Genomic DNA, 115,046 nt, shown 5'->3' on the forward strand with positions numbered 1-115,046 from the left:
TTATTCACAATGAGAAAAGGAGCCGACTGATTGACAGGCAGGCGAAGTGTAGTGGTTTGTCAAGAGGCTTATAGCCCCCTCATGATGACCTGATCATATGCCCCTGACCGGATGGATGAGCTTGTCAGAGATCTGGGTTTACTGACAGTACAATCTGAAAGCACATTCATGTGCTGCTTCTCCAATTTAAAGACGAGGTGCCCCCCCCCCTCCCCCCTGTTCCTCCATTGCCTCAGCACAAAATTACAGACAGCCTCTCGTACCATGAAGATATGCTGGCTCCTCTTTTTCATGGCGGAGGTTGTTTTTTTGTTTTTTTTTAGCATTGCAGCAATTTCACTCCTGCAAGCAAAACAACTTCTGACTTTAACTAATCTGTGGGAGTTCTAATGAAGTCAATGATTCACGCACATGATTCTTTGGTACAGTAGGAGTTGACAACTCATATTACCCCTCAAGAACATTAGAATCGCTGAATGCAGGCCTGCTCGTTGGATCTTCAAATGTAATATGGGAGGCAGCGCCTTCTTCATCAGGTCTCCTCTCCTATTTTGGTCAGGGGTCAGACACTCTCTCTACTTTTTAGATAGGCAAACATCTTTCATTGAGATAAAGTTAAGGCTGGCTCCGGCTTACAGAAGCTCCTAGGTGTGCTGCTTTAAGCTTCGACTTTCAAATTACTTGACTGACACACATAGCCCCAGACTGCTCCTCTATTTCTTATTCTGTATTCACACGTTTGCTTCTTTTTATCCACTTTTTATCAAAATGCAATTTTTCAAAGATTCTAAAGTATCTTGATACAAAAATGATTAAATACATATACTCACAAATAAGACTTGCCTTGAATCTGACAAGTTCACCTCTAAACTGCATTATTTAGGAGCAATCCTTTTAATAAATCACATTGAACCAGTGCTGGTGGTGCAACATGGACAAACTTTGTTTTGCTGTGGAGAAAGGGGAGGCTCAATCAATATCTCCCTAATTCAAAGGTTTTGCAGGAAATAATGTGATTCTTCGAGGAAGTCTGTGAATGCAGCTCCCGAAGAACAATCAATAGAAATAAAGCAGACTGACTCTTCCTTGCAGTTGAGAAACACTGATACTGTGTTCAAGCTGCTTTGAGTTGGACTGAGAAATATAAATATATATATATTTAATAATACATTTATTTGATACATAATGGAATGCATTTAAGTTGTTTTGAAATCAACACGCACTGATAGGCATTGTTGGCAGAAACTGCTCTTTATGACCTTTAAATATTTAACAGGCCCTTAAAACACACCTGAGTCAATGGTTTACAACTAATTAAATAGAGCTTGTCAACCATAAACCACAAATCCTGCATGTAGGTATAGGATGAGAAAAGGTATTTCTATGTACCTATATTCATTTAAACTCCTTTCATCAGAAGGGAGTACCAATTTGTCTTGAAATTCAATATTTTGCTGCCCTTACTTCAAAGAAAAAAATGAATAAATAAAGGAACTTTCTGGATTAATTTGTAAACCTATCATTTTCTCATGGCAAGTTGTCCAAATGTCACGTATAGTAAGCAAACCATAACCTTGGTTTTAGCTTCATAGCTACATTGGCAATAAAACATATGTTTGAACAACAGTCCTACGTTTAGACATTTACATTTATAATTAAATTCCCTGTAATCTTTATTGTCAAATATGTTTTCTTTCCAAGGTGAAATAACTCAATTATTTTCCATATACTGTGGTTAGCATAAAGAAAACGGAAAGCCTATAGTGCAATTTTAGAACTTGTGGCAAAAATGTGCTCGTCCTCATTACTTGGGACTTAAAGAGGACATATTATCCCCCCTTTCAGACAGTCCACCTGTGGTCTAAATGAAACATACGTGCTGTGCTTTGGTAAATATAACATGAATAAAGCACCCCCTCCAGATATCACCCCTTCACTATAACGAGAATGAAAGTAGCAAACCTGCACAAACATTTTGCTTTTTTTTTAACCAGAATCGCACTGTGACATCACAAGGACAGCAACATTTTAAACAGAGCATTTTTTCACATTTTGTGGGTCAATAGGCACTAAGGTTACCAGGTATATTGTTCATGACCATAGAAGTGTATTTTCTTTTAAATTGACAGTTGCAATTGTAGACTTTTATTGACTTCGAATAGGTAATAAAATTGTTTTGGGGCATTTTCTCGATATCTCGACTTTTTTGATCTAGTTTTTTTGGTATAACAATGCTTGTTTTCCAGGACAACCACTGTATTTCAGTCATTTTCTTGAGAACTGAAGTAATGAACTTGTTATAGGAAAACAAGCACTAATCCAGAGACTATACATAAAATAATATATACATAAAAAAAAAGATAGTGAGAGAATAATCTACATGTAGGCAACCTATTATCCCTGCAATATGTTATAATGCATGGAGGAATTTCTACTTTGGTCGTCCATATGATAATAACTATTATTATGATTATGATATTCCTCGTTTTATTATTATTATTGTTTTTAGTGTTATTATGTATTTCTTTTAGTTTTGGTAAACTGCCCTTTCAAAAAGAAATCAAGTGAAATTGGATGTTTAAATGTCGCGGGGGGGTTAACACTGTGTGTATCCTTAGTTCACTTTTGTTTGTTGTTTTCCTTTCCAAAGACGTGTTGTGTGGCGCAGTGGTGGCTTGCTAACTGCCTTTGTTTACCGCAAAGCGCGACCAAAAACATTATGAAAGGAGAAGTCTCGTCTTTCCCGACATTCCCATGGTCCGGAAACGCAGCATGAAACAGCTTCACTGCCAGTAGACGGAGCCCTTCAGTTTCACCTAATCCAGAAGCTAAACATACACAAACATGGCGATATCACAAGCGGTCAAGATGCAGCCTTCTCTTCGCTCTTCGTTATATTTATTAGTCTTCTGGGTTGCTGGATTAAATGCGTCGACCCTTCGGCTTCACCCGGAGCAGCGTTACATGCTGCCGCAGAACAGAGGATTTTTCACAATAGAAGCGAATGAGGATTTACCGTGGGGAGATGGAGGAGGCGCCGAGGCTCCAGAGGTACCTCTGGCCGCTCGTAGCGTCGCTGAAGGCGGGTCGGAATCCGGTGCCCTCCCGCTGCAGCGAAGCCGCCGGAGCGCTGCAGAATCGCCCATGCCAAAGGTGTACGGGCAGGTAATGTACATCCTCGAGATACTGTCCTCTCTAAAAATGAACAGCGTGCATTACCTCAGTTTGCCCTCAGCTGAGTAGGATGTCTTGGAGAAAATTACGCAAGCATCTTTGTTTTTAAGTCATATCGTTGCTTGCATCTTCTGCTGAAGATTGTGTTTTTCTTCGAAACATCGAAAATGAGTGACCTGTTTCACCTCAAAGCAATACACCCAGTGTACAGACAATACAGTGTGTCAGTCGGATCACCTAGTGTGCTCCATGCAAGCTGTAACAGCTCACTTTTATTTGTTTCAGTGATCATCTTTAACCCCTGTTTATGTCGATAAAGGGCAACCTGCATTTGCATCTTCTAAACGTCGTAAATATACTCAAACAAAATGACAGTGAAGTAGCTGCTACGTCGTGTTTATTCTGACCGAAGTTGCTAGAAAGCTCTTGAGATGCTGGTTTTGCTCTACCAGGTGTGTGTACTACTACAATCCAGGAAAACAAATAATGCTTTTTTTCTCCCCCTAATGGTAGATCTGAATGGAGGAGCACTCTGAGAGAAGGGTGATGTTAGGGCCGTGGAGGTGTGAAACATACGGCTCCAGCTGTTGTTTCATTTAACCTCTGTGACTGACAGAGTTCAGAGAGAATGAAAAGTTGCTATCCCTTACATGCAAAGTAGCTCTGGTAAGCTGCTCAACCAAACTCCTGTCAGCATTAAGGGAATTTATTGGATCTCTTCGCCCTCCAAAGAGAGAACACACTTGGTTGAAAAAGAGTCAGGAAGGTGGCTTTTGTCATATCCAAATGTTAGTTGTCTTTGGTACATGAGGTGAAAACCAGAGCAAAGATATTATATATCTTGACACAGATGGAGTACTGAAAAATATCCAAAAATTCCAATGTCGCAGCTTGTGCAATTAATTTTCTGCTGAGATGCAAAGTCATTTTTTAATTTGTATTTTCCAACATTAGGACTATCCAAATAACTGAGAGGGCTGCATGCTGTACTGTCAGCCAGTTGTGCAGCAGTCCACTGTCTGTTTTGCTGTGATACGCTGCTTCATGTGCTGCAGACAGTGCATAGATGATTGTAAACGTAGTCAGAGTCTGCTTTTCAAGGACATCAGATCTATTACAGTATATTTGCATTGGTGCATAGAAAAAACAATTTACCTGTGAGATGCCCGTATATTGGCTGGTATTTCAAGCCTCTACCAACATGTCATTTGGCCTCAAATATTGTGAGAAGAATACGCTAATTATCAAGCATTTAATGCATGCAAGATAAATCACTGAACCAACTTCTCTTCAGGATTGCATGTTTGAAAACGGTGTAGAAAAATTAGCAGGGAAAAAATTTCACCTCCAAGTGGAGACAGAAAGTATGAGAAGTGTTGTGAAACTGCTCTTGGAACTTGTTTCATGATTACAGTACACAACTTCTCTACAGCTGTGAAGAGAAAATGATCTGTTCCTCAAAGATAAAGCTACACATTTATAGACAGAAATACTTTGAACGTTAGTAATTATATCTAGAAGACAAATGATGAAGTAAGATCTTTTTTTTTGAAGTTGACCAAAAAAGATACTTAATACAATCAAGACACAATTCCAGTGTTAAATAATAAAGCTAATGCTGAAGTACAAAATGCACATAAGGTCCCTTATTAAAATGTTCATTCTTTAAGCAGAAAAACAAACAAACATGTTACATCCTGGTTTACAAAACCGTTTTATCTCATTCGTTGATTTGTAAAAACTCTACTGTGGATATTCGTCAAACCTGTTTGTGTGAGTGACCAAAGATACTGCATAAATCTGCACGATGAGGGAACAGTTGAGTTGATTGACAGGTTGATTGATTTTGTCGCAAGTTAAAGCTCGCCTCAGCTCCACCTCTTCGCCTGATTTTTGATCCATCAAATGTAAGGTGAAGTCAGGAGCTTCAGCATGGCGTCTGTAATCCAATTAGGACGTTTTGGTGATTGTATTAGTTTAAGAGAAACCTGACAGTGAACAACTCCTCAAACCAGAGGGGTTATCAGTTAGAATCCGCTGCCTTACCAGGCACTCAAATTGTCTGTTTATTCAATAATTTGTGGGCCATTTTTGACTTCATTGGATAGAAGGATAAAAAGAGGCTCGATTGGGAGAGATGCAGCAACAGGCCCAGGTTGGCTTTGAGCCCATTGGCTGCCGCAACAAGGACCACCGCCTCCGCGTGGGACGCGTGACATTACTCCTCGGCTATCCATCACCCCTCAGATCGTCTTTTAAACTGTTTTCTTTTAAGATGATGAAAACTGGTAAAATGATTTGCAAGGCTGCCTGTCACTCTGAAACAAATGGACCCAGACATTAAAACAGGTGGAAACTCCCTGAGTCAAACGGTTTAGTCTGAAAATCAGTGTTTGTGGGAGAAAGGGAGCTTATTCAGTAAAGCATGCCCCGTACAGAGGTGAAGTCCTCCCGAGAGCCGCTCCCAGGTTTGACTCCAGTCTCTAGATCTTTGCTGTATGTACTCCCTACACTCTCCTCCTTTCTTTCTTCAGCTGTCCCGTCATATAGAAGCTAAATGCCCAAAAGTTTTCTTTAAATAAACTGGTGTTTCTCTTAAGTTATTATTATTATTTTCTTCAGTTGACAGATTGCCATGAGGTGCTGCACGTTTTTGCTACACAAACAAACTCGAGAACAGTCTCCTGGTTGGCGGTTTTGTGGGTCTTCATTTTTGCGATTGCAGCAGCTTACTGCCAAATTAGAGTGAACATCTCATACCAGCCGGCGGCAGAAGTCTGATATTTGTCAAACAAAGCGGAAAAACGTAAGACACCAAACCGAAGATAGAAATGGCTGCGTTGTTTTGTGCAAACATATGGGGACGGTTACTGGTGTTACAGGAGATTAGACTATGCACACGGCCATCTCGACATGTCGTTTGTTTCCCTTCGTCACTTCTGTTTCTCTTCTCATGACCTAAGATGCTGGCTTAGAGCCTATCACAGTGGTTTGTCTCAAAGCCTCCAACGAGCAGTAACAACGCTGCTGCTGTTCACACCACAGCGACCATAACCACTGACTCTCAGACAGCCATGACAAGCCTTGACCTCCCAAACTGTTGGCCTGTGTGTGCGCCTACCTTTAGGGCATTAAATTACCAAGCAACACTTAGTTATCTGACCGACTCAAGGCTCAGATTAAAGGGTGAACACGGGTGAAAATAACCTCTGTTCAAATGCAGACCAACCATCCACAGAGAACAAAGAAGAAAAAACAGTGTGGGTGTTTGTCACTGCATGTGTTGGTGTCTGTGGTTGACAATCCCACAATGAGCGCTGTAGAGGAGAAGCAGTAAGCAAAGAAGAGGGGTGTCTCCTCCATCGCTGGTCGTCAGCCTGACATCTCACGCTGACTGCCTATCTTGTCTGCTGACACCCAGAGTCAGGACAAACAGACTCCAGAGAGTCGCACCAGGATCAGGTTTCGTGGCTTGTAAAGGGGACGAGTGGAGGTTGTTATGAAGTGCTTAGCATGTTGTTTTTGTTTGTTCCTCAGCTTGTTTTCTCTGCTGGCTTGCAGTGGGATGACTGGCCTTGTTAAGAAGCAGAGCACAGTGGTTATTGGAGCGATAATGTCTCGGTCTGAGTGGGGCACTGTTTGCATACTTAATCAGCCAATCCGTTGAACTAAGATGGGGTTAACTGGTCTAGTGTGTGAGGGTAATGGAGGCTCAGAATACTGCAATACTCCTCTATAGAGGGATGTGTGCAAGAGGGTTTTTTTTTTACTGTCAAGGGTCGCTCTTTCTTGATATAATAGGAGACAATAAGTGATAAATGTACACAGAAGAGTCTGACACAAGGAAATCAGCTTTATTTGCCAGGTATGCTTAAACACACACGGAACAATTCTGGCAAACTGATGACATAGTAAAGCTGTTTTATTACGTGCATGGAGATAACTTGAATTTTTTTGCAAACTAAATTTTGAAGGAACTTACCATGTTCATTTTGATTTCTGTAATGGAAACAAATGAGGCCTTTTTTTGTGTTCTGTTTTGGAATAAGATGTTTTTCTGGGACTTGGCAGGTGAGTGTTGGTTATATTAAGTGAGATGACGTTTTGATGGAAAATTAGACAAATTTTTAGTTTTTGCTGCGTGTTCAGAACCCACATTATACATCTTTGCTCTTAACGCTTGCGTGCAGAGTCTGATTCAAAGAGCCTCCTTAAAATTCATCACTGACTCTCACTCTTAGCACTCGTCTGAGTGTCTGTGTGTCTGTGTGTGTGTGTGTGTGTGTGTGTGTGTGTGTTCTTGAATGCAGCACTTAGCCCCAGTATGAAAACATGTTCCTTGGTATTTGTCTGGTTAAGTTTGTGCAGCTGCTGTTGAGACATTTCAAGCAGGGCTGTCGTGTTGTGGAGCAACTTTAGCCTACTTGTTATTCAACATCAGAAATTTTGTTGATAGCCATCATTTCCAATTGATTGCCTTGTTTGCACACAATAATAATAATCTGCACAAACTACGAAGAACCTCAAAGACGAGGTCTGCTGTCACTTTGAGCACTGAGGCTAAATTGTGCTTCCTCCCTGTAGCCAGAAATATGCTAACAGCACATGCCAACTTATACATGCAAAGTGTGGAGCATGCCAGTCCTGCAGAGATGATGTCATTGTTTGAGACCGGGCTCCGCCGTCGATGCTCTCCCGACTACGATGCTATCCCCCCCAGCCACAGTTGAATAATGGAGAACTCAGAGCTGAGGGAAGGGGAGGGTGGAGTGGGAGGGTGTAGGCTAAATGCCCAAGCATATTGTTGCTCTGTTCTGCTCCTTGGTAGTACCAGACACAGAGCCAAACTCCTCCACGCTACCAACAGGACATCAAAGTGTCAGAAGGGAGTAAAGAGGAATGTAAAAAAAAAGAAGTTTCTCTTATCTGCAGCAAAAAATCCTTTCAGATCAAATCAAATGTTTCTTCATTCTACTGTAGGGCTTGTTGACCTGCCAAATGTACGATTGAATAATGCTGCCAGTGTGACGTGCGTCTTCACATATAAACCTCATGGCTCATTAGTCAAACTTCAGTAGTTTGTTTGCCTTTGCAAGAGTTGGCTTATTCTTGTCTTCAAGTAAAATCAACCAAATCATTGAGATAAATATGAATAAGTGGTCTGAGGTTATAAGTACCTCTGTTGATGCTTGTCAACTGATGCAACATGACGGGATGGGCTGTGAGCTGAGCTGCAGCTCTGAAATCAGCACAGCAGTTTTTTTTACATTTTTTAATTATTTTTAGTTTATTTTAGTTATTTTAATTCATAAAGTTATTTTGGCAGTAATGTATTTATCTGCTGAGACAGTAGTAAAAACAAACAAGACAATTAAGTGAAGCTGTGGCAGGTAAAAAAAAAATAAAACAGTGTCCCCCTAAAACTCATAAGTGGACACAGCATGTTCTGTGAGGGGGCTGCTAACTGAGCTGTCATTCATATTAGCTGAGCTTATTTTTATTGATTTATTTATTTTTTTAAGACTTATTTTTGGGCTTAGAAATCAGAGAGAAAGTGTGTGGGGTATGACATGCAGGAAAGGAGCCACAGGTCGGGTTCAAACCCAGACTGCCCACTAAAAGGACACAAACTAACCATTAGGCCACCAGCGCCCCTGCTCAGTTTTTTTTAAAGTCAGGATTCTTCACCATTCAGAAGTTTTTACAATCAGACCTGAATTATTTGAAGAGGACTCTTCTTAAAAAATCTTTCTGCTATTGAAACCATCATCATACTTAAACAACTTATCTCTGATGCTCTTTGAGGGGGCTGCTTGCTGAGCTGACATAAACACTAGCTTAGCCAGATTTTTTAACAGAAGCCCAATTTTTTGAAAAAGCCTAATTTCTCCAAAACAAACAGCATTTGCCATTAAAACTAATACAAACATGAAATTAAGACATTTTCTAGTAAAACAGTGGTGCCTCTCCCCAGCTGTTCTGCCATGGAAGTTAATGGAGGGGGCTGCTAGCTGAGCTGCCAATAACTTGTCAATGATAGTTTTTTTTTTTTTAATAAACCAAGTCAAATTTCTTGTATGTGTAAATATGCCTGGCAATAAAACCTGATTCTGATTTAAAAAAAAAAAAAAAAAAAAAAAAGGACTGGGATATGTTTTTGTTCATTGTCATTTTTCTCCCTGAGAGAAATCACACTTTACTCACTGGCACGTCAAACATGCACATGAAGTAGACATGTACTCCTATCACCTGCAAGCAAAAAGTAACCGGGGCTTTCTGCCCATTTATGCTGTCTGTTAGGATGTTTGATGGACTATTATTTATTAAAAAACACTGAAGTCTATTATAATGATTGTTTCATTGCACAATCTGTTCTATTGTAGAGAACAAATCAGATCATTTCGTCCTGCTTTTCAAATTCTGTTTCCATAAAACTCTGAAACCGGCTGAACAAAAGGTTCTTTTTGTGCTGTAAAAAATCTTTTTTGGTTGGATAAAAATATTCTCAGGCTTGGAACTGCTAAGACTTGAAATGTGCTGCTCTTCCAGTGTGGATGAAGAGAAATGGCACAGGCTGTTCATTTGCCTCTATTCTCACCCAGGGAAGGATTTTCTAGCATTTTCTAATAGATGAGATCAGTGGCTTTGTCTGGAGTTTATTTAATTGTGTTCAAGTTTCACTTTTTCTAATCCTCTGACGAAACTCTGTCTGGCCTACACTTGTCTGCTCTCGAGATGACTAATGCTGTGTCACATCCAGGCCTGGTCATGCTTTTTTATAAACGGTCTCTTATGGCTATTAATCTGCTTTGTGAATATTAAACACATGTCTGCCCTGTAGTTCTGATTCTATCCCAAATAGTCAATATACATTGATGAGGCTTTTAAACTGTTGTCCTGAAGCCAGTAGAAAACCCTGCAGCGAAAAGATCAGCGGCTTTTTTCTTTGGATCCAAGCACCGATGAGGAATGCAGCCAGTTTTTTTCTCCATCGCATGTTTTGGCTTGTTGGTGAAAGGAACAGCCTCTTCGCCTGCCGGCCGTGGGATGTGACACGACGAAGTGTGTTCGGGGAAAACACATGATGCCCTTTGAAGGGATTGTAAACTGTTAATTTTGGCACCGGATATTAATGTTGTTTCAGTCTTCAAGGCTGTTTTCTATTAAGCTTATTTAACCAAAATGAATCCTGCAGTATACTGTATGCAAACAAAAGCAACACCTGCTATGTACCAGCCTCCTTACCTTGCCTACTGTGTAACAGAAAGTACTGCAGGATGCAACTTTTTAAGCTAGCCAACTTGTCACAGTGTCTTACGCTATTCGCCATAACACAGGAGACAGTTCGTCATGTATTTCGATTAAATGAGGCTGCTATGGCCATGTAGGAGGTTGAATCGTGTGATGCACCAATAATAAACTAACCAACCAAATGATGTAAGTCGACGAGCAACTCCCATGTTCTGCAACAAGTTTCTATTCCAGGTTTTGTCAATGCTAGTCTGATGGCTTTGGACAGAAAGATGTTTCTGGGTACACAGAAACACATTTTAGACGAATGAAGAGTTTGATCTCAGGAGGAATCCTCTTTGTAATGTTGAAATAACTCGAGTTTGTCAGTTGTTCATTGGAGTGTTTCTGCAGCCTGTCCTTGGTTTACAGACAGTAAGACAGACAGGTTTGTTTATTTTTCTCTGTGTTGCATGGTGGTTCAGTCCTTGGTAAAGGAAAGAGACTTGAGAGCTTTAACATTGATTGGAATAGTCTTTTAAAGCCTTTTATATCATGACATCTATAGAGCTGCATTATGGTGAAAAGCACTGGCAATAGATATTTTGCTAGAGTCTGAATTTGTTGAATGAATTTCAGCCGTTTTCAGCAGAACACAGTGCTGCTGAAAACACAAAACCTCAAACATTTTGTTCACTTTTCTAAACTGCTAAAAGCTTTAACCTCCCAGTTCATGTTTTTGTGGTGTTTGCTTTTCTACAACGACGTCTCATTTCTTTTGCATTTGTGTATTTGAGCAGAATGAATCTCCTCCTCGTCGCCACAGAGGGGACTAACCATAAAGATGGCGTTAAACTCGCTGTTCCAGTCTGCTGCCTCTCAAGGTCTGGCAGAGGAGCGACCAATCAGGAAAAGGGAGAAATCCTCCGCCGCTGCTCTTTGTGACTCGTTTGCTGTGTTTACTGAATCCTTTCTGCTCGCTCAGGTGTGAAGGGTTTGCACAAGATCACTTCTGGTGACTTCGATTGCATTATACATGTGAGAGCAGAGAGAGAGAGAGAGAGAGAGAGAGTGACAGTACAGTAGCCTTGACGGCTGTCTGTGATGATCTTGACTCCGCCCCCATTCCCCCCCTGCTTCCCCCCAGGCTCCCCAAGTGACCACAAAGCTGTCACAGAGGTTGATGGATGGGAGCAGACTGGGTTTACACCTTTTAAAACCAGCCGCCATGTTGCTTTGCAGAGTGTGAGGGGAGAGAGAGATAGAAGAAATAAAACCGAGCAGCACGGGAAACATGTTCAACAGGAATTATAGCATGAAATCCCGTTAGCCTGAAGGTGCTCATTATTCTCAGACGAACGTACGGCTCTGACACAGCAGCTGTCCAAAATGAAATCTGAGGTGGGAGGTGTCTGTTCAGCTGTTACTAGGCTACAGCTTCTCTTGCTTGTTACTACAGTCATGTATTGTTTACCAGCCTGATGAAGGAAATGATTATATGCACAGAGGAAGTGGCTTGGTGCATGATCAAGCAATACTTTCAAACAGATGTGGAGCTTCAGTTTGAGTTCTTCTGTGTTTCAAGACATGGTTAGAGTGTACAATTATGATACGACAGCATTGGGATGATTTAAACATGTGTAACTAATACATGCAGAACACTTGACAGTGAAAGCATGATAACGTCAGTGTGCGAGAGTTTGCCTGCAGTGTTCATGAACAAAAACCAGAAATGAGCAAATACCAGGAGCCTAAAAGACTTCTGTTTGTGTTGTTGTTGTACCGAAACATGCAGCGGTGTATGTTTCTGTACAACTGGTCTGGTGTCTTCGGGTGTCTCTCATACAGAAAACAAGGTTTATGCTCAGGCTGTGCAAAACAACCCCCAACAAAATCGATTCTCTACTTTCTGTCTTCACCTAGCCTGCGAGCTAGCTGTAAGCTACTTGAGCTCTCATCCTACAGTAACGTTGATGTTTAAGTAAAGACACCCAGTCTGCGAGTTCTGCTGCCCATCTCCTCAGGTCACTGTCTTTTAAATCAAACCAGCACTCCACAACGTTTTACTTACTTATCAGTGCACCGCTGTTTTCTTGACATGCAGGATTAGCAGCTAATGAAGACGAAAAGCTGATTTAAAAAGTTGCGGCGTCAGTCTGGTAGACGTAGCGTACCTTTTTACAGGTCTAATACACCTGATTTACAGTATAGAGCAGGAGAAGCTTTCCTTCAAGCTGTTTGCTAATGTTAGCTCTAGTTTGGCTACATCTCTGGAAGTTTTACCAGTTTTAATCAGCGGGTCATTTATTTTTGAGAGGATAAAACCTTTTTGGACAACACAGCTTAAAACCAAACTCATGCTCATGACAGATGAACGCTGGAGGTCCTTTTGTTGCTGTGTCTGTTTGTTGCTCTGTGCGACGCGGCTCATATAGAATCTACGCTGCAGAGATACGACTGACAAAAAGCCGGTCAATTCCAGTCTTCTTGACCGACGATAGCGGTCTTAGACTTTTATTGGGCAGCCCGAGAGTACGCCAACGTTAAATGGTAGCGCTGCCCTTCATTTGGAGCCACTACCTGTGAACAGAGGGGCGATCATCATACAGATGGACCCTCCAAGCTTTGACTTTAATGATGCAATCTGCCGCAACCTGGCAAATAGTTTTTATCACCGTCATCACCATTCCCTCGATTCAGCTGCAGAGCCGCTGGCAAACTTTTTGGCCCGCTCACACGGCGACCCAATGAGGCCTAAAATGCAGAGATTTACTGCTGCAACACCTCGGCTGGAGAGGGAGAGACAGCAGTGGCTTTTTACTGAGGTGGCCCTGAGGGAGGAGGTCTGAGGAAGATGGAGAGGAGGAGGAGGAGGAGGAGGAGGAGGCTGATGACTAAAGCAAGAAAATGGAAAAGCAAGTTGTGTATCAGCGAGGCTGGCTTCATGACAGCAGCTCATATAGTCATCCCTTTGTTGAGGAAAAGGTTAAATTTGTGTGTTGCAGGCGACACTCGGTCTGGTCCTGCAGGATGTTTGCCTCGCAGACGACTTTAGCATCGTGCTAACGGGAAAAATCAACACTTGCATTTAAATATCCCCCCGCCTCTGGTGGTTTACGATGCCTTCAAGGAGTTCTGTTGTGATAAAGGGTTGTAATTTTCAAGAAATACCCACTGCCTTATCCAGGGCACAATATGTGCTGTTGCTGCATTGCTTCTATAGATTTATGAAACCTCTGTGGGTGGTGATATTAGCGTCTCAGCCTTTTCGTGTTTCTCCTTGTTGAATCCAAACCCTGATGTTGACTACGTAACGGGCCCTGCTCTATACACTGCACTGCCAGTAGCTCTTCATAAGTGCTGAAATATTTCAAGCCCAATATTGTAATAAACTCCACTTCCCCATGCTTTCACAACTACAGCGTTTTAGCTCTGTCATCCACATCAGCGCGGCCACAGTAGAAGTTGCGAACGAGAAGTGGGTCCAGGGTTGTCTGATCATGGCTGACGGGAGGGGGGGGGGAGCAGAGACGTTTGTTGTTTATTCCAGTGTGAAGAGCAGCAAAAAAAAAAAAAAAAAAAAGCGACTTTGAAGCAAAAAGCAGAGCTCCTTCAGAAGCCCGCCCCCTCGCAGAGTCATCAATAAAAGATAAGAGAAGAGCGGCAGCACGGCGGGTGAGGCAGCGACAATGAAAAAGATGAAATAGCCTATTTCTTCTCATTGATCTGCGAGCCCTGTGGGAGGTGCACTGAGCGGGGAATCCCTATGTGTTCCAGAAAGTCATTACATTAGCCCTCCTTTACATGGACACAGAGCGGCTGAACTGCCGCATATGCACACACTACGAAAGGCTGATCAGCCAGGTGTAAAACTGTCTGAATACCACGCTAATTCAATGTGTGTCATTCTTTGAACTCACTCTGTTGTTGGTAAAAGTGCTTCTAATGACTCCGTCACCTTAAACTGAAGCACTCGAGTACATTAAAAACAGGATTCAGCTCCGTGTCCACCTCGAGCTGGCTGTGCGCTCGGGGGTGTACTGCAGAATGTTTGTTCCCTTTACTATGAGCGTCAATCAGAATATTCTCACCCCCTGATTTTGATTGGAAGCTTCATAATGACGGCTCCAATCTACAGGATGAAGCCCGGTTCATATTCCAGGCTTATGAACCTGAAACGGCCAAGACCAACTTCTCCTCCATTGTTTTTGGTTGCCAACATTACGACTACGAGCCATTCAGCCTTTTGATTGGTTCGTTGAAAAAAAAGCGTAAGCATGCAGCTCCTTTTTGAAAAGTGGAAAGGTTTTTCACTCGAGCCGCTCGGAGCGGCACGCACAAAAACAAAACGTCAGAGCGCTTGTTAAAAAGAGGCCGGGCGCTGCGCTTTACATCCAGGCGGTTGCTTTCTGCTACACGCGCTCTCCACTCATTGAAAACAACTGAAAAAAGACGCAAGAGAAGAAGAAAAAAAACCGCTACGTGGACACGGGGCCGAATCCTTTACAAGTGGATGAACATGCTTTAATGCTTGTTACATAAAGCGATCTCCAGCTGCAGAAAGGAGCTTCAGGTGTGAACACAAACAGCTCAACTTTTCAGCCCGACTTTACCTGGAAGTTTTCCTGCTGCCTGCTGGAGTCACTTTTCTATCTGAAGAATCTGCCTTGTTGCTGAAATGTGCCGTATAAATAAACTCCACTTGAATCGAAGTCGGGTTGAGCTGAAGTGGGGATGATTCAGGAGAATTCACATCGAGGAAGCAGAAGGGGGTGAGGATGTTTTTTATTCTGTTAGCGGTGCTCAGCCTGTTACCGTTCATGCATATGAATGAGACCGGTGCCATCTCTGCCCACGCGATGAAACCTCCTCTTTGTGTTCTCTTATTCGGACTTCAAACATGGGGACAAAGGTAACATTGGGAACTTTAATGAGCCGTTTAACTTTCAAACTATACAATCCACCAGTGCATCTGAAGTCTCTGAAGTGTTTGTACATGACCATGTGAATCATCCTTTACGCTCTTTTGTCCTGTTGCTTCATTCGTCACTTCCACGTTGTTCTTTTTTACCCCCCCCCCCCCCCCCCACACCTCTTCTGTCTGACACAGCAGTCTCCCCATGTGAAGGAGATTTGTAAACAACCAACTCAGGGAGATTTCCCGGGCTGCCTGCCTGAAATGTTCTATCCATTTTCAGATTTTTCATTATTCAGCTCCTTGGTGTTGAGACAAATGTAATAAGGAAAATAAGATTAACTCTCAGTGAAACCCATTCATGTAATAAAAGTGAACGTGATAATGTTTCACTCGGAGGAAGAAGGATGACTGTAACGGATCAGTGTGATCTGCTAACTGTCTGAAGAATAGATTTAGACATTAGTTCAGCTCAACACATGGTTTGTATCTGAGGCTTCAGCAGACAGATAATGCTGCAAATCTGTCATGATTTAAAGACCAGGCCAGCTTCTCTTCTTTCCATTTTCAAAACTCACTTACTTTGTGTCTTCGATGATCCGTCTGTCAAACTGAAAGAATCCAGATAGAGATCAAGGAAGTGTTAGCCTTCAGGGCTTCATGACAACTCATTACGGTTTGCAAACAAACAAGGCTGCGACCTGCGATAACCTCCCGCTGTCGAGCCCGAATCTGTCAGAGCACATCGAAAGAACGAGTCGAATTACAGACTGTAACCAAGGTAACCAAGAGTGTGTACACCTGAGGGGCTAATTCTGCTCTCTAAAATAATGAAGTATGAAGGAAATGTCCACATCACTGTGGGTGAAGATAATTGTGTCGCTTCTCTACCATTATTAACCTTTTCACACATGCGTACGTCAACCACATAGTCAAACAAAATGAACCCAGACATTTAGAAAAAATGTCTGCAAGAAGTCAGGCCGGGCACTTGGGGTATGAGGTAAGCCTGTAGCAATGCTGTCACTGGTATACACTCTGCCAGGACACGGGTTAGTGCAATACTAAGGCTGAACTATTTATCCTTCGAAATCATGATTTCAGAAAACGAGATCATGTCGTCGCCAAAGCTGCGTTTTCTTTTTTTTTTTGGCAGTGCTTCTCCTGACTGACCCAGGAGCTGTTGTGTCAACTAATTTACACATACACGCCGTCTCCCTCCCACCCTGCCAAGCTCACCAATCAGAAGCGGCTTGCTGCTCATGGGCAGGTAACGCTAACCAATCAGAAAAGCCTGCTCCACCTGCTCTTTTATTTCCGAAATGGCTTCAGCTGGACGAGACGAGTATTATGGGTTTGAGGCTGTAGACGTGCACCAGAAACACTCTGCAAAACCTGTCGCGTTAAAGGTGTGAAGTTCAGCAGAAACAGCAAATTTATACAGACACTTGAAAAATCCTCTTTATAAATAAATTTGAAATCAATTCTTAACTTTAGTTTTCATTCTTCTAATTTAGAGTTCTGGCATTTAAAGTTTTAACTGGTATGATGTTATTTCCTGTCATGTTTATAAATGTTACGGTACATAGCTTGATTTGAAGAAAATCGTGATACAAATCGAAGTCGCAATTTCTGCCAGAAAAATCACAATTACCGGTAGATCTTTTTCCTAAAATCGTTGTGATACCGTCATAAATGCCGGGTAAAATACACGTGTGGTTGTAGAGCAAACAACTTTAATTGCTCCACCTACCTGCCCCAGTGGCGCGACAATTGACGTAGCCTTCAAGGGGCTTTATGTAACTCAGTGACACCGCAGGCTGCTTGGCTGTCTGGGTCAGTTTTTATCCCCAAAACCCATTGAAGCTCCACGGATGAAAAGCTCTCTCGTGTTCGCTCCAGTTTTCAACGCCGGTCGGGTTCTAGTCTGGCTCGACGGGCTTCTAAAGATGAAACCTTTTCTGCTTTCTTGTGCTTACGTGGAGTGTGTGTTGTTCTAGAGGCCCGTCGTTTATATGTAATAACAGATTCCATCTTAGCTAACGAGTGTTGCTCTCTGTAAGCAGAGCCGTGTGAGGACGACGTCGAGAACGCTCATCGAACGTCACTGAACGGGTTCAGCAAAAAATAAAGAAGTGATACAGGCAACACATATAGACAGTGAATATCTCATTTTTATTAGTTAACCCTTCTCTTCTCTAATGGGCAATAAAACATGGAGCCGTTTGCATATTGTCGGGTCGATTACAATTTAAAAGTAAAAAAAAATATCAGAATCAGTTTGTTTTTCATGCCGAGCAGCTGCTGTCGTTTAAAATAAAGATTTAAACTGTGCAGCTCAGTGGGAGACGAAGGACAGACAGTGTTCTCTCCAGATTTTTATCATAACACATTAAACTGTGTTGGAAGGAGGTTGTTTAGGTTTACTCGACGTCCTCTGCAGCTGAGGACGGTTTCATGCATGATTGAGGTCAGTGAACCTAACTTGACCTCAAAACAACAACGAGGCAGATAAATAGTGATTCAGTTTGACTGCACATTTGAGTTAAAGCTTTGCTGAACTGAACCTTCAATCCTTGTATGTCTGTTTCTCTTGCTTTGCACAAACCCTGTGTCTCTGTTATAAAGTTTGAATTGGCCTGTTTGCCTTTTTCCCTGATGCACATCTTTAATTCATCTTGTTTTGTCCTGCAGGCCAACCTGAACGACTCTCACAACCAGATGGTGGTCCACTGGGCCGGAGAGAAGAGCAATGTGATCGTCGCTTTGGCCCGAGACAGCGCTGGAGCCTCCGGGCCCAAAACCAGCTCGGTACGTTCAGCTAAGACATCAATGAGAGATTCTTTAGTCGGCTGAAACTCCTCGCATGTTGTCTCCCCCAGAAACTTAATCTGTAAGTAACCTCGATAAGTAAGCAGTGCAGCAGAAGGTGTGTTCACTCACACTCGTCTAACATGTTTCTCATGTTTCTGGTGATGTTTTGATTGTTGGGCCACAGATTGAGTCCTCCATCTGTCATCTTATAACACAAACACACAAACATAAGCACACACTTGTGAGAACTAGAAAGCCTAAAGCCCAGTCATTGAACCTGCTCCTCTTTGTCTTTCTGTTCAAACTCCCCCACCGGCACTGCTTTTGATTTATTTCACTTAGAGCTTACTTGAAAACAACAGAAGATAACAGGCAGGATAAAGCTCCAGTGGATTATACCTTAGGGTGTTTTTTGTTTGTTTGAGAAACCTACGTCCCTATTTTTACACATTTTAGGGTCTTAATGACTGATAAGACACCCATCGTTTTGAATTGCATTTATCACAGACCACACGGTGACATCATTGATTTGATTTTTTTTTTATTCTTCCAGGTCTACGTGTCGTACGACTACGGGACCGCCTTCAGGCTCGTGTCAGAGAAATTCCAGCTCTCAGGGGTGAAGTTCAAAGAGGGAGCAAAGCAGGTCATCTCCCAGTTCTACCACAGTCCTGCAGACAACAGACGGGTAGGTCCCAGTCAGTACCAGACTAAGGTCTGCATGTAACAAAATAAATTCAGCTCTTCCAGGGTGAAGAGAGACTGCAGTGATAGTGAAAATAAGACTAGAAAAACAGTCGAGGAAGCTTAGTAGAAAGTCTGGAAATACATCTATCGTCAGGTATAATCAGTATTGATGAGTGTGTAAAAACCTAAAGCCCCGTTTCCACACAGCAGTCCGGTACGGCTCGGTACAGTTTGGTTCAGTAAAGCCTGATCCTGTTTGTGTTTCCACAGCCACCCATGCCAAATTTAGTAGGCGGCGTATAAGCCGGATGCCGATAGCAGCGTCAGCTACGTAATAGCATCATTTGATAGGAGCTAACAGCTAACTGCTAACCGCTAACTAATAAATTCAACAAAGGAGAAAAACGAGACACAAAAAAAAAAAAAACAACGATGGAAGACATCCAGCAGTTCTTCGACTCTGTCACTGACATGTGACTCTTTATTACAAAACTCGAACCAGCTTTATTTCAGGCTGTGTGGCCACAAAATGCGTGCCGTACCGAGACAAACCGAACTGGGCCGTTCAGTGGAAATGGGGCGAAAGGCTCTCAGGAGGGACACGACGACTGTTTCAGCCTCACAGAGACTCTCTCAGGAGCCTTTCTGTAATGTTGTCAGACACAACAACAAAACAATCAGAGCTTGTTAGTGACTGACACTAGAAACTGTAAGTGGACGCACTTTGACCCGACAGGTTTTACTAACAGGGATTATGATGCAGCTTTGTTTCACAACCAAAACTTTCTGCACCTCCTTGGACATTTGGACCCCCAAGAGAAATAAGATAATGATAGTATAAATGTTCTAAGAACATCACCTCATGCCTGTGATAAAATCAGCCGATGTGCTAATGTCGGCCGATATTATCAGCTGGCAGAATAATTGGTCAGCCTCTAGTAATAATGGTAAATGTATGTGTCGTATTAAAGTGAAGCAACCAGAATTTGTAGTATTTCTTCCCTTTGTTCTGAGATATTATTGGGATGCTCTCTTCTGAACACTTGAGCGGCCTCTGATCTCAGCAGGGATGACTTAGCGAAGCTTTCTCTGTGCATTAGTGATCCTCCACCCTTGACTATCTGTTCAAACACTGCAGTCAGAAATCACTGATGCACCCGAGAAACACTCCAGCTGACACTTCCTGCTTCAGTAACTTGTGTTTTCTGCTTTGCTCTGCCCTGCTTATGGAGAACTGAGTGGTTATTGGGGAAAACAGTGACACAGCACATCAAAGCGAGCTGAGAGAAGTGGGATAAGCTCGGTGCAATTACATAATCAAACTGTGTAATGCCACTGGGGAATGCGCAGTGTTGATGGAGCACTGAGCTGTAAGACTTCCTCCAGTTTCATTAGTTTGAAAAATGGCAATATCAGCTCCAAGTGAGGTTTAAAATTCACTCGTATGTGTTTATTTGTCCTAATGAGCCTGTTTTCTTTTTCCCTGTCAGTACCTTTTTGTGGACTCCACCAACAACTACCTGTGGAACACCTTTGACTTCTGTAAGAGTGTGCAAGGCTTCTCTGTGCCCTTCAAGCCCACAGACCTGCTGCTCCACAACCGAAGGTCCAACCTGGTGCTGGGCTATGACGGCTCACACCCCAACAAGCAGGTAAACACGGACCCGCTCCACCAGGGAGAGAAGGTTCATCCTCACAGGCCGTGTGTTCCATTCATCATAGATCTACTAGCCAACCTTGTGTGTGTGATACTACAAGAGTGACACCAGTGTGTTTAAGAGGATCAACTGAAAGAACGTAAACGCGTCTTTTTGCTCCGGCTGTCTTTGCAAGTTAAATCGAAAGATCCAAGACTTTTAAAGTAGAACCAAATGCTTGTTTCTCTCAATTATGTTCAGAAAGTCGTATAACCCACACAACTTGACAGCTCTATCGACGGCGTTCTCAAATGATTCAGCAAAGTAGAAGAGAGAAAACGCAGTAAAAAACTACCACAGGAGTCATTGCACATTTCACAGCTGGGTGTGTCTGATGTTTTATCTGCGAGTTAAAGGCCTGCTCTGGTTAGTGGATTGTCATCACGTTAATTTCCGCAGATCCACCAGCCTGCTCGCTTCTCTCTTCTGAGCATGTTGAGGCACCAAAACTTCGACACCAGCGCAAATTGTTAACAGCCATCTTTGGGGGTGAATTGGCTTCAACTTTATTCGACGAAAGGAGACAGAGACGTGCTGTCAATATGAATGCACGTTCATTGACACCCATCTAATGTTCCTCAGTGTAACTTTGAGGTTAAAGTTTTAACACTCAGGGTTTTATCAATTTAGACTTTATGATGCAAACAACTCTGTTGGCTTTCTCGCAGCCCTGTCATGCATTTTTCACTGACCACAAAAGCCCTGGCTGCTGTAATAAGCTCAACTCAGTGAAGGGAAGTACAAGTCATGTGACACTTCTTCTTTACCTGACCATACATCAGACCGACAGGCCCGGTCTATCTAGATGCTTATTAAACAGCAGGATTGTCGAACAGGTTTTTTTGGTTTGTTGCTGTTTACGCTAAAATGTGCAGTTTCATTCAACCAAACAAAGACAAGGATACCGTCTAGGAATTTGGAATCCATCTAACCTCTACAACTAGATTTCACCTGCAGGACCGTCTCAGAGCAGACACATGCAGGTATGTGTGTCATGCTGTTGTGTGGTTGACCTGCGCATAATAAAGCCAGCCTTTGTTGTCCAGACACACCTGGGTAAATAATGAACCTGTTAATCCTGCTCCATTTCAACAAATTAGAGGAGCTATAAAATATGAGAGAAACATGCCATTTGAGTGCACCGATGAAGTCTTACTTTGTCTTTAACGGCATAAATAATCTTATTGTTCAATACATTTCACTGCTCTCATGTAGATCAATGGGCTTCTTTTCTATCAGTCATGCCCTCAGATTACAATTCAGAGCCAGATTCTGATAGGAAAGACACATTTTTAGATACTTCTTTTTTAATGCATCAAATCATCAATTTCCTTATGATTGTGTTGAGTGGGAAATGCTTCAGCTTAAGCTTCCTTGAACATATTGAGCTGCTTTTGGATTTTCTGCACTTTTCTGATGTTGAATAGTATACAGAATAAACAGTAACTGAGAGCAGAGTGTCTGAGCCAAGGTTTCACCATGGAACGTTTTTTTTTCCCCTCGTCTTGAGTTGAAGCACAAAAGCGCCAAACGTCTCTTCAGTGTTCTCATGTCACATGTGCAAGAGCCAAAACGAAAGGAATGAGCATGACCTACATTTTTACAGTTCACCATCCCCCCCTCCTCCTTTTCTTGTTCTTCTTCTTCTTCTTCCTCCTCCTCCTCCTCCTCCTCACACCGCATCTCTCGTCTCCTCTCCTGCAGCTGTGGAAATCAGACGACTTTGGGGAGACATGGGTGTTGATCCAAGAGCACGTGAAGACCTACTTTTGGTAAGAGACACATCCACTGTCTCAGGATGGGTATACAGTATAATTCAGAAAAATGTCCTGAGCTCTGTGCTGCATTCAGGGTCCCTCTGTGTGCAGGAAATAGCAAATATAACCTTCCAGAAATACCAGTTCAGTCCATGCTACAAAATAATATGCAGACATGGGGTGTCTTAGAATGATTGTAATTCTAGATTCCTTGGCTGTAATATATAAAGATAAGAAGTTGTTTCAGTTTAAGGATATTTCAGCTCATCAAATCTCTCAGGCCTGAGGTCGAACTGGTCGAACAAGAAGCGGATTAAAGTGAGATGAAAGAAGAAGAAAAATGGATCATAAATAGTGATTAATCCTACATGATGGGCTTGAAGTACATCAGTCGTAGCAGAATCGCTGAGTCATGATTTTATATAGGATGTTCATAACATGGGCCATGTGTCACGTATACCCTGTGGTTCAAACAAATATTTATTGTTCAGCTTTAATAAAAAAAATCACCAAAAAGCATCAAAGCTTTGTTTTCCATTTAAAGTTAATCACAGGACATACATTCACTGTCTGGTAATTCAAATGTAGACGTGGTGGATGGATTGAGATGTGAGTTCTTCAGATGTTTTAAGCACATTTACACAACATGACGGTGGTGAAACGCCGTGTTTGCTTTAAAGGAGGGGCGAGTGAATGGCTTCATTATTTTAGGAGCTGAACAGGATCAGACTTGAGGGCTGACCTGGTTCCTATTTACTTTCACTTTGTCAGTTTTCTCACTTTTACTGTGTGTTTGAGCTGTTAACAGTGACTCTATTGCTTCTTGTTTTTTCTCACAGCATTTAAAGGAGCCAGAATAGAAGATACTCGTATGTTTTTGCACGTCTCATTGCAGATCATTGCTCACTGTCAGCTCACAGATTCAGTCATGTGCTTGATGAATATTTAATGATCAAACAGGCCAGTGTTAACTGCCAGCTATACTATCAATATGATGCAGATAATTGGGATTTGTGGCCCGAGATGTTAGACCTCTGTTGGTGCTCCAGCTGAGTTAAGACACAGTTTGAGTCACAAACCACACCTGGATTATTAAAGGATGATACATAGTAATGATCAGGACAAAAGTCTGTCGTCTTTTCCTAAAAAAGCTGGTTTTAAATCATTCATCTTCTTCTTCCTCTGAAACATCAAACATTCATATCTACCATGGAGTGATAAAATGAGTTCAGCCTGACGTCTCACACCTCTCAGGCTTATTAACAGAAATAGAGACGCTTACATAGGAAGCGAGTGGTGAAAAGGTACGAAGGAACCTTTAAACCAGTTCACGACCCTCGAGTTCTCCAACTTCAAGAGTTTTCTGAGCCCCTCCAGAGGAAATGGGTGTTAAATGTTTAACAACAAACTCCTATTGGTTAGATACTTTAAGTCCTTATAGGTGGGCGGCGTGATTGCATCTCACCTTTGTGGGGTGTTAGTCGTCGTGAGGTTTGTCTTCTGACAGGAAGGAGAAGAAAAGATGTTTCTTTTAAGCCTTCCTTTTTCATTTGAGATTTTCATCGTGATGTTTGTCGTTGACATGATCACTTTGAATATTACGTTCTTGAGCTTACTGATTCGCGACATCTATAAAAGTCGGCCTGTTGTTCAGGTTGGATGAATGACTCCCTGAATCAAAGACTCTGCTCCTTTGAATGAAAACAGATTCATGTTCTTCTTGAACCCAGTTTGACAAAAGCTTGTAAATAGCTTTGCTGTGAAAGTAGTAAAAGTTGTGGCACTGCTGCCAGCAGCCACACAATGAAAGCAGTGATTCCATATCTCCGTTCATGCCAAAGACTTCCTCAGTCTGTTGCTTTAGATTGAAATGAAGGCAACGCTTTAGACTCCAGAAAACAACTTGTGAGCTGCAAACAAGGGCGGGCTGGTATCTGCTCAACATCCAGATACATGTCTTTACTGATCGATTGGTTTGTGTCAGTGATAACATGATAACACAACCACAGACACACACACCATACCTACCTTCAGGTGAAATGCACCTGATTTATAAAATGATGGCGTTACATTTTACTTTCAAAACAAAGAAAAGCAGCCATGAATGAATTGGTTTTATTGTGATCACATGAGTGAAATGAAATGTGCACTGTTTAATAATTAAAGCCAAACTTAATGTTACACCTTCTTAAACACAGGTTATAAGAGACGTTCATTAAACAACAGTACACAAATACTAAGCACAGAACAAAACCTACCAGAAGAAGTCATTCAAAAACATTTAGAAATACATTCATCCAGAACATGGAAATAAACACTGGAAAAAAAGTATGAATCAGCAGTAACAGCATTCCTTTCATTTGAGCCAAACTAAAGAAGAAAATATAAGTGGATGGATTGCTGTGGTGGAACTGTTGCACGGTTAACAGCTGTAAAAAAGCAGTGACAGAGTTTATATATGTATAGCCTAAAATGAAATCTCCTGATAAACAAGTTCTTCCTCCTGATAAAATGTGTTCTCCTTACCTAGGTCGCCTCCGTATTTTATGTACACATGATCATTCCTCATAATTCATTAATGGACACTTGCTCTGAAGTCTTTAATGAATTCAGGAAGCTCTACTTAAGACAGCTAGGTCAGCCTTATTTATTAATGTGATCAGATAGTTGTGCTCACTTCTATGTAGAGGCTTTACTTTTGAAACTATGCACCTCACCTCATGTTTGTAAAAAACAATAAAGGCTCACTTTTTAAATCTCGGGAGATATAATGTATTTCTTCTCACAGAGTCCTTTCTAATCATGTCCTTTTTGTGTTCATCCACACATCGTGCAATCACACCAAAAACGTATTAAAAAAAGTCGTCCCAAAGTCACAGCAGCAAAAAGACAACGTGTATATTTCCCTGTAGCCTCCCAGCTATATTCCGCCTCTCACAGAATCTGTAGTTTAAGCTTTCTTCCTCATAGATTGCCTGATTATTTAATCATTGATGGCATGCAGCGGTCAGCCAGGAAGATTTGATTGAGTCTGTTAAAGCTACCCCTCTGCAGAGCTACACCCGCCAAGAAAAACTGCAAATAATCTGGGGACAAAGGCAGCACAAATAAAGATTGATCTGAACCCAAACTCTCCCCCCTCAAGGCCCCCCGTGGCTCCATCCAATTTGGGTCTAATCCTGTTTGTTCTGGCTTTAGGAGGGGGGGGGGCTTCTGTCATGCTGCAGATCAGTCTAAAGGCCTTGCTATTGAATGCGTTTAAAACCCAATCTGATGTGTAGATCCCCCACCCAACTCTTAAGCTTCTGATCTCAGCGCTCGGAGACGGACCGAGTGCTACAATCCTCTGTGTATACAATGAGAAGTACAATCCCTTTTCTTTCACGGATTACAGACGTAAAGCAAATCCTGCAGAAGCTTCTTTTAAAATGCATCGAGACGAATAAAGGAGGGCTAACAAGAAAACATAAGAGAGGAGTACAGGTCATGGCTAAGACAGTAAACACACAGGTTAAAGTTGTCTTTGTAGTTTATTTTTGTTTTATAAAGCCAAAGACAATTAAAATGTATCAGTAGGGATTTGCACGTTTTAAGGATTGATTGTTTGACCTTCAATTGCGGTCAAATGTTTTGCTGCATAACATGGCGTAACATTTGACCGGCTGTCTGCCACTATCCGAGGCTGTATCCATAGACTGGCTGAAGCTCCAGTTAATGGGTCCTGTTCTACTAGCTGGGTGTAAACAAGCACAGTGAACTGACAGCATCTCGTGGGACCAGCGCTGTTTGTCAGTATTTGATCTACAAACAGATATAACGTTGTATGTAGGCAGTGTCAGGTTACACAGGCACACGACCAGATTCAACACATACTGTACATGTGGATGTTAATCTGCAGGGTTTACCAAAGGTGATGCTGGAACTGCTAATGTTAGCCACAATTGGCAAACAAAATGACCTCGTCTACCAGCTGACAGTTTTTAATGCGCTTTTTTTTATCTTATGGTTAGAAGCTAAGTAATATACAATATACAGAAATATACATTTTCATTTGACATCTCAAGTGGTTATGGCTGTTACTTCATTCAAAACCACAAAAGACTGGGTCCTGTCATTTCCATCTGTTATGTACCTGTCGTCCTGAGAGAGAACTTGGTTGTTGGTGTCGTTTGACATTGACATGTCATGCAACGAGATAATTTTTCAAAACAAGGTTTCTTTGAGTCAATGAGTTAATGCACTATAGGCCCAAAAGGATTTGAGTCAGATTTTCTTCTGATTCCGAATTCTCCAACCAGAAATTTTGACCCATGAGACTTTATCATCATTGAGGATGTTAGATTGCGTTCAGTTTTAACTCAAATGGCTCATTCTTAAAAGAGTTTAAAGGACATATTCTTTTTGTGTTTGTCTACCCTGCAGCAAATGTACTCCAAGATAACGTAGGGTAACAATCATCCGTTAGCTGATAGCTAACGACACAGCTATGTTAAAGGGTTAAAGTATAAGGACTAATTCCTTTTCTTTAAAAAACACTGAAATCAAATGACAAACACAACTGGCAGAAAATGAGGGGGGGGGGGGGGGGGGTTAGGAAGTGTTTATAGCATGTAGAGAGGACTCAAAAGGAAGGGACAGAGACAGACTGCCAATGGCCTTCTGTGCACTCTCAGCCCAGACAGCGTCCATCAGCTGAACAGGAACCTTTGAAAGAATGCCACAGAGGCCGAGCAGAGTAGAGACACACTGCTCCCTCTGTTCAGCTCCCCAGAGTCTGCAGGAAAACACACTGATTTAGAAGGCAGACGATAAGACGCAGTGAACCTCCTTCATTCATTCAGGCTGACTCTCTGTGCAACTGTGTCAGAACAGCCTCGCTGTACACTTGAGGCCACAAATAGTTTGAGTACGCTGTTTTAAAGGTTCACACATTAACATATGCTTTCAGTTTGGACATCCTGATGCTCCATTTTGAAATTCTGCTATTTGATACAGCAATAATAAATACAAATGAAGGATCCTGTGCTGTTGAAACAGCCCAATAAAATCAAGAAATATTCAGATATTTTTGAAGGTGTCAAAGCAGAGTCCTCAAGATGAATTCAGTACATGTTTTTTTTTTCAAGCTGACACTTCTTGATGTTGGATGAAAGTCTTAGCACTTGAATGATTTCTCAAATGAGACCTGGAGGAAAGCCTACTGAATAGCAGGATAGAAGCTGAGTATATCCTGGATATCAAAACAGTTAGCATTGCAGTGCAGATCCAAAGATGTGCATGCTTTTTGTTTGGAGTCCTAAACTCACTCTCTTAATTCCTGGGAAATTCAGAAAACATTTGTATCACTTGGTATGTAAGAAGACCACTGGTAGTACATGTAAACTCCTCACAGACAGAACAGAGGTGTGATTCAAACTCTGAACCTCTCTATTGGTAGTGACAGTAGCTGAAAATGTACGCCCTGATAAGTCTTGTACGCAGTGCATAGCGCATGGACGCAGAATGGTGCGGCAAAGTTGTTCCAAAACGGCAGTAACTCAGCATGTCAGCCAAGACACAGTGAAAACACCAGCACAAAACAAATACAACAATGGGGCCTTTACTGTTTAACAACACTACTTTTTTTCAGGGTGAGCTACATGTGTGAATGCAAACAGACGCATTCCTAAATCCGAATTTTCACAATGTTTCCTGCCTGTTCCCTGGTAAATTTATCCGGTGAAATCAGGTTGAGCTGATGTGACAACACAGCAGGAAATACAGGAATTCGCCACACGTTTGTGGTTTTGGTGATATTTTTTATCTGTTTGTCAGGAGGCTTAAGGCCTGCCTCTGCTCCATCTCTTTGTCTGTTAGTAGATTGATCAAACGTTAGGTCTAGCGTTTCCAAAATGGGGGGGGGTGCTTTTAAAAAGGACAATGCCAAAATGGTGAACAAAGCTACAATATTGATTCTGTGATGACAGTATTTGGTCAGGTTTGCTAAGTTTGTTTACATCACTAAACCCCAATCATTCATAAACTGATTTAAGGAGAAGCCACTTTCTGTTTTGACTGCTGGAAAACAGGCTGTGCGTCGTGGTGGTGGAATTAAATGTATTGATTTGATTACAATAAAAAAAAAAACAGGTTTGACAGATAAAATAGCACCTGATTTTTGGAGAACAGTGTTGTATTTGATTCGTAACTTACCTGCAGTGATAATACTGTGTAATAATATACCATTACTCTTTTTATGCAGCCACAGATCCAATCAAATGCAGTCATTCACAATTAATAACAATATTTCTGATAAATTAAAAAAGCTACGGAGAAGTCTTTTAGCAGTGAGACATAAACTAAAGGCTGATCAAGGCAGGAGGTAGAACAGGATTTCTTGTTTGATGTGAACGTATGTCTAAGTGGGTTAGTTAGATGGAGAACACAGTGTTCAAAATTTAATGTAGGCCTACTTTTACTCCATTAAGTTACCACTTGAGTGCTGTGTTTGGATAGATACAAGTACTTACGAGAAATATGCAAGAATACAAGAATGTTTTGGTTCCTATAAAATCTGTAATATTTCAAGAAGGGACGGCTCACTAATTGTTCTTATGTTTTGTTTTTTTTGTTATCGTTCCCACATCATCACCCCTTTGTTTTGTCATCCTCCCATATCTCTTTTCTTTTCCTCCTTGTCTTTCTCTGCTCCCTTATTCTAGGGGTGTGGATCCTTACGACCCCCCGACCACAGTGCTAGTCCAGAGACACGAACCCCAGGGTGTCTCCACCATCCTCAGCAGCACCGACTTCTTCCAGAGTGGACTGAACCGCCGGGTGATCCTGGAGCAGGTGGACAGCTTCCAGCTCCGAGAGAAGTACATGTTCGCCACCACCACTCGGGTAAGTGAGCGGGGCGGAGGGGCAACTGACCAACAGTCAAGTGTTTGAATGTGTGTGTGGTAATACTCACATAACCTCTACTCTAACCTTGGACTGTACTTTTCCCATCTGATCTGTGAATGCTGTTAAAGTTTTCTGTGGTTTCTTCTTGTTTGCATGAACATCAAGTTATAAGGCACCTTTACACAGAAATGTAATGTAACAGCAGAAAAAAGTGTGTTCCTGCTGTGCACCAATATTCAGTTTGAAGCTGATATTGTTTACAGCAGAGTTAAGCAGTCTAGTGAGTCGTCGGTTTCCACCTCAGCATAATGCGCTAAGTCTAACAGACGTTGGATCAATATCTGGCAGGCGGTGTGTTCGTCACTTTTAGTCTCAAGTGTTTGTGCACAGAAAGCCTCAATCAGGCAGCAGACAAACAGACAGCAGAGCAGATGGAGACGATAGTTTGAATCTCATGTCTTGTGTTGTTTTCACAGGCTGCCTCGGACAGATTTTCCTTCGTGTACCGGGCTGACAGCAGCCTACAGCTTTGGAAACAGTTGATTTGTAAAGAGACATCGGCTGTGAGGGATTAATCTGATCTGATCATCGCTATCAGATGGTCCATGATACCAAGTTAATGCATGTAACTGTACGTTAATTCGGCAGGGAAACAAAGGAATTACAAGCTGCATCCTTCATTTCTTAAGACATCAAAGCAAACTGACAATTGCAACATCTGCAGTTCTTCAAATTGCCACTTGAGGCTGCCTGTAAAAGCTAATTGGCTTGTTAAATGGCCCAACTTCTAGATCCTAAAACTAAACACAGTTCATGTCTTTAAAGCTGTTTTCTCTTCATATGACAAATGGTGGGGTTTACACTTAATATAAGGAGATTTTTGCGGACACTGTAGGAAGAGATTTAGAGACGCTCCTTTTATCATGAGTCGCTCCTGCAGCCCGCTTCTTTCAATCGTCTTGGTCTTAAGACAAGAATGACATCACGCCTTCAGCAGGCAAACTTGTTGTGATGGAGGTGCTAATCTGTGCTGCGCTGGGCTAAAGAGTCGAGCCGTTTCAGTTCGTAGCGTACCATTGTAAACTCTCTGACCTCCGCTCTGACACGAGGAGGGGGCGGGGCTCTTTGGTCGGTGTGCATGCAGGACCGCCTGGGTCTGCTCATACAGTCAGTGTGAAACAAACAGTAGACCTGAATTTAATTTACTTATTGAACACCTGAAACTGTAAAGAAACATTCACATTTGGCTTGTGCTCATTTCCAACCCTGGTTTTCAACCTTCAACCCCGACCACAGCTGCTGTCATTTAGCGGCTCTTTGCATACTGCCGACATGCTTTCACCATGTCTGCTGCGCTTCAGTTAAAGATCGACGCTCCTCAGTGTTGTCATTTTCAGTGCAACTCTTAAAGCTTAATTTGAGTGATTTAAATGATTATAGCTCGGCTGCTCTCTGCTCTGGTACTCGCAAGCATGATAATGATATATCTATAAACTCTGGATGTGTTGTCATCTGTTAGTGCAGATGCATGTGGTGCAATTTAGTGTGTACACAGCGCACAGGCGGTGTTTAACAGTCAGCTAATGAAGTCAGAGCAATATAGAGCAGCCTTTAATAAATCCCAGTGGCTAATGTGGTTAAAAGTAATGAGTAAATCCTCATTTCCAATTACTTATGTGGTCCCATAAAACACTGAGTTTAACCTCAAAGTGTTTTAGAAGCAAACAACTGCTGAGTGAGATTTTTTTCAGAGTTGGGGAAAAAAGGCTTGGTGAGAAGAAGCGTGTGCACGGTTCTAGCCAGAAGTTTTGACCTTCTTTGATTTAAAATGTTGTGTCAGTATCATCAAAATGCAAGGAAATACTGGACAGCATTTTTTTAGCATTTATCCTTTGCGAGCACTTTCTTGGACAGAACAGCTGAAGAGAGACAGGACATGTTGGGGATGAGACACAGCAAAGGGATTGAACTGGATTGGAAAATTGGATTCCAACTCTACTGCTGCACACTACGCAGAAGATCTGGTCTGCGACCTACATGTTTAAACCATTGTTTTTTTCTTTTTTTAAATCTGCTGTTGTTCAACAATTGTGTGCAATAGACGACAAGGAGGCAAGCACAGTTCCTAATTCTGTGGAAACATTATGTTAACTTGAGCAGAATATTCCAGCCTTTAAACCAAAACACTGCCCCAGATCACGGAGTGAAAGTGACAGTGATCCTGGCGCTATCGTTAGGTACCATATCATTTGCTAGGGATTGTGATCTAATTAGGCTCAGCTATGCTTTGATGATGAAGAACGTCTTGTCCTTCTCTTCTTTATGACAGCATTATTGACCGAGCAACATGGAAAACTCGTAACGCTCAACTCTTTCCCTTGATCGTGGTTTGCTCTCATTTGATTGTCTCCACTCTTACAGAAGAACTGCTGGGCCCTAGTGCATCAAATCCAAAAAACAAATGAAGAGGGAGAACAAAACCTCCTAAAATAAGTCTGTGACCTAAAACGGATCCATCAGGGGCTATCTGACATGGAAAGAAAGAGAGGCTCTGAGCACAAGAGGGCAAATGAATGCCAGTGCCAACACTTGGCCGATTTGTTTGGATTGTTCTTCCTCTAGTCTTTCTTCAGAGTTTCTTGAATAATCCATCATTCCTGCCGCATGGGATGACAGAAGTCAGAGGGGAACACGAAACATCAGTGATAATATCCACATAAAGTCAGAGAGAGTTGATTTAACAATTTACAGGCTGATTCAGAGCGAGGATTGATATCTATTGGGAAGTGCCTGCAAACTGTCCTCGACACACTTCTGCCCTGTTGTTTGTGTTGTTTATCCACAACCGCAGAGAAACACATGGCATTAAGACCTAGCAGCAACCTCTGATGTTCAAAATCTAAGCTAATAAGGAAGTACAAAAAACAGCAGTACCCTGAGTGTCCACTTGAGACAAAAAACAAGAAATCCTCATCAAGTCTCATTTTAAAATGTTCATCTTTCCAGCAGAATTAAACAGATTTTCTTTTTCAGTTTTTATAATGTCTCCTCTGTTTAGGTTTTATTTAGCCAAGAAGTTATTCACACATTTACATAATAGGGGGCGGAGCTTGATTGGCTGATAGATTGGCACATTGTTGTTGCTAGCCTGCCTCAACTCCACCTCTCTGTTTATTGATTGATCAAAGTTAGCTCGAGTCAGCAGTTCTTTTATTGCACCGCCATCGTGGGGTCTCAAAATGTCCCTTCACAAACCCATTGGTGACATCACTGAGACTACGTCCATGCTTTATACAGTGAACTTCCTGCCCCTCATACCAGGCAAGGCCCCTGCCAATACAACCATGTCATTTTCCTTTCCCCATGATGTTCTACACAGAGGTGGTTGTTAAAATAAGTGCACTTACTGTATTACATTGTCATACCTGTAGGCTGGAGCTGCACAAACACATCAGAAATGTGATTATTATTACAGCGAAAATCAATAGCAACACAAAATCTCCCTGGATAACACAGTTTAAGAAATGTTCCAAAAACTGACAGCAAACTCTTTTGTACTGTCTAACATGCACAAATATGTCTGCAACACTTTGGTACAAAACAATGCCAATGACTTTTCACAATTTCGAGACACCGCTTCTGCTCTCTAATTGTTTTTCATTTGCACCTTTATGTGACACTCAAAGAACTTGAGCCTTCAGTATTTTCCAACCTGTGACTTTGAATAAAGCGCCGCTGCTCCCCCTCTTTCTTTCTCTCGCTGCAGCTTCTGGTTTTAAAGAAGTCTTTGTTGGAAGCTTTGTCATTTTTCAATTCTCTCAGTCTTTAAATAGCACCCAGCATTGTACAGCAGGGGTATGCCTGTAGGTGTTGTGACTGACCCGTCTGTGCCCTCCCTCCTGCCTCAGATTCTAGTCTGAACTCCAAAGCTGATGAGAGCAGTCACACACACCAGTATCACCCTCAGCTAAGACACCTCCTCTGACCCTGTGTAGAAATGATCGTGTGTGTGTGTGTAGAGGGATGAAACGGATACAGGCTGACCCGTCACGAAGCATCAGCTCTATTAGCCACTTTCTGCTAGCAGAGTTCTGCCATGTTCATTAGCTATAAAAAGATGGTTCCTTTAGTGCAGTCCCACTTTCTCTCTCTGCTCTTCTGTCTTTGCACTTGTGCTAATAGGATTAGAATAATGGAATATCACAGGTCCTTTTGGCAGCACCAAGCTGCTTAAGCTAATTAAAGAGCCAGAAATGGAGAGTTTTATCTAACAATAGGGATCCTGAGGAAAAGCATGTTAATCAGATCTTAAAGAGCCCAGCCTTTCTCCCACAGAGGAGACCCGAGGAAGATAACTGGCTAAGAAGATGTAATGGGAGGTTTTGATAAGGCCCATCCCTTCTCCCCACTTTTATCTGTTAGCCTTATTCCTTCTCATTTAGATCACAGATTCTCTGCGAAGAGCCTCTGAGACAGACAGAAAAGGAAAAAAAAAACAGGAAGAGGGGATTGGAGGAGGAATGATTCCCCACGTCACAGTGCAGCATACCTCCAAGTAACTTCTGAAGTATTTTGTTTACTTTCAGTTCCTTAAACAACTCAGTTAAGTTCCTCAGACAGCTCTGAATTCCTGGCAGTCTCCTCTTCTGTGTTTTGATATTTCACAGGAAATTCTCAAGAGATGTAAGTTGTTGTTAAGAGCGTCATGCTCTTAGCTTCAATACAGAAAGTTAAAGTGTTGTTAACTGCAGACACTTACAGTTTCAGTTTGAGTAAGTCACCAAAATGTCATGAGAGAGAAAAGAGTCAACAATGTAGAACTGCTTTTCTGCAGTGCCTCAGTGAGGTGATGTGCTCACAACAAAAGGTTGGGGACTTTTTTATTTTTTTATTTATTTTTTTTTTACTTCGGATGTGGCATTAGAGGCTCACTGCCATGACTTTATTTAAAATGTTTTTCTATAATGTTTGATGTCTGGGAGACTCTCAAAAAAATGACGGGTGTAAAAATAACAAACATAATGGGAATGGCTTACTAAGATGTGTTGTCCATTGTTTCCAAACTTTACAACCATGCATTGAACTTAAAGAGGGGGAAACTGGTGTGTTGATCCACTGGTGTGTTGTGATTTCTACTTCTCAAAGAAGCTCCATGTGCATACCGAATGACAGAACATGAACACGTGAAGTGTACGTCTACATAAACACCTGAGAACTGCTGGAACACAGATCTGGAAGGGAAGACGTGTTCCCTTTGTGCTGTAATAAAGCTTTTTGAATAACATGCACCTCAGGCAAGCGTGCAGCTCGTGGGTCATTAATACATAACAGCTGATCCCTGAGTTTTAGCTGTGGATCGAGCAAACAGGGAGTCTCACGGCACTGACTGTGAAGAACATTAAAGTCAGAGAGGGCAGAACTGTGCAGCAGAAGGCGCTCTGCCCCCGAGGATTTGACCTGTGGCATTTCCAGCTTGTTTTGGTGTGAGTGCATGTACCTATGGTTGTATTTAAATGTCAGCCTTTAAAGACGAAACAGTCGCAGTTAACACGCACTCTTCCTCTGGGCCAGTCATTAACAAATGTCACCTTGCAGCAGTTTACTGTGGGCATAGAGAGCTTCCTGTGCAGGCTTTGTGGGTTATTAAATATATATATCCTGGGAAGCGTATGCATGTGTTCATTTCAAACGCCGAATAGCGTGGGAGAGATATTGGCCTTAGTTTTGCTTAAGCTACTGGCAATTTACAATGGCTTTAGGTGCCACTACAACACAATTTTGTTTTTAACACAAGGAAAATAACAGGCTGAGGCATTGGTGGACCTGCAACTCCATCATTCTTAGAGGTGCGTGTACCGTTTTTTTTTTTTTTGGAATGGAGTGTGTTGGCTTTGAAGACTGGGATGTCTCATCCCATTTAGAAACATCCTACTCTTTCACCTGGCTCCGTGTACAATGATTCACACAGAGCTCGAGTCTAGCTCTGTATGAATCATTTCCCTTGCTGTTAAAAATTCACAATAACAGTTTAATGCTTTCAGAGGCCAAAACAAGCTCGGTGCTGTGGCTGTATTTCATCTCAGAAATGACTTCTACCTGTCACATTTTAGCAGTTTAGTTTTTAGTGCTGCTTGCCGAAGCAAACAAAAGAAAATGCAACACTTTTTAAATCTTTAAGCCGGTTAGAGCCCAAAATATGTACAACAAGGACACATGATTAAAGGCAGACTCAATTCCCCTCTAATCTACGTGTCCCTGAAGAACTGCCTCGGAGACACTGGTACGTAGTCTGGACCTGCATTGCAGCACTGAGAAACATTGCTAACACTTTGTGCACTTGAGAGCACATCATCCCTGCTGTGAAATCCTCTGCCTGACATTGATGTCACTTTTGCAAGATACAAAAAGGACTGAGCAATCATCAGTATTTGCAGACCTGAGAATTTGACTCGACATCTGCTGCTCTCTCCTTCTCTTTCTCTCTCTACAGACTTCAGCATGAAGCTGGGTGTAACCAAATGGGTCAGTTTTTTTTGGTACAGCTACAAGTTGAAACATAAAGTTTGTAAGTCAGTTACCTTTCAAACAATTTTCCTCTGTCATATTGATTTCAATCTGAAGTTACCATTTCTTGTTTTATTCGGATGTATTTTAATTTTGAGTGTGTTTGCCACCCAGGCTGACTTGATCCCAGGTCTGGAAACCACATCTCAACTCAGGGATTTAAGATGTTAGTGAGGATCAGCCTGAGAGAACCGGAGCACAGTGGAATGTGTGGCAAGCTTCAGTCTGTCCGGAAAATTATAAAACCGTCTCGCCACTTACAAATAAAAATACATGGTAGACATGTTCCTGTCTTTATTCCCCTTGACTCATAAAGTCAACGGACCTAAAAAAGCGTGATTGTATAGATTGAGAGGTAGAACAAATTCTTCTTTAAACTCACTTCACAATCCGAATTTGTGTTTCCTGTGATTTCTTACCCTGGAGACTTTTCAAACAACAGTTTTTCTGCCCTTTTTTCCGTTTTCCATACTATCTATATTGTTTATTATCTCTTTGCTCTACCTCAAATAGCCCTTATCTCCGTTCCCTCTCTTTGGCTGAGTGTTGTAGCTGCTTTGCTTTCACATCACACCACACAGTCGATCGTGGCCACTACGCTAGATAAATCAATGGACAGAATGGGAAAGGCTGAAATGCTCTGCTGGAGTCGAGGGATTCTCAGGCTCTCAGGGATGGAAACAAATCCTCCTTTCCAAGACACACACACACACACACACACACACTAAACAGGATTGTAAAAGCCATCACCGGTGTGTTACAATTGCGAGCAGCTTGCTCTCTCTAATGACTGATTGTCTTTGAAAACTGCTAAACAAAATAAAAGATGCTAACAGCAAATCAAAAAGGGTTACTCTTAAAAACAGATTACAAAAAGGTGGATGGGGAAGGACCATATATTCTATTTGGGTTGTTTTACCGTCTGGCAGAGGATACAGATGTTTTCAAATACTTTGTTTGTGCCACCTTCAACATCGAGTGTTTTTCCAAGGCTGTAGTGATTGTGCATTATCGTCATGTTTCCTTTTTATAACTCGCCGTCTTGATTTAATGAATGAAATGGCCGTGTTGGAGCGCTCTGTCAGGAGGAGGCCTCAGTCTCACCTGCACTCCAGCTCATTGCCTGTTGTTATAGGTTCAATAGAGACTCTCCAGTGTGGCAACTGCTTTTAAAATTGCCCTTCAGAAACCGATGGGTGACGACACTGAGACGTGGTCCATGTTTATCCACAGTCTCAAAGTGACGCTGTCCCCCCCACCTTACCCTTAATTTGACAAGCTGCACCTGATTAGACTCAGTAAGAGACTAAATAGAATTTAGATTTTCAGCACAGATTCCGTCCTGCTTTCAGATGAATATGATTCTTCCAAACCTTTTCCTGAGCCACCAGCAGCCGACGCATACTGCTTATTATGAGATCATTGATAAATGTCCACTTTTGGCTCTTTCTTTATTACTCTAATCTTTTATAATTCAAGACACATAATGAACACAGGTTGGACGGCTCAGCTCTCTGAATGTCAGTCGGCCTTTGTTTAACTTCAATGATAGTTTTCCAAAGCCTGCCGCCTGTTGGATTCTCTCTCCTGATCTCTCCCTGTTTAACTCCCTGATGGATTTGTCTTGTTTCTCTGCCTCTTTCTCCTCTCTCTTTCTGTCTCTGGAGGGGAGAGCTGTTGAAGCATGGAACAGAGTGCTCTGAATTAATCGGGAGTAAAAAAAATAACGAAGCAGCTCGACTCCCTGTTAGTTCGAATTGAACAACATTGCAAAATATATTTACGGCTGGGAGAGCGACGAGGGATGAGAGGGGAGAGAAAACAGTGAGACGGTTTAATGAGAGTACATAGAAGAGATTTAACAAGCAGAGAGAGAAGGTTTATCCACGGAGGGGAAACTGACACATTTGGTCTGTTGCTGTGACTGTAGATCAGGACGCAGAGGGCGCTCTCATTACTCTGACATCTTTTATCTTAATTCTACGTGTAACACACTCACAGTAAAAAAGAACACGTGTCGGAGAACATACTAGTGGTAAGAAAAGAGAAAAAATCACCTCGTCCCTCCTCATCGCGCTGGACTTTCCTGAATGTTTACTTCGCGGTTCTCACCAGGGATGGGTCAAGCTTGTGAATATTGGGATCAACTCAGGCTGAGTTTGTTTGCCTGAAGCCGCAGATGCCCAAATATCTGCGGCGATAAAAAGTGGAGATTTGAAATGACAGATTTGTGTCTGCTGTCCTGAAAAACCTTCGATGAAAGTTTTGGTTAAGGATTTAAATATGTATTCATGAGACTTTTATCTAATTTTTTAAAAATAGAAATTTTCATTTATTTTAATGCCACCTAATGCAGTGCTACTGCCAGGCGACGGCTGTAGGTCATCTGAAAGCTGTTTGTGAACCGTTAATGAATAATAAAAGATGAAGAAAACATTCATGTCAGCTGACACAACTGTAGTGTTAAAGACTTCAGAGACGCTACGAAACTAATGTAGCATCTCTAACTTAAGAAAAGATCTATTAACTATTAACATTGTCACGTAAAGGATGAACTAATCAACTAAAATAGATAGTTTGGTAAGTTAATATTATGCGGACTGCATGACAATCGAAAAAAAGTGTATTAGTGTCAAGATAAGAAACTCAGATTTACAACCTGGTCCATGTGTGAGAAAATGAGTCACTGGCAAATAATTTCATTCTAAAGATCAGAGATTAAATTAGAATCTAATTCTAATAATTGCCCGTTACTTTGGAGGAGTAAATAAACTCACTATGCACAGGCCTCGTTCTCACATCGGATCATCCAGCCTTCACACTGTATTTGTTCTGGCAGGAAGAAAGTCATGGTGAAACATGTGCCCATTTTTCATCCACACATGCAGCTCACCCTGAAAGTGTTCGAGCACATTTAATAATGCTGTGAGAAGCACGCAGCATTTCCAAAGAGTGAACTCAATAGAAAAAAATAGCAAATGAAAAAACGTATAGAAAATAATCATCTTTGTCACAGCTTTATTTGGGCATTGATTGTTAAAAAACAATCCAATTTAAATGACTGATGAAGGAAAAAAAACAAAAGTTTAATTCATTTCCAGTGTATAAAATGTGTATCACTGTGCACAACGTGCATGGTGGGTAGTCAATATGTGAGGGTTCGAAAGAAAATCAGAGTCACTTTTCTGATAAAATCTCAACTATATATTCAGAAAAATGAGCCGAGTCTCTTTTTCAAACACTGTCATTTGCACACACACACACACACACACACACACACACACACACACACACACATGGGATATGCTCTTGCCATGTCTGTCTGCACACACTTGTAATTCATAAAAGATCAGAGCTCGGCTCCAGCAGCCAGACTTCTAATGCATAGGTAATGACAATGAAGACGTGTCCTCTGAGTACGTCTCTCTCTTTCTAACCACACACACACACACACACACACACACACTGCACCCCACTGGGAGTCCTTTTAAGTCTGGCCTTTTAATGTTCTCTGACTCAGCTGTCGGCTCTGTACAGCTGGAATATTAGGAAAGAAAATCATAACTAGGGGAGTCTGAGTAACTGAAGTCTGTCGTCCTTAACCTCACTTATCTGGGGACAGCGCAGATGTCTGCTTTGCCACTGTCTTTGTCTCTAAGTGTAAAGGGATTCTTTAATAAAGTTCATTGCCTTGATGGACTGGAAGGTTTCATAAAGCGTCTGTTAATTTTTAGTCGGAGCAGCTGAGAAATGTTTCCAGATTGGCCGGCTGTGAAATGTTGAAGATGACGTGCTGCTGACTGAACCGTGCCGTCTCTGTGTCCTCTTCAGAAACTGTTTGGCAGCCACGAACCATCTTCTGTTCAGCTCTGGGTCTCCTACAACCGCCAGCCAATGAAAAATGCCCGGTTCATGACCAGACATCCAATCACAGTGAGTCTCTTTTACACACACTGCTGCAATAATTCAGAAATGAAGAGTTTATGAGAGTCTAAGTTCAATATGAAATATGAAATATGCGTGTTGTATTGAAAAGTGTTGCATAAAGCTGGACTGTTTTGTTTTTTTAAGTGCAAATGTTCTCTGTGTGTAACGTGCCCCATTACCACGCATGGGTACTGATAGGCCAGCACTGCAATTTAAGTGCAGGTTTGAAACATGGCAACTAGTACACATTGATGCAGCTGTCTATATCCTCAGTGCCCAGAGTGTTGTCTGGACACGGAGAAATAGGCACATGCTTGGCTCTCACAGGATAGAGTGTGGACACGATTCTCTCAAAACCTGAAAGCTTTCCTTGGTCCAGCAGTAACTCCAAGAAGCTGGTAGTTGAGGAATAGAGAGATGACAAGTATAACGTTTATATATAATTAAAGGGCTACACAGTGGTGCACAGTGGTCAGCGAGGAGGTTCCTGATTCGAATCCCCGTCGGACAGGATCCTCTCAGTGTGGAGCTTGCACGTTCTCCCCGTGCAGTCTAAAGACATGCTTGTTAGGTGTTTGGGAGACTCTAAATTGCCTGTAGGTGTGAAGGTGAGTGTTGCTGGTTGTCTCTGTATCTTTATGTACCTCCCTCTGGTTGAATATTCGATAAGTCCTCTGAACTCAGCTAACTGCGTCAGAACAGTGTGCAGTGCTTCTTATTTCTAAAAATATGTGAAACAATCGACTTCTTGGTTTTGCTGGAAGAACCACCTACACCTCACTGCACAGAGCACGTTTGAGCTCTGATAGCCAGTATTTTCTCAGCGTGGCCTCGGTCTCATGATTCTCCTCTCTTCTTTCTTTTCCTGAACAGGAGTACTACATCGCCGACGCTTCAGAGGACCAGGTGTTTGTGTGTGTGAACCACCTGAACAATGTCACACACCTTTACATCTCAGACACACAGGGCCTGTCCTTCTCTCTGTCACTGGAGAACGTGCTGTACTACAGTCCTGAAGGCTCTGGCAGCAACACACTGATCAGGTAACACAGACAAGCATGTGTAGCTCACATTTATTAAAGCTAATCTTAATCCCAATTAATGTTCCTGTCGGTTAAGATGCAAATGAATCTTCACAGGAGTCGACTAGAACAAGAACAGTGAAAACGATTGAACACTACTAAACATGGGATCACAGAGTCTGCAGTTAAAAAAACTTCAATTAATTCGATGACTGGTGAACACTACTAGCCTTCAGTTCCCCTTGCAGGTTAACGTCCATATCCGCATGTTGACTGTGGTTAGACATTTCTCCGAACATCTCTGCTCCACTCCTTCGAGATGCTGATTCACATCACAGAGTGAGGAGAGCTGTTGCATTACAGCTTAGACGCAACATTTAAAGAGCCTTGTGGGCCTACATTAATTAATAAATATTTGATTATTAGTTTAACTGGCTTGTAGTTTGGGTAGTGGTGCAGCGTTGACTAATCAGCACGTATTTGACCCATTTAGAAGTTTTGTGGCTTTTTGTGCTTGGATCAGGAAAATCCAGAACATTTGGGTGAAAGGTTTTCAGATTCTTCACAAAATGTTTCAACAAAAAACACAAAAAATGTGATACCAATGGAAACAAAAGCTTAATTATGTGCTTTAATATTACCCACAATCCCTTTTTTCTAGTAACAAGCCTTATAAGACTTCACACAGTCCTCTAAACCAAATGGTTTCTCAGATTTCTTTTCAAAAAACAGAATCATTGTGATTCAGTCAAAAGCTTCTGAACTAGTCAGCTTATTTTTATTCCCTTCTGCCTTTATGAAATGAATTTGTCGTACCAGGATGAAGATTGAACCTGGTGTGTACGCGCAGGACAATTAAGGCCAACCAGCCAATCAGAGCAGCTTCTTCAGCATCCTCAGGAACGGTTAGGAATGTGTGTGTCCCATCACAAAAAAGCTCATCACTCTGATAGTCAAAGGCCTCAGCAAACACTGACACATAATGCGGCTGTATCTAATAAGAGACAATCTGTTGATGTGACGCTGCAGCTCTGCAGTCTGACCTTTCCAGCACTGTGTTCATTCTTCATCTGCTCAGATTTTTTTCAATGCTGTGTTGTTTTGGCAGGATCAGTCTGAGTGTTGACTCAGACGTTTGTCTGCCAATGAGGATTCTGTCTGTTTGTATGACACTATGTCTTCTCTAATGAAATTATCTGTGGATCTCTTTCTCTCTCCCCCGGATGTTTACATTGCTGATGCTTATAATTTACCTATATTTGTCCTTCAGTGTTCTTGAACTAAGTTAAGAGGAGCACAAATAGGGATTATGGTGATAAAAATAAGCTCTATGCAGGACATGAATCAGCAGAACCATTTAAAGCCATATTGAATTTGAAATAACTTCACTGTTTTAACAACCGGAGGTCTTAAAATAATTCTTCTTATTTTTCTGTTGTTAAAAGTTTGTGCTAACATGTAAACAAAATGGCGACCTATTTTGATCATCGGTTAATCCTTTCAGGTGTTTTTTTTGGCCAACGTTGTCAACTGTATACCGACTCTTAATGTCTTATGCAATGATACAAAATACTTAAAGTGCACACACAGACAGGCATCCTCAGCTCCAATCAACAAACAAACAAACAGAAAATGTCTAAGAGCGGCTGCACTCGACTTGCTCATGTGAACATCGACGTCGTATCATCTGAATCTTTTAGGTTTGTAAAGAAAGGTCTCAGGGTTGTGACTCAGAAGAAGCAGTGTTAAGCTTAAATAAACGTTACGTCCTCCATTGTGAGTAATTAATTTGTTACAGCTCAATAAGCTCAAGTGAAGGACAAATGAGTAACCACGTGATTAATACAAATAAATTAAAAAACAAGTTTAAAATGACTAACGTCTCTTTGTGGCTTGGAGAAATGTTTATAGTTTAAACTTCTTAAGATGTACATGTTTCAGATTAATTAAAATGAAGAATCTAAACCTTCCTATTGGCTACCTGAGCCTGGTGATGAGCACATTCCTCCTCTGTGTTTCAGGTACTTTGCCAATGAGCCTTTCGCAGATCTTCACAGAGTGGAGGGACTGCGAGGAGTCTTCATCGCCACGCTCAACAACGGCTCTGTCAGCGAGGACAACATGCGCTCCGTCATCACGTTTGACAAAGGGGGGACGTGGGAGCTGCTGCAGCCGCCCGCTGCAGACAGCCTGGGGGGATCTATGGACTGCCAGGTACGCCTACCTGCTTTAACGATGTCTGTTTGCAGGCAGAAGAAATGGCTCCCTCATTGTTGCCCATTATTTTCAAAGATTGATTTTTATGGCTGTTTTGATCACTTCATGTGGTCGTATATGAAACACAGTATGTTTGCTCTGATGCTGATGTCTTCACTCAGCTGCGCAGCTTGGTTTCTGTCTGTGAAGGAAAATCATTGTACTGCATCTGCTGCACTCGTTCTGACCTGTTTACATAGTCGGTTAAAAAACAAATGTGTCTGACTGATTATTCATTTAGCAGGAAGCCCTCAAAGACAAGTGAGAAATGTGAAGACATGAAAGACGCTCCGCTCTCTGTTTCAGCTCAGTAAAGGTTGCTCTCTGCACTTGGCTCAGCGCTGGAGCCAGCTGTTCAACATCCAGCTGAGGAGGATGCCCATCTTATCCAAAGACTCCGCTCCGGGACTCATCATGGCCACAGGTGGGACCACAAGCAGCAACGTCAGGGACTCCTCAACACCTCTTTTCAAACCTCAAAGGATGCGCATAGGGAGAGAAATGCAGCATTGAAACAAAGCAAAGTAACAGAACAGATTCATAATAGTTTTCTTTTCTTGCACTCTGACCTGAATCAGTTTGAGATCATCATCCCAACTGAAATGAAAAACAAAAACCTGTGCTGTAAATAATCCAAATCCACTCACCCTGACTTGAAGCATACTGTTAGCATGAAGTGCCTGTGATAGTCCGTATGAGCAGCAGATTGAATTTCTTCTACTTTGAATCCACAATATGCACAGAGTACAGGCACAAAAAGTATTTTTAGGCCAAATTATTGAGTGAAATTTGAGATCCCAGATGGTGTCTTTAAACTTTGCTAGCTTTACTTCCTTTTTTTTTAAACTCCTCAGTCAGTTTTATCTCATCCCTACAGTCCTCTGAACTTCCTAATGTCCCTGACACAAACTAAAAAAGTATTGTATTTTTAAATTTCAGCATGTTGGCAGGACTTTGACTGAGTGTCTCTTAGTCATGGCCGATGAAGGGATTGTGAGGGCCATCTGTTGGAGGCTCGCTGTCAGAGCTGGAGCCAGGCAAGCTCAGGCAACTTTGTTCTGATAAGGCAGATATGTTCTCTCTGCACAGGAAACGAGCAACACAAGCGCTCCTTTTGAAGTAATGAGCTGAGCTTCCTCTCAGTAAATATACACTTCCTGTATAGCCCTTCACTCAGTAAATATAGTTTCTGAACTGTCTGGTTCAGTGTGTTAGTATTTTGAAGTTTGTTTTTCAAGGTAAGAGGAAGTGTTGAAATGATTCACATCATACCAAAGGTTATGAGATCCTGCTAATTTACCATCAATATATTCAGAATTACTCGAGGTCACCTTACAAAGCAGAGATACAAACTAGGGAGGGCGACCATTGCGGGATTTTTGGGTCAGATACCGTCATTGATAATGGTCAGAGAAAAAAATCTGACACTGATACATCGGCTGAGATCTTTCTGAGATCTGTAGCGATAGATAGATGTAGATAATCCCTTTTATTGTGTTGATCCCTCAAGTGCAGTTATCAAACACTTTAGAGACAAGATGGTCTCTCGCAGAGCGGCAGAAGTCTCCGGACCCCTTTAGTGGACTGGCGGGCGGGTGAGTTGAATTGAAGGAAGGGGTGGGTGTGTTTGTATGCAGAGAGGTGCAGATGAGCGAGGTCATCTTAAAGGTGAGGAGCAGAATGACGGTGTCTAACCAGGAGCCGGTGAAGCTGCTGAAGGACAGGAGGGATTAACTGAGGGGTCTCTGGAGATGAAGGGAGCAGCAGTTCTCAAATGAAAACAGAATGAAAGTAATATTTAAAGACTTTATTGACAGATTTAAAATCATTTATTTCAAACTCATTTAGAGGCGGATATGTTTTATTGATCACTGTGAAGTTTATGCGTGACATCTCCATCATCTAAACACTGCAGCAGAGTTAACACCAACTCTTAGCAGACTGTAAAGCTTCCACTGCGTCTGGCTGTGAGCACCTGTTTTTTTGAATCACACATTTTTGCAGCGACACCGTTTTTCCACACAGGGGCCACTTTTCCTCAAACAACTGCATAACGGCTCATTAAAATACGCTCTGCAGCACCGACGCTCGCGGAGGCTGTTTGCTCTGCTGCACGGTTATGGGTGCAATTAACTCTTTGTGTGTGTTTTTGTGAATCACACTTTGTCAGTTTGACTCATTTGCCCGCGTTCATCAGGTGAAAAAAGTTGCACGATCCCTTTGTGAATGAGCCCCCCCCCCCCTCCCCCCAGAGTGAGGTGGAAACAGTTCCTGTGTTGTGTTCATGAAGCCGAGTTTCTGCTTCCAGTTTCAACCTGCTCGCCTGTTTACAGCCGATGAAAAGCATTGATTTGTTGATACTGTTCAGTGTATAGGAGGCTGCTTCCCCAGCACCCAGCCAGTCCCTCTAATTAAATTCTTATTAGATAATGGGCATAGGGAGAGAGAGAGAGAGAGAGAGAGAGAGAAAGTAAGAGAGGGGGCAGAGGAAGACACAGATAGATAGAGAGAGAGTAGAGAGAGGGCTGGCAATTGCCGGCGCCATTCGTTCGTTATCGCTCTCAAGCAGATGGGATAATTACTGCTGCTGCACCCAGCGGGCACATGGCGGGTCAAACACACACTCGTGAATACAGGCAGTCACACACCCGCGTGCGCGCACACACACACACACACACACAACCCCTCACAGTACACTGACATGTTTACATCAACAACAGCCTGAATCAACTGCTCATATATTCCTCCACACACTTCAGAATTCACTTGAACATCCCAGTGTTCACCATATGGCACACATTTATTATTATTCATTTGTTTATTTATTTGTAAATGATGAATAATTATTGAATTCAGTGTATCAGGAAGCTCTGTTAGGTGTCATTCAGACAATAATATTAAACAGATGAGGGATTGGGAGGTAAAGACATGTGAGACTGAACTTCACAGGTGAGCAGTAGAGACTTTTGACCCGAGTGAACTGAAGCACGGGATCGACCCCTCTGTGATCACTCTCCAAACCTTTCACTGATGCAGCCTGTGATCAGAGTGTAAATAGTGATGCTTTGCTTTATATTTCTGGAAAACACATTTCAAGTGACTGCATGTGTTGCACTCCACTTCGCAGGCTGTGAGCCTGTGTAGGAACATTTGGTTTTATAGTCTGGTGTCTCTGGCTGTCTGTCTGATGATATTTAATGAGTGTCATTAACCCGTTTTACACAGAAATGGGGTGTAATTCATTTCGGAGGCAGCCTTACAGCCCTCGACGGAGACACTACAACTGTGCTCCTGTCTTTTTAATCTCTGTTTCTGGAAGTCATTCACCCTTAGAGATTTGATTCATTCGACTGACTTCTGCAGATACTCGCAGGCGTCTGTCTGCTGCAGATGTGGATCCTGCTGCTGATCAGTCCATCGATTGTTCTTTAAGAGTTGAAGGAAGAATGCATGATTATGTTTGTTTTTCAACCATGCTCTGACTCATAGTTTAGAATGTTTGAATGGTACACTGCCAAGTCGACACTTTCTCATTATTATTTAACTTGTTATGGCGTTGAGTACATGAGCAGGCTCTTCTTCATCTTGGTGCAAACAAAAACCACTCAGATGATCCTTTGACCTTTCCTCTGACTCCCTAACTCATGGTATCTAACCAGCAAGACAGTGCTGTATCTCCTGGATGCATTTATACACTGCTAAGTACACACATTGATGTTCCTGTATGGGATCATTTGCAATAACATTTGTGATAAAATCAACACATTTCACAAGAGCCTTGCACCATCCAGTATCATGAAAAAACATCTCTCAACAGCGTCATGCTTACAATGTTGAAATTCGATAAAGGTCACACATCTCTGCAACATCCTACTTACCTCTGCTTATGCAACCTTGAGTGCTAAGAATCTTTACAAACTTTTGACCTCTTATTTTTCAGCTTCACTGACACTCCAGAAACACTACTGGAATCAATATGAAGGCTGAGGTCACTTCTGCATGTTTTAGTTCTTTGTGAATTGCCTGAGCAGATCATTCTTCATGTTCAACTTCCTCCGTTTTAAGATGTTTCATTTCACTTTTTACACTATGTCTAACAATGTACAGTGAGAGGTTATTATTTGTAAGTGCATAAAAGGGTCACATGCTTGCAAGCTACTGAATGCTTTGGTTTGACTTCTAGGGTTACACGTTTTCCATATGTGAAAGCTGAAGCCGTGGTTAAATCCTGTCTGTAATACGGAGGGAAAACCCCTGTAATGTGTGCGTTTAAAAGCCTTTCTGTCTTCTGATTGCAGGATCTGTAGGCAGGAACTTGGCCAACAAGCCCAATGTGTACGTATCCAGCAGCGCCGGAGCCCGCTGGAAGGAGGTCAGTCCAAAATCTGACACAGATGACAAGAAAAACACAGCTTGTAAAACTGAGTCACAAGCAATTCATGGTTTACAGACAGTCCTGAGCTCACCGCATATTTATCCTGACTGTATGGACCTTTATGCTCTTTTTGCTACGGCTTACCTTTTCAATGCTTAGCATCTAGGAAGAGCAAAACCAGAGCATCAGCGCTTTGTCATAGACATAGTTTAGATTGAACCACCTCCAGAATCCTGTTTTAAGAGTGGTTTGAAGAGCTAAATGACCCGTTTGGTTTTCGCTCCTGATAGTTCATTTATGATGCTTTTTGTTGTGCAGGCTCTTGCAGGCCCTTACTTCTTCACATGGGGAGACCACGGCGGCATCCTGATGGCCATCCCACAGGGAGGAGCCACCACACACCTCAAGTGAGTCCAAATGACCCTGATTAAATGCTCCTCCACGAGAACAATAAAAATCACTTTATACCTGTTTATACATCAGCTGTCATCAGTTGTTTCTTCCAAAATGAACATTTTCAAACATCAAACTCTTGAGACATTTTTTAATGACTTGAAAGCTCCTCTTACCGTGTGTGAAGACATTGACCATTAAGACGAAAATAGTTTTGAAAATTGGTCTCTTAGATTCGCAGGACAAAAAACACTTTGTCCAAAAAAAACATTTTGTCTATAAAAAAACACTGTGTCCTGAGGGGGGCGCCAAAATTGATGCAAAGTTAAAGTTTTTAACAGGAACTTTAATCAACAGAAAATATGATCAATTTAAGGGAGGAAGCTGAATCAAGATAACATATAGGAATGAATTATAATGCAAATGAAGTTACTGCCAAGGTTGGAGGAAAAGTAATTATAAAGCAGATTACACTCACTCATACTCACGTGCTTTAGCTTAGTCAGCGAGTAGTGAGAGGTCTTTGGTGGCTCAGATGAAAACAGGAATTCTTCTTCTTGCCAAACAGAAGAAGTAGAGAATTAATCCCCATTTTTTTAAGTACTGTCCCTTTAATGAAGAACCACAAACACCTTCAATGCGTTAAAGAATGATGACAGAGTACATGCAAAAAGAGATGATAGAAAACCTATAGGAAACAGCTTGTCGCTTTCTAAAAGAGACAGGTTACATTCTGTTCGTGTCCCCTGCAGGTTCAGCACTAATGAAGGCGAGACGTGGACAGACTTCAAGTTCTCAGAAAGGGAGGTGTTTGTGTACCAGCTGCTGACTGAACCCGGGGAGAAGAGCACCATCTTCACCATCTTCGGCTCCTACGCCGACCAGAGACACAGCTGGCTCATCCTGCAGGTCAACACCTCCGACGTCCTGGGTAGGTTGGAATGTCAGAGGAAAGACAGCATCCACGGCTCCCATCAGCTATTTATAAGTCAACCCCACAGCCTGTATCAATCATGGACGTAGTCTCAGTGACGTCAGCCGGTGGTTTCTCAAGCTGAATGATGGAGGTCCACATATAAGAAATGCTCTCTCCACCTGCATTTGGATCGATCCATAAACAGCCAAAGAGGTGGAGCTGACTCCTCCTGCATCCAGCCTCAAGTGGACATTTGAGGAACTGCACTTTTTGCACTTCTGCTCTTGTTTTTGAACACCAGAGGTTGTTTCCTAACTTAAATGAAACTTAACTTGTAGCTTTATTGTTTAATTTACGCTCCCTTTAAAGATCTCAATGTGAACTGTGAACAGTATCTCTCAGTTCATCATCAATGTCAGATATTTAAAGCGTGGTGTTTCTGCTTTTTGTTTTTCTTCAGGTGTGCCGTGTTCAGAGGCCGACTACAAGCGTTGGTCCCCGTCAGACGAGCACGGTAACGACTGTCTGCTGGGCAGAGAGATAACGTTTAAGAGACGAGCTCCTCACGCCACCTGTTTTAACGGAGAGGACTTCGACCGACCTGTGACCATCTCTAACTGCTCCTGCACCCGACAGGACTACGAGTGGTGAGAGACGCACTGATGCACTAGACATCCAGACATTACGTGTGTCATTAATTCATTTGTTGTTGTCGCTGTTGTTTGATGATAAACTGTGTTCAAACCAGTCGGTAAAGGAAGGACAGGCCTCAATAAAAATGTCCCATTTTTAAATTGCTGTTCACAACACATAAAACTCTGTGGTCGTTTCACCAGCTCAGTTGAAATTCAGTCTGAAGTTAGGGAGTAAAATCCAAACTTAACCCTACATGTGAACTAGCCAGTTTGTAACTTACCGGAGTCATTAATTGGTTACCATGTTGACGTATGGTTCATCTTGACGCATAACTAACTAACTAACATTGGATACGATCGGATACGTCTTGACTTCATGTGTCCAATCAGTGACCAGCGTTTGTCTTGTTTCAGTGTTTGTTCCATTGTTTCCTTTCATCAGACAAACAGCTGAGAATAACTTTGGTTTCAAGTCGTTCATCCACAAACAGTAATGTATGTAAAATATGACCCGCTGACTGGGCTGCTGCTTGTCAACAGGCAAGGCAAACTGCTGCTCTGGGCCCCGGCCAGTGGGTGACGAACTTTAAACCACAGCAGTGGCTCAAAATATGCAAATGTTGCAGTGACATTAGGAGACCTATCTGAGGGGGCCCTGTCTGACAGCACTCCCTCTTGTTGCCATGCTAAGTGTGGCACGCCTTTTTACTTACAAAACCAACGTGTTCAATGAAAGTCACCGAAGGAAAACGAAGAGAAAGACAAGTAAATGTCGGGAAACCAGCAGACAGAATGGTGATGAACACGAGCTGAAAGGGGCCCCAGTTGACTCGAGAATCGCTGCTGACTACAATTGATAGTGTACTTTAATAGAGTTGTGGGACGTCTTTTCTTGTAATTATAGTTCTTGTTTAAGTAACTCTGGAAACAGCTCCCCAAAGCCTGCTCATATGAAAGTGGAAGTACCCGGGGATTTCCTGCTATTCCAGAGGTTTCCCATGGGACCAGTATCATCATGCTTTCTTTGTCTGCTGAAAAACACTTTGATTTTTGATCTAGTATTTATGGACATAGAATCACCCAAGATAGAAATTAAAGACCCACTCATTTATGTTTGTAATTACGAGAGGTCCCCAGGTGGACATGAGTCCCGTGTAAATAGGTCTGTAGACATCACATCTGAATTACTCGAACATAAAAGTTCAATTTTAAATCTTTACTCATTAGCTTCAGCGTGAGTATGATTTCTTTCATATCAGAGAGAGGTACCGCTGTGTGCCGGACTCTTAATTGAATGCACTTCTGACAGACCAGTACGTCAGATTCTGCCGTTGCTGCACATTTTTAACGCTCCTGGAGCTCCCATCACAGCTCATAATGAGCTTGTTTTAAAATGCACGTCAGGTGCAGCCGTTAATCACAGGGCAGAAGCTAACCGGCATGTTTTTTCTTTCCTCCTCTCCCCACCTGTCTTCCTCCCTCTCCTCCTCGTCCACCCCTCTCCCCTTCTTTCTCCTTTCAGTGACTACGGCTTCAAGCTGAGTGAAGACTTGTCTCTGCAGGTGTGTGTGCCTGACCCTGAGTTCGTCGGTGACCTGTACGCTCCTCCAGTGCCGTGTCCTGTCGGCACCACGTACCGCCGCAGCAAAGGGTGAGCTGCTGTTCCCTGACAACATATTTCAAAAACGTGCATCCTGGGATTCGGTGTGTTTATTAGCATAATGTCGGCATCGGCTGCATTCATTTTTCAATTTTAGTCGCCATTTTCCCAGTTTGGTTTAACATTTTCAAGTCATAGGTGTCTCTTAATTGCCCTGTTTTTTGAGCAGGTGGGCTCTAAATCAGCCTCATGCTCCCAATATTAAATAACTTTCAGTCTGAGTTTCATGTTTGCTGCATAGCTTTACAGCCTTGAATGGTGAAAGCCTTTTTAACAAGCTGTGGTTGAGGGTTAATGAAGATGACTGGATCGTTAGTAACACTGTAAGAAGTGTCTGCTTTTAAAGGGACAGCCCATTACACAGCCAAAGTAACATGAAGATGCAGAGCAATATAAATGTTCAACGTTTTTATTATGAGGAAAAGTCTTGCAGCTGACAAAGTGTCGCTGAATTAAAATGTACAAGGTAACTGTCAAATCTGTGCAGCTTGTATGCGAGTGTCCAGTTTTAAGAGGCGGTTTGGTATATAAAAAAAATGTAATTGTACTCTCCAAGAGTTATTCCAAATAAAAACATACATGCGTGAGTAAAACCAGTTACCGGTACTTAACTTTTGCTAGCAGAGAAATCTAGCAGTATTCAGGAGGCTGAAGGTGGGAATATTTGTTTCTAAAGTTGGCTAAATCTGTATGTTACTGACAAGAAAAAAGAGGGAGACAAAAGCTCTTCCTGAGTTGAGTTAAATGTTGAGGTTACCACAGTTTTCAGTTTTATTAAACTGCAGAGCTTTTCAAGGTTAAATAAAAAGAAGTGAGACTGAAAGCTGAACTGGGGATACAGAATTATTTCATTCTCTTCTTTTAAAATGTTTCTGTTCCTTGTTTTTCTTTTGACCCTTTCACGTGTTTCTCGTCACATTTTTGACTTAACACCTGAACTTTTTTCTGTCTCTTCTAATTTAATAGATCACTTCAGCCTAACATCCCCCATTCTCTTTGATTTGTCACGGTTATGGGGATGAAGTCATGTTGCCCTGCTCAGATGTTTAAGGTTAGAGCACCACCTAGTGTCCAATTAGTGAGTGCCTGTCCTGTTCCTCTTGCAGTTACAGGAAGGTACCAGGCGACAGCTGCAGTGGAGGAGATGTGGAGTCCCGACTGGACGGAGAGATGCTGCCGTGTCCGGTCGGAGGTAAAGCTGACCTTGATTAAATGTTAATACAGACAGAGATATTGATATATCCTGATATTTAGAATTAATTGTATCCCTGCATCCTTTGTATGACAATGAGCCTCACTACAGAAAAAGTCGATTTCTGAGTTCACAAAATACATCTCAACTAGTACCTCCTGCAGCAGTAGAAACTGGAGGTGCTATATATATATAAATTAGAAAATTAAACTCTGCTGCGTAGCTCAATTGTCATGTTAGCACAAGAATATCATGAGCGCAGTTATCTTTGTAAATTCAACCATTAGACACAGTAGTCATTGAACATTTTTCCCAAATTCGTAGTGGTACACATGGTCACATGGTGCCTCCTCTACTTTGTCAGAGAGTAACGAGTTCATCCTGTACGCGGTGAGGAACTCCATCCATCGATACGACCTGGCCACAGGAGCAGACCAGGTCCTGCCTCTGGCTGGGCTCCGAGAGGCCGTGGCTCTGGACTTTGACTACGACAGGAACTGTCTGTACTGGGCTGACATCTCTCTGGACACCATACAGGTGAGTGAGAAGCCTCTCCTGCAGGAAGCTTTCTTCGAAGTTCAGGAGCTGGTGTTACTGTTTAAAGGCTGATATGTAAGATTTAGCCGCCTCTCTCTTGTCCTCACTCCTGCAGCGTCTGTGTCTGAACGGCAGCACGGGTCAGGAGGTCGTGGTCAGGAAAGATCTGCAGAACGTGGAGGCTCTTACCTTCGACCCCGTCAGTCGGCTGCTGTACTGGGTTGATGCTGGAGCGCAGAAGATTGAGGTATTGCCATTTGATGTGTATTTTTTATTAGCACTGTATAGGACTTAGGATACCATGTGGTAGATGTATGTGCTGCTGTGGACGCTGCACTTTAAACAAGGTTGAACACATCCTAATCATTGTTTAGGATCCTGTTAATCCATTATATCTCTTAAATATCAGAACAACTGAAATATGAATCTATCATCTTTATGTTGAGGTTATGAAACACCTCATAAAGGTTCATAATGATTACTCCAAAGTGTGCCACCTCTGTGAGATAACTTTGCAGAGGCACAGGGCGGTGCTGTGCTTACTCACCGCTCATGTTCACCAGTGAAGGCAGGGACCATGAACTGGCTTGTGTGTGCACAGGATGGTTCTTTAAGTAGACTCCACTACTACTGCATACTGTATGCACAGATAGCCTTAAAGCTTCAGTAATGTCTTCGACCTCTCAGAACAGCAGGGTATTTTTGGTCACCTGCTTTCTTCTGCTTAGCTCTAGTGATAGTAAAAAAACAAAAAAAAAGTTTTACAAAGTTTAAAGTTTTCTCTACATTTTTTTTGAAGGTGTCTAACCCTGACGGGGACCTGCGTCACACTCTGCTCAACTCGTCCATCCTGGAGCATCCCAGAGCTCTGGTTCTGCTGCCTGGAGAGAGGTAACAAACACACAGCAGCTCTGCATCTCTCTGCAGACTTTCTGCTTCCCCTGCTCTCTGTTCGTGGTTAGGAGGGTTGAGATGTGCTTCTCCTTTGACGAGGCACAGGTTCTTTTTATGTCCAATACCTGTAATTATCTGTTTTATCATTATCTGGTTTATGTATTTGTAAAAAGTGCTACCTAAATAAAGTTTGTATTGTTATCATGGTAAATCAGACATGTGGCTGCAGGATCTGGGGATTGAACCCCCAATTTGAGCCGCAGCCGCAGACAGACACACACATTTGTTTTTGTGTACCTTTTAGGACCTTCTTTATAATACTGAATCCCTAAACCTAACACAGAGGCCAGAAATGTTCCTCACTAAAAAACCCCGGCTTGTAGATCTGAAATGATTCAACATAAAACCAAGCAGACTTTGTGATTTTAGTTCACAGAAAAAAAGACATCATGCATCCTCTTTAGAAGCTCAAAGTCAAACAAAAGGTAAAACTCCCAGCGTGCATGAGCATCATTCACACTGTTTGCGGTCAGCACACTCATGATTGAGGTTTTAACCTCCACAGTTGTTTGGCTAACCCAGACGTTTACCTCCATCCACTGAAACTTTCAACTCAACCCCGAGACTTTGAGGAAGTGATGACTAGACTAAAAGTCTCACACAAACTCACATGCACCATAACAAAGCCAGCTTCACTTCTGCAAACATAACTTCTGCTTTAAGTTCAGCTGAGTAACCCCTCGATGGTTTTCCCCTGAAAGTCTTTGTTTTACCGCCATTCCTCTTTCCTTTCACTTGTTTTCAACCACACGTCACCTGCTTCCTCTTCCTATTCCCTGAGCTCATGAATTCAATTTACCATTTACCACACTTAGGTTTCTATTTCGAATAAAAAGAATCACCCTTTGTTTTCAGATATGACTAAATGTAGAGCTGGGTGATCAAACAATGTCAGGGTAAGAGTGAAATAATATCAAACTGTGAAAGTGAACAACTCAACAGCCAGTATAAAGATTAAGCCTGCTGAACAGGCAGGGAAAGATTTGCAGCCTGATACTTGATTACTAAGCAGCTCATATCCCTGTCTTTGTAAATAGGTAGTTTTAGCTTATCGTATATTTCTTCGAATGTAAACGGAGGGTTTCGGTTATCAGCTGTGTGACAGTTAAAAGATTTCAAAGGGGGATACAGGCCTGAATAATGTATCCAGAATCACACGGTCCTTTAAAATTTACACGGAATGACCATGAACTGTGAATGTCAGGGGTTTAACTAAATGTCCCTAATGCTGAATCTATAAAACAGACTGGATGATAGAAGACGGCATAACCCAACTGGGGGTCTGACATACACACTGAGACTTTGAGGTTGTAGAACAGACAGGCTTAATGATCTCTGTGCATCCGTTAAATACAGTTCACAACATACGTCACAAATTCCTTCCAGCTTTAGATTCCTCTGTACATGGTGTGGAGAATCATATCACCTTTACTCTGTGAATGTCAAACGTCTACTTAGAACAATCTCTCTCTTTACACTGCGAGTTGAGTCAGTACCTTTTGCTTCAGAGACATTACCTATGATATAGATTTAAAGTATGCATGGCTGAAAAGAATGTCTATTAATACTATATATAAATGTAAATATAAATACTCTAAAGCTGTAAATTTTTCTGTTAAATCCTCCTGTGTGGTTCCACAGTCTGATGTTCTGGACCGACTGGGGAGATCGAGCGGCCGGCATTTACCGGAGCTACATGGACGGATCCAATGTGTCCTGCATCGTGTCTGAAGGCGTCCGCTGGCCCAACGGGATCACGGCCGACGACCACTGGCTGTACTGGACCGAAGCTTACAGCGACCGCATTGAGAGAGCCGACTTCATGGGGGGTCAGAGGAGCGTTCTGATGGAGGGGCTGCCCCACCCGTACGCCATCGCTGTCTTTAAAGTGAGACCCTCAAATATATACCCACATACATACTGAAAAAATCCTTGTCCTCGATTGGCTGGCCCATACTACTCTATCGTAAACAAACATGAGGGACAGGAGGAACTGATAGTTATCACCTTGAAATACTTTAAACTTCAATTCATGAGATGAAAATGAAAAATTCTGGGAGAGCCCAAATTGTCATGGTTACCTCACTTAACAGAGAACGACTGGATGGAGTTGAAGAAATGTTGCACTCTTTTTAACACGTCTATGTTGGTTTTTCAGAATGACCTGTACTGGGACGACTGGTCCAGAATGGGAATCTTTAAAGCTCCGAAAGCCGGCTCCCAGAGCAACGAGCAGATCGTCGGCAGACTAACCGGAGTCATGGACCTCAAGATCTTCTATAAAGGGAAGAACAGAGGTGAGGAACCGAGAGTGCAGCGGAGTCCAAAAAGATTGACAGAGCAGCAGGAATATCTGTGTGAAAATATTTTTGTTTTTCTTTGAAATTTTATTGTGAGATTTTATGCAAAAAAAAAAGTAGATAACAGGAAGGATTGAGCCACGTCATTACTGCACACAGAGTTCTGAAACTGTTTTTAAACAAGTATACACACTTTTTGTCTCCACAGCTTTATCTAATGTAAGTGATTGACTGGTATCAACAGTTTACTGTGTTATTGCTAAGGCTGAAATTTGTGCAAATGTTTGTTGATCCTTGTTAGGACGAGGTCAAACTCTTCTACCTCCTGATCTTTTGTCCATCAGGTCATAATGCCTGTGTCGACCAGCCGTGCAGTCTGCTGTGTCTGCCTCAGCCCGGACATCGACACACCTGCGTCTGCCCGGACGGAGCCCCGACTTTAACAATGCCTGATGGAGAGCTGCAGTGCCAATGTCCCACTGGCTACCAGCTCCAGAATAACACCTGCGTGAAGACCGGTGAGATAAACACACGCACTGCTGCAATATAAATGAGAATGTTGGAAATATGGTTAAAACTTTAAGAATTGACGCTAAGATTAAGAATCTGTTGCATGAACTCTTTTCTTTCCTCCTCATAGAGCACAGCTGTTTGCCCAACCAGTACCGCTGCTCTAACGGCCGCTGCATCAGCAGCATCTGGAAGTGCGACAGCGACAACGACTGCGGAGACATGAGTGACGAACAAGAGTGTCGTAAGTATTCATCAGATTTGTCATGATGCACTTTCTTTAAAATGACTGAGCGAGATTCAGCAAATACTTTGTGCTGCGTTCATATGTGACTCCTTCAACATGAAAGAGAGAGCATGCATCCATCCTTATTTTATTTTACTCTGTTATCCTGTGATAATGATACTTTGGTAACTAAAGTTAAACATTCCTTTGATTTTCCATCGAATTAATTGACTTCTTTTCTTACTTTATTAGTGATAAATATATATGATATATGATGTACAATATGAACCTTAACTGCAGAGACACAAACACACAATCACCTGAAAGAAAACACAAATGCCTTCAGTCCTTTATTATACCTCGGGGTGGTTGAACGCCTGACCTTGTGGCCAAAATAAGTATTACAACAACAACACCACACCCACATACAAATATACCTGAGAAACCCTTTACCCCGATTACACAGATTTTTTACTTTATACCCCTCCTCAACTGTTTCATATAAAGACATGTAGAGTTTCTTACAGTAATAAATGAACACACTGTGTATGTGTTTGTCCTTGTCTGTGTGGTGTCCATTTTCAGCCACTACGACCTGTGACCCATCAAACCAGTTCCGCTGCATGGCCTCAGGTTCCTGCATCCCTCTGGCCTTTAAGTGTGACCATGAAGATGACTGCGGCGACAACAGTGATGAAGAGCACTGTGGTAAGATGTGACTTTTTTATCTCTAAATAACCCCGGGCGATATGGAGGGTTTGGCAGATATACTCTTCATTCTAAAGCTTTTCATTGTGTTTCTCACAGATCAAACAGTAAGTAGTCTCTCTCTCTCTCTCTCTCTCTCTCTCTCTCTCTCTCTCTCTCTCTCTCTCTCTCTCTCTCTCTCTCCCTCTCCCTCTCCCTCTCCCTCTCCCTCTCCCTCTCTCTCTCTCTCTCTGTCGGTTGGGTCGTGCTAAATCAAAGTGAAATCCAAAGGCAACTGGACTTAGTTGAAGATGTTAGCCTTTCAAAGCCAAAGATATACACATAGTTAGTGTGGTTCGATCAGCGGCAGAAACTCAAAGTCTTTGCATGCACTGATTGTGAGTTTGATGCATTTCTCAGAGTCTCACCAGTGTGGCCCCGGAGAGTTCACGTGTGCACGAGGTGTTTGTATCCGTGAGGCGTGGCGCTGTGATGGAGACAACGACTGCAGAGACTGGTCTGATGAGGCCAACTGTACAGGTGAACTATGGGATACTTGTGAACTGCATGAAACACTATGACATAAATCTGTTTTAGTTTTTTTGTTGTTGATTAAATAGAATCTCTGTAGATTTTTAGATTGTACATTTAATCAATCAAAGAAGCAGAGAATGACTGGCAGTCAGAATTTTAACATATTAAAGTGGTTTAATGCATTTGTCATCAATCAATTTGCATTTCAGTTTTTTAATCTCTCTTTTGTCCTCAGTGGGCCACCATACATGTGAGGCCAGCAGCTTCCAGTGTCACACAGGACACTGTATACCACAGCGCTGGGTGTGTGACGGCGATGACGACTGCCAAGACGACTCTGATGAGGATCCTCAACATTGTGGTAAGTACACACACACACACACACTCTCACACACACACACACACACACACACACACACACACACACACACACACACACACACACACACACACACACACACACACACACAGCTGTGCTGTAAATACTAAGTGTAGGTTTAGAAGCTTTCGGTTTCAGTTGACCCTTTTAGCATTATTCAGCATTGTATCCATTTACTTCCATCCTTTTACAAACGTACAAACTCGGACTTTGGAGCTTTACAGTTTTCACTGTTTTCTGTGTTCGCAGAGGGAACTCGCTGTAACGGCTTTCTCTGCTCCAATCACACCTGCCTTCCTGCCACTGCTCACTGCAACGGCATCCAGGAGTGTTCAGATGGCGCTGATGAGCACAACTGTGGTGAGTGATCCTGTTTGCTGTTTTGTTTTTTTGAAACGGGTCCAGATTAGAGATGAATCTAGAAATTAGAGGGTGAGAATCCTGTCCCATCAAATTAACAGGGATGCTCATTTGATTTTTACAAATTCACCGGGAATTCTGGATTTCATGACCTGAAAAGTGGCCCAGTAAACTTCAGTTATCCATGAGGATGTTCAAACTCAACCTGCAGATTTAAAACCTGACAACTTGTTTTGTCCACAGACCCGCTGTGTACTCGCTACATGGAGTTTGTGTGTAAGAACAGAGCTCAATGTCTGTTCCAGTCTCTGGTTTGTGACGGGATCAAACACTGTGAGGACGGAAGTGATGAGGACGCAGCGTACGCTGGATGTGGTGAGGAGAACAAGCATGTCTTAGAAAAGTGCTCTATAAAACGAATGGATTATTATCATTAAGTCTTTCACTTGGTTTCTTCTCCTTTTTCTTTGTTAAAGCCTCTAAAGCTTAATGCACCAAAGGGATTTGTTTAACTAACATTCCTGTGTTTTTCTTTCAGCCACACCCTCTGAGTTTGGTAAAGTGTGTGACGCCTACACCTTCCAGTGTGCCAATGGAGTGTGTGTGAGCCTGGAGTGGAAATGTGACGGCATGGACGACTGTGGCGATTACTCGGATGAAGCCAACTGTGGTGAGGAGGAAGAGTTCAGCATGATGTGAATTATTCTTGAACCATCAGCGATAGCTGTTTGCACACATTTATACTTACTGTGGTTACGTTAAAGCAGCAGTACGTCATGCTAACGTTAGCTCCATGCGTTGCAGCTGCTCCCACCGAGGTGCCCGGCTGCTCCAGGTATTTCCAGTACGAGTGCAGAAACGGACGCTGCATTCCAACGTGGTGGAAGTGTGACGGAGAGAACGACTGTGGGGACTGGTCGGATGAGGCTCAGTGCACAGGTACTCTGTCTGTGATGAGGATTAGAACCATCATTATGAGCAATGACAGCCTTTTGTAATCTCTGACAGCACATCATAAAAAAGGCCAGGGAACACCCCCATCCACCCATCCTCAGCTTCCCCTCACAATCTGCAGTTTAAGACAAAAAATGGATCTTAAAAAATGTTGAAATTTGACTTTTAAGGTACACTGGCTTCTTGTAGGATCCAAACATAAAAAGAGAGAAATCCTTCTCGTTCTCTTTACCTGTAATAATCTTTTTTAGAAATATTCAAAATGTACACCCAAATTCTTATATAATAAACTACTGAAGGTCTTAAATGTACTTTATTCTGGGGCTTATCAGAACTTTATGAGAGAGATACAGTAGGACAGAGTCAGAAATCTGGGAGAGAGAGAGAGAGGTAATGAGCATCCTGTGCACACCAACCAGCACGCTGTGTGCCTCTATCATATACTTCTAGCTGTCCCTGTGATTAACTGACCCTTCAGTTTATGCTTTTCTTCATGTGAAAGTTTTTAAATTGTCCAAACTGTTCGTCTCCACTCACTAAACTTCTCTCTTCTTCCTGAAGGTGGCGTTATTCCTCACACTGTAGCCCCTGGCCCCTCCACATGTGCCCCAAACCGCTTCCACTGTGGCTCTGGAGCCTGCATCATCAACACGTGGGTGTGTGACGGCTACGCTGACTGTCCTGATGGCAGCGATGAACTGGGATGTCCCACAGGTAAAGGTCTGTCTGCTGAGGAACACAGATATGTAGAAGCAGCAGTGGCTCATTTCTTTAGTATTTGTCTTTGAAGACTGCGTCTGTTTTTGTAACTTTGTAACTTTCATCACCACTCTGTCAGCAGCTAACGGCTCTGTGACGGTCGCTCCGGTTCCCACGCAGCCTCCTCCCCCACCCTCCCCCAGCCGCTGCAGTCGCGGTCAGTTCCAGTGTCGCAGACCCCCCCTCTGCATCCCCGACTGGCAGCGCTGTGACGGTCAGATCCACTGTCAGGACCGCTCTGATGAAGCCCAATGTCGTGAGTTTGTGAGAACAGTGAACCTGTGGCACCGTCACACACACAAAGACACACTCATGACAAAGATGAAGCTGTGCTAAAAATACAGTGGATTAAACCCTTACAGTAGGCCGACCATGCACCTTAAAACCATCTAAAGCCTTATTCACACAGCATTCGTATCACCTGGAGACCTCTGGTGATTTAACAACAACTGTCATTTTTGGGTGCACTCGACAAAGTCTACTCAAATTTACTGACAATTCTGATTTGAAAATGACGAGGTGCTGCATGTCCTCCACCGAGTCTCTGAGGTCAGAAACAAGGTGGATGACGTGGCGTGTCCCCCCTCTGCTTTCAATATTTGGAGAAGTTGATTGAAAGGGGTCTGTGTGATTGCTTTAGTGGTTGTTTAGCAACAATGAATAAAGCTCTACGCTCTTATTACTTTTATTCTTTACATAAAGGCAACATAGTGCAATTTGTGTTTTTTTACAAAAAACCTTAATGCACCCATCCTGTTAACACTTTAGAGGCATTTGATTTAAGGCTGAATGATAGAAAATGTTCCTTACAACATGCTGCAATGCATGTCATCCAACTGGCACCCAAAATGATGTAGAAACCTTTGTTAACTATGATCAACGCAGCCCCCAGTTCACTATTTAAATGCAAATAGCGTTTAAGATGTGCTTTGGTTGGCTTCAAGTCAGAATCACTGCAACGGTGAAATGTTGTCGTCCTGCAGTTTCAATCTGAATACAAGACCTGAGCTTCGAATAACATTCTGTGAAGGGAACAGCATTACATCTATTTTGCAAAAGCTACTGTAGGGTGTCTGTCATTTATTCAGTGCAGCTACACATTGGTTGATGAAGTCATTATGGTAGAAGTTCCTGTAAACACACAGTCTGCATGTTCTTATGTGTTAATTAATCCAAATTAGAAAAAAATTTGCTAGAGCATCTTGCATAAAACGCAGACTTGGACTGAGGTCCTTTTTTTCAGGTATTGAATGAAAATGTATTTGGTGACTCTTAATTTATGATATAAATTATAATATTAGTAATATTTATATATAATATTTAATATAAGTAATATTGTTCAATGCAAACAGAAATAGGAGGGATGTTGAGATCACATCGAGTGATTTAAAGCTTTTGTCTGTCTGTAGCCACTCGTGGTCCTCTGTCATGTGTTAACGGGACTCGCTGCTCTGATGGCGAGGCCTGCGTGCTGGACGGTGAGAGGTGTGACGGTTTCCTGGACTGCTCCGACCACAGTGACGAGGACAACTGCACCCGTAGGTCCCAGATTCTCTGATAATAACCAAAGTGTGTTTAGTTCATGTGCAAGGGGAGAGAATTGAATTAGCTGAAGAAAAACAACCTCCAGATGAAAGCAGTGTTATACTGCCACCTGGTGGTTCTCTGTTTTTATTACAGGCTCGTCATTGTCCATAAAACATTTTTCTGTCTTTCTCTTTGTCCCAGTCGATTCTCTGGCCTACAAAGTCCAGAACCTCCAGTGGACACGAGACTTCCTGGGTGCCATCACCTTGACCTGGTCTCGCCCCAAAGGCCTTCCTCTAGACACCTGCTATTTCCTGGTTTACTACAGGTGAGACGTCCTGCAACTTCCCTTCACAATGTTTTTCTGAGAAATTAGTTTAAAGTTGTTCCTGGCATAATCTGTTCCACCTCGCGTTGACACAGAAACCTTTGTTGAACATCAAAACCAGGTTCTGTTAAGGACAACAAGAGTCTCGTGCTTTGAAATAAAACGTTATAGCTCAAGTCGTGTGACGTCATTAAATAGTCATATCCTCTTTTTTTACAAGTTGAAATGAATGTCAGAGCTCCCCAGAACATGTCTGTGAGGTTTCTAGTTCTCGATCCACTCTGATCCTGTCTTTGATCGTGCCTATAAACCAACGGGTGAATGTTTGAAACGGGTTGAGCCACGATGCGTTTCTTTGTTTTTAGGCTGGTGGGCACCCAGCAGTGGACCATCATGGACACCCACAGCAACAAGACCATCTACCAGCTGACGGTGTTGAAACCGGACACCACCTACCAAGTCAAGGTGCTCACTCAGTGTCTCAGCAAGCTGCACAAGAGCAACGAGATGATCACAGTCAGGACGCCAGAGGGATGTAAGTTTTCACGGACTTTATATCAACGCCAACACTTCCAACTCATGGGACGCGATATCCGCTGTCTCTGTCTCATGTCTACACAGTTAACAAAGAAGTAGGCGTAAGGATTAACTGCTTTAAGCTACTGATAAACATCATCAAATGTTTTGACTATAAGAAATAAAACACTGTTGGCTAAATGAAAGTACTTAGCTGAGTTTCACCTATAAGATGCACTCACTCTTTCAATCCTTTCTTTGTGTGCATGTCTGCATCCTGCAGTGCCCGACCCACCCAGAAACCTGCAGCTGTCCTGCGATAACGACGAGGACGGCAAGGTGCAAGTTTCCTGGAGTCCTCCTGACAAAGGACACGGCCTCATCAGAGAGTACATCGTGAGTCCTTTTCATAAGCATCAAACCACTGACTGTGTATGAAGATGGACGACAACGCTCCTCCTCCTGTTGTTCACAATTTGAAACCAATGCTGGGCGTTCAGCGCCAGTGTCTGAGAAGTAGACTCGCCTCTTCCTCTAACCAAAATACACATTCAAGTTAACAGGAAAAGGTCAAAGATCGCTCAGGCGGGTACAGTAAACTGTAGAACAGATTCAGAAAGTTCAGTGACTCTTGTGTTAGTGTTCATTCATGTCTTTCTCTGCTTGGATGATCTGGTGCACACAGCGTTACAGGAGGCACATTTGTCAACAGAGCTGTCAATTACATCTGATTTTATACAATGAAAATGAATAATTCACATTTGAACATAAATCAGTGTGAACCACGTCCCATCTGTTAACATGGAGGAGGCGGAGCTTATGATCTTTACTGCAGCCAGTAGGCAGGGGAAGCTCCTCTGGGGAGTTGTGATCTTTTCATACAATCAATGCATGAAACGTATTTGTGTTGCCTCCTCCTCACCATGTGTCACTGTTTTTATTTGGTGTCAGGTTGAGTACAGTGAGCGAGGGGGTCTTGAATGGACGTCACAGAGGTGCACCACCACCAACACTGAAGTCAAAGAGCTGCAGCCGGACAACATGTACAGGTTCAGGGTAAGAAAATAACACACGTACACACAGAGTGTTTCTGTTTCAATCAGAAATGTGCTGGTGAAAAGATCTGATCAATGAAAGTGTAAAACAACATGATTATATCAAAATGTAACAGAAGTTTTTGCCTCCTTTCATTACTGATGCATGATGGTTAATGTTGCTATGGTGATGTTTCTAAGGTGGCAGCAGTGACGAGTCGAGGTGTGGGAAACTGGAGCGAAGTGAAATCCATCACACCTAAAAAAGGTAAGAAAAATGTCCTGACGTCTTCGATCACACGGTTTCAAAACCATCAAAACACTGCCACCTGCTGGTGGGAAACAAGTACTTGAGATTGTGCTGGTGTGACGGGAACGCTGCTGTCGTTTCTGGTCCTCTTGCCTCTGTCTCGGCCTCTTCTTCAGAGTCGCTGTTATAATGAAAGCTTGTGTCAACAAAGGCACATGCACCTGTGTTTTTTTTTTTTTTACTTCAAAGCAACAGCTTAACTTAAGCTGGGGCATGTGAGCGTGTAGTTTGCAGATAGATATCATCACCTGTGTGGACACATACATCATATTTACCCTTGTTTGTGTTCACCCACAAGTACATATACATTAAAACGAGCCTAAGGAGACAACAGAGAGTTCTGAGGGCATTTTATTAAACAGCAGGTGTCACCAGTGACTGAATGACAGTGTTTGTGTTGGATTGCCTTAGCAGCAGTTTGGCCAAATTCAGTTCTCATGTACAGACATAGGGACCTTGTCATTTAGCATTCATAGCAAGGGGCAGCATTAAAATGAGAATTTCTGAGAGTGATTCTGTGACCAAAAAGAACATACGACCTGGAAATATCCTGCGTTTTTCAGGAGATTTCTACAAGCGTGAGGGCCCTAAATGTATAAAAGAAGCTCTCCAACCTTGTAAACAGAACTGACATGGAGGAGATGCATTTAGTTTAAGCCTATATCTTAATCTCGGTGTTAAATAAGTGCTGTGCACACACCTTAACTTAATGGATCAGTAGTCAGGATTTTCTCCAAAGACAAAAGGTGGAAGAAATCTAAATGAGTAGTTTCCAGCATGATATGACTGTTTTGATTAAATTCCTACATTTTTAACAAGTACTTGATTTATTCGTTTCCTCTAACTGAGACGCTGATCTTTTCTTCTCACAGGAAGAAATCATGCAGGTTTTTAATTTGAGCCCACAGAGGGAGTTCTGAGTTTTTGATTTACTGCAGAATAAAGTGAAAAGAATAAGAAGTCGCCTTCATTTAAACGGCTCTAAATCTGCTTCTTCTTGTTTTCTGTCTCCTCTGCAGCGCTGCCTCCTCCCTCTGTGATCACCGACACTGTCACCAACGACTCGCTCAGCTTCTCATTCAGCTTCAACTCGCAGTACGAGGTGAGAGGTTTTTTCTCCATCACTTTCCCAAAGTGATTGACAAACTGAAAGGAAAAAAACATGTTTTTTACTTTCCTGAAAATATCAAAAGATTAGACATTAATAATATGAAAGATTTAACAGACCGTGGAGACGCATTGTGTGTTACTTCATTATTAAAGGCCTCATCGGCTAAACATTTTTTAAATGTAGCTCTGAATAATGCAAATCTGTTTGTGTTCTTGTAGGTTGTTTGTTGAAAATATCTGTAGAGAACAGATTTTGAAGACATCAGCAGATTGTCTCGTCCTGCCTGTGTGTGTGTGTGTGAGAAACAGGAGTAACACTCTCCCGTGTTTCTTTTAGGTCAAACAGTACATCGTGATTCTATCCTGGCAGTTTGACTCCCATGTCAGGGAGAACAAGAACTACACGGTCACTGAGAGGATCCTCAGAGGTGATCTTTGTGCTCTGATGGTGGAAAAATGTTTTTTAATCACATTTGTGCACACGCGTTGATCTGAAAAATAATGTTAATGCTTTGTGTTTCCAGCTACAAACCTGACACAGGGGACGGTGTACGAGGTGGCCGTGTGGGCTCACACCAGTATAGGAGACAGTCCCACTGCTCTGTCTCATCACCAGACCAGTGGCACCCAGCCAGACCGGCCCCATTTCAAAGCCAGGGCCCTCAACCAGACCGCTGTGGACTGCAGCTGGAACATGACCGGACCCCTGTCTCAGGTACAACACCACGCAGGTTTAGACTTCCATTGAAAGAGTCAGATCTGTTAATATGTTTTAATTAAAGACAAGTGTTTGTTTGTTTGTGTGTGTGTGTGTGTGTGTGTGTGTGTGTGTGTGTGTGTGTGTGTGTGTGTGTGTGTGTGTGTGTGTGTGTGTGTGTGTGTGTGTGTGTGTGTGTGTGTGTGTGTGTGTGTGTGTGTGTGTGTGTGTGTGTGTGTGTGTGTGTGTGTGTGTGTGTGGTTTAGGTGTACGGTGTGTTTTATGCCACCTCCTTCCTGGATCTGTACCGCAGTCCTCGTCAGCTCAGCACCTCGTCTCCCGCACTGACGGTCACAGTGGACAGTGATGAGCAGTATCTGTTCCTGGTGAGTCCTCATCCAAACTGGAATCAGTCGCAACTTTTCAACAGTCTGCTTGACTTTCTCAATTGTGATTTAAAAATGTGAAATGCAGAAACGTCTGTGTGAAAATGACGCATAGAGGTTTAAGATCTCTGAGATTTAGGGGTACGAAAGGAAGTCAGAGTAGTGCTAATTATTCGGTGTGAAGGTTGATGAATCCTGGTGAATATTGGATCCATGTCAGAGACTAACACCAGAAATGTGAAAACTTGAATGTGTTGAGGTGCAGCTCAGTGTTTCAAATAGCATGAGAGACGACATCATCAATCCAATTAATTTGTTTTGTCTCGATTTGCTTCAATGTCAGAAAGTGTGAATGAAAACTATCTTGAATAAAACTCTCTAGGATTTTAAAACAAGATCACTTTACAAGAAATGAAAGGTTGGTTTGTTGCATTACAACAACACAGGCAGAAAGATGAGCTCTGAACATCTCAAGCTCTTTTAATTAATCAGAAATGTCTATAAGAAATGTTTGCAGTTAAACAAAGCCAAAAAGGAAGTAAGGAGAAAACAGTTTGCTGCTAAAAAAGATGAAGAATGAAATCATTGTGTATATGTGAGAGAGAGAACAGTAAGTCAAAGTGTTGATTCAATTGTACATCTAAGATTTGGAAACATTTTTGATGGCATTAGAAAAAGGCAAAGTTGCATTGGTTGTATTCTGTTCCCTCTATGGGACTCGAGCATGTTATATTCATGACTGTGAAGTTTCTGTTCTATAAGAAGTTCATGATTTGTAGTTAAACAAAGAACAAAATGGCGTCACTAGGAGGGAACAGTTTGCTATATTTAAGAGTTGCAAACATTTTTTTGAAAACCAAAATGTTGCATCTGTTTGCCTCTGTTCCCTCTATGACTCGTGCATGTCATGATCTTGACCATAATGTGGGGCCGCCTGCCTGCAGGTGCGTGTCGTCTCCCCCTTCTTGGGTCCCCCCTCTGAGTACGCCGTGGTGAAAATGATCCCCAACGAGAGGCTGCCTCCCAGAAACCTGCATCGAGTCCGAGTGGACAAGACACAGGCCACGTTAAAGTGGCAGCCGCCCTACGATGCTCCCAACACTCCTCTGGTACGACTCTGTCTCATGTTCCAGCGCTTAATGATGAAAAGTTAATCCTTTCCTCCACAGAATCAGCTATCCAAATCCTGGTATTCTTTGAGTTTGTAAAAATGGTGTATTGACGTACCTGACTTTCTGATGAGATACAGATCACATCATGTGTGTTTGTCTTCCTGCCCTCTCTCTCTGGCTTCGTGAATCTGTAGACGTATGCGATCCACGTGCGGGACAGTATCCGTAAGGTGGAGCGGGACTACAAGCTGACCACCCAGAACAACACGGTGGAGTATCTGCTGAGAGGCCTCGAGCCTGGAGGACGATACAGCGTCTCTGTCCGCCTGAGAAACATGAGCAAAGAGGCCAGCTTCACTCTCAGCACAGGTACACACTTCACTTCATCGCAGTCTGTTTAACACAAAAAGACTCATAATACAATGGGTGCATCACAAGGTACAGCGAAATCACTGTCCCTGCTGTCCTTTTTACATGGTAGCTGTTCCTCTTGATGTCTCCTTATCAGTCTCTCCAGGATTTAATTTTAGCCCAAAATGCCTGATGCCTCACTTTTGTAAAAGTTACCCACAATTAATTTAAAAACAGCTAAACACTGACTAAAACCATTTTGCATTCAGCCTAGTCGATTGCTATGAAAAAAGTTCATCCCATTTTCCATGAATGAAATTGACAGCTGGTTGAAATGTCACTGAAATGTTAGCAGCGTTAGCCTTCAGTCCTGTTGCAGGTTAACGTCCACATGTCTGTGCTGAACGTGTTTAAGTTAAATGGTTGTACACCAGTTTAACCTGCACTGCCATCAGCCCACTGTGCTTAAGGTTACCATGTAGTACAGGAAGGATTAACTGGAGCGACAGCAATAAATCAGCATCATGGGCCTACATTGATGTCAATGAATGTGACTATGTTTGATAGTCTAATTTAACACATCAGAGAGTCTCTTCGTAGAGGTTAGTAAACCAGCAGTTCAAGTCCTTTCCTTCATATTTTCCTCTGATTCAGTTCCCCTTCCGGCTCCTGAGGCTCTGAAGATTCTGACAGAGAACGACCACGTGTTCCTGTTCTGGAAGAGTCTCGCTGTCCGAGAAAAAGGCTTCAACGAGAGCAGGGTGAGACGAGGAGGAACAACATCTTCGACATTTTTTACACATTCATAACTCTTCACACTACGACTGTGTTTCGATCAGGTCCCCTCCCCCTCTTTTTCACAACACAATCAGACTTGATTGCCAACTCTGGCGGTTGGCTGGTGTTGGTTAAGATGCTTGATTATCTATTTTTTAACAACAGCCAATCACCATCAAGCAGGATCAAGCACAACAGTCTTCTGTTGATTTCTTCTTTTTGTTTTTGCTCTTCACATTTCTCATCAAAGTGTTTAATTTTATTTTCAGGGGTATGAGGTGCATGTTTACGACAGTGTGACCAACCAGACGTCCTACCTGGGAAACACCACAGAGACATATTTCAGAATTAGCAGCCTGCTGCTTGGACACAACTACACCTTCTCTGTGCAGGCGCGTTGTCTGCTCAGCAGTCAGCTGTGTGGAGAACCTGCACTCCTGCTCTACAACCAGCTAGGAGCAGGTATGGAAATATACGCACACAGTCCTGTAAGGGCTGCCAAATAGCACAAGGTTTAAAAAGAAGATTTCATATTTTACTGCACCTGTAACCTTCCCACCTCCTCAGGAGCGAGCGATGGCTCCCGCGCTGACAGCCGCTCGGGGGACATGGCGGCCGTGGTGGTTCCCGTCCTCTTCCTGTTGCTTCTGGGAGTGTGCGGCGGCTTGGTGGCGCTCTACCTCCGACACCGCAGGCTGCAGAATAATTTCACCGCCTTCGCAAATTCACATTACAACTCTCGCCTGGGCTCCGCCATCTTCTCCTCCGGGGACGAACTGGGTGAGAGGATTCAAATGTTTCTGTTGCTGTGTGTGTTTCCTTATTCCACACAAGCGTTAAGAGAGCAGACGCTTGTGTGGGATGTCATTCTCAACAGCCTGATTCACAAAAGGATTGCAAAACTTTTGTTCCAGATAAACTTGTGTGAATGAGATCGAAGTAACCCTTCCCCTCCTATAGGAGTGATTTTCAGGCTATAACTTCTGCCCTTCCTCTCCAGGTGATGATGATGAAGATGCTCCCATGATCAGCGGCTTCTCAGACGACGTTCCCATGGTCATCGCGTAGCACCACATCCCTGCTTTACCTATTTTCTCTTTCCTTCTCCCCTTCTCTTCTTCCTCCCCCCTTTACTTTCCCATTTCTTCCAGTCAACGGTACAAAAGTGCAGAACACTGAAAAAACGTTGCCGCCATCCCAAAAATCCGTTGATAGGAACCCATCCCGATTAGCAGGAAACATGAAGAAAATGGAAAAGTGTAAAGAGAGAAAGATATTTTTCAAATATACAATGCACTTTTTTTGGATGCGCAATAACTTATTTTTTATATTGTTAAATATATATATATATATATATATAGTATATATATATAGTATATATATATATATTATATATATATATATATATATGGGGTCAAATGAGGACTGTCAGGAAGAGGTGAACACTGAAGAAACTGTGAAGGATTTGAGTTTGTGGAGCTCGCCCAGGGAAAGAGAGACCCTCTTTGTAAAGCAAACTCACCATCCATAGGAGTGGTTCATTGCTTAAAGCCAAAATCTGCATCCAGAGACTGTAATATAGACTGCAAAAAAGAAAAAAACACACTATGAGAAAAAAAAAAAAGAATAGACAACATGCTGTAAACTATATGTACAAACAGAAGGTGGAGGAGTATCAGTTATGTATCGTGTTAATAGTACAGTAGTACTATAGCAGTATGTAACGTTGGTGTCATGTAAGAAGCAGTTTGATTACTTAAAGGGGAATTCTGTGGTTTTATCCTAGCTCTATCTTCTGGAGGTTTAGGGTCGAAGTGACTTTTTGAGATTTGCTTCGGTAGATGACATTAGCCAGCAGCCTCAAAAACAGGCGGTAAGCTGCAAAGTAATATTTACAACAACAAAAAAAATCCTAATCAAAGTGCTTGTCTTTGTCGCTGAAAGTTACAAAAAGAAAGCCGACAGATGTAGACTCTCTCTGTGAATGAGTAAGAGGATTTCTAGAACAAGACACGTCTGTCATATCGCTCCCTTCAGAGCCAGCAGAGTTCATCCACAGGACAAAGAGGAGTCAGCGGTCCGACTCGGCCTCTGCCTCCGTCTTTGTCTTTGATTGGATGTGTGATCTTGGTTGTTTGAGAGGGTTGGCTCTGATTCAACACAACACATTTACACAAACTTACAAACTGTACCAGCAGTAGACCTGAACTCTTTGGTCTGTGAGGTAAAGTTGGGTTTTTTGTCTGTGGAGTCTCGAGGCTTTGAAGAGAGCGATGCCACCTGTTTCTGTTTCATGTACACATTTTTACTTTAACAACATTTAAATTATTAAAGGATGTTTTAATAAAATGTTGTCAGACACTTAGAAAAAAAACCTTCTGAACCTGCAAGTGGTCTAAACAGAAACTTAAGAGAGTGTTACTCTCAGCTCTTAAAGCTGACTTTGTAGCTGCCGGCTAAATCAAAGTACGGAAGCAGTTCCAAACGTTTATGTACATATTTGTCATTAACCCCTCAAATCTCTGGAAGTAGCGCTCAGACAAAACCAACAGACCTCCTCTGTAACAACAGATCGTTTGAAATCATTCACATCTTTTGAGTTACTTGTCTCTTTGAACGATTCATGATTCATCAACTAAAGACTTTTGACACCAAGCAGCTCAGTGACTGGTTCGAACGGTGGCTCCATGTGGTGTCCTCATAGATGCACCTTTATTTTCTCACCACCAGCACTCTGTTGTCTGTCTGTATTTAGAGAAAACACACGTACCATGGTGAAAGAAGAATCATGGCTTTTAGGTGGGAAAGACTCCCATCAGAAATATTTGTAAATATTGGCTTTTAATGTGTCCTCTCCTTGTAATGCTGCAACCATATTATTCTGTTAAATAAGTGTTTTGTTCTTCTACTTCTCTTGAATTGTTCAGGACCACACGTTACTTTTGTCCCCTGCGTATTGTCAGTCATAGAGGAAGTGGGTTCTCAGGGAACTGTGTCGGAGTGGACACCCGCGCAGCATCACCATCAGCATCATGGCTTAGGCAGCACTGTCCATCTACTGTTGAAGAGGTACAGACACATAGTAAAGGTACTGGATCAGCTGTGGATGGAACGACAGGCAGACGCAGATTATTGTCCGGGGGGGGGGGGGGGGGGGGGGGTAATAAGGTGTGAGAATCTAACAGCAACAAGCCTTTCCAAAAACGGTTTGCTTGCTCCTGCAGATTTTCATGTGGCGTTAGCACCTGGTCACGCCAGCAGCTCAGTTAAATTAAGGTTAAATATGCAAGTTAGCTTACCAAGACCGATAATTTCTCATCTCTGGAGGAGCAGAATATGTTTTAACTAGGATACTGAATTAAGAATTGGTTCCAGAAAAAAAAAAGATTCTTTTTGATAGAGCTGTGAGGAGTTTTGAGCTGGTTATGAAAAACACAGACATTAATACTGACGTCTCTTTCAAACCTGCAAAAGCATAAAAAACCATCACTAACAAGATCGATGGATTCTTTGTAGTCATTTTGAATGCTGTGGCCACTGCTGCCAAGGTCTAGACTTTCACTGTTTGACTGTTCGAAGACAGCAGGAGAGAATGTTTCAATCACAACATTAGAAAATGTACAGGACACGATCAGCCAAGTGAGAGGAGGTGTTGTTTTGTCCACTTGTGTGCGCCAAAATCAATACAAACTGAATGTTACTCACAGGACCTTTTTTTTCGCAGCAAAAGGAGAATCTTTTGTTTTACAAAACTTCACGATTTCTCTTTAACAATCGTGTCTGACAAAGAAAAGCAGAAAGCATGGTCACTGTTGGGTATTTAATAATAATAATAATAGTTGAATATGTTTTCTGTTAATCAAAAGGAATAATTGTCAGACCCTTTGAATATCAGTTTCCCGAGATCCCATGAGTAACTTTATGTTTGTGCTGATTTTGGCGCCCCCTGTGGACAAAGCAGTAATACTCATCTCAGCTGATTTTGTCCTGTGCTCGTGTTACAAAGAAATCTTCTTTAACTATCAAATCTAAGTCATCGAGAATATTTACCAGCAAAACATGTCACTAAGGCTGTTTATGCATCGTTCACTGTGTGACACCAACCGCACGGCATGGCTTTCAAGCATTGATTATAACAGTCATTCTTAATGCTGATGGTCATGTTTCATAAGCAGCTTAAAACTCCACGCTGGAGCTCTAAAGTGAATATAATGAGTCCAAGTTGTAGCTGGTGGTAGAAATGATGATTTGACCTGGCTTGAAAGGACGCTGTATCTGAAAACATTACTTTTTTTTTTTTCTTTTTTTTCATGCTTTGAACATCGGCAGGAATTTAAAATACATAATGTGACAGAATATGTTTGTTTGTTTTTTTTTTCTTATTCAAATGTTCGATTAGTTTGTCTTTGCTCAGTAAGAGGACAAAGAGTTTTGTCTCTTCTGATGTGAAGAATCTGTTGCACACCCATAAATGGATCAACTCAAAGATGTTTCATGCCCATATATGGCAGTCTATTGCCTGATAATTGTGATCTGCCTCTCAGCTTGAGCCATTTGAACTGATGGTGTTCTGCTTTTTGATGACCTTGTTCTTTGTTTTGTTTGTAAAAAAAACTGTCTCCATGAATGTATTTTGTATCTGTACTTTTTAAGGTACTGTCCCAGCTCATGATGCTAGCATCACCACCTGTGAAGTCAATGCACGCTCTCTGCTTCTTGCCCCTGTCTTTAGTTGTTTCTCTGTGGGCTGGCTTCTGCAGACAAATCTCAGCTGTAACAACCCAAACCCACTTTTACCGATCCAGAGCAACAAACCATTTTTTTGTGTACATCAATTTTCATTGCCAGATCTTTAAACAGTGTCTGTACAGAGTTTTAAGGTTTCCTCAAGACTTCACTTTGATTTCAAGCAGCTTCTCATTTTCTACTTTGTTCTGTTTTCTTGCCTTAAAAAACTGAATTTGTGGCATTAATGTTGTTTGTTCTGTGGGGATTCTGATTAATTTGTTTAGCCACATAATGCCTTATTAAAAAATATTGGGTTGCTATGTGATGACATGTTTGTAGAGCTTCACCTAATATTGCTTTCACCATCGGTAGATGTGCCAATTATCTTCACAGCCAATGGATTCATTGTTGAGTACATAAAATGTTCAAAAAAAAAAATTACTCCTTACAACAATTTCCCAGAACTCAACGTTATGTTTTTCAAACTTCTTTGTTTGTCAAACCTTGCAGACATCTTTATTTTTGATCTTTATAGACAACAGCAAATCTTTTTGTGTAAGAAGCTGGAACCAATAAATATGTGACTTTTTTTCCCCACAGGAAGTTAAAGAAACTAGAATTGACTAAATGTTTGCAATTAATTTTCTTTGAATTGATTTAAGTGAGAATCATTGCAGCTTTGTATGTATGATATTACTCGAGTGCACACACAGACACGCATGCATACACACACACACACACACACACACACACAAGGCTCAGGAGGCTGAAGAGGAAGTTACTTTTTCGGGCATTTGGTTGATTTTGTCAGATCACTGCACCTTTCTGCATCGGCTGCTATAAGCCAGCCGCTAAGTCTCTCTTTTTAGTCCACTTTTACACATGTACAAAGTTGAATCATTGGTTCTTTAATGACCGTTTTGCTCCCCACTTGTCTTAATGTTGCCTCTTAATGTCAAATAGTTTGCTTTAAAAAAATGTCGTTGGGCACAGAGTTTGATCATGTTGAACTTGGCCATGTTTGGAGATGTTAACGTCTTGCTTGCTTATCTCAGAGGTTGCAGGAACAATGTGATGTTTGGAGAAACAGTGTGAGGTGTTTTAAAAACCACTTATACTGAAATAAAATTTATGAAAATCAAACTGTGATCCTTCTTTTTGTTCTGGAAGGCCGATTTGTAATGTCAATGAACTTTTCTCTATTTGGTATTTAGGAATGCAAAAAAAGATCCCTCTCAAGCTGGCATAAGATGATTACTTTTAACTAGTTCTACGATGTTAAGAAGGGGTTTCAAATCTATATATTTAACATCTCCATTTACTTACACCAACTAAAACTTCACATATTACGTGCTCTGCAGTTACTCCCTAAATAAAACTGAACAGAAATTAAAGTGTGTTTTCTCACCAACAAAGCTCAAGCAAATGGTCAGAAACCACCATATCTTAATGAGCTCAGAGGAGACGATTACCCCTCTTGTATTCACAAACACTCTGAGAATCGTCTCCTAACTTAGATAAAAAGTTGGAGGAAGGTATCTTTGCCGAGGAGTGATTTACGAACATTTTCTGAGAAACAAGGGGACAGAAAATGTTATCTTAGTGAGGAGGCGTAGTTGACCTTGTCGCTAGGTATGACACTTTTTTTTCAGAACATGTTATTGGTTAAAATTTAGTCAGACATTGTGTAATTATACACACTATGAAATTAGCATCTGTGTGATAATAATAGTAAGACATACTTTAAAAGTATAAAAGCCTAAAAGATGTTTGAAACCACACACACACTTGTGCAGCAACTTCTTCACCTGCTGACCGTTACATCAGCAAGTGAAGAGTCTTAATTAGTGATTAGATGCACCTGTGAAGGTAAGCAGAAAAAAAAACATGCACGTCTCACCTTGTACTTTAAAAAAATATATAGACGGATTGAAATGTCTTCACAAATAACAAATAACCAACTGTGAGTCAAAAATACTCTTCATTTAGTGTTTGAAGAACATTTCTCCTCAGCTGGAGAAACTCCTTATCCAGTTAAATGTCCTCCTCGCTGCTCCTAACAATTTTACACCTGAGGAGCTCATTTAAAAGCTAAGAAGCTTTGTGAATAACTTTAATCTTTACAAGGTTCTAGTCTAAACTTTGAGGGGAAATCTTTAGAGAATCCTGATTCTAAGAATTTTCTCAGAATGTTATCACTCGGAGCAACCTGTAGTCCTTAGGGGGTTTTGTGAATACGAGCCCAGGCTTTAAGGTAAATGGAGGATGCTCATTTTTTCAATGGTGGCTCATACTTTCAGGTATGGAAACAAATTCATACTGAAGAAAGGTAACATTAGTGTTTGAGTTGAGAAAGTGGTGTAAAACGACAAAGACTCCTGTCAAATTGCCAAAAGGGGTTGTTTCCATTTCTGTTAAAAAAATATTGATCAGTGCAACATGAGATCAGTGTTTTCTATGGCAGGACACGTGCAAACAGGGGACTGAGACAATGATTGAACAACAGCACTGACTCAGTGATGACTCGCTTAGTTTCTGGCTCTCAAATCTACATTTCCAGTCCGTTCTTTGTTTGAGAACAAAGAGTTGTCTGTTTTCATGCAGGTCATTGAAAAAGACTTGTACAGTAATTCAGTAAACCCCTAACCCTTTCTGAAATATTCCCAGCTAAATGGCCTATCACTGGGAATCAAAGAGCTCCTTAAAGAGCTCACACAGAGTTCAGACGGGTTCATTGTGAACTGTTAAGACAATTGGAAGTCAGTGCAGACTAAACTAGAGGCTCCTTGTTAAAATAATCCCTCCGACTCACATTAACGGGAAATATCAGCGGTACGAAAAGATTGACTCTGACAAGGCAAGTCTGTTTCTCTACAAAGATGGCTGCTAAAGACAACCAATCTTTATTTATCGCAGCTTTTTGAGCTCACAGAAGAATAATTTTGCTACGAGGTCTTCAGGAATGTTTCACTTTGGAAAGGCAGGTGGCGTGCACGGCTCCTCAGCAGCTACATATTAGGAAAGTACCAGAAAGATCTTAAAGAGTTATAGAGAACACTAAAAGACAATAGAGCCATTTAACAGAGAAATGAAACCTCCTGACTTGAAGAGACAAATGAACAGTAAATCTTTACTGTGCATTCTTTGGTATAAATCAGGCTCAGACCTTAGACTGAATAACAACCTTGAACTAAAGTCAGTGTTTGGCATTTATTCATGTGTGTTTATGTTACAACAATGTGAGAAGTATGAAAACAACAAACCATCCCTTTTCCAAAAAATTGAGTAAAATGTCAATCAATATTTTTTAACACAATGATGATTCATGAGTAAAGTTAGTTTGTTGCAGTGCTCATTTTAAAAGATTGGATTAGTTTTAGTCTTTAGTGGTGTTACTCAAAATCAGTCGTTGTCTCAGACCCGGTGTTAAGACCACTTCCTGAAGGTCTCGGAATCAAAAGCATTTTCACACAATCTTGTCTCGGTCTCAGACTGGGCGGACTTTGGATTTTAAATCAAGACTAGTTAAGACCACTGACAGGCTTATTTTAACATCAGCACTGTGGTTAAAGTGGTGACGGCCACAACCTTCCTGGTGTTATGGTCTAAGGGAGTGGGGAACTCGCTGCACACAAGACAAAGACTTTTTAGGGATATAAACAGTCTTGGTTTTTTCCCGTTCTTGATTTAGTCTTAGTCAGTAGTAGAGTGGTGCCTAAAGTAGTGGGTATACTAATAATAATTTTGGTCTCAGGTATGGCTTGGTTTTAGTGTGGTCTTGACTACAACACTAGTATCTACATAAAAATGTGTGCTCTGTGACTCGGTTGGTAGAGTCGGTCGTCTCTCAACCGGAAGGTCGAGGTTTCAATCCCCAGCTCCTGCAGCAACATGTCCGCTTAGACACTTAAACACAAGTTACTCCCGCTGCTTCATCGATGGCCTATGAATGGGACTCAGTGTGTGAATAGGTAGGTGTGACCTCCTCTTCTAGTATAGTCTTAGAAGACTTGAAAAGTGCAATACATGCTCAAGTCACTTAAAACTATAAGTCTAGATGTAGTTGTCAAACTTTATGTATTTCAGGCCAGTTTGAGTAAGAATACAGTGATCACATAACACCCAACCCAAAAAACTGTTTTGATAACACACCTTGGTTCTTATGTGTTAATATGAATCCTGTCTTTGTTGTTTCCTGTAATGATGAACGTCGTATCTGCAGTAACTCTGTGTTACGGTCGTATTGCTTGCAGGTGTGTCGAGTCGATGCCATGTGTTCCAGGTGCTGCTCACTGACGACTGATTGGTGGCACCTGTGTGAAGGGTTGGGCTGGTCTACATAAGAAGCCTGTTAAAAATGTACCAGCTTTTAGTTGATTTCTTCTTGTATCTGGACGTCTTTGTCTGACAGAAAACACAACATATAAAGAGAAAACAGAAGTCCCAATAATTCAAAGACTGAACCTTGAACTGGGAGGGTTAATGTGATTTTAAAACGTTTTCATTTTAGTTTTGCCAAAAACGTGGTTTGTTGGTTTGTGATTTATAAGCTATGTATGTGATGTTCAATATAAAATGTATATTGTACTTATACAAAGCCTACAGATAGCATTTAGTCCTGTACAGCGGGGGGCAGCACATTATCAGCCTGACAGATTGCAGACTCACTGGCTAGGTGCTGCTGCTGCTGCTGATGGGAGGAGGAGGAGGGAGGGCGAGAGTGTGTGTTTGCTCAGAAGAGATTAGAGGTAGAGGTCAGGGGTAGTAGATAAACAGCCCTATCCTGTCTCGGTCAGGAAGTGAACACCTACACAGAGCTCTGTGTTTGATCAAATGAACACTTCTAAAATAGTCCCCTCCTCTGTGAACCAGTTGGAGTTCCATGTTGCTGCCGGTCATACTAAAACCAGGCTGCCTCCAGGCCCCTCAGATGGGCCTCAGGTTGCTGAGGAACAAGGATCCACTTTGGACAACAGCAGCTCAGAGTCAGACCTAACACAGCTGTGTGTGTGTGTGTGTGTGTGTGTGTGTGTGTGTGTGTGTGTGTGTGTGTGTGTTTGTGTGTGCGTGTATTTGTCGGTGCTATTTGCAGCCACCAGGGGGCAGGAGAGACTGTGCCGCAGCGCCATCATCTCAGGTTACGTTTCATTGAAGATGCATTTCAGTCGGTCTTCTGGATCTGTGGCGGTTTATCACCGTCTGCAGATCAGTGATTGTGGCTCAGAGGAGCAGATTCTCAAAAAAAAAATCCAAGCTTTTTGAACAGTAACGTAAGCTATGGTGTAGTTTTTAATCAGCTGTAGCTCAATATTTAGTTTTTTGGACAAATTCCTTGTCTTTCTCTGTGTGATTGTGTTGATTAAAGTTGCAACATTGATCACATCTCCGCCCATGCAAAGCTCGCACCATGACTTAAAGGACCACTTTCAACATTAAATATTTTAACTCTTGAATTTTGAATACTTGAATCCCCACACTTTGATGAACATCAGATCTTCTTTATTGTCATCATCAGGATAGAATTTATTTAGAGAAAATGACATATTGTGACTTATTACCTGTTAAAAAAAGACAATCCCAGCTGTGGTGGAGCAGACTTTTTGGGTGGCTCAGCTGGGCTGCTGACTTCACTTCTATGGGGTTGGCTCAAAAACACAGACAAACACATACAAGCATGCACACTCAGAAATGGCACTTATCTACTAAGTCTATGTACTTAAACTTCTTACTTTAAATGTTTTATCTGCTCTACATTTAAAGTGTGCATCTACTATTTATCTATTACTATTTAAATCCTCAGACTGGGTTAAACCTGGACACAGTCTCAGTGACGTCACCCATTGTTTTCTGAAGAGGCGGTGCCCAACGATGGTGGTTGCTATTTTGAAAATCACTCCAACTAAGTTCTGAAGTAACAAGAAATAAACAAAAAGATGGCGCTAATGCCGGACTTTCCCTGCATTCATGTGGTGTGGAGACATCGGAAAAATGTGTGATTGAGTTGGAGAATGCACACGTGATTGCTCAAGTTGGAACAACAACTTCTGAAACTCTGAAACAACTTGACGTCATAAGGGGGCAAATCCATCCATCCATCCATTTTATACCCCTTAAGGAGGGGGCAATAGATGTTTTGTTAATGTTAAGATTATGTTTTATTAATTCACGTATTGTACATCAACGTTTTGCTAAATATAACTTGTAACAGACTCATCCCACACATTGTCTTTGTTTGTCGTTGTTATAACAACAAGGAAGCTACCTAGCTAAACAAGCGCATCACTCAGCTGTTTATCTCCATAAACGGCAACAAAAACTGCTCAAAGGTGCCTGTTAGCACCTGTGTGTCCAATTGGACTCAAAGCTGGTCGTTTGCACTTACCGAGATTGTTTTAATTGTTCTAGATACTAGCTTGTGTTGGAGTTCTCTGATGTACGTCGCTTTGGATAAAAGCGTCTGCTAAGTAAATTGTAGAACGTTATTACTTTCAAAACTGAAAACACATGACACATTGAAATCGCTGATTCCAACTTAGACACTCGAACCTTCTGATGAGCACATGAATGCAAAATTAAGCCGCGTGGTAAAAAGCGCCTATCTGTCAGTAAACCAGACCACGCCCCCTCAATCTTGCAAATTGATATATTACTTTTAGCCTATCATTGAAATAGATGGATTATGAATAAAAAACAATAACCCCTGTGCAGTTTTTACCAATAAAGAAATTAACTCTTCAGCTAAAAAAAACCTGGCTGCGAACATGTTTATTTCTGCTGTAAAAAATGACATTTTATTATGGGACCACATGGGGATTTTATTTGTTTTTGCAGACAGCTCCAGTGGACACTCAAGGAACTGCAGTTTATAAACTTTGGCTTCACTTTTCAACACTGTAGATTAAAGATTCTAAATGCAAAGATAATTAACTGTGGTCTATTTTGTGTCATTGCAGCACAGAAACACTCACACAAACACCAATACACACACATCTACACACAAACACACACCCTCAGACAGACGTTCAGGTGACTAGAAGCTAAACTCACCAGGGAGCCGTTGGTTGCTGTCTAATGCACTCACTAGTCAAAGGTCAGAGGCGGTCAGATGTGCAACACACACACAGTTATGCACACGCATGCACACACACACAGCACAACAAAAACAAACCACTCGTCTCTCTCTCCAAAGGTCAAGAGTTGGTCAAGAGGTTCCTGTCGGTTTGTGATTGGCAGGTGGACAGTGTGAGGTGGAGAACAGGTGAGAGACAAACAGGAGCAACAAGAGACAAAGAATACAGAGCTGTGTCGCTGCAGCGTCATGTTCCACTGAAGGACACAATTAGGCTTCGCATAATTATTAATTCCAGCATTTTGGTGTCACCATTTGGAAAATGTCCTGTGTATGATGATACTTCTGAAATATACAAGAAGAAATGTTTTGCAGTGTTGAACAGATTTCCTGTTGACTTTCTGAAAATCCTGAGGGAATTTTCTTGGCAAGAAAACGAGAGTTGAGAGAAAGGTTGTGGTGATGTGGGTGTAAGTCAGTGTTTCTATTAACTGCATTTGAACCTTAATTTAACAAGGCAGTTTTCACTAAGATCAGATCCTCTGTTGTAATCTAACCTGGACACCACAGTCACATTTACAAATACTGATCAAAACAAGCCAGTCTCTGTAACAAGTGCAAGATGAGAGTCCAAAATCCTGCAACATCATCATTTCAGACTGCACGACCGCCGTGCTCTCTCTCAACACATTGGGGTTACCTTCCTGAGATACAATGGTTCAAGATGAGGACACACACTGAGAACCTTTACTAAACATATCTTATTGTAGTCTGTGTAACCTTTTTTTTTTTTTTTTTTTTCTCGAAAGAGCCTCACTTAATTGCAGTTAACCAACTATTTTGATCCCATATAAACATGAAGTCGTTCTTGCTGCTTGTCCACTTCTGGCCAACTGATAAGCTGTCGTTAATTTCCTCCATCTCATTATGATAGTTCCCTCTGATATACTGGTCCTTTTGCTCACTTTGGAATCCGATTATGGACCCCATGAAGAATAGCTGAGCTCTAGAACAGTGGGGGGTCGGGACCACCTGGGGGGTGGCAAGACACTGAGAAGGTAGTTGCAAGAATTCTTCCAAAAACATTTTAAAATGATGAAAAATATGAGGAAAAAAAGTGTGCCAGTGTTTGGATGAACTTATAAGTGTGCAGATTTTAACTATCTCCATGGACAGTGTGGTTCTACCTTGCAGGTGGTTATTTGTATTATCTCAGTGTGACAGTCTCTCAGTCAGGCTGCTACTTTGGGCTAACTTCACACTTTCTCTGTCTGCAGGAGGAAGCACTGCTCTGACCTTGTCAGCTGCTCAGACAGGAGCAGGAGGCGTCTCCTCGGGGATCTGTGGCTGCCTTTCTGCCCTTTAGAGAGATTTAGAAGACTTAAAAGTATCCGCAGCTTGATGGGTATTGCAGCACAGATTTATCTCTGTAGATGAACAGAAAGTGAGTCGAACTGGTTATTTTTAGATGAGAGACTTGATTTCTCCTTTTTGACTTCTTTAAACAACATTATTGATCTAAGTTATTTCAGAGAAGTTCAAATGTTTCAAACTCCTGTGTCAAACTCAATTTTCTCAGTTGAAATTTAACCTTTTTAAGTTGTGACACCACCCTGCCAGCTGCAACCTTTTTAACCCTGCTATAACACCTCCTTCTTAAAGAAGCTTCTAGAAGCAACAATATTGAGTTCGAGAGCAAACTCCAGATAGTTCCAGTTTTTAAAACAGGGATGTTGAGTGGGTCTGCGAGCAGGTTTGTGATGTGCATCTGCAGTTCACAGATGAAAAATATAGTCAACAACAACAGCGGCAGAGCTTGAATTTTTGACTGAGGGGGGCCAACTGGGACTGACTTATGCCAAGGGGGAATGGAGTTTCTTTGCACACAGACACAACAAGAATTCACAGCATGTACAGTATTATCTCCAGTGATCACATCTTAATCTCTATTAGTTATTTTTAGAAAAATCAAAATATGTCGAATCAAAGGAAATGTACCACCCTGCAATGCAAAGAAAGCTCCTGGCAGCCTGTTGCAACACAATCAAAATAATTTTTAATTTAAAGTAAGTCCCTCCAGTGAAAAGGTAAATAGCCAATCAGTGCCAAAGTTTTTACAGTAGGGGTGGACGATCCGATATCAGGATTTGTCCTGGTGATGTCTTAATACCTCCTAGGGTGCACTCACACTGGACGAAGTTGTCCCGTACTGATTATTCCCCCCCCCCCCCCCCCCCCCCCCCTTTTTCTTTGCCTAATGCTTTACTTTTACTTAATCATGAAGTGGTCTGATGAAGTGGTCTGATGAAGTGGTCTACAAGTCAGGCGGACTCAAAAAACAAAAAATGCACTCACACCTGTCAAACGAGCTGGACTTTAGAAGTGAAGCATGCTGAGGCGCGGTACAGACTGAGTGAGTGCACCCTTAAATTCCTCCCTGAACACTAATAGTCTCAACCATCATGAAGCTAGCCACCATCGAAAATGCCTGCTTTGTTCTGAGATTGACTGATTTTACTTTTTAGGACTCTCTTTTACAATCTGACTGAGTAATTATTAGTCTTTGCTCTTAGACTTATGTTGAAGCCCCCCTCCTGAGTGACATCAAAAAAAGGGAGAAAGGTCGTGTGCAATCATTGTTCAGATTTGAGATAACTGACTAATACATGTCTCAATATCAGGAAAACTCATTTTACCGTGATGTTATTTTACATTTATTGCTGACAGAGTAGTGAGCACCCACTACCCATGTCACACAGTTTGCATGCAAATTCACGTGAGTGTGCGCACACAGCTTAACCCCTCTCTTCTCCTCCACCAACAGTCCCACTGTTGACCTTTCCAACAGGTATGTGGCAGTCCACTTCAACCACAGAGGCACCGTGATAATTGAGTCTGGATGACTATCACTGTCCTGCTGCTGAGGGGCTTTTTATTGGACGAACAACCCGGCCAATAGAAGAGATACGAGTTTCACCTCTCCTAGCAACAACACTCATTGGCTGGCTGTAGCCACTAGCTAACTGAGACACATTTTTAAAAATCCCTTTTGTCTTTAGGATGACATTAAACTTCTTTTGGTCCCCTCATCAGCAACAACAGGATGAAAAAACGCTTTAAGATATCAGATGACAGCTGGAATTTTCATGTGTTTTTGTCTACTTTATGCTGTATTGAGTTCATCTTTCATTTTAATTGTGTCTTAACGGCATACAGCAGGGGAAGAGAGGGATCCAGTTCCATTACACATTCAGTCATTTAGGTGTTATTCTTCCTCTGATCAACGAAAGAGAAATCATTTCACTACACTTCAAGGCAGGAAAGAGAAAGGTACAACTTATTAAATGATCAATCGTTTAGGCCCAATATCCAAAACAATTTTCAATAATCCTTAATGTGGCCTGACTGACCTTTTAAAGTTCAGGTTCAAAATGTTCTGATTTTATTGGTTTGAGTTTGACTTTCTTTTATACTTAAGTTTATTTCTTAATTAGCTAGCTTCCTTGTTTGTTAGTTTAGTTACTTCAGCTTTAATTTTAACTTTATCATCCCTGAGGTGTGAACTAGTTTTGCTGCCTCATAAATAAAACAAAGACATAGACAATAAAAATATTGCAGGACATTTTTCTATGTTGACTGTTTCTCTATAAATGGCTCAATTCCACCATATTAGTGTGTTGAGAAGCTCATGAACTGAGAGGCAAGAAAATTATGAATATTTATTTTATTTGTCAGATTCCCTACACGTGTCCCTGAGCGTGAATTTAAATGAAAATTGGAAGCTTTGTTGAATTTTCGATTGAAGATACAATAACTTATAAGAGCCTTATAAGTTATTCACTTATAAGTTATAAGTTATTCACTTATAATCATTTTGTCATACAAACAACTTTAATATGTTGATTTGAGAATTTCTTTAATTCCTGAAGTTTACACTAAACATTTAACTCAAAAATCATATTTTACAACGTGTAGCCAGAGAACAATTAGAACAACTAAATTGTGAATCATGAATCTATAGGTTCTTCTTATTTCACTTCTTATGTAAACAGGAACATTAAATATGAGATAAAAATCGTATTAATTGCGGAGGAGATCAAAATGTTTTGGGTTTTTTTTAACCCCGAATCGCCCCCTGCTGGCTCTGAGAGGTAATGCAGGTTTAAAAGTCTTTTGCAGGTGCTTAACTTTAAGACTCCGTTGGCTACCTTCATGTTTTCTTTTTCTTCCCATCGGCATTTCCAGCATATTCAGAAAAATATATAATATCCCCAAAAAAAGGCAACATTTCCAAGAGGTAGTGTGCGGTTTAAGTTCCTCATAAAGATAACAGCGAGTTTACCTCACAGTGTGCACTGCTAACGACAGAAACAACATGAATACATCAGTGCAACTCGTTTCTGACCACACAGAGGTGTTGCATTAATGCAAGCCAGAGCTTTAGCTGTGTGTGAAGAGACCCCCTGCAGCTTCAACCAATAACCCCCCCCCCACACACACACACACACACCATCACGCTGTCAAAGAGAAAGAAGGATGGAGCCACTAAGGGAAGCGTTAAACCTCCCTTATTGGCAGTGAGGAGGGGACGACTACTGTAGCTGAAGATGAAGATGTACAGCGCAGACTCCCCAGCGTCTTGTTTGAAGTATGTGTTTGGTGTGTGTATGCGGGTTTGTGTGTGCGGGTGGGTGGGAGGTTGTGTGTATGTGATGTCCTCTTTTCATCTCTGTCAGCATGTTCAGCTTCAGCAGAGGGTCTGTCTGTCAATATGAGCTCTCCGTTGTATCTTACTTCCATTGGTAGAGAGTCAGCAGTCCTGAAAAAGAAGAAGAAAGAATCAAAAGAGTGATTGGATTATTCATCAGGGAGGTATTGAGATAGATTCATTTGAACAAACATGTAATCATTGACAAGCAGCTACTGCTGTCAACGTACCAGATTTATAAACATTGATGTAATTCCAGTTCAAATCAAACTGACACCTGTCTGCTTTTTACGGTCAAAACAATACAAATCCTATGCATTCAATATCAGGTAAAGTCTTGTTTTTAATTCAGTTAAAACGGTGCAATGTTTTGAAGTTTTTCGGTATGAGCAATCAGTCGAATTCTTCACTCCCACTTTTTACTTGAATGTACTGCCAGCCACTTCTTTAAAGTGAGCTGACGTGAGAATACAGCAGGAAAACAAGTGGGCAGAGATAATGACAACGATCCTTCGACGGATGGCCGACAGTAAACTGAATGCATGTGACCAGTGCGATCTCTTTGCACGTAATGAAAGGAAATAATGGGCTTCATTATGTTTGACTGCTGATGTTCTTCTCCTCTCCATTGTTGATACTGTGAACATATCTGTGAGAGACATGTGTGAACAAGCAGGTCAGTGAGCCTGCCTGAAATATTCTTGAAATTTGTTCTTGGATATTTTATGAATATATTTGTGTGTCAGGATGTTTCTTTATGACTTTTATTCTCTAAAGTACTGCATTGTTGCACTAGAGTGCAATTATTCTAAAAATGACAAGTTGTTGAACATCCCCAAAACAAATTGGGATTAACAAAACATGAAGAAAACAAAGCTCACGAAACAGACGCAAAAGTGACCGAGATAACATCGAGATTTTGACCACAGCTTCTCTATATGAAGGGAAAAAAAGATTCAGTGTTTTCCAGAATGTGTCATGGTATCAGACTTATCAAAGCCTTTAACATCATGCTAGATAATAAATCTCTTGTTCTTTTTAACTTGTTACACACCATGAGTGTGTTATCTTTCAACTTGTCACATGTGCACATATCCTTTTTTCTCTCTGCAGTGTGAGAATACGAGCCCTCCTCATGTATCCCCCCCCCCCCCCCCCCCCACGCCCCCCTTTCTCTGAGAACAAGGCCCCCACTGGACAAGAAGGACACATTTGTTCTCAACCTTGTGCCATGCTTCTCCGCGCCATTGTTCTGCAAGCCTACTGTTAATATCCGTTGCAAATCTGCTTACTTTTAGATTCCATCAATACGGGCGGGGCGAACAAAGAGCGGACTATAGGGCTCGTTCAGGCCCCAGAGAAAGGACGCAAACAGAGGTTGTCAGTGTGTTCGTTGACTTAAGGAGGCCGCTGACAATGGCAGCAGTGTGAGGCAGCGTGGTGATTGATCAGTCTGATGTGGTGCTGTGTGGGATGGATGTCGCAGGCAGAATTAAACAAACAATAGGTTTAGAGGAAGTGGCATGATTTAGATGATGGGATTTAGGAAGGATGAATATGAGCTAGATTGGATGTGGTGGGTCTATGTGTCCTTTCTGTAGTTCATAAATTATTTCACACTGCGTCAGGATTAACATCCAAAGAAAAGGAGACAGAAGCATCTTCTGTACATTTGTTTTCGGGCCTTAACTAAAATCAAAAACCTGCAGGTTTGGTTTAGAATCATGTTTCAATGGTGGAGGTGATCTGGTTAAAAGAATTAATAAATCATTCACAGCCAACGGAAGGAATTGATTCTCCATGCCAAGTCAGGACAATAATAAATAACAATGATTTACTTTTATGTTTTAGTTTTTTTAACGATCGCTTTGATGCAACATCTTTCACACTTGTTCATGTGTATTACCAAAAACATTGCACACATTCTCACAAAGGTGGTATCTGCTCAGACAGGAGTTATACTTTCAACTGTATTTCAGTGAGCAGGACAGCTGCCCCATGGTCATGTGCATGAACAAAAGGAAAGGGAAACAAGTCAGGGTCTGTGCATGCAGGAAAGGAAATGTTGGAGAAAGGGCATCAACGGTTGCAGGTTGCTGCAAATGGCTTGCGTTCTTCGAGGCGCTCTCTGGAGGTATCCTCCAGTAACATGGACAATGCATAGCCAAGACCAACTCAAGTTTGTATTGTATAAATATTTATGACAGAAGAACATGAACATGTGTTTGGCAGACTTGGCGACTAAGCTCCGACCTAACTAGTCCTAATGTTTTTAATTTACATGCAGAAATTTGAGGAGTGATGGGATGACATTTCAAATCCCCCAGTCAGAGCCTACAGGTGGATGCTGGGATAGTGGGGCTGAGCAAGAGTGCATTACTGGTGCAGGTCAGAGCTGACAATGAAAGAGCAGAGGGAGAAACCAAAAATCTTGCAGTTTAAATAGAGTAATAATAAGAAGGAGGTGTTGTCAGGTGATTGTCAAGAATGACACATGTGAATGTGAAATCAGTGCAGTTCGATTTGACTGCCTGAACTTTCTCACAGGCGTCAGCTCATTTATGTTCATGAGGCTTCGTCATGTGCAAGGTTAAAAAACATATAGTGATTTTGGTCATACCCTTAATCAGCTGCTTTAAGGTGTATCTTATACCCTTGGTATATGGTTCCCATCACAGTCTCTCGTCCTGATTCCTGACAAAAATAAAAATAGATCAAAACATTTTATTTTAAGGTACCCTTGATGTGTGAAAAGTACCCTTGGCTAGTGGTGTGTGGATGAAGCTTTGAAGCTTTGGGGCTTTCTTCCAAATGGATTCCGAAAAAAAGATTTGAAGCTTCGAAGCTTCAAACTCAGCGTTGGCGAGCAGTGACATTTGGTCGGGCGTTTAAGTTAAAGTAGCCCCCGAAGTGAGGGTCACTCTACAGCACTTAATTAGTCTTGATATGGGTCTAATTTGACCAATCACAGGGTTTTATTTTGCTCTCCTGCATTGGCTTCAGTTCTTAACACCAGAGCTTGGTTTGACCTATCTCAGTTTCCAATGATAAGGAAAGAAGGTGAGACTTAGTTTGTGAAACATGATGCAACATTGCAGTCCTGAGAGGAATCTTCAGATGATGAAGACGTCTCTCTGATACGTCTGAAATGTATCAAAACCTTCATCTTCTTCTCAAGCCCGAGATCACAGCACGACACATCGCTCTGCTCCAACCTTTTGTCTGCCTTTCATGTTGATCTTACTGTTGTGTGAGGACTACAGACAGATAAGCTTCAGACATGTTCTGTTACACTGATAGATGTGTCTTAGATGATAATACTTTAATCCCTTTACATGCTTTGCCATCGTAGCAATGTTGGTGAAAGTGTCCTCTCTAATGTACACGACACACAGCTTTGCACCGCAGGAAAAAACCCCCCAAAAAACACTGCATCATCACACTTTTGTCCAACCTTCTTCCCCTTCGAAGTAGAAGAGGATGGATTTTCTTCTCCGTGCTGACTCGACTTACTGTAAACGCTAATTTAGACGCTGACAGAGCGCCAGGACTCGACCTGTTTGATCTCTCCTTCAGCTGCATCATTCCATTAGGAACGAGGAAACATCTTTGATCTTAATCTCTCCTCAGAAACTTAAATACAAGAGGGGCCGAATGAGACTCTACACAGTGAGAGGTTGGATAGAGGAATTCTTTATTGTATATTTCAAGCATGTGCTTGTTTTGATTTAGGTTTCATTTGCAGATATTCTTTTGAAATTTATCTTCACAGGATAAAAAGAAAACCAGTGATTGGTTGCAAATGTACCATGAACACTTCTGTGTGAAGTCTGCTGGACTGAAAGCCTAAAGCTGGAGTTAAAGGAAAGCTTAGGATCAAAGATGTTAGTCAATTACTGTCTGTAGACATGTCTATTAATACATTAATAACATTATTTTAGAAATATCCTGCCCATAATTCTTAACATCACCACTGTGCTGGTGCTGGTTAATTTTCCACTTCTTCTCACTTAAAGGTAATCATTGGATGGATGTTTTTTGCCACTGCTAATTGTTTTTTGGAGCCAAACTGTAATTGTTTCACAAAATCAGAAACATATACTGACAAATCTGGTGTTTGCTGCACACTTTTAATACCTGTTTGTTCTCATCTGAACAGTTGGCAGCGTCCTATATCAGCGCTATCAAGATACCAGCATAAAATGCTGAGGCGCACCATCATGGCTACAAGTCATAGTTAGTCAAGCTAGACATAGTTGTGGTATGACTAGCGTATATTTTAGTCTTTGAAAGCAGCAGCTAGTACGAGCATGTGTATTTAGATCCAGCTGATAATGACTGACTTCCTGTCTTTTAGCAAAGCAGCACTTGGGGGGGGGGGGGGGGTGATTTGGATGCTAAAGCCCACAACAAGAACTAAAGTGCCTTTGTTGCTGGTTGGTTGGTAATCCAGCAAGCTGTAAACTAATTCTGGTTGATACATGATGAAAACAAGTCCTAAACTAATAGAAAGCCTTTGAGCCTCAGCAGAGCAGGATTTATCAGTCATTGTCGGGACTCTAAAATGTGTCAGAAGTCTGTGGCTATCACTTTGGTAAATGACGGTATATTTATCAAACATATTTCGTCAGTATAAAACATCATGGAACTTAATTTTAAAGCATCAATATTTGCATTGATATTTTGAAGATGTTTCCTCTGATTATTCGCAGCAGCACAGTGACTCTGTGTGGGAGCTGCGTGGGAAGTTTCCTTATGCACATAACATGGCAGGTTGAACAGAAACAACAGTATAGGAAGATTAAGAATTATTAGTGATGGCCTGTAAAAGATGGCAGCTATCTGTTGCCAATGTTGGACAAGCTACATGTAAAATCTAGTGAGCGATGTGTGATATGACTGACAAAAAGTTGAGGCAGGTCCATCCCCTATAAGCAGCAGAAACAAGTAATACCATGTTAATTCATCAAGTGTCCATTTTTAACGTTGCTTGTATTTTTTTCTGTGGAAGAACTGTAATTCCTTTGTTCTTAGAAAACTGTGCATGCTTTGCAGGGTAGTGTGACCTGGCTGTGCAGCTTCAGAAAGATGGCTCCGTATACGTGTGAGCGCTCATTGTGTCAGTGTAATGAGGGAAGTTCTCCCCAGTGATGAACCCCTTATGCATTTAATTTTAGACACTGTGTGTGACCACTGCTCCGCCTCACAGACAATCTCCTGTGGTTAATGAAAACATAACAGACTGTTTAGCTGGTCCGGGCAAGATCCCCATCATCTCCCAGTCATACCAGCCAAATCTACCCCCTCACTCTCACCCAAACAGTCCCCCTCTGTCCCCCAGCCTATCTGTCTCCCCTCTTTCTCATTTACAATGCTCCCCTGTCGCCCCCCCGGCCCTACACATGCCTGAATGTCAGCCAAACCTATTCTGCTCCTCGCCTCCATATCCTCTGGGCTTCTTTTTTCTCCCATCACTCCTCAGCCTCCATTCAGTTGTCATCCGCTTTCTCACCCCTCCTCAGGCTCCCTCATCCCTCAACCCACAAAACTTTGCCCCCACGAAGCCCCAATTTGTCTTCAATTTGTGCCACTCCAACCTCAGCTCCCTCGATGTGCAGCTACTTCTACCCTGCATGATGCCTCCCCTTTCCTCTTACATATCAATTTCCGCCTGTGCTCATCTATGTTTACCCCTTCCTTCAACATCAAGCTCTGTCGGTCCTCCCTTATCTCACTTCACTGCGGCTCTCCTGCCTTTTCTGTTCCTCTGTTTGACAATTCAGAAGATCACTCTATTTTCCCCGACAGTCTGGTCTGGGGTGGCTGCCCGGTCGCTCTGAATGCAGCCTGGGAGACACGAAGGCCTACCAGCTTCCGATGTCATTACTGGAGCACAACTCGCTCAGACAGGCAGACGCTAACACACACGGCAGGCACATTTCTGCACACTCACACTCGAAAGCATGCACATAGACCCAAACACACACACATGCACGCGCACACACACAATGGAGAGTCGTTAGGGATTGTTGTGAAAAACAAACTTAGTAACAGCATTTATAACTTCAACGTATTTGCTCCGATGCAAGTTACAGATCTGAGACAAACAAATTGTGCTGGAAAACTTAACATGAGGGAAAATTGCAACATCAATTTGGAGAGAAAATGGACCATCACCATGCATTCAGTAATGTGTACACAGCACATGGTTGCACAAAATCCACTCTTTAGCACAAAGAGTTATTAACTGCTATAAATAGAATTGGATTATTCAGAAATCTTAGAAATAAAATTTCCTGTATTAAAGAACAAGGAGGTTCATTCACTGATAAAGGATATTTCAGTTATAGTTTTTTAAAATATATATATATATATATATATATATATATATATATATATATATATATATATATATTATGATTGCAGCAACACACTCAAAGATACAAAATAAAACGTTTTGCCAAAAATAACCGTTTGCCAAATGTTGACCTCGGTATTTTAAAAATCCTGGCTATGGCCCTGCCAAGGATTAAGTTGTTATTACGAAGTAATTTGCACAACACTGTACAATCTGTAAGTGTGAACATTGTGGAATCACAAGCGCTGCTGGTTTCCGTTTGCAGAAAAAGGAGTTTTCGTCCACTTTTTAAAAAGTATTTGCTATATTTCATCAAAGTTTGTCAGCTTTATATATTTTTACTTTCCTCCTTGTGACAGCTAAACGGTGAGAAGCTCCTTTCTTTGTAAGTTTAGTTGAATATTTGATATTTATTGTCTCTACCAGCTTAATTTAGGACCACATTCGTTGTTTGAAACATTTGCTTTATTTACAATGATTTACTCATATTTCTTTTTATCTCTTTTTTTTTGCCTGTTTTCATTTCCTACCATTGCATTTCTACATTTCTTTCCTTCATTCCTTCCTTCTCTCTTTCTTCCCTTCTTCCTTCCTTCTTTCCATTTTCCACAAGTTGATAGTGTGGATTGTACCATGTTGAACTTTTGGATGGGGGAGAAAGCGGTGGTGTTAGTTTTTGTACTACCTTCTCGACCAGTCTTTGTATAACCAACTCCAGCATGAATAACAGAGTAAAGAATGGTAGGAAGTCTTAATTTTAGGACTTATGTTGCAAACATTGTCAGTATCATTGATTATGTTTTTACTTACCCCCTCCATAGATGTACTATACCCAGGAAGTTTATAAAGGTGTTTACATTATACATACAACCACTTTTCTGTCAGCTGAAGACCTCCTGTTTTTCAATGATTTTCTTTTGATCTTGAGTTCATGTGTTTGTCTGAATGTGTGTTGGTACAAGGCAAGCTTGAGTGATATGTGAGAGAAAGTGGCAACCTCAGGTGTTGACAAATGAAGCCAATGCAGAAGTGCAAGAAATTGAAGTTCCTCAAGAGTTGGCTTAAGGCTGGCTCATAAACAAAGCATAAACAGCTGAAATAAAGGGTGAATTTATTGAATGGAGGATACAGTAAGAGTTCATAATAATGGTGTGGCTGTAGCTTCCACTCCTTTACCTGTTGCTAGGTTGACAGGCAGTTGGTTTGAGACAGGTGACCGTCGACGGGTTTTAAAAGTCTGCTTCAGTAACAGACAGGTGATGTCACTGAGAACAAGTCTATATACAGTCTATGGGTGTCAACTCAACTAATTCAGTCACTGGAATTCTGCCATGTGTGTGATGTTTGTACCTTTTTAATACAGATATCAGACAATCTGTATTGCTGTGCAATTTAACAGCCCATGATTTTTGTGATTTATGTGTCTTGTGTTGTTTTTATAATGTCTTTTACATGTGATGTGATGTGAGGACTGATGAGCTTGTAATAGAAGACCAGTGTATCTGTGTATGGAAGATAAAGTGTAATCTTTTTTTACAGTGCACAAAATGCAGGTATTATGAAAGGAATAATTAGTAGATACTAACTGGCTTTTTAGCTGTTATTGCTTCTCATACGATATAATGTCGGGAGTTCACAGGATCTTCTAAATAGTAATAGAGAAATATTGGACCAGTAAGCCAATGTCGGTTCACAGACTTGCACTACATATAGATAGATAGATAGATGGATAGATAGATAGATAGATAGATAGATAGATAGATAGATAGATAGATAGATAGATAGATAGATAGATAGATAGATAGATAGATAGATACTTTATTGATCCCGAGGGAAATTCAAGAAGTGTAAGCGGTTTTCCCTTGGAAAAATCAAAAACTAAATTCAGTTTAACTTTTAAGACATATCAGTTGTTGACCATGCAAGCTAAAAATTCAAACATGTGTCTTCTCATGCAGGGAAAGCAGTTTGCAGTGTAAATTCTCTGTGCTTTCATCAGTTTATTTTGTCTTTTACAGCAGCTGAATCACTTTATGGTTGTTGCTGTTTTACACATACCTCCACCTTTACCCCTCCTCCCCTGTTCTCACACAGTTTCACAAGACTTTCTCAGAAGAGCCTCCACAGATGCATCATGCTTCAGTTGATGTGATTACTTTTTAAGCTTATAGGATCGAGATGAAAGGAAACAGACGGAAGCCTTCTGTTGGCTTTTCCCACTGACAGTTGAATAGGCACTCTGTGACTCTGAGATCACCAAACACGAAATTAGCTGTGGCAGGCTTAGACAGCGTATGACTTAGGATGGCCACCTTGCAGAGACGCAGAGATACAGTGATCAGACTAGTTGAAGAGAGGAAACCAAACTCTGCAGATATTCATTACTTCAATACCATGTGTTTGATAACCATTTCATCTGTGGTGTAAATGATCAATAGTATAAAAGAGGACAGAAGCTTTTATTTTGCTCCTTGAAAACCTTGGCAATGCTTTAATACTGAAACTTTTCTGATGTACCTGTGTAATTTAGGCAGTGTTGTCACTCTTTTGTTCAGCAGCTTTGGGTTAAGCATCACTAAAAATAATGAATTTCAACTGCTCAAATAAACAAACAAAAAATAAACAAACAAATCTTTGTTACTTTCCGATTTAAATACATGAAGTTGTGTTTCTTTACATGTAGAAATTATATATATTATATATAATATTGTCTTTTCATTCCTCCATAGTGGTTTAATTCTGGATAATATCACACACACTTGGTGTTTTGTAGATGCAATATTGATTGGTACAACTTCAAAAGATATTGTTGATGTTGTTTATAATTTTAATTTAAAAAAAGCAACAACAAAAAAATCCTGGTTTTAATGTGTTAATGGTTCATTTTGATTTTCCGGTGCAGAGCAGTGTGAGACAAAGAGTCAGTCATGTATTTACACGGAGCATTGGGCATGAGAGGAGCAACAGGATAAAAAAAAGTTGAGGATGAGAGACAGACAGAGAGAGAGAGAGAGAGAGAGAGAGAGAGAGAGAGAGAGAGAGAGAGAGAGGAGTGCAACATCAAGGTAGAGAGAGGGGAAGACGTTCAGAGTGGTGGGAGGGGGGTGCATGGGGTGGGGAGGTGGGTTTAGTGTAGTGGAGTCAAGCTGCCGACTGGCCTAATGTACCCGCTGTGTGATTGGCTGGGATTGCTGGCCTGCATACCTGATACCAGGCTCTGCTATAATCGTCCTTTTCCTGTAGCCGGGCTTGGACAACGCTCCTTTCTCCTTTTATCTCGCCCTGCTCCGCTCCCCGCTCAGATCAGGTTGCTAAAAGAAAAATGCCGCCCGCCTGCCACCAACTCTCCATTTCTTCCCCCCTTGCAGTACCTCTCTCTTTCTCTCCCTCGCTGTCTCACATTGCAGCTGCAGCCCTCTTTTGCCTCCACCCTTCTGATTATGTCTCTGTTGTGATGGCAAGAACCCGTTTCATTCCCTCCTGTGTTACTACATTGGAAGCTGACACAAGATGGCTGCCCAAGGATAACGAGACAGGAGGTGGGAGGCCCCCTGGAAGGCAGGCCTTCAGTTTAAAAACTTGATATTAGAAACAATGTTGACCATTACATTTACAGACTGAACCTTCTTTTTTTTACATTTTTTTTTTTTTTTACAAGGAGTCACAGGTTATAGCGAGCAGCAACAGGTTAATCTTTTTATTATAGGGACATTGCACATTCATGAACATGAACATGGAAATATGTCATATTATAGATCTGTAATCCTGTAATTGGCAGGTTGGTAAAAACCAAACAACGAAGTAATATCCAACAACAACCTAAACTGTCCATTATTTGATAGATACACAAAAATAAAAAAAAGTGACTGTATAAGGATAAAGTGAACTTCAATGGGGATATTTTTGCACGTTAATCTGCAAATAGTTTTATTTTTGGATAAATAACGTCTTCATTTTCGTATCCACTTTATACTATATGCAAATGTTTAAGGGGCTATTAGTGTTGTTCATACTGTATAGGGCACCAGGCCATCAAAAGCAGAAAACCTAAAACCGAATTTGCAAAACAGTAACAGTAACCTGTATCCGATGACAACCGATGACAATAACCAACGGAAAATCATAAAAACAATCAGTAAAAAATAGTAGTTACATTTAAATCTTATACTTGGAAATAAAACACCAAACACCGTGTTCTCCAGATTCTATAGAAACAAGTATCCAATTTACGGCACCACATGGCTCATTCCTGCACCACCACTGGAAGCCATTGAGTATTTATGGAGAGCTTATAAAAGGAAACTGGGAGCCTCCTCACTATCAAGATTTACTGTATTTATTTTGTACATTATCTTGTTCATTAATAATGTGATAAATATCCACGTTCAAAAGCACCCTTGATATTTTAGTTGGTTTATTTGTGGTTAGAATAAGGAAAAAAGGTATTTTTGGAGCAGCTAAGGGGTCTTTTGAAAACAACCTCAGTGTTTCAAATGAAGCCAATGTGGAAGTGCAGAAAAGAGGAAGTAGTCAAATCTGTTCAGGAGTTGTCCATTTAGTTTTTGTTTTTACAACTCATCTGTTCTAACAATATAGAGGCCACACATTTTTGCAAAATAAGTTGTGTAGCTGAGTTGACTGAAATGTGGGAGCCTTGTAGGTGTCTCCCAGGAGGCTCCACCTCTTTACCTGTTACTACATCGGTTAAAAAAAAGGAGTTGGAGGCAGTGTTTCCAGCCTGTCGAACATCGTCGTCGTGCTTTGAACAGCCACTTTAGAAACCAACTTGTTGACCTCATTGCATCTATTTTCATAAGTTATACAGTTTGGATGACAAGTGTCATGTGCCATTCAGTTGACCCCGAAGTCCAGTAATATGTAGCCATGCTGAGCTGATGCACTTGTGTTTCTGCATTTCAATAACTCAGTAGAAGTTTGTTTTTTTGTTTTTTTTAAATCTTGCATCCCTGAAATCTGTTGTCCAAGTGTACAACACCTCTGCATTACTGAGACAACAAGTTTAGGAAAAATAAAACTACCTGTTTAGGGTTTGGGAAGGAGAGAATATTTGGTTTAGGTTTCAAGAGGATTTGAGAACAGGTGGCTATCAGACTTACAGAACAGCATTTCTGAAGCATCTTTCTGTATGAGTAAGTATGATGTAAGCTGAATTTAGTTGTTGTTGAGTATTGTCTTCTATGCTGACTTTTCTTTACCTTTGTGTAATATCAGTGTTGTCCTACATTGTCCTGCCCTGTCCTACCTCCTCCTGTGTTAAAGCAGAGGAGACACACAGCATTGTAGGGACCAGGTGTTGCTGTGTGTGGATTCTCAGTGTCACTGTGCACAGTGGTAGGACAAAGACAGTATTGAGGAGCCAGGCATGGAGCAGGGAGCAGCACAGGATACTCTTACAGACCGGCTAGTGTTTGTGCCAAGTTCTCTCTTCATACGCACAACAGACACTGTGTTCAGTTTCTCCCCACTCCCAGCTTTGTGCTGTCTGGCTCTCTTTCTCTCTCTCCCTTTCCCTCTATACCTCCTCTTCTCCTTTTTTTTTGTTTAGAGCAGGTTGCATTGGAGTCGGCATCTAGAGTGTAGATGAGAGGCCCAGATAGCAGAGGGTCTTAGAACAGACTTGGGTATTCAAATCCATTCTTTAAACCTGCGGGACACAGAGAGGCGGAGGGTGGAACAAACTTGAAAGAACCTCAGTCCAGTTGCACTTCAAGCTGCATGACAAAAGACGGAAAAGAACCTGACTGAGTACATGGTCTTAAAGTTTAAGGAGGGTGACTTTTCCCCGAGTTTGGTCTCATTGAGGAGATTGAGGTCATAGTGTTGTTTATATTTCTGTAAAACAGGTTTCGGTTGAAACATCCATGAAAAAGAACAGATCCTGTTACACTCAATGCAGTGAGGTAAAGGTATCACATCTGCGCTGTTAGATAAGAGAGACGCATCAGAAACCTGAATGCTAACCATTGCAAAGAAAGGAAAGAGGTAATGTAATTGAACAAGAACATTTAGACAAAAGTCCAGAGAGCGTGAGGAGTGTGTAACTGCTGGCATTGATACAGATTCCATGGGGACCCTGGCACTTTGCCATGACAAACATAACTTGTTGCATTAGCCTGGTGCTCAGGCTGAACGGCTGTTTGGGTCAGTAATGGACATGAGTCACTTTCTGTAAGTCCAAGTCAATGCTCTGATGGTTAGAATACTTAATAATTAGATTTATATCTTATATTCATTGCAAAGCCAACCCAGCTCTTGGAAGTTTTCCTCTATAGAAAGTACAGGACTGACCCTGAATATATGTCATTCTGTTTTATGTTTATTTAGTTTTTAATGCAAAATCACACACTTATGGAGCTGCCCACTCCCTATGGAGAAGTTTTTTCGGATTCAGATGCCATCTAAAAGTTATCACCGATTTTATTTTATATTTTTGAAACAGACAGTTGTTGTTCAGCTTAATGCAGTTACAGATTAGGAAACATCCCCAGGTTCGATTTTTACAGAATTCCATCTCAGCCCCTTTCCCGATGCCTTTCTATCTTCTCTCAATGCCTTTGCTTGAGTGTCTGATCCTTTGCCAATACCTATCAGCAGATGGTTTGATGAAGACGCCTCAATAACAGTAACAGAGTGGAAGGGGCTTGTTAATCATGTAGTGTATTACAATGATCCGTAAAGATGCAACCAGCTGCACAACACCATTTAAATGGCGTTTAAAGAAGCTTTTTCTTCTACTTGTGTTCTAAACACTGTTGCTGCACACCTCAGATATTTCTGCCACACAAGCCTTCCTCATGCCATCACGCCAGCCTGATGAAAAAAAAAAAAAACAATTACAAAAATGATATGATACGGTCAACAATTCAGCTGATATAAAAAAAAGAGAAAGCGAGAGACTTATTGATTTAAAATGTTGACACCTGTTCATTCATGCAGGACAAAGCAATTCTTTGTGAGATCCACGTTGAGAGACTACTACTATGCATATTGTTGTGTGTTTCCTTCCCTTCCAGTCTTTATAATATAATAAGACATTGCAAATGTTTGGTTATCAAAACGCTGTCTCATTGTCTTACTATCCTGGAGCATGCTCGTTAGTACATGGTCAAAGAGTATTTTTCTTAGGTCATCATAAAATGAATAGTACAGTAAACTGGTTCCACCACATGATGAAAACCAGAAAGAGACAATCTGTGTTCATGAAATAAACCACATTGGACCAGACTCTTCTGGCGAGATGTTTCCGTAAAGCACTTTTATTCTGCTCAGGCCATTATTCCCATTGTTAGATATGGATGTGAACATAGCTGGGGGCACCAGACCTCTGAGTCACTAGAATGAATTTAAAAAGTCTGAAATGAGGCCACGGGTTACACTCCAGGTAAAACATTTGTGCTGTGATGTGAAACCTCGCTCCCAGACACCCGACCTGTTGAACAAGTCAAGTTCAAAAGTCACCCATTAGGCAGTGGGTGATACACAGTACAGGCCTGTAAAGTGATGTAGAGATGATGATGGTGTGTGAGTGTGTGTGTGTGTGTGTGTGCGTCTTCCTCCATCTGTCTCTGCGGGGTGTGATCTGGCTTTTGGATGAAAACAGTGAAAGATGACACTGATGTGATAATGAGAACCTCGCCCCACGTCTCTTGGAGCTTTTTTTTTTCTTCTCCTGGCCTCCACAAATTGTGGTGTCATCACAAAACAGACGGTGGTGCTCAGCCTGCTCGCTCCATATCCGTAAATAAAGCTTTTAATTAGCTTGAGCTGTGCCAGGCTGTATGCAACACCTGCACGTCTCACACATTAACCCCCCGCCTCCGTTTATTCTTTCTCTCATGTCTGATTTTATTCCTCAGTCTTGAAGCAAGAGAAAATGAAAGGTTCAGAGACAGAAATGCTGCTCTGTTCAGGTATGAGGATGCTGGCAATTGAGGTGTTGTGCTACAAAATGGTGGTTCGTTCTCATGAACCTGCAGGATGATGAAGAAAGCAGAAAACACATTTGTTATGATATATATTTTTCAGCCTGATCTACTTCTACAAATCATCTATACTCCCAAAATGTTATTTGTATTATTCATCTCACGTGGTTTGAATATTCTTCTTCTTTGTAAATTTTTTTTTTTTTAACTCTAGAGATTATCAAAACGTTTTTTTTTTACCATATTCCCCTCTTGGGCAAAAGTTAGCAAAGACCTGATTATTTCAATCTTTCATCTTCTAAAGATTGTCTTGCCTTTTCTTTTGGTGTGAGGTGTGTTCAGAGGACAGCAGTGTGCGCACAGATATTATGTCATTGTAACGTGAACAATGATAGCCAATTGGGAAGCAAGATGACTAAAGAAGAAAGGAACTACAACACCCTGTGTTGTTTACCCTGAAGTCTGACTGATAGATTTTGTGACATTTTAACAGTCAGGACTCTGGATGTTGTTGGTGAAATGATCTGTATGTATGTGGTGTGTTGTTTTGGTCTTTCCATCGCTCTCCACCTATTAGCAACCAAAGTGCTGAAAAATGAAGCCAACACAGAAGTGCAACAAACTAAGTTCCTCACACCTCTTCTAAAAGGCCCGTAGCTGTTTGTCAGGAGTCTTGAGGTCTCAGTTCCACCTCTTTGTCTGTGATTATATGGACTAAAAGTGAAGCTGAGTCAGCATTTCAAATATGGCGACTGTCATCAGCTTCATAAGTGTCAGGGAACTTCACTTCACTTAGGGAACAACGCTTTTCAATCTTTCACTCTTCGTCATGTCTGGACTCTCTGACATCGTCAACAATTGTTTTTGTAGGCTGTGATTAAGCTGACAAATTAATTAGTTGTTAAAGGGCAAAAAAAAAAAATCACAAATATGGATTTATTTTAAATGATGATGATTTTTTCCAAATGCTTTTCTTTCTTGTTTTGCAAATGTTTCAAACACTGTTCTCTCAAAACAGCAATGTCTTTTAGATTGAGACCCTTGAGATAAATGTTTTTGGAATCTGTGAATATCAGAGTGTTGTTTAACAATGTGACTCTGTGGAAACCTCTTTTGTATTCAATGTTCATTGAATATACACAGTCACAAGAGTAATTAAAAAAAAGCAAAGTCTACACAATCAAAATGCCAAAAATTATAATTATTATAGAGATTAGGACATCAATTTGGTTGAGCTTTGACAGATCTCTGACAATTGGCCATGTCTCATCTCAGCTGACAAAAACACTCTTTTATTTCTTAGACATCATTTGCCAAGAAAAAAAAGTTTGAACAAAAGCAATAAAGAACATAACTACAATTGAGCTACATCTGCAAACTTTAAAATGATTTAACCTCACTGAAACAAGCAATGAGGATTTCCTGTTAGAAGAGCTTCGGATCAGAGATTCCTCACTCCAGAAAGTGTCTTTATGAAGAGACAAAATCCAGACCTGAGTAAATCTTTCATGGCAGGGCTGAGCTCAGGTTGGCAGAGCATCAGGACGTCCTGGGTGGTGCCTTCATGTGCAAGCAGAGCACCTGTAGAAAACTCATATGCCATCTTAAATCTTCTTTTTGTGATGTTGGGGGTTGAGGCTTATTAAATATTTATAAAAATGGACTGTATGTTTTTTTCTTACATCGGTGAAATCACAGATAATAGTTGGAGTTAGAGTATTTGAAGGATAAATTGTTCCGCTGTGGATGAAAAAAAAAGGCTTGCAGCACATTGTGCAGACAATGAATTTATGTGAATAAGCCGGATTTGGGCGAAAATGGGTATGAAAGATTTTTTTGTACGCGTGTGTGCATTGTGGGGTATGTTTATCCGCATTTGACGCATGCATATATGCTGTGTATAGAAGTGGTTTTAAGTGTGTGTGTGTCTAAGATAATTAACCGTCCACAGAAGCGTGTCATTCCTCTATTGTGTGTCAGAGCGAGCCGCAGGGGTCCAGAGGAGGAGCGGAAATGCTGATTTAGTCTCACATTAGTCCGTGGGCTCCTCTTTCTCCTCGCTTTCCCTTTTGATTACACCAGCATCCTTCTAGGGTGTTAGCTCCCAAATGTTACCTTCCTACCACCTGCATGGCAAGCCTGGAACCCCACCCCCCCACACCCACCCATACCCACACCCACACCCTGACCCACACCCACATACACACACACACACCCACATACACACACACACACACACACACACACACTCACAAACACAATGAACTTCAACCTTCTGTATCTACCACCCGTAGACTTTACCACCAGCAGACTTCTGTCCAGTTAGACGGCCTGATGCTTGGTGGCCTTTTCCAGAGGAATTCTTAGGGTGGATTTTTTTCCTTGTAGATATTCCACGCCGCTTTGCGCCCTCAGATTTCATGCTGCAACATTAACACGAGCTGACACACTGGATTAAAGGCAGACAGCAGGAATGCCCGGGCCCTTTGTGCAGCGTGGACCTCGGCCAAGAGCCTTCTCTGTGAGGCCAAGAGAGACCTGGGAAAGAGAGCACTCCTTGGAAATAAACACAAGACCAGCCAAGAGGCTGGAATGTACCTGACGAAGTAAATCCCCCACTGGCCCGGCCTGGTTTGCACTGGGTCATTTGAGTCCGGACAGGTGAACCTGACAGAGTCTCAGTGGGCACAAATAGGTCTCAAGTCAGAATATTGAAGGAAATAGGACTGTTGGAGACATCTGAGGAAGGTCTTACCTGTTATGGCAACATGAGCCCACTGCCCACTCGTCATAAACAGCTCAGTCAGTTAACCTGCGACTCGTAATAAGACCTCCAAGTGTTAGTTCTGCTCATAAAGGGCTACAGAGGACAAATAAGTACAATGGATTACAATGAGTTTATGACATACATTTCTGAGGACAGATGAATAGATAGACATTTTGGAAATTACTGGAAAATTGAGAGCAAATGTGATGTGCAACAATCAACAAGGACCTATACACATAGGATGAGTATTACCTGGGAACCTCTGGTAATTTGGGAATTAAACCCCAGTGTCAGAGTTTGGTGTGATGCCTTTGCACTGGATAAGTGAAGCCCGTAATTCACTGCAATTGTCAGAAGTTCCTGATTTAAAATGTTGGTGACAATAAATGTAGCGTTATCCTCTTCTACATGACAAATTCTACACACAAATTCAGTGCATTGACTTTTGCAGTTCTCAGTCAATGCCTTCATGTACACATACAGATGACACATTGTGCATTGTGAGTGTGTGTACGTAGTAGAACTGAAATCGATAAAATTAAGCATAAAGCAAAAACACACAATAAGCCTATAAGGCAACCAAATATGAATACATACCCTGATAAAAATAGGGTATTGTATTTGCTACTGACAAGTTTTACTTTACAAGTTACAGACATGGCCTAATCACACAGAATCAAAAGTACAGGCATCATGCACAATTATAAACCCTTCAGTTAATCCCAGTCTTAAATCTGGACTAAAAATGAGAGCTGCACAAACTGGGGGTTAAAAGGGAGAAATCAGAACAAGGAGGGGTTAGTTGTCATGCCTCATTTTGGCTCGCTGAGTGTTTGTATTGGTTGTCCTGTTCCGGATGTGTTCTCTCCATGCTAATAGCCTTCAGATGCCATCGACTCACTGGGCTCAGCAATGTCACCCAGCTTGCCCACACACACTCACACACACAAAGACTGAAACAGTCATACACACACACACACACACACACACACACACACAGAGGCAGGGAGAGGAGAGAACTTACAGTTTCATGGCTTCAGATATTTCCCCACAAGAGATCTGTCTAAACAGATGACATAATCATACCTAAACTACTGCTGACTGGCACAACAAGCTGCATTCGCTCCTCTAAGCTGTCCCCTGTGAGTGGGTGTATGTGTGTGGTCATTTGCCCTCATGAAACCAACATGTGTGTTCTTGCATGTGTAAGTTTTACAAGTTTATCACTACGACTGACAATCATTTTCATTTCAACATGTGTTTTTTTTTTTTTTTTCATATTTTGTGAAATATTTCCCTCATGGGATATTTCATTACAGCTTGTGATTAAGCAGCAACCCTCTGATGTTGAGTAATTAAATCAATACAGAAATGCAAAAAGGTGCAGTTCCTCCAGTGTCTACTCGAGGTTGGCCAATGAATCTTTGGGACCCACTGTAAGTCCCACATCAAAGTGCCTATTTTTACAGCAAATTACTTGGTATCGATTAGCTAAAGATGTACATCAATTAGCATAGTAGGCACATTGTAGCTCTTTTCCAGGCTGAAGACCCGCCTCAGCTTTGTCTCTCTGTCTGTTATGGATAGATCCAAAGTCAAACTCAACATTTTCAACTTGTCAAAAGCCATCAATGGGCTCCTTTAGAAACCAATGGGTGACGTCAATGAGACTACTTCCATGTTTTACAGGATACAGTCTGTGGGTAAGTCAGGACATGACAGTGTGCCTGCACAAGCTTGGAAGATAATGTTTAGACTTCTATTTTCCTTTCAGAAATAGATTCACAAATGGAAATGTGTACTTCACAAGGAATCTGAATTTGCTCTTCAAGTACAACTACTATTCAGTAACAGTAGCACATACTTACTTCTCATATTCAATAAGCATACGAATAATAAGAATGCATGACGTCATCAAAAATGTTTTGAGTGTCAGACAATGTAGTGTGAGTGGAACCTTAGAGGGGAATCCCACAGCCTATGAATGACTTTAATAATTAATCAGTTGTGAAAAAAATATATTTACTTCTAACTTTATTGAGCTCTCTGCTGTGGTACATGAAGAGGGGAAAATGGGCTGTGTGAGAGTCTGATGCTGATGTGCACTGATGCTCAACCCAATGCTCCTTTGGGACTTCACAGGGATTTAGTTTAACCGGCAACTCCAAAGTCCGACCCTCATCTCAATGATCTGCACAGTGTACAGCTATTTCACAAAATATCGTTAGATAGAAGTCCGGCTCAGCATGGCAGCCGGACGAAGATGACGGAGGCCCAGAGGCGTAGATTGAATCAGAGGTGGAGCGTAAGTACGGGAATAAAGAAGAGAAACAGGGAGAGACAGAAGAAAGAGAGGTGAAACCAGAAGGAGGTCTTGAATAGCAAGACAGAAGAAAGCTTTTTTTTTCCTTCCAAGTTATTAAGGGGCCAAAGAGAGGGGAGCTGCTATTGATGGGGGATTGGTGCTGGCAGACAGTAATAAGCATTATAGCGGCAACACAACAAAGATACAAATGGTCATTAATTCAGCCTCACTGTAATGTCTGATAAATAAAAATGACTTTACATAATATCTTGAACTAGACTTTGAAGTGGTTAAGTTTGATCTAAAACATGGAGGTTTCTGCCAGAATGTGATCTTAAACAGTGTTCTCATAGACAAGGATTCGCAGTATTAATATTAGTAGTACCTGCTAAGAGCTTATTTTATAGACAAAGGGACACTGATTTTTTACGAAGTCTTGAGCATGCTTTAAACTTCGCAGTGACTGAATAACTGAAAATGTATCTTGCATAAGCTACCTCATGTGCAATAAGCCTTCACATTTTCACGATAATGTTGCAAACATTAAAACTTTCTAAATTTACAGCAGCATCTCTGAAAATCCAGAGACCTCTTCTTCTTCAGTTTGTGAAAATTTAGAGCGTATTTTATCTACATCTGTTCATAACTTTTATGGATGAACATGTATGCATGACTGTGATGAATTACATGATGAATTACATGATGAATTACATTTGTTTTAAAGAGGCACAGGAAATGACCATGAATGCATTATATAACGAATGTGTCCAGTTTGCATTTCAGATTCTCCAAATGCATTAAAACAATCATAGCAGTGGTTAAGTTTAGTGGCTTCATTAGCATTAGGGTTCACCTAGCAGATAGCTAGCAGCAACTACCTGTCAATCAAAGTGGCTAGGCACCAATTATAAACAACGTTAAGTCTAATGTATAATCTACCCCCGTATATCAGGCAGGAGTCATTTTGACTGCTCTGTAAACACGTTTATTTCTGCTGTGCAGTTGGACTGTATGGACCTTTACTCACTTTTGGAGCCAGCCTTTAGTGGCAACAAGAGGAACTGCATTTAGATTATTGATTGATAGTAGAGCTTTGTGGATTGAAGGATCGTGTGTGTGTTTGTCCTGTACTATAAGAACATGGTTTGCTTCCATGTTTGTCAGAAACCTGTCGATATATAAACAGTCAATGTGTGGGTGTACATGTAAACTAAAGGTTGTTGAAATGTATTTTTAAAAGCTGGTAGAGACAAACTTCTTATTCATCTTCTTCATCACAAAGGACGGCATAATGAATTGTTTCCCCACAAACACACTCACACTGTCCCCTATTTGCTCTTTGCACAATTAATTTCCCAATGGGGAGGAAACACACACATGCACGCACGCACGCACGCACGTGCGCGCACACACACACACACGCACACACACACACACACACACACACACACACACACACACACACACACACACACACACACACACAAAACAATAATAATTATAAAAGAAGTCACAGGTATAGGCTGTGATGTGAGAGCCAGTTGCTAGGCGGACTTCTCTGCAGACGTGGAATCACACATTCAGATACCAAGGGGGCTCGGACTATTATCTGTATTTTAAAGATTATTACTTGAGCTAACATTTAATATTATTGGATATGACCAACCTCATTTAAGAGATCAAAAAGAAATACAAGAGCTTGATGTCATTAAACAGTATATAATTTATTCCAGGATGATAAAGACACTTAAACACCCAAAAACTTAAACGTACAATGATTTTTATCAAATTGCTATGAAATCTCTGAATATATAGCTTATGTTTGGCTTGTAGGTGAGGTTGGTGAATTAGGCTTTAGTTTATAATTAAGGTGTTAAAGAGCTAAGCAGAACACTCTCCTGAGATTTAGACATCTTTCATGTAATATCTTCATTTTTTGCACAAAACCACAAATTTAAATAACGATAAGAGTTTCGATAAAAATGTGTATCCGTACAAATGCTGTATGGATTCAGACCTAAAAACACTTATCCACACTGATAACGGCTAACAATAATATTGGACGATATTTGCTTATCCAGTGACTATCGGCTAATCTTATTGCAGATATATGCTGATATATAACTAGATTTATTCACCTGTCAAAAAGCATTTAATTTGAGTCTCATGGTATTACACTCTTTTTAACAAGTAGAGTGTACTTTATGTACATGCATAACAACAACCGTGTTTTTCCCATAAATCCCTGCACTCTTAACAAATTGCTATGAACTTATTAGGACATTTCAATAGTGCGATCCAGTTATGTTTAAATGGGCATTGGTCTTTTATAACAGTTTATAACAATATTTTACTATCTCTTGAGAGGAACAAAGCACTAATTGAATGTAGTTTGTGCAATGCATTTTGGGAACAAGAAATTGAGAACAGATTTGAAGTCATTTGTAAGATTAGAGTTAGTTAAAGTTGGTAATGACACAGAAACACCAGCTAACATTAATTTGATATAAAGATCTTAACAGTTGCTTAATGGGATTAAAAAACAAAAAAACTTTTTCTTGTAATGTCGTTAAGAACTAACTTTTTCTTGCCTGCTGATACTATAGTAAGTTTTTTTTTTTTCAGGCCTTTTTCACCTTCAACTGCATGCCATTGATTAAATATTGAATTAGAAATGATGCCATACTGGGCACTATGGCCACAGTATAAATAGAATAATGTACAGTATTTGAAAAGGAAATCTTGGAGAGACTGTCAGAATGTACCTAAAGCGTGTTTTTTTTTTTTTTTTTTACTATTTTAACAAATAAAGCTGCAGCCATACATCCTGAATTCATGTAATGAAAGTAAATCCAGGACTTATTTTTATTCATAGTTCAACTTCTTACTTTTACTGACTGTGTCAGTCAATGCTGGAGAATATTCAGTCATGTTGTTTACCGTTTAGCTATAGCTGCTTTTGTCCTAATGTTGTTTTTCCCCTTTACAGAGACATTGTGACAGTTTGAGTTTGGCAGGGGAAATCAGAGAAAGGTGCAGGTTCAGGGACAAGATTTATTTTCGGGGACAGATTGTTTATTCAGTGGTGAAACTAAAACAGAATTTGTTTCACTTGTGTTTATAACTTCTGTCTATATTGGAAATGGCCTTTGCTGAATTCCTAAACGCAATTTTTTTTCTATTTAATCTTCATGTTCTTAATGTGTATTTTATGTGTTTTTGTCACTGCTTCATTAAGGACATACTGTATGTTGTTTGAGAAGATACTTACGTTTTTTTTGTCTTAACATTTTTTAAATTGCAATTTTTGTTTATTGTAATGTTTATTTTGAGTTTTAAGACATAGTGTTTCATAATATGCAAGGATTAATCTATTAAATCACTAGGTTTAAATTGTGCTCATTTTGATCAAAGGAAATTAATCAATAGCTAGGTATAGTATTAACAATTCAAATTTAGTAATAAGCTGCTTATCCTTTCAACAGTATTTCCTGTTAAGGTTTAAAATAACAGCTTTTTGCTGAATTTCCAAAAAAACAGTAGCAAACTGTGAATTTCAGCAACAGCAAGATATCATTAATTTTACAGTAACTTCCTGGCAACCCTACAGCTAGTTGTTTACCATTTTTAACAGGGGAATTTTTGAGTGTGCAGTTAAACATGTTGTAGAGTGAGGTAGACAAGTGGCTGTTTGGATAAAGTCCCTGTGGGTCTCTTCTGTGTCTGTAGTGACTGATAAGTGGCCTGTGATTGGGCTTATCTCCATGTGGGTTGGTTGAAAAGGCACATTCAGTCAGGCGGCCAAGATAAAAACACCAGCGGCAAACACTGTTTATGTGGTTCCACACAATTTGTTATAAATAGTCTGTAATTTGAGGCCCTTTATGATTAAGTCATGAGGGAAATGCCCGGCTCGTGGCTTTACATGCACGTCCTGAAAACACATACACATATACAGATTGTATCAGACATTGTGGTTTATCCAAGCTTTAAATAACCAGGGAACCTTACTGCAAAAGATAAAACAATCTGCAGCCAAGCGTAGGAATCTACAGTTCTGCAACCAAGCACAGATCAGGTGTCTGCAGAAGAGTGGTAGTGTCTGCAGAAGAGTGGTAGTGTCTGCAGAAGTGAGGTAGTGTTTGCAGGGGAGTGGTAGTGTCTTCAGAGGAGTGGTAGTGTCTGCAGAAGAGTGGTAGTGTCTGCAGAAGAGTGGTAGTGTTTGCAGGGGAGTGGTAGTGTCTGCAGAAGAGTGGTAGTGTCTTCAGAGGAGTGGTAGTGTCTGCAGAAGAGTGGTAGTGTCTTCAGAGGAGTGGTAGTGTCTGCAGAGGAATGGTAGTGTCTGCAGAGGAATGGTAGTGTCTGCAGAAGAGTGGTAGTGTCTGCAGAGGAGTGGTAGTGTCTGCAGAGGAGAGGTAGTGTCTGCAGAGGAGTGGTAGTGTCTGCAGAGGAATGGTAGTGTCTGCAGAGGAGTGGTAGTGTCTGCAGAGGAATGGTAGTGTCTGCAGAGGAATGGTAGTGTCTGCAGAAGAGTGGTAGTGTCTGCAGAGGAGTGGTAGTGTCTGCAGAAGAGTGGTAGTGTCTGCAGAAGAGTGGTAGTGTCTGCAGAGGAGAGGTAGTGTCTGCAGAGGAGTGGTAGTGTCTGCAGAGGAATGGTAGTGTCTGCAGAGGAGTGGTAGTGTCTGCAGAGGAGTGGTAGTGTCTGCAGAGGAGTGGTAGTGTCTGCAGAAGAGTGGTAGTGTCTGCAGAGGAATGGTAGTGTCTGCAGAAGAGTGGTAGTGTCTGCAGAAGAGTGGTAGTGTCTGCAGAGGAATGGTAGTGTCTGCAGAAGAGTGGTAGTGTCTGCAGAAGAGTGGTAGTGTCTGCAGAAGAGTGGTAGTGTCTGCAGAGGAATGGTAGTGTCTGCAGAGGAATGGTAGTGTCTGCAGAGGAGTGGTAGTGTCTGCAGAAGAGTGGTAGTGTCTGCAGAGGAATGGTAGTGTCTGCAGAAGAGTGGTAGTGTCTGCAGAAGAGTGGTAGTGTCTGCAGAAGAGTGGTAGTGTCTGCAGAGGAATGGTAGTGTCTGCAGAGGAATGGTAGTGTCTGCAGAGGAGTGGTAGTGTCTGCAGAGGAATGGTAGTGTCTGCAGAGGAGTGGTAGTGTCTGCAGAGGAGTGGTAGTGTCTGCAGAGGAGTGGTAGTGTCTGCAGAGGAATGGTAGTGTCTGCAGAGGAGTGGTAGTGTCTGCAGAGGAGTGGTAGTGTCTGCAGAGGAGTGGTAGTGTCTGCAGAAGAGTGGTAGTGTCTGCAGAGGAGAGGTAGTGTCTGCAGAGGAGTGGTAGTGTCTGCAGAGGAATGGTAGTGTCTGCAGAGGAGTGGTAGTGTCTGCAGAGGAGTGGTAGTGTCTGCAGAGGAGTGGTAGTGTCTGCAGAAGAGTGGTAGTGTCTGCAGAGGAATGGTAGTGTCTGCAGAAGAGTGGTAGTGTCTGCAGAAGAGTGGTAGTGTCTGCAGAGGAATGGTAGTGTCTGCAGAAGAGTGGTAGTGTCTGCAGAAGAGTGGTAGTGTCTGCAGAAGAGTGGTAGTGTCTGCAGAGGAATGGTAGTGTCTGCAGAGGAATGGTAGTGTCTGCAGAGGAGTGGTAGTGTCTGCAGAGGAATGGTAGTGTCTGCAGAGGAGTGGTAGTGTCTGCAGAGGAGTGGTAGTGTCTGCAGAAGAGTGGTAGTGTCTGCAGAGGAGTGGTAGTGTCTGCAGAGGAATGGTAGTGTCTGCAGAGGAGTGGTAGTGTCTGCAGAGGAGTGGTAGTGTCTGCAGAGGAGTTGTAATGTATGTAAACCGTGTAGCTAAAGGTCAATGTCTAAAGAAAGATTTACAGCACACTGCAGAAACAACCTTTGTTTACATTTTTTCTCAGCAAAGATTCAAACTCAGTGAAATGTTCAACTGTAAAAAGACAGCAGGACGAGATTTTTTATTATTCAGCATCTCTTACACCTGTCCTATAATGCACGGATGAAGGCCATTAGAGTATAACCCGTGGGTGTTTTCCACTCCTTTTCTTTCCTTTCCAACTTAACCTCTCCCACACAAGTTTGCCTGTAACCACTTGAGAGACCACTCCACTACCAAACAGAGGTAAACTGGTCCACTGTTGTTGTTCTTTCTATAACATGTCCCTTCTGCAGCACACCTTGTATTACCTATCAGCTGACACACAGTCCACACGAAACACAGCAAAATTGATGCAGCTTTAAAATGTGATGTGTAAAATAGAATTCATCTACAGATGTCTGCAGCCACTGGAATGAAATAATTAATAAACCTTAAAAGATGTAAACAAAAATAGCTGAAACTATTAAACTCACTGTACAGGAAATTTTATTAGAGGAAGAACTTTTGTCTTTAATAACTGCAGCTAGTCTGCCTTACAGGCACTCAAATACTTCCCCTTTGAATAATTACACTGTCACATAGAATAATATGGTCATTAGTCATTAATTAGAAGAAGTTCAAGCTAATTCTTAAAGGGAAACTTGTCATGCTTCGACAATGATGATGAACAGGCAGTGGGGGCCCCTCAGACAGGAGAATAATTAACTTGATGCCACGGCTTTGCACACGATCGACCAAGAGGTTTCAGATTAAATCACACTAACAACTTTAAGTTATTCTGTGTTTCAGCTTCCATTCTTTTAGTTTGTAGATTCAGCCTTCTGTGAAAACTGTCTGAGCCACCTGGTCGAGAGGGCGCAAGTCCTAACGGGCGTGTTCATTCATTCTGCTGCCACTGGTGCTTGTGAAGCAGCGCTGCGTTTCATCTGAGCGTCTGCATGACAGCCTGAATGCAGCCCTCCCTCCAACATATAATAGGGTTTTATTTGCCCCTTGAGAGCTGATGAGGAAGCCCAACATGCAGCTGCAGGGCCACAGGAGTGCCGGCACTCTCCCCCCACCCCCGATTAAAAAAAGAAAACTCCTTGGGAACTCTATGAATAAGAAAGACGTGTGTGTAAGTGGGTGTTTCAGGGAGTGAACTTGTATTTGTACTTGTTCTGATATGAAAATGATCAATCTTTACCTTTTGAGGTTGCCTGGGCAGGTTTTGTAGCAGTTTTTTTCTGACAGCTGGTCCTCACTGTCTTTGACTTGTACTAGCTGCTCACCCCACTTAAATTCTTGTAAATTATTTCACACCTTTTCTTTACCTATCTAGAAGTGGTAACACCCCCCCCCCCCCCCAAAAAAAAAAATAAAATAAATAAATCAGCTGTCTGCAAGTAAAAACACAACATGGAAAATATGAACAAAAAATCCACCTGGGAGAGAAAATAATTACATAAATAAAATACATTCACATGACATTAAGGATCAGAGACTTGCATTTTAGCCTGTTAATCAATAAACTCAAGTACAGTAGCTTTTGGAAAACTTTAAATAAAAGCATACCTTAGACATATACAATCATACATTTGTAGAAACATCCCAGCATGCTTTGGGCTTTTTCTCTGACTTCAAACATGTACTACACATTGTTTTGTTGTTAATGTCAGTTTTTGAGAATATTACTTATGCATGTAACTGTCATTTTACTTGCCTAAGTATGTATTTTAGCATTTGTATTGGCTGCTCGTTGTCTGTCTGAAACTCTGTTACTTGTGTTGCTTCTTGTTTTGTCCAGGACACACTTCAAAAACAGAGTTTTTTTTCTTGGTTACATAAAGGTTAAAAAATTAAATACATTTTGTGATAATAATTGAAGAGAACAACAGCTGTTGTCAGCTGTGCTTCACCAGTGTATATGTGCATCTTCAATTCCTGCAGTTAGCATCATGACAGGGTGGACATTGAGAAACATTTTCCCCTGACTCTTTACCGGAGACGGTTGCTGCAGTGTGTTAGCAGAGTGAAAAAAAAAATAAAATAGTTTGTGCATTTTGAAATGTTTAACACACTTTTTAACAGCCCAGCTGAAGGAGGGCAGGGGTGACATAAGTCTGCAAATTGGGCTGTGCACACACTACTCAGGAAGAAAGTCTCGCTCGTCCACTGTGTGGGGCGGCTGGAGAGGGGTTGGAGGGGGCAGCAAGCATAGAAATGGAGGGAACATTTAAATCCCACGAACAGCGGGGCTGATTTGAAGTTAGGGACCCCGTGCTGACTGTTCTGAATGGAGAACTGCATACCTTGCAGACTGCCGTTTGTGCAGCAGCGCGTAGAAGAAGAAAGAGACGAAAAGGAAGGGGGGGAGGGGAGTGAGGGGGGGAAAAGTATGTTCTTGAACTTGGCTGATAGCATCTGTAATTTCCTCCTCCGCTGTTTGTCTGTGTATAAGCTACAGGTTTATTACTAGCTGACCCTGTCTCACGTCTGATCCTGCTGTTGAGGGCCTGAGTGTTAAAATGAGAAAGAGAAAGGGCAGAGAGCTGAAAATTGGGTTTCTTCACAAAGTTTTTTTTCCTGGAGAGCTTTCAATGTGAACCACAAATGGCTGCTCTAAGACACACTCGTACTTCTTATAACTCCTTTAAACCTTTTCACAATTGGCAAAATGACACAAACATACAAAAAGTGTGCATTTCACTGCTTTAATATGTCTTACCTTCAAGCCAATGCTGAGATGAACATAAGTATGAAACAGTGAATTTTAACAGTGAACATTTTAAACAATAGCAATGTCAAAAAGCAAGTAGAGTCATCACTGAAAGGTAAAGTTAAACCTTAAGTTAAAGGGCATCAGACATCAGTTATTTTCTTCCGGTGCAAAGCTCTTTGTATGAATTATGATATTTCCTCATTTGTCTTATTGTATTACCACCTGGTCACAAGGGACTCACACTACTACAGGGAGATTCTCACTCTACAATCACATCTTAAAAGTGCCAGATAAAAAGCTAAGGGATTATCATCCCCATAATATCCTGAAGAAATTCAGAAAGTTTTTGCAGCTTCAACAACTTCCTGTTTTAGCCTGACGCCTGTCTTATCCCTCCCCTGAGAATGCCTCAATAACTGTGGCAGAGCTGGTTTGATTACATCATCCACCAGGGATGACTGGGTTTTACAGGGCAGACGGACAATATTTGGCCAATCTGCCTTTTGCATTACAGCGGGAAGGGAGTGGAGTCAAGCTTGGAATCTGATTGGTTAGAACGTTATATAGAAAATAAACTCTTTTTACATTTTAAGAGGGGAAACTTTATTTTAGGGGTTAAATTGCATTCATATATCATTAACGTTTAAGGAAGGAAACTTTTTCTTGTCAAAGTCATTAGGATTGGCCAATAGAGCAAGTGAGAGGTCCCAGGCCCTTAAGGCCCACCAATATCTCCATGCCTAAGTGACACTTGAACACTTTTTTTCCAACTGTGATGGAAGCCATATAGGAGTGACGTTAAAAGTGTTGCTTGGTTAACTTAAATATGTACCGTTAGTTTTGACCGTGTGAAAACAATACATAGACAGAGGCCGCTGTGACTGTAGTATAGAGCTCCTCTGTCCCCTGCAGCCAGAAGCAGCTCCTGTATGGTCGTATAGTTTCAGTTCCACCAAATCCTCCCCTCAGACAATGCAGCTCTGCTTGGCTAATGTATTGTTCAGCCTGTGGGAACCAGTTTCCTATATTAAGAATCTGCAGAGAGAGAGAGAGAGAGGGGCTGGTCGATCTCCCACTTTCCACAGACATAATAGCATTCTCAGAGTGAGAGAGCAATGAAAGACAGTGGGAGAAAGTTGCACACTCTTCACACTTCACTGCGCCTTGCACCCCTCCTCCCCCCCTTCCTCCCACCTTCTCCTCTATCCTCTGCTCCCCCCTCCTACCTTTTTCCTTCCCCTCCAGCACACACACTTTTCTTCTTAGGGGATTCTTTTGAAATGGGACAAGGGAGGAGGCGAGATCAAAGGAGGCCAATTGCCACACACAGCATTCCCAGCCTTGGCTCTGTACATACTTTACACACACACACACACCTACACACACACACACACACACACACACTCCATTTCCAACATCTATCCATCCTCTGTGATGTTTAGGATATTGTTCGACATTATAGGAGTACACATTTCCTCTTTTTCACTGTAAAGTCTTTAAAATAATGCACTTGGTTACTAAAGGTGAAGGTTATTTAGGTTGATAAGAGCGTTATTAGCATGCAGTGTAAAGATGGACGATGTGTCTCCACCTCCTCACATCGTAACTGAAGTCAGAATACACATGCAGGAGGCGCTGAGAACTGTCTGCCTCACTGCAGTAAAACAAATAAGACAAACCTCAGAGTACTTATATTCCTTAACTTTTGGCTTTGATCGGCAAATGTCTCTTATCACTTTATTTTCAAAGACCTATACTTTATAATGTCCTGTTGTTTTATATGAACATTTGTGATTGTGTTTTGGTTGTTTTAATGTTTGACTGTGCAACACTATGTTTAACCTTTTTTTTGTTTGTAAACTCTATTTATCCCCGTGTGGCAATTAGCGCACCAAGCGGTCGTCCACAGGAGCAGTGACCCGCATACACCCTGACAGACAGGGGTTAAGTGTCCTGCCCAAGGACATATTGCACATGTTGATCGCAGGATATATATATATATATATATATATATATATATATAGAGAGAGAGAGAGAGAGAGAGAGAGAGAGAGAGAGAGAGAGAGAGAGAGATGTATAAGGCTTTCTTTGAGATATTAAAAGAAAAAAGATATTAAAAGAAAAAATTGTGGTCATTACGTGGTACTCACTGAT

General features: G+C 41.5%; 1 protein-coding gene and 1 long non-coding RNA gene across 4 annotated transcripts; both read left to right on the forward strand.

The window, feature by feature from the left end:
• The first annotated feature begins 2,750 nt into the window (after positions 1–2,750).
• Positions 2,751–69,801, forward strand: sorl1 (sortilin-related receptor, L(DLR class) A repeats containing). 3 transcript variants are annotated; one of them, XM_079353630.1, is made up of 48 exons: positions 2,751–3,165; positions 18,014–18,130; positions 18,687–18,821; positions 20,311–20,472; positions 22,222–22,289; positions 28,976–29,156; positions 39,555–39,656; positions 40,524–40,693; positions 42,694–42,886; positions 43,235–43,352; positions 47,227–47,300; positions 47,622–47,710; positions 48,449–48,627; positions 49,073–49,259; positions 50,770–50,898; positions 52,014–52,099; positions 52,464–52,636; positions 52,752–52,883; positions 53,436–53,527; positions 55,232–55,478; positions 55,749–55,887; positions 56,235–56,408; positions 56,531–56,644; positions 57,212–57,334; positions 57,734–57,853; positions 58,083–58,208; positions 58,476–58,586; positions 58,830–58,961; positions 59,125–59,256; positions 59,391–59,525; positions 60,102–60,260; positions 60,382–60,555; positions 61,709–61,837; positions 62,028–62,154; positions 62,520–62,689; positions 62,954–63,066; positions 63,622–63,726; positions 63,906–63,972; positions 65,034–65,116; positions 65,462–65,552; positions 65,649–65,839; positions 66,088–66,207; positions 67,152–67,316; positions 67,514–67,688; positions 68,325–68,431; positions 68,717–68,909; positions 69,015–69,227; positions 69,448–69,801. In XM_079353630.1, the coding sequence occupies exons 1-48, from the start codon at positions 2,845–2,847 to the stop codon at positions 69,513–69,515; spliced, it is 6,711 nt and encodes a 2,236-aa protein (XP_079209756.1). In that variant the 5' UTR covers positions 2,751–2,844; the 3' UTR covers positions 69,516–69,801. The 3 variants fall into 3 exon arrangements, with proteins under 3 accessions (XP_079209756.1, XP_079209757.1, XP_079209758.1); XM_079353631.1 differs by having other exon boundaries at positions 60,102–60,254; positions 60,379–60,555; XM_079353632.1 differs by having other exon boundaries at positions 2,752–3,165; positions 60,102–60,254.
• A 7,271-nt stretch (positions 69,802–77,072) lies between these two features.
• LOC306830266 lies at positions 77,073–83,921 on the forward strand. Its single transcript, XR_013779949.1, has 3 exons — positions 77,073–77,146; positions 81,522–81,688; positions 83,069–83,921. It is a non-coding gene; the product is annotated as an uncharacterized lncRNA (long non-coding RNA).
• Positions 83,922–115,046: the final 31,125 nt, after the last annotated feature.

This window comes from Symphodus melops (genome assembly GCF_947650265.1).
Source record: "Symphodus melops genome assembly, chromosome: 10".
Lineage (NCBI taxonomy): Eukaryota > Metazoa > Chordata > Actinopteri > Labriformes > Labridae > Symphodus > Symphodus melops.

What these genes read in the sequence shown, in the direction of transcription:
- sorl1 (XM_079353630.1), top strand. Translation starts at nt 2,845, where the DNA reads ATGGCGATATCACAAGCGGTCAAGATGCAGCCTTCTCTTCGCTCTTCG. An exon ending in CCGGAGCCCGCTGGAAGGAG is followed by an intron (nt 47,301 to 47,621) that starts GTCAGTCCAAAA and finishes TTTGTTGTGCAG; the next exon opens with GCTCTTGCAGGCCCTTACTT. An exon ending in TATTTCCTGGTTTACTACAG is followed by an intron (nt 62,155 to 62,519) that starts GTGAGACGTCCT and finishes CTTTGTTTTTAG; the next exon opens with GCTGGTGGGCACCCAGCAGT.